The sequence below is a fragment of the Populus alba genome, chromosome 9 (assembly GCF_005239225.2).
Source record: "Populus alba chromosome 9, ASM523922v2, whole genome shotgun sequence".
NCBI lineage: Eukaryota > Viridiplantae > Streptophyta > Magnoliopsida > Malpighiales > Salicaceae > Populus > Populus alba.
The window spans coordinates 10,019,515-10,131,762 of NC_133292.1; the positions used below are offsets into that span (position 1 = coordinate 10,019,515).

Genomic DNA, 112,248 nt, shown 5'->3' on the forward strand with positions numbered 1-112,248 from the left:
TTTAATTTTAATTTTATTAATTTAATTATTATATTTTTGCATTTGCTATATAAAAAAAGCGTAGGTTGGCCCTATATATTTGTTTTTTTCTTCTTCTAAAAGCAATTATTCAAAATTATAAAAAACGTGCATTGCATTCAATATAATTAAAACCATCCAGTAATGTCCTTGTAAGCAGTGAAACATCAATAGATCACAGTAAAAGTTGTATTAAATCCCAGCGTACACTATTTATTCATCATGGAAATGATTTCTTGCTGAAAAATGACAAGATCTGATTCGAGACTAGTTCTGCTTTCTCCGGCTGAATAAAATAGCGGTCACCAATGAAAACCACTTCAAGGCTAGGTAAAAGCTCCCTGAATATTTCTCCATTAACACGGTCCTCTGTACCAAATGACAGAAAACCCACATATTTGCCACCAGCTATCAATTTTGTGGGCACAGTAATATTAGCTCTCCGCCGTCGTGCAAGAAGATCCCAGTTACTTCACAAAAAAAAGAATGAACTCCGCGAGTATAAAGTTTCTAATAGATCTTCTAATAACGGATGGTAGATGGCATGTATTTAATCTGACATAAAAAGTGGAATTACGCTTGGTATGCACATGTTTTCCAACCCGAACTTGAATATATTTATTAGATCATATATATAACTTGTTTATAAAAAATTAATATTACACCTAACTATTTAAAATCACTTGTTATCACAAACTTGACTGCATCAAACTAAATTCCAAGTGTAAGAAGGATTTAACAAATATGCTTGAACTTGCCAATAATGCATTCATTTTTTCAAGTCCGATTCATTAGTTCTTATTGTAATACACATAGTTTTGATTTTTACTAGGAATATTACGATCTTGCATGTCCATGGCAGCGTAATAATTCAAGGCCCCGGTAAACCCAGTTTCTTGGAACTTTTTAGCATTAAATTGAAGTTCTTCTTCAGCAATCCAAGACGGCAATGAAGATGGGTCTCAAGAAAATCTATAATTGCAATCACTGGGGGAGCTGCTAGAAGATCAGGAGCGTTGGCGAGTGACTTTTCAGCTCTTCCTGGCTCCTGTAATGCCAGAAGAAAAAAAGGAACATATTAAGAACCCAGATGGTGTAGGAAAATTTAATTAAAATTCCCCACAAAAATGGTTTAATCCTCTCTTACCTGAAATTGAGAAATGTAGAAACCTTTTCCAGAAATCCCATCAAATAATTTGGTAGGTTTGATTTCTCTGGAACGTGTCCGGCAGGCGACGCTTAAGTTAACAAGTGCCCTCACTCTACCTGGCCTGAAGGAGCCACTTCTGCACCCCAGTCATGCCCTTCCACAAATACACGTTCAAGACCACAACACTGCACAATGTAGCAGGAAAATTTAAACATATATCAGTATATTTATAAAGATTTAATAAAAAAAGATTCGAATTCAGAGAATAAAAAGAAGAAGAAGAGAGCATATCCTCTTTAATCAAATACCATGATTCAGAGAAGCCATGAATGAGAAGAACAAGAGGCACTTGCCCTTTCTCTGCTATGCTAATTTCATTAGCATGGATCCTTCCATGTTTTATGTCACTCACGATTTTTTATTTTTATTTTACAATTCCTGTTTTCGTTGCATCATCGATAGATGTGAGCACAGAATATGAAATTTACGCAGAAAATTAAACCCTTCTGACATGGGCAGAAATGCAATCTGAAAATGGACCCGGGCCTTCTTTTTAGGACACATTACTCTATTCAGCCCTTTGCAAATAGATAGTTACTTTATTTAAGCCTTTGACACAATAAAAGATGGGGAAAAAAAAGGAACAGAGGATTACCAAGGAAATTTCATTAAGAGATAAGCATGTTTTCTCCAAATTCTCTTACAAACATAACAAGGCCAAACAAACCCTTAGTGTCGTTTGAAATATTTCTAAAAAAAAAAAAAACTTGCTTCCATTCGAAACAAGAGAGATTAATTAAAAAAAAAAAAAGCAAAAATTATCTCCTTTGGATTACTTAATTTAAAAGACCCAGCCCAGAGAAGCCCGTAAACACTTAATATCCGGCCCTGGATCAGCCCAAAACCCAGCTCCCCACACTAGCTAATTTAACGCCGTCGAGGTTTTTTGAGGATTTAGGTTCGACTGCACCATACTCACGGTTTCCATCGCCACACACACAAACACAGCACAATGGGAAAGAAGAAGAACACGAATGAAAGTGGCTCCGCTTCCGAGCACAGCTCTAGCACTCTTTTCGTCTCCAGCTTACCTTACTCTTTCACCAACTCTCAGGTACTAATCTTCACTTAAATTACCACCTAATCCTTTGCTTCAACTCATAACAATCTTGCTGCTTGATGGATTGTTTTTTTATTTTAATAGCTTGAAGAGACTTTTAGTGATGTCGGTCCAATCAGGCGCTGCTTTATGGTTACGCAAAAAGGTATGAAAATCAGAGCTGCTGCACTTCTACTTTCATTTATTATTTTTTGTATAATTTCTGATTTTTTGTTTTTATAATTTGTAATTATTCTTGAATGCTGCTATTATTAATTGATTTTTATTTCTCAGGGTCGACTGAGCACCGTGGATTTGGTTTCGTTCAATTGTAGGTTATACTTATGGATTATTAATTGAAATAAATCTCATCATTAGTCTATTTTGCTGTTTTTCTCTTTAATTTTGTTGCTGCCGCCGCTGCTGTTATTGATTGGATTCATTTTTAGTGCGCTTAAGGATGATGCGAACCGAGCTATTGAGATTAAGAATGGTTCGTCTATTGGAGGCCGGAAAATTGCAGTTAAACATGCTACGCACCGTGCGTCATTAGAACAGCGTCGGGCAAAGGCAGCTCAAGGTCCAGGTCAAGTTCAAGGTCAAGGTCAAGTTCAAGGTCAATATCATCCATTGTTAGTTTTAGACACTAAAATTTATCTTGTTTTGCTATTATAATCGGGTTAGAAAATAATGTATAGAAACAAATTACCTGTTTGTTGTTTACTCAGATGATGCAACGAAGACCATGGATGAGAAGGGCAGTGTTGCCTCTAAGCCAGAAAAGCATGTTCTGAATGTGCTGGAATCAGGTTGGGAATTATGGTACATTTTGTCATGCATGTTAAGTTAAATGTTCCTGTTTCAGATTGACATTCAGCGTGTGAGTTTGATATTTTGAAAACAAATTTAGGGAAACCTCGAGAGCCGAGAAAAGCAGCAAAACTTGTAACTGATCTAACTGATAAAGAGAATTGTTCTGAAAAGCAGAGGTACTTTATTTTCTTGGTGATATTATGGACATTTTCTCTTGAATTATTTCTAATTGTCTCTTTGGGTGTATTGGTTGTTAAAGTTTTCATAAATACCTAGACTAGTATCATTTTGCAGAAGCAATAGCATCCAAAATTAAGTCAGATAGCTCTCGTAATGTGACTGGACTTTTTCATATTGTTTGGTGTTCCATTAAAGTTTTAGTTATTAACTATCTGCTGACACTCACTACAGAGCTTCACTATCAATCATTGCTGTTAGAGGGCTCATGCTTCGTGGCGCCCTCAAACAATATCCAATCTCCATTATTAGCTTAGTATTGTGGTTGTTTGTGCTTGCTTCCCTACCATAATAGCCCTTTGTAGGATTGGATTAATAAAAAACTATATCCCTGTATTAAGTTGAATGGCGAGACAAGATTCATTGCTGACTTCGAAATGTTGAAATAGATTATGAAGTGTCTGGTTCTTGAGTTATAGCTTTGAAGTTAAAGTAATTACAGCTTTGAACTTACAACCCTGATGTAGGAAGAAAAGGCAAAAGGTAGCAAACAAAGCCAAAAGGCTGATTGTCTGGACTGAACAACCAGAAAAGAAAGAGAGCTATAAAATTCTCAAAATATCAATAACGTTTGTTATTGGTGGATTAGCAGCCCTTAGATGCTAAACAGAACCCTGAATAAAAGAAACCCTAGCCTTAATAATAAATAAATCTTGGTCGCCTAAACTACCATTATAACTAATACATGAATTCATGTATAAGGAATTATTTGATGATTGCATAGCAGTATTTTTTCTATTCTTCAGAAAACTATACATGGTTATTTTTTTTCTTTTGACCTATGAAGGGTTGCTAGAACTGTGATATTTGGTGGCCTTCTTAATGATGCTATGGCAGAAGATGTTCATCAGCGAGCCAAAGAGACTGGCACTGTGTGTTCTGTAACTTATCCCCTTCCCAAGGAAGAGCTGAAAAAACATGGTAAGGGTGTTCTTTGTGAATAACTGGTCTTTTGGGGTGTGTGTCATGGAAATGGATGACAGGGAAGTTTCCACAATTTAACATGATGAGATAATGTAAGATGTTAACATATTCATTTGAATTCCTTGTTTGTGCAAGTCATTTATATGTGGTAACTCTACTACCAAGCACCAATCTATGTGTTCCAGCTTCCACTTGATGTGGGATGCAGAAGCCTTTGCTAATTGAATTTATCTTCAGAATTTTTTTTTTAGCTGATTTGTTTTGGGTACGGCACATGACCTGTAATCATATCACGATACAAGTTTTCCTGTACACGGGATGCCTTCTGATGATAATTTTGAAATACAATTAACAAAAAACTTGCCTTTATTTGTTTGTATATTCTCCTGCAGTGTGGTAACATTTATATTACCTGTTATGATATTATCACAGTAAGAATGATTTACAATGTCAGCAAAGTGGGAATCTGTTAGTTCTTGCAAGCTGTTTAATGCTTTTGACACTTGTTGTGGTAGTCTATTCCGATGGTCTAATCCTTTATTCAATCTTGCTTGTTCATTTGCCTGTAGCTTATGGAGTTAGAGTTTTTATCTTACTCAAATACAGACATCAACTTGATTATTTCCAGTTTGGAAACTGTAAACATATGTATACAGAAATCTAAGGGATTTTATTTTGCTCTGTTCAATGATAAAAAAAGGTTGTTTTGTGTAAAATTTCTAGGCCTTGAACAAGATGGATGCAGATCAGGTGCTTCAGCTGTACTTTTCACAAGTGTCAAAGAAGCACGTTCTTCTGTGGCAATGCTACACCAAAAAGAAATTAAAGGTGGAATTGTTTGGGCGCGGCAGCTAGGGGGGGAGGTAATTTCAAATTGCTTGCTACATGGAAATGATGGCTTTTATTTACTCTGCTAATATTTCTACTATTGTGTCTGTTTCAAGAATTTTGTCTTTCTGTCAATAAATATATGTTTTTGCCAGTTGCTATCCCTTGTGGTCTGTGCTTAGTGTAGTTCTATTAATTCTGGCTCAGATGAGTCAAAACAGTTGTAAATTCTTTGAGCGTAGGAAAATAATAGTTAAAGTTTTCTAATTACCTTTCAATTGTGTTTGTGGGCCAGGGTTGCAAGACACAGAAATGGAAACTTATTATCAGAAATCTTCCTTTCAAGGTTATTCTATGCTCATTTGTTATCATTCACCAATATTTCTGGAGGAGGTTGATTTCTAAACTAGTTTACCAAACATCAATGCAGGCCAAACCAAATGAGATAAAAGGCGTGTTTGAATCAGCGGGATGTGTTTGGGATGTGTTTGTTCCACATAATTCTGAAACAGGGTATGCAGATACATTATCCATAATCCCTGTTAGTCAATGACTTTTTGTCTCCTAGTATTTTCATGCCAATTTTGCATTTATGCAGGTTATCCAGGGGTTTTGCTTTTGTTAAGTTCACGTGCAAGCAGGATGCAGAAAATGTATTCCTCATGAACCATGCCTTTTCTTACAGGGATTCCATAGCATTTTGAATTTTTGCCTTTTTCCTTCTTCAGGCCATTCAGAAGTTCAATGGGCAAAAGTTTGGCAAAAGACCCATAGCTGTTGACTGGGCTGTTCCAAAAAAGATTTATAGCAGTGGTGCTAATGTGTCTGCTGCTTCAGAAGATGGTAAGTGACTGTTTAACTGTGTTGCATTTTCTTACAGGGCCTGGACATCTTTTGACATTAAGTCTGTAAGTTTTAGTTAAGCTTTGTAGTGCTTCTACAGGACATCAGAATGAAAAAGACAGTAGCTGTGAGGATTCAGATTATGATGACAACGACGACGACAATGATACAGGTGTTATTGGAAAAAGACAACAGCATGATGGGGCTGTTGTTACTTCACCTGACTCAGATTTATCTGAAAAAGAAGACATGCCAACTGAAGTTGATTTTGAACAGGAAGCAGACATTGCAAGAAAAGTGCTCAGGAATTTGATCACATCATCTTCTAAAGATTCTGCTTCTACTGATATGGATGATGATGTGTTGCCCAAGGGTATTGAGGAGTTGGAAACTGTTGATGTGCCAAGTAAGTTGCCTGGCAAGTCTGAAAATTTATCAGGGAGTCCTCTATCCAGTGGCAAAAACAAACCATCTAATTCTAAGCACATAGATGGAGAAGATGATTTGCAGAGAACTGTTTTTATTAGCAATCTTCCTTTTGATGTTGAAAGTGGAGAAGTGAAACAACGGTTCTCGGCATTCGGGGAAGTGCTGTCCTTTGTTCCTGTCCTTCATCAAGTCACCAAGTAGGGACTCATATATAGTGTGATATGCTTCTACATTTCCTGATTCCTTACCTCAATTTTGTATAACCTACTTTTGTTCGTGGCAGGCGACCTAGAGGGACTGGTTTTCTCAAGTTTAAAACAGCAGATGGGGCTACTGCTGCAGTTTCAGCTGCTAATGTTGCATCTGGTCTGGGAATTTTTTTGAAAGGTAGGCAACTGACAGTCTTGAAGGCTTTGGATAAGAAATCAGCGCATGATAAGGAAAAAGAGAAGACCAAAATTGAGGACCGGGACCATCGCAATCTTTACTTGGCAAAGGTTCATCTATCATCCCCTCCAAACTTTGTTAACGCCTTACTCATGTTTTTGTTTTTTTTAATTAACGTGGGTGTCCGGGCCAGCTTACGTGCATCTCGACTAATCCCACGGGCCCTGAAGCTAGCCTTTTTTTTTAACCGGTCCCAAATGCTTAACAGGAAGGCCTTATTCTAGAGGGGACTTCAGCTGCTGAAGGTGTCTCGATTAGTGATATGGCTAAGAGGAACAGGTAAGTTCCTTTCCCTGTTGTTTTTTATTTTCCCCTTTTATTTGTGTTTGGAAATGAAAATGGAAGCAACTATTCCTTGACTTGGGCCAATGTAAGGTGCATGCATGTCATCTAGTAGTTTATATTTAAAAGGCTGGCCAGCATATGTTCCTCACTATATTGGTATAGATGGTTCTCTCTCAATTCACGCAGCATCCCAGGACATGAGGATTTATACATGGATAGCATCTTTGAATTTTGGTTCCTGTCCCCAAAAAGAGGGTGTATCTTTCAGATACATTATGATGTTGTTTCTCAGCATTTCTGTTTATTTTTGTGCTACTCTTGTAAAAGCATCTTACCCACATGTCATAATGCTCTATGAACTTTGCAGGTTGCAGGAAGAGAAGATGACCAAGCTGAAATCTCCAAATTTTCATGTCTCAAGAACCAGGCTTGTTGTATACAATTTACCAAAGTCAATGACTGAAAAACAACTGAAGAAGCTTTTCATTGATGCTGTTACCTCACGTGCCACAAAGCAAAAGCCAGTGATTCGACAGGTTAGCTACCTGGATTCTTTTGTCTTTGTTCCGTTTCTCTATGTAAAATTTAGCTTGTATCCTGAGATAACTTCTTTGTTTTCATATTGCTGGTGCAGATGAAGTTTTTAAAGAATGTGAAAAAGGGAAAAGTTGTCACAAAGGACCATTCACGTGGGGTTGCTTTTGTTGAGTTTACGGAGCATCAGCATGCACTGGTGGCCTTGAGGGTTCTTAATAACAATCCTGGTAACACATTTCATTGACTTGTATTGGTATCTCCTCTGAATATATTTCCAGAAAATCAATTCCTAACAAAAATGCAACGTTTGCCTCCTTGCAGAAACTTTTGGTCCTGAACATCGCCCAATAGTCTCGTTTGCTCTAGATAATGTTCAAACTTTGAAACTACGAAAAGCTAAGCTTCATGTGCAGCAGCAGGAAACCCATAAAGATTTCCAAGATACACAGGAAAATGACGAGTCACAGACTCCAAATGCCATTCCAAGCCAGAAGGAGATGTCCAGAAAAAGGAAATCCAGAGTTGAGAATAGAGCAGTGAAGGACCCAGAATCAAATAGAATGGATGAAGTGAAGAATAAGGATTCCTATAGGACGTCCTTGAAAGAACAGAGTGCCAAAAAGCAGAAGAGCAATCCAGGAGCTGAAGACATACAAACTTCTGCAAAAGACAAGAGAGAAAGCTGGAAACAGAAGGCTAAAGGCTCCCAACACAAGCAAAATGATGAAGGCAGAAAGTCCGATGGTGGAAATTCAGTTAATAGCGAAAAAATAGTCAAACCTTTCAAGGAAGCAGATTTGTGGCTAGCAAAGAGGAAACGACCTAGCCAAACAGAAGAAAACAAGGGCGGTAAGAGTTCAGAGAAAAGAAAAAGGCCCAAAAAGAATAAAGACCCCGTAGGACAGGACGTGGCTGATAAACTTGACATGCTGATCGAACAATACAAATCCAAATTCTCCAAGCAGACTGCCGACAAACCTGAAGGTGAAAAACAGGCTAATAAACAACTTAAAAGATGGTTCCAATCATAATTTCCTGTTATTGTAGCGTTTAATGGTGGATTCTTTCGTGGAAGAGTTTCCAAGGCAATTGATATGAATGCGATTGCTATAAATTTTTGTAGTAGCCTGAATTTTGTGGTGAACTTGTAATCTCTACCATGTGTTGTAGAAATATGTGAGTTTGCTGCTCGTTCCTGGAGTATTATAAGGAAGATTAATTACCGGGAAGCAGACATGCAACAAAATTCGAGACCTTAAATTTTGTTTGGGTGCTTCTCTTATTTATTTTATTTTTCCTTCGGGTTTCTCTTGGCTTGATTTCTACACGAATGCACTTTCATGCATAGTTGATGGGTAACCTGGGTGACAAGATCTGGAATCTAGCTTGGACTGTTTTGGATAATGACCACTGGCAAGGTACAGAGTGATAATAATATCGAAAGGAATTATGCGAAGCTTGTGTCTCTTACAATGACTTCGGCTAACGTTGGTAACGATAACTGGGCTTGTAGGCCTATTTTAATGCACCGAAAGGAGATGATTCCTGGGCCTCGGACATGGGTAGTATGGAAAAGGGCCGAGTATGGGTCAGCGGCCATAGATATTGTACCGTTTGTGCTAAAGGAAACCGCACCGGATGCAGCTACTCGGCTACTCTCCGGCCTGCAAGGTGCCACCTGGGCTGTTGGTCAACCACCTAGAAAATGGTAAAACTCTCCTCAAGACCCCATATTTTTTTGCCCATTTTAAACAAGATTAGGACTTGAGAGAAGACCTGTGCTTCTCTCCTCGTGGGAATTGATGCTTTTGAGCTCAGCAAATACTTATCGTTAAGACCAAGAACTGTTTCAGCATCACATATATATTTGCAGTATTTCTTGTTGATCTCACATACATACATACATACTTCCGCATCCCATCAGCATCCATGTTTGTTAGTATAGATTGATAATGATAGCACGACACGAATTAAATGCTACAGATGGAGACAAATCATCACCGTCATTTCATTTCGTTCAAAGAAATAAAATCATAACCATCATTTGACTTTATGGAGCCCACGTGTGGGCCCCGCAAAACGAATGGTGTTGATTTTTTTTATTATTCTCTTCTAACTTCTTGGTTTCGTTCTGTATTGTGGCTGTGTTATTAAAAATTATTTTTTATTTAAAAATATATTAAAAGAATAACTCTATAAAATTATAAATGATTTAGACACAGTTTGGCATTGCGTTCTAAACGGTGTTTTATCCAAATTTAATTTTTTTTTTTTGCTAAAATTGAGTTTGGTTTGTACTTTTTTGATCGTTTTGATGTGCTGATGTCAAAAATAATTTTTAAAAAATAAAAAAACATCATTGTCATGTATTTCGGCACGAAAAGCTATTTGAAAATCAACCGCTACCACACTGCCAAACACGCTCTTAAAACTATTAAAAAGTTAATTTAAAAATAAAAAAATTAAGAAAAAACACGGCAACACCGCTGGAAAAAAAGAAAAAAGGCTGTTAATCTTTTTTTACATCTCATCTCACGGACGATGCATAAAAAATCTCTCTGGTAAAACGAGTGTTGACAGGTGGTTGATTCTAAGCCATACCCTCGTCGACAGAGAAAGATGCTTCTCCATGCTTTAATGGCTTCTCTCACGATGCCGGACATCTACTATTCTAGCCCCCCTCCCACCATCATCATCAAAAACGACCTTTGAAGTAGAGTACCTAGAACTGGGTATTAAATCAGATTGTTCGGTTTAAATAAAAAAATCAGAAACCAAGACCGAGTTTTTAAAAAAAGTAACAAAAAAATTATCCAAAAGTTTTTAGAAAGCCATTAGATTCAGTTAATTTGAATAATCTCCTTTTACCGTCCTCTAAAGCAATTACAGGGTATCCTTTCTAGTGTTAGGTGACCCTAGGAGGACATCAAACGTACCTAGCAATTAGGTGAGGGCAAAACCCGTCGCTCGTGATTCATGAATAAAACATGTACTGCCCTAGTAGTCTCTTTCTGATTCCGGAATCTTGGGGGCCCCCCTCCTACTTTTCACTTTAAGGGCATTGAAGAGAGCCAACGCTGGCACGGCTATTCACCCTCTGACGGATGAGCCAGCACGGCTAGACCGGTCCTGGCTACTCCTAACCTACTTTATTACACACACAAAAATGAAGAAGAAAAAAGTACTCATCTGGCAAGGGTTCATGTGAAAAGATTGGTTCTCCACAATACTTGCGGACAGTCTAATATTTGCGACAAAACTCTGTAAAGTCTTCAAACGTGGCAGTGTTACTTTTCAAATAAATAGTGTTTTGCACAGTATTTTTAAAAATATATTTTTTATTTTTTAAAATCATTTCTAATACACACATATTAAAACAACATAAAATTTAAAGCAAAAAAAATCAAGAAATTTGATTACAGATAAATTTTTTTTCTTGGTGCATCAAAGCGTGGCTTGGGAGGATAACCCTCCTTCAATTTGTAAGGGTTAAATCGTGAAATGTTTCCTAGAATTTGACAAGAATAAATATTCTTAGAATTAAAAATCCTCAAAGTTCTCATCTTAAAAATTATGATTTTTTTGAGTGTCATTTTTGTTAGGGTTTTATAGAGAATTTTTTTTTAAAAAAAAAAAACTCTAAAAATCATCCAAATTCCTCTAGATTTTAAAAATATTTTTAAAAAATAATATCTATCATATTTTCAAAACAAAAAAACTCTAGAAAATCAAAAATTAAATATAATGGTACGAAGAGCAGGTGAAGATAAATGTTGCCAAATTTGCAAGCATAACCAGAGAGCATATACATGCTTGATTTTTTATTTTTTATTATTATATATTTTTTTTTTATACATGCTTGATTTGATTTCAAAGGTTCTAGATCTAAAGCAGCAGCCAATTGAATTTTGAAACAATAAATATAAAAAGGTTAATATTAATAATGTTACGATCCTATATATAAAAAAAAAAGATGAGATTTTAATAATTTTTCCAATAATAAACGGTCCGCTTTTTTGCCTCATCGGACGGTCAAAGAAACAAGATCGTCTTATCATGGGTCAGCACATTAAAGCCCAGCTGATACGCTGCCCTGACTCACGAGCAGCACGAGATACGTGATAACTACCATCGTTCCTTTCTCCTCCATCGTCTGGCACGGCATCTGCTGGCCAATATTCTCTGTGCCCGCCCGTTCTAAACCAAACAAATTCTCTTTCAACTTCTTAGTAACATTGATTTCTTTGTATTTCGGGAGTTTTTAAGAGTCTTTGAATTTCTTTGTATTTCGGGAGTTTGTAAGAGTATTTGATGGTTATTTTTTAAAATAATTTTTTTATTAGAAATGTATTAAAATAATATTTTTTATTTTTAAAAACTATTTTTAATATTAACATATCGTAATAATATGAAAAAATATAAAAAAATTAATTTTAAATAAAAAAATTTAAAATTTTTCAAAATTATTTTTAATATAAAAACAAACGGACTCTTTGTTGCTAATAACCCAGCTTTTTTTTTCTATGATTAAACCGCTGTGTTATTTACTTAATCATATTATAGACTACGTGAAATAAAGTTTTATTTGATTTTTTTAGAGCTTGTATGAAAATACAAGTTAAATCTGTATTTTTTTAAAAAAATATTTTTGTTTTTGTTAAAAATTAATTTTTTATATGTTTTGAATTATTTTGATGTGCTGATCTAAAAAATAATTTAAAAAAAAAATATTATTTTGATGCATTTCGATATGAAAAACACTTTAAAATATAACCGCAACAATACTCTAAACATGTATTTAATCTTGATTAAAATAACCTGCTTGTAACTAAACCAGGAAAATAAACTTAATTTACATCCATGAAAAGCAAAGACCTCCCTTGAATTCTGTCTCTCGTCAATTTTGTCTCCCTTCATTCCTATTTTATTGTCATACATTTTTCAATTAAAGGACGAGAAGCTTTGCTCTATCCTGTATTAATTATACTAATTGAAATCATTATTAAAATAAACTCTAAAAAAAATCAGTGTTTTATTTTATTGTGTACGCATTCTTAATTTACAATTGATTCGCACAAAATTACTACTTTTCCAATAGACAAGAAAAACTATCTAGTTGTACGTCAAGAATAGTTTATCTTTCTATTAGATGTATTTGTCGTCACCAGATTAAATGGGGGTATCTTGATCTTTTTAAATTTTTTTATTATACAAACAAATTATTAAATTACCCTTATATAAAAAAAAACCTTAGGTTAAGCATTTTTTTATTTTTATTATTATTGTTCTTTGTAGTAAAATAATTTAAATAAGATTGAAATTAAATTTTCCATACTTTGCATTTAGAGACATTTTTGTCATTTTACTCTTGATTTTTTTTGTAGCTCCCGTGTTGTCTATGTGGTAATTGGGTCTCCTAAAAAATGTAAAATATATTTTTTAAAAAAATGGTTAAGGCAACGCATCAGCAAATGGACAACACGTGTGGCACTTTCAAGTCTTTAAACACTGCTTTTCAAGATAGTGTTGGATGCATCTTGTCATTCTCTTCATGGTAGTATAGTGCGTGTTGTCGTCATAGTATTTTTCTTTTTCCTTTTTTTTCTCTCTCCTCTCATCAAAAAACATTGTGAGACTACAAGAATTTAAAGAAGTTTAGTCACTTGTTGATTGAATCAAATTTAGTCTTTATTATTTTGATTACAGTAGATTTGGTTTTGAATCTTTTATTGATTTCTTTTTAATTTCATATCTTAACATTTGATTTTTATTTTAAGTTTGATCCTCATTCTCTTTGTTGCTATTTAATATTTTATTATCATTTTCTTGATTGAGATTTTTTATTTCAATTTTATCCCTCACCATTTGATTTTTTTTCTTGTCAAGTTTCATCATCATTCTTTCAAAAAAAAAAGATTTATATCATTTTTTAGTTGATTTTTTTTTTTCAACTTTACCCCTCATTATTTTGGTTGGTTAGGAATTCGACTTCATTATTTTTAATGGGTTTATCTTTTATGGTGCAATTAGCCTCATGACCCATGTAATGAGTCTAAGCGATTAGATCGGGTTAGCTTTGTTTTAAAATTGATTTTTTTGAATTTCACCATTCAACATGGGGTCGGTTGGAGATTGACATTTGTTTTTGTAAATATTTTTTTATAAAGTTATTCCAATCTCATGTCCCAGATCATGAATTTGATGATTCTGCCATGGTTGACGCGAGTCTTTTTTTTTTGCGTTGTTTTTTTACTTTTATTTTTAATTTTACCCTTCAATACTAGGTTGGTTTGAGAATTAAGCTTTCTTTTTAAATTTTTTTTCCATGAGTTTATCTTTGTATCACAACTAAATTATAGATTTGACATGCTAGCTTGGATATATTCGGGTTATTTTTGTTGTTTTTAAATTCATCATTCAACATCTTATTTGTTGGGAATTGAGATTCAATTTTTTTTTTCATTTTTCTTTCTATGTAATTGTCCCATTCTTATATAATTTTTGCTTTTTTAACAAGTAAGATTATGGAGATATTTTAAGAATATTGTAAAGATATATCTATATAATATTGGCAATTGTTCATTTTTTGCATTGAATCATTGTTGATTTTTTTCCACTTTACTTATTGTTTACGTATTTTTTTTTAATTATATTGTTAAATTAACCAAACTTATTAAAATCAATTATAAAATCTTGTATTTTCTTGTCCATACCACCTATCCAGTTCCATATAAGAAAACTAATGATTTTCCCAACAATATTTTTTCTTTTGACACTATAAAAAATCACCTATAATAAAGTATTGAAAAAACATAAAGATTCATTAAATAATGGGCCATTGATTTAAGCCTCTCCCATAGTTTGAAAAAAAATTGCCTTTCTCACCTACACTTGATATTGAATATGCATGATTTTTTTAGTACAAGTATTCATATTAAAATGAGTTCTACAAAACTCTTTGTTATCACACAACAAGATGATGAAAATACAAGAGTATATCTCCAGAGATTTAATAAAAAAAATGCTAAGTACGGAGGATTTACTTGAACCTATCATGGCAGAAGTCCTAATCAATAAGGTATACAATTATTTGTCATGAAAAAAGTTATACACATGCCCTGATAAAAGTCTCTTTATCCTTAAACATGTGATGGAAAATCAAGCTAGAGTGGAAGAAACTAGCATGACCATAAAAGGTCAACCACACTTCCATACACATGAAAAATCTTCACTACGCCATCGTTCTTCAACGAGAGCATCCCAAAGAAGCACCGGGAGGAACATTCATGATCATCTAATATTCCTTGAGCTTGTGACAACGCCTCTTATAATGACACATATCGATATGTTTTCTACCATAGGGGGAAAAACTTATTGCAATGCCCATTTTCGATGAAAAGTGGTTCAAACACAAGGAATCCAAACAAGTTATGTTCTCTTCACCGTGATCATGGATACAACATAAAAAAATATCATGCACTCATAAAATAAATAGAAAAATTGATCTTCATATGGTACCTTCAAGAATTTATAAAAAAAAAGACACATTATGAACAAATAAAAAATCATCTTCATGAAGTACTACTCCATATAAGATAAATGTTAGAAATTGTACCCCCATCTTCTCTCACATATGCGTGTATAATTCATCTACATGTCTTTAAACATAAAAGGTCTCCATAAAATTCTTACAAAAAAGTCTCCATTAATCTCTATTATGTCATCAGGTTTCAAACGAGCTATCTTTTATTCTCTCTCCCTCTCTTTCCTCATTTTCTCGATCTTCCCTTAGTGAGGCTCAACCAAGCTCCATGAAGCTTAATTAGGTTGAGGCCCAAACAAGCTTGAGATTTGGTTTGGCCGAGCTATTTTTGACTCACCTATGTTTACTAATCATGAATAGTAACATGCACGAACTTATTCATGAATGGTACTTTCCATCAATATTTATCCAAATATTTTTGTAAACATGTTTCAAGCTATATTTTGTTAGGTTTTAAGAGAAACAAGATAATGATTCATTCGAATAATATTAGACAAAGAACATTACCAACGAAACAAAAAACACACATCTTCTTTCTATATATAAAAATATTATTTTTATCTTCTTGAATTTTTACCTGCTTCTAATTTGATAAAACAAATTCAAAATCAACAAGAAACTTGTTTTAAAAATATAACTCAATTCCAAGTCGATCAACAAGTAAAAATCAGTTATTTTTTTTTTTATTTTTTTGAAGTTTGTCCACCACGTCATCGGTATTATTGTTTATTCAACAAGATCTTCACAATCAATATTTAAACAAAACACAAGAAGAAGCTAAGATTGAAGAAAAACAAACGAACAAACCATATGATTGGTTTCCACAATTTCAAACCTCAAGGTGCAGATGTCGTTAAACGAAGGGACATATACTTTCAGAGCGATGACGTGGCAAAGCCAAAGACACCGATCTGGACTTGACGTGGGAAATGAACAGAGAAATAGCAACAGCTGAGTACTGAGACGGCAATAACAGAGACAACCATCACAACACATGCCTTTCAGATTGCCTCTTGCCACTTCCCAGCCAACACATTAACATGAAAAACACCTCCACGCTTCCATGGCGTGAACTCCAAAAATCAAGCCCCATGCGCTCCCTCCTGGCCCACAAAAAAATTCACGAAAAATCTATTTACGTGTGCCCTTACCCTCCCTTCCCCCCCAAGACATCCCTTGCCCTTGCCCTTGCCCTGTTTTCTTTTTGAGCGAACAAGTTTCATCTTATCCTCGAAATAAAGATGGATTAAAAAAAAAGAGAATTCTTTTTGTAATTGAGTGAAAATACTTTTATCATCTATTTTTTTTTTTTAAATAGATCTAGAGGATCAGTAGTCGTACTTACTTTCTAAGCGTATAAAATTTCCCGCTTTTAATGATTTAATTATGAGCATTTTTTCCACGCACCAATATGGTACGTGTGGATCATATTCCATGCTGAACATTTTTATATTATAATGTTCAGTATGGAATATGATACATGTTAATTAATTAACTTATGTTTGCTATGCTATGTTCAAAAGTCCAGTAATTAACAGGTTTACTCCACGATTCCCGTGCTAGATTGTCAACTAAACAGCATTAGGACCTTATAACCTGTTAACCGAACCTGTTCAAGAAATTGGTGGAACCAGAACCAGGCACTCAACTGGTTTGGTCAGAGTTTTTTTTCTAAAAAGTCAGTAGAAAACCCTTTGGAACAGACTAGGTTTCACACTGGTTGAACCATAAATCCGGTTCAATCACATTTTACCTTTTATTTTATTTTATACTATAATTTACAAAAAATAATAAAATAGTTATAAATTATGATTTTTTTAGATTTAACACGGCTAAGAACTATATCATTTATAGTATATAATAGTTATGAAATGGTTTAAAAATAGCCATAACAAAGATGGGAATAGGATGTCTTTGGCAATAAATTTTATGGCATATAAGGAATAATTAAATGTAGAAAAGAGTAATTTTAAGTGAATATATTTTTATTATTTTTTATGTCATGAATTTTATTATCTCTTCTATTTATATTTATTTTTTTAAAAAAAATGGATCATAGAAAGTAATTACTGCAATGTAAATTTTTTCTGTTCCCGGCATGAAATGTATCTAATAATGGAAAGTGTATTTAAATTAAAAATACTTTTAAAATAATTTTTTATTAATATATTAAAATTATAAAAAATAAAAATATTAATCTGATATTTTTAAATTAAAAAAACAGGTAGAATCTTACTAGCTGAACAAGCTAGAAAATTACATAAAAATAAAATTATTAAAACAATAAGGGGACAACCTTTGTGTTTAATATCTTCTCTCTCCTCCACAATCTCTTTCTTGTCTTTGTGCATGACCTTGTTTACACAGCACTTCCATGGCCAAAGCTAAAGCACCAAGACGCACTCTTGACTCTTACACTGTTAAACCCATTAACAAAATCGTTAAACGTAATAAAAACTTCGCCCCCCTTTTGTAATATTTTCAATTGATTAATATCATCTCTAAAATATGAAATTTATTCTTTCTTTCCTTTCTGTAGCCGGAGATTGCGTGTTGTTGCGACCATCGGATCCGTCGACGCCCTCGTACGTGGCGAAGATTGAGCGGATTGAATCCGACGGTAGAGGAGCCAACGCGAGGGTACATGTACGGTGGTATTACCGCCCGGAGGAATCAATTGGTGGCCGCCGGCAGTTTCACGGCTCAAAGGAGGTTTTTCTCTCCGATCATTATGATATCCAGAGTGCAGACACGATTGAAGGGAAGTGTACGGTTCATAGTTTCAAGAGTTATACCAAGCTTGATGCTGTTGGAAATGATGATTTCTTTTGTCGTTTCGAGTATAATTCGTCTACTGGTGCTTTTATTCCTGATAGAGTTGCTGTGTAAGCCTCAAAATTTCTTTTCTTTTTTGTTATAGACCCTGTGATTATAATTAAAAGCTGATTTTTTGTTTTGATTAAATGTGAGTTTGACAGTTTCATTCGGTGTTTTTTCATTTTTAGCTTGATTTTTATGCTATTATTCGAGTTTTTGAGCTTAATTGTGGCTTGATGGATTTGAATTGAACATTTTCATTTAGGATTAAAATAGCAAGATGGGTTTTGTTTTATGAGGATTATGAATTGGTTTTCATGTGGCAGGTATTGTAAATGTGAGATGCCGTACAATCCTGATGACCTGATGGTTCAATGTGAAATCTGTAGTGATTGGTAAGTTGTGTGCCTTTGAGATGATTTAGTTTGTTTGAAGCCCTTTTCTGGGTTCTAGTTCAGGTTTCGTGGATGGGTTTTTGTTCTGTGATGCTGTTTGGAATTTGCTAGGTGAGATTATTCAATGCCATGATTGCGTGGGTGCTTGTAAGTTCTAGTTAGGAGCTCGCGCAACGTGCTCTCCCAATTGTTAAGGGGACCAGGGGAGTTTAATTTTATTCTTCTTTTTGCGGGAAAGAATATGTTTACATTTATAACACCATGTTTCCAGTTGTCAGTTGTTTTTTCATATTTATTTTCAAACCGAAGGGAAGAGGCATTAGATTTTCTGTGCAAATTGTCTCTGGGATTGGAGTGATAGATGGACTACAGTAATGTTTTCTACAGTTATTTTGAAGTTGTTTCGTCTTCTGGTAACTAAAGGATCTTAGATTTTTCTTTTTAAGTGACTATAGCCACTCTGCCTTTCTCCAAAAGATATCACACATGCATTTGTGCTTTCTGTGTAAGAGCAATTGTTTACGTGAAGGACAGATAAATGGTCCTGTAGTTTTAACTGAAAACGGGAGTGTCTGTGCTATTAAAAAGTACAGGAAAAGGTCGTCATGGAAAAAAAAAAAAAAAAAACCCTGCACCGTGTCTTTTGCTTGCATGTTTTTCTTCCCTTTTCTTTTCCAAATTTCCTCTGGCATGTGATTTTAGAGGCATGCCTTGATCACGAGATTTGTTTCTAACCTTCACTTCAAAGAAATTTCTTATATTGAGGTCCGAGGCTAGGTACATGCTCCTAGTTCAGAAGGAGTTGGCAACAAGGGTATAGAGACTTATGGTTTAAATGCCTTTTCCTATGTGATTGTCTGTGCATATTCATGGGATGTTTTTACCAGAGAGCTGTTTTGCTTCTGACATGTCCAATTTATGCAAATACATTGGGAAAACAATGCATCATTCAGCATACTACTTTTTGATTCAGGTTTCATCCTGCTTGTATAGAAATGTCTGCAGAGGAAGCTAAAAGACTTGATCACTTCTTCTGTGAGAACTGTTCATCTGAAAGCCAGAAGAAGTTGCAGAATCCGCATAATACCAGACAATCAGATGCAAAGGTATTCCCATTTACCGTAGTGTTGAATGTGTGGCAAGTGGGTAAGCATGTGACATTAAGGCAAACAATTCAAAAGTCATTTTAGTTTTCCTGATTACTTTAGTGTTGGTATTAATTTAGAGCGAGAAGAACTTCTTATGCTAATTTCCGGTGGCTTGCTGTTGTCTTGTGATAATGGGGGTTCTGTAATTCTAACAGAGAAAAGGATCCGGGTCAAAGGGGCATGCAAATGGCAGATAACCACGAATACAGGAAGAATGAATTGAATTTATCATTGATGATTTTTTCCATGGTGTTCATGCAGGTGGAAACGAAGAGACGCCGAAGGTGATAAAAGTAAATAAAATACAGATGATGATGTATAATGATAGCAGAGGAGCTGGAGGTCCCTTTTTAACCTTGGTTAGGTTTCAAGCAAACACGGAGGCAAAGATATCTGCATCACAAGCTGTTTTATTTGTGAGTTAATGGCAGAGGGAAACTGGTTTGAAAATCTTTCATGTTTATATGGTTTGCGGATTGGCCACCCTGTCGAGGATGTGTTTGGTTGTTTTTAGTTTTATGTAATTATGTACATGTTTCTCACTCTGGTTTCTTGTTTATAAACTAGGGCTGTGTATAATCCAAACTATTTTAACTTGTTGGAAAAACAATTAGATACACAGTTCGGGGCAAAAATAGTAACAGGTAATTTGCATGGATGATTATCTCTGAACTGCTGCAGCATGGTAATTAATGCTTTTTCTAAAATGAATTAAAAAAAAAAGATTTTATTTTTTTTATCACGACATTCTTAAGCAAGTATACTGGGATGTTTTAAATTTCATGTCGAATGAAAGATTAACCAAAGTTTTAACTTGATGAGACACTATAGTTATTATTTATTTTTTTGACATTCCGAAGGATATCAAAGACGGGTGGAGAGGAAATCAATGGTTGGTGTTTAATTTTTTTAGTGTTTTTAGATTTGTTGTTAAAAATTAATTTTAAAAAGTAAAAAATATTATGAATAAAAAGTAATTTAAAAAACTGAACGAGTTTAAAGCTTGTTCAATCCCCTCGTTTATAACTGTAAATCAATGGTTCTGATAGTGAACTTGAAAGAGGTTGGTCGCATTGCTAAGAATCCCACCATGGCTGGTAAGGTTTAAAACACAATAAAATCCTATCCAAACTTGTTATCGAACATCGTTTAGCTTGATGAGCAAACCTGTCCAACAGTACCGCTGGGAAAAGTTCTGATTGCGACTCTGAAAGCGGAAGCCAAGATGAGAAATAACTCAAGTTACCGAGAAAAATAGCATTTTGTCCTCCTGTTTCCTACGATTATTTTAGCGATCACATCATCAAAGAAGAAGCTTCAAATGGAATATAAGGAGAAAGTCCTCGGTGTCGCTTTAGTAGCTCCTAAAAGCCCCCGCTTGTTTCATCATTTTACCCACAAGAAAATAATACGCAATACTATTTAATACCAACCATGAATTTCGTGTTGTCTTCTTCAATGCCGTATACATGCAAATGGTTAGCTGCAGAGTACAAAATTTAATACAAATAGTGATCGCTCAGTTTCACATCGACACAATGAATCGGAGAAATAAGGCAACAAATGGTTCAGCAGTTACAAAAGAATGACGACACAAGACAAAGCTAAAGTCTTACTCCTCGAGTGCGTGAATGAATTGTTTCCGCTTATATCTGTCTTGACTTTGTCTTTTCTCTCTTCCATACAATAACGATGCCATTAATATCAGATGTAGCCAGCAAATTCTCCCCGTGGTTCCACGCAACATCACCAACCGGAAAGCGATGACTCTGCTGTCAGAAATGCTCATAATGATGAGAACATGTAGGTTAAATAGTGAAACATCAAAACCCAGTATGCAAGAGAGATGGACCTGTAGCTTGTTGACGCATGTATGCTTTGGCCGAGTTAGGTCGTAGAAGTATACGTTTGAATCCTCACTTCCGGCAACTTCATGTTACAAAAAAAGAGCACTTCAGCAAAGATAAAACAGTTATTACTGTTCCCAGACTCGGTCAAATTTAAGATTCTATTGTAGGATATGTGAACTCTCAATTCTAGACCAAAACCTTGCAGTTTTAATGGAGCTTTTACGCTTCCCAATCAATCCTCACCCTTTATTTTGATTCTCTCTGAAAAATAGTGTAAAAAGGTGCAGTGGTTGGAAAAAATGTTGCAGAAAATTTCAGGGGCTGTAGGAAAGTTGGGAAAGGAGCATGGAGGCTGTGGGATACTTGCATAAGACATAAAAGCTGTGTAGAAGGTGACAACAAACTTACTAATCCAGCATACGATGACCTACAAATACATTACATTTCATTGCCACAACTAATTTTCCAACACACACTTGAATATTATGAAATTATCTAAGAAAATATTGCACAAGTGAACATGTTTTTACATAAGCTTTTTAGTTGTATTCTAAGTTCATATGTACCAATAATAAGTGACCAAATATCAGAACCTCGATTGCTGTAATAAAATATAAGCCTATATACTCTCCTTTTTCAAGGGAAAGCAGGGGACAGAAAGAAGCACTGATGCTATGTACTCGAGGAGCCAATTTGAGTGAGCCACTAAGAGTCAGATAACCTTTTATTTCCAAGGCAACACTGCAACACCAGCATTACATCCTCTAAATCACTTCAAATTACAAGACCTAACAGCAGAAGGTGTGTCTGAGATACAAACCTAAAGAAAGAAAAACTTCCATCTTGAGCACAGGTCAGCAACACTGGGCCTCCAGCTAGCAGAGAAAAACTCCGGTACCGTACAGTTGTAACTTAATATCTGCTCTTGCCACTACTTCGATAGTGATGAGACCGAAACAACACACCTGTGTGTGGGTCCGTGCTTGTTTAGTATACACATCCCTACATGCATAACTTGATGAATCATTATCTGAAAAGGTGAAACGAAAAGTCATCCAATGGTGATGGTTATTTAATGTATTTACAGAAGAAGAGTCGCCTGTGCATCCCCACTGAAAAGAGGTGACCAGTGTGATCATGGTCCAAAGCAGTAACCTTATCATCAAGCACCAATTTATTAATAATCCTGCCAGTGCTGAAATTAAATACCTGGTATATCAATAAAGAAGTGCTTACTATCAAGTGGAATTAATGAAAGGGAAAACTGAAGGGTGGGGTAGAATTTTTTTGCTATCACATGGCCAAGTATGATCACAGATTTAGAGATTCTCATTTGAAATTGCTTCAACATGAAAGCTTGCACATAAGAAGTTGGTAACCTCTCAAACTGATTAAGATCGTGAGTAGGATCAATCTATTTTAAATCATCAAATGTGATAGATGCTTTCTCATATCCAATCAATTATGACAACAATATGAGTGAATACAGCTAGTCAAGTAAATGTGCTATGATGTACCAAGCAAGCAAGCAAAGGAAAATGGTATTTACAGTAATTTCTCTGTTTGCATTGCCAACTGAGAGAGTTGTTATTTCCTGCATTGATGGAAACAAAAGAGAGAAAATTCAGACAAAAGAGAATAAAAAAATAATCAGTGGCCAATCAAGTTGTGAAGAATGAACAGAACATATTATTTAGGGAACATTTCCAGTTCTGTTCGTCATATATGCAAGCACGCACACACTGATTCGGTGGGGGGGGGATATGGGGGGTCTCGGTGGCATACTTACAGGGATGAAAACCAATACACAACTGTGAAGAGACTCCATATATTACTCGAATGCAAATCCCTTTTGACACCTCCCATACTCTCACAGTTTTATCCATGAATGCTGATGCAATGTACTGATTGTTGGATGAGAAGTCGAAGTCTGGAAATACTTTTCAGGCTTAGAAATGTGGCAATGATGGCAATATATATAAACTTGTACTCAATCAATATAATTAGCAGTGTCCTTGGTGAGAATATATTGGATATAGAGACTAAAGATTTGCACTGCTCTCTGATGACTCCTCTTAGAGCAAGCAGGAATAGTCACGCTTACACAAATATACTTAGTTAAATCAGTATCTCAATCTAAGTGATAGTTGATGGTGTGTGGAACTAACTATGAACAAAATTCAAAGTGACCAGGACTTTAATTCACAAAAACATGGGAAGAACGCAAATACTAGCAGGCAGAATGTAGCTCATACTTCATACAGTTCTACAAAACAGTCACCCACAAATAAATTTTACCAAGTAGGTTCCATGTAAATCGGTTTGTACTTTTGAATGCTACACAAGATCGTGCTTTCATTTCCATTTCTAGTTGTTTTCCTAAAAGATAATTGGGACTGATTTTCAATCGATCTATGACACCAATACCATGGTTGCACTCAAGACTAGAGAACAATGTCTCTCCAGTACAAACCAAGGGCTTGTTGCTTAGGCATAGCACTTACACGTGCCACTACATTGTCTAAATTATAATAGAATGTGAAGCCTTTGATCATGGCAACATGTGAAAGCACACCCACACAAACAAATACTTAGGACCCGAAATATAAGAAAAAACCATAGAAACAATACCAGTTAATCAAACCTGTGACATCTTTAGAATGGCCCTCTAATTTCTTTATGACTGAAGGTGGTTCTGAGACATCAGAACTCATGTACCCAAACTTCAAAACAGTAACTGCATATAAGAAAAATGAGGGTGCTTAGTCTAAGAAGATAGATTAGCCACTCAAACTACAACACGAATGGACATGAAAGAAGTGCATGTTGGTAACGTAAAGAAATACCAGCAGCTTTGCATTGATCAAAGATGCAATGCATTCCTACAAAAGAATACGCAGGCTCAGGCCCTTGGCGACGTAGAGAATCATTATCACTTGCAGTTGAACTAAAACTTGTTCTGCGAGTAGAAGATGGATTGATACTTTGCAGGTTCTGCAAATGAAGTTCATAATTACATGCAAGAATGGCAAATCAAAGATGCAGAGCTTTGCTGTTCTTGTCATGCAAGGAGCCTTAAATTTATAATCAACTAAAAAATCACAAGAAATTAATTAGCTGGTTCTTGGAACAGAATGGAAGCTAAAGTAGAACAAGAAGAGAAGGGGTGGAATAAGCTGGTAGAATATAGTTAGTAGTTTATACACACACATGGTTATTTTTATTTAATTTGTTTTTGCATTTTTTCCCTTGTAAACCAGAAAAAAGGCTTTACCTCTATTTATCACGTAACTTTTACTTTCTCTCAGGTAAAAACACTGCTTTCAGCAATTAAATCTAAGGCTGATGAGTTATCATGAAAGTGAAACGCATAAATTGTCAGATCAGACCAATGTCAAATTTCAAACATGTTAGAAACAGGTGGTGATAGGGGAAGGTGCCAATGATGTGGTAGGTTCCTTGAACAAGTGCATTGTTGGCTTTAAAAGAAGATTTCTCACTTGTAAGGATTTCAACTCCTGGAAACCCATTAAAATTGATGGCAGAAGCATACACAGCACAGTCAGAGGTACAAATAAGACTTCCAAGTACCAAAAGAAAATCCAGAAGAAACGGACGCATACCTGGCTGGAAGTCCAGCTGTCCACCTCGAACAAATGGGAGAGTGGACTCGTAGATTGAAGCCATCGTCCACTGATGCATCAACCAGTAAATTACCCTGATGTCGGGATTTTATAAAGAAATAAATTTAAAATAGAAGTCACAACTCACAAATTGCATCTTTTATAGAAGTTCACTATGATTCTCAAAACAAAGTAAAATAAAATTTAATTAGGAAGTTCAGCAGTTGCCAAAAATCAGCAAAACCACAGAAAGAACACTATTAACAATATCTCTAGCTCATCTAGATAAATATATATTTTTAAGTAAGGTAAGTCAAATGTCAGTTAGTTGGAATAATTACTAAACCCAATTTGCACAGGTGTGTGAGCATAACTCTGTCAGTATAAGATGTCAGCCAATATACACAGCACAGTAAAGTGTCAGCAACCTGTTTCCCGTAGTGCTTTGGTGGCTTGGCAAACTGTCCCAATTTCTTGGCCTGCGAATGTAATTACGAAAGTCACACACTTTTCCATTGCATCTCCAATCCTTCAATAAAAAAACCAGAATGGCATTCACACTAAGAACTTGTGGAATACTTGAAGGTTCTCCTAAAAGAAAACGAAAAAAAAAACATGAAAGAAGAAGGCGTCACAGAGGAAACCAGTTGCCTACTCGTTAGACCATTCTCAAGCATCATTTAACAGGTACAATTACTAAACTAAAATAAAGGTTGTTAACCATTAGGATTTCAAAACAACGCAAAATCATCCCATAATGAACTTAAAATTGAAAAATGTTGATAAAACTTTAATCACACGACATCCACGCAACAGCAAACTTCCAATCCAGCTTGGAAATATTCCAAATCACTCCAATGGCAATTCCTAGATTGATAAAAATTCAGGAAAGGAACACACACGCATCTCTACTAGAAAAAAATGAGTTCTAACTTGAATTATGTTCTAAACCTAATCCAATAAGCATCTATAGTAACTTAAAGAGGAAAAGAAAAGAAAAAGTTATCTCCGTGCTTGATTAGCAGAACAGCTAGTTTAATCACTAATATTCTCCTAAACTAAGCTCCATCCATAAACAGTTTCTAATCCAAACCACTAGATCTATGAATTACGCAAATGTGAAACAAAATAATGCAGCATGCATAAAAATTAAAACGCGAAAAAGTTAATAATAATAACAATAATCAGTAGAGAGAAAGCTTACAAGACGGCGATGAACACCGGAGCGGGCTTTTCTAAAGAGAAGGAGACGGCGAATGCCGATGTAACGAGGACCGAAATCGGAAGTAATAGGCTGAAGCAAACAGCTGAATAATTCTGGATCTACTTTTTTGTTCTTCTTCTTATTCTCTTCGTCATTATTGCTATTATTCTCGTTGGTAGATTCTGTTGAGCCGTTGTTTATTTCTTTGTTGCTGTAGCTGTTATCTATTGGCTCCGCCATTTTATCGAGATTCCGATGCACTCTTCATTACAGTAGAGGAATGTGTGAGACAGCGGTACGCACAAGTCGTAATATTTAGCTGTGGAGAGAGAGCGCGCGCGCGCTAATCCGCTGAGTTTATATGGAAGGGAAAGCCGTCAATCGGTGCATGCGATGGATTCAAGCCGTGTTTGTTTTTTTATTTTATATGTATTTTTTAAAAAATTAATTTTTTATTTGTTTTTCTATTAATTTTTTTTAATTAATTTTTTTTTGTTTAGATATTTGTATTAAAATTAAAAATATTTTTTAATAAAAAAAAAAATACTTACCACACTATCCAACACTTATAAATCGAAGGCAGTGTGACTTTTTGATATAAAAAACTGATTTATTTAAGTTAAACTATACTTAAATTAATTTTGGTCGCTTATCCGTAACAAAGCCTCTCTCTTTTGCGTTCCTTTTTTATTCAATTAGATTTTGGTCTCACTCCGGGTGTGGGAGGGTTCACTGTTTGTTCGGTGATGGGATACCAATTAATTTTTAAAAGTGATTTCAATTAAAATACTGATGTTTTTTTTTTGTTTTTTTATATAAATATATTAAATCGTTGAAAAATACTTAGAAAACATCAACTTATTATTAAAAAAAATTGAAAATCACTTAAAAAACACTAACAAAATATCAAGCAACGATTTGTTTTTTTTCCTTTCTTTTTATTCTTGTTCTGGTTCTAGACTCGTAGCAAATTGTTTTATACTCAGAACAATTATTAGTTTTTATTCTTGAGAACTGGATTAGCATTAAAATTGGTTTGCAAACGGGAAAATAACAGTTCACCAGGATTGCTTCCAGAGACCAGGTCGCAGTAATGGGGGGTGGTGAATAAAATTCCATGGCTTCTGATGATTTTACAGTAGCAGTGGTGGTTACCATTCTCAAAAAAAAAAAAAAAAAAAAAAACCATCAGTTAACAAAGCATAAGATCGAGAAAACTTCACTCTTTTCTATAAGGGAAAACAGAGAATCTGTAGCTGAGATGGACAGAGTACAAGATTGCACTACGAAAAGGTACAACTAAATTATTACGATGCGCTTTCCAAAGCACGTATTACGCTTTTTGTGTGTATCTTGCTGTATGATCTGATCTGCAAACAGTGTTTTTTGTTGTCACAGACGCTGAAAAGAGGGCCGGTGGAAGATTTGTGGTTGAGGTCCACTTCTCTAAATGAGAATTTTATTCCAGAAAGTTGACAAAAGATCACCCAGAAATGGGAACGAGAGAAACTAAAAAAACTATGTCATCACGGTTCAGAATTTGTTGAATCATCAACCGGATGCCAGTATCTGTTGTAGAACCACATGGTGTCAGCTTCCACAGCATATCCATCTTGATTGCGGTGCCAGCCATAGTAAGCATGGGTTCTGTTCTTGATATCGAAAATGGCATGTCCAAAACTGGCCTCGCGGTATGCTGAGTACTCTGGTTGTGGATACGTCATACTGCAGGACAACGAGGCAACGTTATATTTAACCATGGAAGCAAACTGGAAGATATATATCTGGGAATATGAGTTCTTTTATTCAATCTTCTTACTTTGTTGCTAAGCCTTCAAGATTTCCTCCATCGCCAATGGTGATGTAAACTGGGGCAGTTTGATCTCTTACCGGAACACACTTTCCGTTTACTATGTTGTATGCAATGTTCGATATGCGTTCCTGCAGAGACAGTAAACCATTGGTTACGGACAGAAGAGGTGCCAGAGTTTTACCTTGATAATGACTTCACATTCAAACCTAGAGTCTGATGGTTCTTTCTGATTGATAACAACAACAAATCTCTCCTCAATAACTTGATAGTTCGGAGAATCTCAAGTTAGATTAGTTTAAAGGATTTTCATTTCATGTCATTTGGAAGCAAAACCAAAACCGAAGCCAAACTAAGAAATCTTTACAAAACTTACAAGGTTTTTGAAAACATCTCAATAGAAACATGAACCTTATCACATGATTTATACGGGTCCAGGGACACTTACAGATCGTTCATAGGCATGAACATGACCAGCAAACACAACATCCACTTTGTACTGAACAAACCATCGCTCGTACATTACTCTCATGGTCTCTCCTTCCATGTAATGATAATTGTAGCTATTATACCACGGAGAATGCATAAGAACAATCAACCACGGTGTCTCACTCCTATTTACTTTTGGTAGCTCCTCTTCAAGCCATTTGTATTGAGGAGTGTATTTACCTAAAATCACGATGAAAAACAGATGCAATTACATAAGTACTGGTACACGATTATGGAATTGCATCATTGGAGTAACAAACATTTGGACAAAGCATGGAAATGCAGGAATTATACTTGATGTTTCAAAGATCTGAACGAAGGAATCAAAAGGATGACAGTGCAGGAATTATGGTAACCAATTAAACTAAATTTGAGCAGTGTACAAATCACGATGTTCCGAGGCCTTTCAGCAAGCAATGAAAAATATAATCATCTTGTAAAATATATCAACAAAAGATAGCAAGGACTGATGTTTGATAGAAACAAGTTCTACGGCATGCGCATGCACATTTTGGTCTTCCATCATTCTACGAGGACTTTAGAAAGGAGTAAAGCCCTTACCATATGCAGAGTATGAAGACAAGACAATGATGTAGGCTGAAGCCCTCTTGATTGAGTACCAAAAAGGAGCAGTACTTTGTGATGCTCTATAAGGGACATGGTAGCGGTGAGTAAAAGGCTTGAATGGTTTAGTTTCACCCTGCAAAAACAATACATTATTTTGCTATGAATTCGTTTTTCCAGCAGCTTCTGCACCCTCTATCAAACATACATATGGAAAAAAAGTGGACTGGAACCATAGATTAGTTGCCAAGCAAGATGATATAGCATCAAGCTTGTAATGGCTTTGAGAAGCAGCCCTGAGAATGGAGATCAACAATTTCTAAGAGAACAAAGTTGAAAGGATATGGGAAGCCATGGATTATCCGAAAGGTGTAAGATGAAGCATTTCCACCCTTAGAAAATAAGAAAATAGAAGATACCATCTCCTGTTGTCCTTCACATATTTCAGAAACGTTGAAACATATTATTCTTGGTTAAATGACAAACTATGGTGTGAGATGCTTACAATTTCTGGGGCAAAGTCAATCTCATGATTTCCTGCAGTCCATATCCAAGGTTGATAAGCAACACTTCTCTCTACAAACCTTCCCCATGTATCCCATCTCACATTGTCATGATTTGGATAGTTGTCGGCATAAGATAGGTCTCCAACAAACAGAACTGCTTGCCCTTTTGTTGGATTCTTTTCATAGTGAGTAAGTGTTGTGTTTGAATCATAACTCTGACCAAGATCCCCTGCAAATAAATCCCAATAATAAGGACAGAAGCACATGTAAGAACAAGAAAATCCTATCCTCTCAAAGAATCATACACCCTTGCAGGAAATACTGGAGCAAACTGCAGGTATGTCTGAACCATAATGCCAATAATATAAGCAAACAGAACCTATAGCAAGCCATACATACCTATGAGACCAAATGTATATGGGACATCAGGACCAACTGCAGGAGGAGTGGTAAGCCAGAATTTTCTTTCGGTGTGCCCAACCCCTACTACGTAGTAATATTTTGTGTTGAACTGCCACGGGAAGTCAAGTAATCAAAATCATACTCTAATTTTGTACAAAAAGGTGAAAATTTTCAATTAAAAGTCCAAATTCCAACTAATTTATTGAGGAACTAGAGGTTATCGATGCCAAACAGAACATAAACAGGGAGGGGGAGCTGGGAATGAAGCAAAATGAATACCAAATAGCATATCAGAAAATTTAGAAATTCACCTCTAAGTTTCTGATGGTACAGTGGTGAATGTAGCCAGACGTGTAATTGTAGAATTTATAGGTATAAACTTTGCTGTTAGCCTCCTCCTTTTGTTCGCTGTTTTCACTCCAGTAAATTACTTTCTTTGAACCTGGTTCATTAGCAGTGACCCACGACACTATAACTGCCTTGCCCACATGATCTCCTTGAGTTATATGAACCTGTATCAAAAACCACCCACATATCAAGAAATCAAGGAGAGTCCATCCACTGTTTCTATCAAGAAAATCAACAAAAGTCTAAGGAGAGAGTTCCCAAGATTCTAAGAAATAAAAAGGAATTAAAGATTTAAAATTCAGTTTTGCACTGAAAAAATGAAAGCTTTTCTTTGTTAATTGACAAACCCCACCTAAAGTATTGATAAGAAAAAGAAAATGCAAACTTTCCTTTAATCAAATATACAATACAATACCATAACTCACTTTTGAAAAGAACAAGAACAGAAAGAAATAAAAAAACACACAAAAAAATAATACACCTGTTGGGGAGCATTGTTGCCGGGAGGGACTCTGAAAACATCGCTATCAAGAGGCATATCAACAGTTTTCTCCACTTTCCTAACAAAACTACTGGTTTTGCCTCCATGACACAGCACAGGCGCGTTAAGAACCAAGAACAAAACTGCAAAAACAACGGATGAAGAAGAAGGAGAAGAGCCCATCCTCTTCAAATTAGAGTTCAACATCTTGTGCTTTCCACACTCAAAACCCTTTGACATATGCATGTATATATGTAGAAACGCTCGCCTGTTTTTAGATACACAGGAGTGTAGCGCTTACCATATACTACGGGGAATGTGCTTGGAATCTAATATCTATACCATGTTCTGCCAATAAACAAGTTTGAGGTCAACAAGTCTGAAAGCTTAACAAGGCAAGGGATAGAAATTTATGTATTTGTTGATGCAAGAAAATGCGAATATACGAAAAGAGGTAGTTCTTTTCTTTCAAGTAGGATGGAAATATAGTAAAGTTGACCCTGGAGTCACCGACGGGCCGTATCATGATAACGCTTATCTACGAAAGAAAAGGCCAGACAGGGTTCATTTCATTGATTCTTCTTCTCGAACCAAAAGTAAAAAAAAAAAAACAAAAAAAAAACAAAATAACATAAAAGAGATTTCAAAATAAATGCTCCTGCTCTTTTTGGTTGAGCTTTAGAAAGTCCATCAGCTTGTGTGTGTATCGAGGAAGAAGTGGTCTATGGAGGAAGCAAATTTACGTTACCATAATGGTACATACAGAGCCATCCGAATTCTAATGAATACTTTAGCGTTCTACGCGGTTGCTGGTTTAAATTTAGTATACCTCAACAAAAATTTAATTTTTTTTTTAGATTAATGTGAATACGTGAATTAATTTAAATGTATATTGACTGGTATTATAAATTATAAAATTAATAATTATATAATATTTCAATAATTTTAAAGTTTATGAGACTTCGTAACATTTAAAAAATAAATACACCCATCAAATTAATAAAAATTAACTCTAATTGTTGGAGATGTCGTCTTCGTTAATTTATTATATGGTTACAGAATTGGGGTTTGACCATTCGTTGTATCGCGAGAAGAATGCAATCAATCGCGAGGTTTTCGATAATATTTTTTTACTCGAACATAATGTCCATGATGGATGGACAGGATTATTTCACGAGATGATTAGAAGATCTTAAAATAATTTATATAGTAAAGTTCATTAAAGGAGTCACCGAAGTAATCCATCACTTTCCCACAATTGATGATTGTGATGGACTGAAATGATTGAAAAGAAGCTCCATAGATTTAAAAACCATGGCCGTATCAATCTTTCAGCTCCTTTCCTTGATCAAACTTGGAAGGAAAGTTTTCAAACCTAACCTCTGTGATTCTGCCAATCCATCAAATGAATCCCTGTAAAAACAAGTTCATCAGATTTACCTTTTTATTCATTATATTTCATCAATTTAACCTTGGAAGGATTGGATTTTAAACAATATAGTCTAGCCATACAGGGTAAGTTCATCACGGTGTATTAAAAATCCTGTTTGATTTGGTTGAATTGATGAAATATGACGAATATAAGACAAACTTGATGAATTGTTTATTGAAGGGCCTGTTCTGCTGAATTGAAACAAGTACAGGGACTAGACTGTGTTTTTCCATTTTGTTAATCTTGTTTCCAGTCTCATTTATGGCTTGTGGTCCACACGCAGAACCAAGGGCAGAGAAGGCACTCAGAATGGAGTCACAATGGACAGCCACTGGCGTGAATTGGTGAAAAAAGGCGCCGGCAGGGGACCAGCATCGGTCGTTGACTTTCTGACGTTAAAACGACTGGACTACGTTCATCAGACTCCTCCATGCCCCGAATACCAAGTAACCCCCACCTAGCCAGTGCTTTACTGCCTTCTTTATGCTTACCTCTCTCGAGTTTTTTTTTTAAATTTATCATTTAAATATATATATATATATATATATATATTAAAAATAAAAAATAAAAAAAAAATAGCACAATGTATAGAATATACAGATAAATATGACAGTTTAGTTCAGAGAGTAGCAATCGAATTTCTCAATTTGTAAAATGATCTTATATAATTTATAAAAAATAAAAAAATATATCAAAGTCACAACAAAACTCCAATAATTATATTATCAATATTATTAAAAAAAAACTTCCATGAAATAAATTTAATAACATTAAAAATATTTTAAAAAATCAAAATTATATTATTTTATTACTAATAGTATTGAATTTATCTTATCAAAATCTTTATAATAATACCAGCATCGTCATGATCGAAACTTCTTATTACTTTTTCTCCGTCAAGGCAACTTTACTCTCTATGACAGTATCATGGTTATTTACGGGCTATCGACGTTTTAAACGATGAAAGGACAAGCCAATTATTCTTTTTTCTTTTTTTAAACGAAGATACATAAGAGTACTTTGCACGGGGAGCATGGTAACCTGGAGGAACTTGGAAAACACGACTATGGAGAGCCATATCAACGCCCTTTTCCACTGCACTAATGAAGCTGCTTGTTCTGCCTCTGCTGCGCGACAGTGTGTTTGAGATTTTGATTATAATTGATTTTTAAAATATTTTTTATTTAAAAATATATTAAAAATATATATATATATATATATATATATTTTTAGAAATTATTTTTGATATCAGGAATATCAAAATGGTAAAAAAAAAACAAAAAAAATATTAATTTAAAGTAAATAAAAAATAAAATAATTTTAATTTTTTAAAAAAAAACATTTTGATTTATTAGAGCTCAGCAACCATTTTTAGCTCATTAGGCTGCATTTCTGCTGTTCTTAAATATATCTGAGCCCTTTTATTGTAATCTAAGCCAAAGGCCCAACAGCGATACCGAGCTCTTCGAGGTTCAGGCTGCATTTCGGATGTTGATAAAAACTTCGGCCCTGTCACTGTAATCCAGAGCAAGGCCCAAGAGTTCTAAACCCAGTGAGCAATTCAAGTAACATGTGGTTTGAGTAAAGTTTTACTAAATTCCAGCACCATACTCTTTTGATGATGTCTCGCGTAGTAAATGCAATAGCTCCTCGTATTGTTTCAAGCTTGAGTCTAGAGAAAGTTGCGTTTTTTTTTTTTTTCTTTTTATTGTAAATACAGGTGTGGGTATTTTTATCATATTTCTTGCTCAAGAATTAAACATAATTAGAGTAGACCGAGGTTGATGTCATAATACATCAACTAAATTTTTTTTTTAAGGTTAATCGATAGTTAATAAGGTTCATCCTATTTCATAATTCAATCAATTTAAACTTGAAGGCCAGCATTTATGAAAAATTAAGATTATTTATATATATAAAAAAGCTTAACCTTGATTGAAATTAAAATACATCCAGGACTTTGTTCTGAACAAAAGCCCAGCCCAGCCCAGCCCTCAAGCCTTCCCTGGATCAAAAGCCCATTTCCAAACTCCACGACGAACACACTTTTTATACCCAAATATATCCAGGACGTAACTGAAGAAACATAGATTAGTTTCCCACCAAAAAGCCGAACCTACCATTCAATCCAGCACTCCACTTCTACCACGTGTCCTTCTGCTATTGCCCATCCGCTGCCCTTTCTCCTTAAGCAAACTCAAAAGGCAAAACCCACGTTACCGTCTGTTAGCTTTAAAGCACCGCCCATCTCCCTCTCTACGTATATTAGTACAATCGTATTTATACCATATGATTTGGAACCAAAACCATCCATGGTCCTTGAAGTTTCAACATATACCCATGGATCAAAATAATTCAATAATAAAAGAGATAAAATCAAGAAGTTGCCCAATCCATCACCGATCTTACTCCTTTTAAAACCCTATTTATTTTTGCTATAGTTTTAAAACCTGATTTGGTTAGGTAGATCAACCGGAAAACCTGGGATTTGAATCGGGTCGGCTTTAAAAAAAAAAAAAAAAGACACAACCCGGGGTGACCTGGCAAGACCCGATTACAACTTGTTGACTTTTTTTTTTATTATTAAAATGACATCATTTTAATTTTAAAAAAAAATTGACCTGGACGACTCGATCAAAACCCAAAACCTGGGCCTTGGACCGAGTTTAAAAAACATGGTTTTTACATTTTAAAACTGTTTTTGAAAAAAAAAATATATTTTTATTTTTTTAGTGTTTTCATATTTTTTTATGTGCTGATATTAAAAATATATTTTTTTTTATTTTGATGTATTTTTAACTGAAAAATACTTCAAAAAAAAACGATTACCGCACTTTCAAACACTACTAAAATCTCAACAAATTAACTATAATTATCCGTTGTAGGGCTCACCCGTTATAAAATTAAAAGTAGAGGTTCGAATTTGATCTAATCTAAACTAGAGACACGGATATTGATACACGAGGGATGATATAATTAAAAGTATGGTTTAAAATTCAAAACCCGAGCCTTGAACCGGGTTTAAAAACTATGGTTTTTACATCTCAAAAGTGTTTTTTGAAAAAAAAAATTTTTTTTAATTTTTTTGGTGTTTTCAGATTTTTTTATATGTTGATATTAAAAATATTTTTTTTATTTAATGTATTTTCAAGTAAAAAATACTTCAAAAAATAACGACTACCACACTCTCCAACACTATAAAAATCTCGGTAAATTAACTACAATTATCCGCTGTAGGGCTCACCCATTATAAAATTAAAAGTAGATTAATCTAAATTAGAGACACGGATATTGATACACGAGGGATGATATAATTAAAAGTAGAGGGTCGAATTTGATCTAATCTAAACTAGAGACACGGATACTGATACACGAGGGATGATATAATGAATCCACGTAATCTGTATCCCAATCCGTATCGGATTCGTATATTATACGTCTAACAATAACCAACAAACAAGTATATTTTTCTATAAAAGACCCTCCTATGTCAAGGCATCGCCATTACCTGATTTTCAATCCAACAATGTCTCTCAACCTCTCTCTCTTTCTCATCCTCTCTCTCCTCTTTATCTCCGCTATTTCTGCGGAGACATTCAACGGTGATGATTCCCTGATCAGACAAGTTGTTGAAGGTCAGGATGAATCATCACCAAACCTGTTGACCGCAGAGCAGCATCACTTCTCGCTATTCAAGAGAAAATTCAAGAAATCATACCTTTCACAAGAAGAGCATGATTACCGGTTTTCCGTATTCAAGTCTAATCTGAGACGCGCGGCGCGTCATCAGAAATTGGACCCAACAGCGAGTCATGGTGTGACACAGTTCTCCGATTTGACATCGGCTGAGTTTAGAAAGCAGGTTTTAGGTTTAAGGAAGTTGAGGTTGCCTAAGGATGCGAATAAAGCTCCGATTTTGCCTACTAATGATTTGCCTGAGGATTTTGATTGGAGAGAGAAAGGAGCTGTTGGCCCTGTTAAAAATCAGGTTTTTTATGATTTGATTTTTTTTTTGTCTTATGTTTGTTTGTTTGTGGGAAGTGGCTATCTTTTGTTTTTTCTTGGTCGGGTCGGATCTTTGGTACGCCATCCATGGGCTGGTGTGGAAATTTCTCTCAGAATATTCCATTATTTTTGTGTATATTTTTTCAGATTTTAGGCGGGGAAGTTACGTGTTGGCTTTCATTAATTTTTTAAAACTTTAGCCGCGATTTATGTTTATTGATGATTTATTTTTTTGGGGTTAAGGTTATTGATGATGATGTTGATTTTTTGATTTGTTGGGGTCAGGGTTCGTGTGGGTCATGCTGGAGTTTTAGCACTACAGGAGCTTTGGAAGGCGCACATTTCCTTGCTACTGGAGAGCTTGTTAGCCTTAGCGAGCAGCAGCTTGTGGATTGCGATCATGAGGTATTTCATCCTAGTTTTGTTTTTTCGCAAATTAATTCAAGTTGTTTTTAAAAATCATAAATATGTTTGGTTAGAAATAACATTTGACTTGAAAAGGTATTTTAGAAAATCGAGTAAAAATTTAGGGGAATTAGCTCAATATTTCATTATATGTTAGATCTAATCTATCTCTACAAATTTAATTGCTTCCAATTTGTCTTTATATTTTTATTTCGTTCTCCAATAGATATTTTAGCACAATTCTAACATAATTTATTAAAAAAAATAATGAATTTTAACATCACTCGGTGTCAATTTGCATAAAAATATCTTCTAGAATTAGGTTGGATGATGAACTATGATATAAAGATAAGTTGAAATAACTTAATAGGGTCAAATGCGAGACTAAAACTAAAATATAAGGATATGTTAGAGCTAATTTAACCTATGAATTTTAACTTGCATCAAATTTTTTCTTTAAAAAAATTGTTTTGAGTCATTATTTATCAGCTATTATTCGAACTTAAAATCATTTCAACTTATTTTTCTCACAAGTTATTTATAAAAAGCAATTTTTGGATTATGACTTTAAGTCAAAAGTTATAATATAAAAGTTATAATTCCGGAAAGATGTTTATGATTTTAAGTTCACTCAATAACTAGGCATGCGCGGATTCAATATTTTCTAAATCCTGCAGTTCCCTGCTGATGGTTCAATGTATGCAGAGACTGGTTAATTAGTTGACATGATACCTGGAAAGGATTTTCTTTTGATGAGAAATAAAGAAATGGACTGATTGTTTGGATAAACATGATGTGGGACACAAGTTGCTGCGCTTAGATATTTATTGGTTGTTTATTCTCTAAATTAAGCCCGCGCCTGTGTGCAGTGTGATCCAGAGGAACCAGGTTCATGTGACTCTGGGTGCAATGGTGGGCTGATGAATAGTGCCTTTGAGTATACTCTCAAAGCTGGTGGTCTCATGCGTGAGGAAGACTATCCGTACACCGGAATGGATCGTGGTGCTTGCAAATTTGACAAGGAAAAGGTTGCTGCTGGAGTGGCCAACTTTAGCGTGGTGTCCCTTGATGAAGATCAAATTGCTGCAAATCTTGTGAAAAATGGTCCCCTTGCAGGTAAATTGACTTGATTTTCATTGATTGAGCGATCGATTTTCTTTTGACGACCACAATTCTAGTATTTAGTTGTGGCTAACCCTTGCTGTGTTCTAATTCAGTGGCCATCAATGCTGTGTTCATGCAAACATACATTGGAGGAGTTTCATGCCCATATATTTGCTCAAGGAGGTTGGATCATGGAGTGTTGCTGGTGGGATATGGTTCGGCTGGCTATGCTCCCGTCAGGATGAAGGAGAAGCCATACTGGATTATCAAGAACTCATGGGGAGAAAGCTGGGGAGAGAATGGATTCTACAAAATCTGCAAGGGTCGCAATATTTGCGGAGTAGACTCCATGGTCTCAACTGTTGCTGCCGTGCAGACCAGCTCCCTGTAGGGATATCCTAACTATGCTGCTACCTTGTTGCTTTGTAAATAAGGATTTAACACTACTACAAGTTATATATGCCCCCCCTTGAACTATCTGCCTGTCATTTCCCATGTCTTCAGTTTGCAAGAACATCTACCCTATTTATTAATCTTGTCTTCTGGTGCAACCCCACCTTTTTAAGACTTGCAATGTTTTCTCTTATTTCATTTATTTTGCTGTCATGTCACCAAAGCGCTCACGAACGATCTCTACAACGCGACAGCATCCTCTCGTTACCCAGTGGTATTCTACCGATCACAGCCCAAATTTGAAGATTCATTCGTTAAGTTCTCTCTCTCACAACTATTGTTTCTTATGCCCGAAAACGGAAAAAAGCTTGACAATGAGCAAAAAAATTTACTGCTGCGACTAAACAGTTAAATCATCAGATTCGAATGTTTGATGTTCCCAAGGACACTTTCGTGAGGGGAACTTGATTTGAACAGATGCCATAAACCCTCCAAATGCCTATGGTTGAAGCAAAACATATTAACGACCAGTGACACAATAGAAAATCGAAACTTCTTCTTGTTTGATGAGCAAATAGCAAACCTCACATGCTTTTCAAAATATTTTTATTTAAAAATATATTAAAATACTATTTTTTTTATTTTTAAAATTTTATTTTTAAGACCAGAATTTTAAAACATTTTAAAAAAATAATTTAAAACAATTTTTTTTTTTTTTTGAGAAGTACAGGGCCACACAAACAAGCAACACTTCATCCTCGGGTCTGGTTCGGTTCTATTAGCAGCGACGGGATTGTTGTCAAGTCCACCAGCATGATGATAATACATAAATTTTCCAATTAGAGTACAATAGAATTACAGTAAAACTTGCTTTGAAAAATATTTTATACTTAAAAAATAAATCTTAAAAAAATATTTTTTAAGATTTATTTTTTAATATCAACATGTAAAATAATAAGAAATTTAATTTTTTATTTATTTCAAGAACACCGCCTAAATACAAGCAGATAAGTCTGGTTTTCCGCATACAACTTTATTGTGTCTTTCCACATACTAATAATAGCGGGAGTTTAAATAAATCAAATAACCTTATTACTACACCTGGCCATAGCAGCCATCACATACATAAAGCAACTTTCCTCTAGGAAGCTGCCTGGTCCCTTCAATAACAAATAAGGATTGGACAAGAGATAAATAAAGGATTAGACAAAGCGAAGCAAGGCTCCAAGAATAGAAGCTCCCTCAAACTCCCCGCAAAATACCAAATCACCTCTCATCATGTTCAAATGAAAAAACCCAAACAAATCCATGCTCATACACAGTGGATTCCCGTCTTTGGCAGCAACTATGATTTTATATCAGTGCCATCATTCATCCTCATCATTTACCAATGCAAATGAAAAGGGATAAAACTTGTAACCATCTCCCTCGTAGAATTTGTTTTGGAATTCCACCCAGTGCAGACGCAAGGCATGCAAGAAGGCACTAAGAGTTTCCATCACCAGCAACACACCGACGGTCGCGAAAATAAAGACGATGGCTCCAATAACAAGGATAAAAATATTGTGGTACCTATGGCACATGTAAAGCACAATGTTAGCTAGCATCCAATTTGAGTATAGGTCATTGGTGTGTGGCGTTTATAAGTCAAGCAGCAGCATCATCATAAGTGTTAACATACCCCCAAGCAAGGAGAAGGACCTTCTCATAGAATACACTAGACAACTCCGAGTGCGCAAGACTGCAAAAAAAGAGGCAACATAAAGCATACAATTAGCTCGCTAACTATTAAATAAAAAGAAGATGACCTTTTAGGAAATATATAGAGAAATGACTACAGTGAACTATGTGGGACCATATCTAAGGGTGGGATTCGACATCATTGAAAGGATAAGGAAACTTCCGTTTGCACAGCTTTTATCAAGAGAATATATACAGTGCTCATCAAGAACAATCATGCATGCAGAATTACACAAATTTTGAAATGTAATAGTTACATGCAAGATTGAATTCTAAATTTGAACTCAAATGATGCAGAGCTTCATTTCCTAATGGCATACCTGAGGGCCCATAAACGAAGATAGGAAGCTGTGTTTGAGACTGCTCCAAGTACAAACTCAATGGTATGTATCATCTGATGTACGAAAACTTCACTGAATTCAAATTCCTCGTGACCATGTGAATCATGGTTTGTCTCCAACTGAAGTGACTCCTCAGTGCTCTGAAGTGGTGTGTATGATTCACCTTGGTGCCTCTGGGAGAAACTTTACAATCAGAACTCATGGAAAGAGAGAAAGAAGTGCAATGCTCTTGTTTATTATTTGCAAGTGTGCATACATACACGCATACAAGAGAATGGGGTATAATGTTCTTGTTTATTATTTGCATACATGCTTATATATATAAACTTTAATCATATTGAGAAACTTGGGAGTTGAGAACAGTATCATACAGCTTCGTGTTGCTTCTTCAAAAGGAAAGGCTTTGGGAGCAGCATCCATGGTACCGACACAAGGGCCAATAGTAATAGCACAAGCTGAAAACCGAACATACAAAACAAATTAGTAGAATGGCTACATCTCATATACATGTAAGGTAAAGTAAAAGGCAGCAAAAAATATGAGTCAACCTGCACAGTTTTTTGCCTAGGAAAAAGCTGATTTTCTCCCAACTCGTCTGTTGGACTCAGGAACATGTATATCATTACATGGTACAGGTCAGCTTGTGAACCAGTAGACCACTTCACAATGATAAGGAGTGATAAATAGCCAAACAAACTGTTTAAAAATATCATTTGGGGGATAAATTGGAACCTGAAAAATGCATGAAAAATGTCACCCTTAGAAATACCATGCCATCTTTCGAACTCCAGCAAAAAAATTGAAATAAATTTAAAGATGCTGAAGCAGCCAGCATCCTAGTTTTTCCAAAACTTACCAGATATTCAAGCTGTTTTTAAAGTATGTTGCATTGAAATAACTCAATATGATTCCAAGGTTCATTTGAGCAACCCCAAGAAGGATTGACATTTTCATCTTCAGAGAGTTGAGAAAAGGCAGCTCACTGCGGCTGCCATGCCATACAGGATCTACACCAAATGGGTAAGTGGGGCGCACTTTTATCAAACCCTCTGTGGTAGCATCCCTGAAAAACAAATAGTTCGAAGGGGACTGAGAGTCTGAGACTGTCATATAAAAATTGAAAGAGCACACTAAATGAAGATTTTTGTAGCAGGTTTATAAAAGGTGCAAGGCATACACCTGCAAGAGAGATCACGGCATGCATATGCTGATGGAGCAAATAGTTCGAAGGGGACTGAGAAGAATTCATTATAGATAAGACCAGTGTAAATCGAGAAGAGTGCCATCATCAAAATAACATAACGACCACCAAAGGTCATTTCAGTGATATCTCCAAGTTTCTGATGCACAAAAGACATAATTATATTAGATGCTAACTGCAGGGAAGCACATAATCTAGAAAAAACAAGCACACAAAAAATGGCAATCTTTAACAAAAAGTCAAATCCTGATAGTAAGAGAAGTCAACATTCAATGACTTTACAGAATAAAGCAATAACCAAGCTAGGCATAAAAGTTAAAAATGTCTGTCAACCATCAAAGATACCCAGAGATTACCTGGCTAGAAAGTTTCTTTTCCCTGATTATGAAGACAAATGCTGCGAGCAACATGCAAATTCCATGTCCCCAATCACCAAACATGACGGCAAAAAGAAAAGGGAATGTAACTATAGTGTACACACCGGGATTTGCTTCTTGATACTTTGCCACCCTGCCATCATGTAAAACCAAAACATCTTTTTTGTATTTATTGATTTCATTTGAAGGATGAAAACCGGCATACAGCAAATGAATGTTTGGGTGCACATGCACACACGCATCTATGAGTCCATACATGCAACCAAATGCTATATTTAACAGCAAACTATACATTGGGACTGTACAGAAAATAGGGAGGCATCTTACCTCGTCATCTAACTAAATCTAATTATATGTAAAACTGAACCTATTCTATACATTAGGATTGTGCATATGCAGCTAGTTTAGATCATTTTACATGACATGGGACTAACACATATGATGCCATTATCAATTTACATGAAGTAAACAGTGGTAAGATGTGCATTACTCCTACCAAAGTTGTTAATGGACTGGATTTTAGACCTAAGCTCAGTTGATCTGACCTAGTTCAGGGTGTATAAACCCTAAATTTCATGTCATTTGATTACTTTTAATCAGTTATTTCCGATGCATTCTTTATAGTTAGGAACGTATTAGAAATTTTATATAATTCAAGGAGTAACTACCAATAGTTACTTCATGAGACTACCACACGCACGCACGCACGCACGCGCACGCGCACGCATAATTCTCTCCTAGTAACATATAGCTAAATTTCATGATTTGAAAATAAGTTTAAGACGATAAATGGAAAAAAATCAAAACTAATTAGGCTACTTCAAGAATGGTCTTGGAGTGAAACTCACCCATATGCATCAACAATATCTTGAAAAGCAGAAGTAAACTTGTTTGTGCGAAAATATGTTGGTGGCAACTCTGTTGTATGCAAAATCTGGAAAATTGTTCCAACTTGTGAGTTGGAATCAAATGCAGCTCGCTGCAATGCATCCTGGATCTGCAGACATCAAGTTGAAACTTGTTTTATATGCAATCCAATGCAAGAGTTTCATAGCATGTATTAGTTCAGAAATAGGATTCACGATCACCCAAAACATTCCCCATTAAAATTTAGTGTCAGAATTTACCTGCTTTGTACCAAAAACAGGACTCCACCCCTCAGCAACAAGACACTTCTTGGTCACATCAAGGCTGAGCATGTTCAAAGTGTGGTAGATGGATTTCTCCTTCCTCACCTTCACCAGTTTGAAAAGATTGTTAATGACAGAACACGATAGAAAGAGTGAAATTATCATATATGTAAAATCAAAATGAGTTATTATAACTTTGAACAGACCAAAGTATTCCACTGCACAAACTGATCACCAATAGTCTGCAACAAATGACTCCTGTGAAACAATCCTGCATCTATAGCTACCTTCATCTCAGAGATTCTTCCTGAAACCTGAAATTTTAAATGATTAAACATATCATACCCAATCAAAAAAAAAAAAGCAAAACTTTTAATGGCAAACGCATAAAGCAATTGAAAAATGTCTGATCATAACAATCAAGATATATGGACAAAATGAAAGTTTAAGATGTTCGGAGGGAAATGAAAATATCAAGACTTGGATAGAAGCATGCAGCAGCTTCCTGGATAAACAAAAGATAGAAAAGAAACAAGCAAGCAGCAGTGTGGCAAGACTTGAAAATAACAAAACTTGCAACTGGTCATTAAAACGAGAGTGAAACATCTGACAAAAGCACAACACATACTTCGGAGATCATTTGAATTTGTTTTCCAAAATCCTCAGTGAAAGGGTAGCGATTTGCACCAAAAGCTTCACATATTTTTAGTATTTTGGTCTTTGCCTTCTCTCCCGAATAAAAGACAACAAATACATTCTTCTCAACCTGTAGACATTTACAAGTCAGAAACAAACATATTAATGCGGTAGACAAAATTAGGTGACAATTGAATTCATTTTCTCCAAGAAGTCTACAATACATGCACCAAACAATTAATAAAGCATAGTATTTGTGAATTTAAGATAACTCAACATAGTCCTTGCATTTTAACATAGCCCTTGCATTTTAAGTAGAAATCTTACAAAATATTCACTACTGGATTCAAACAAACAAGTGATTCATATACTAAAAAGGCAATTAGCAAGGTAAAATTAGTAATTGATTTGATTTGATTTGATTTTGATACTTTAAACAATTTACACGAAGAAGTATCACGTCATCATAGAGCCAAAGCATTTAGTGAGCCTCTTCGATAGCGGCCTTCTAACAATCAGGACTGTATAAGTATCTATACATCGTTAAAGAGAACACCATGCAAACTTCTGATATATCATACATGGCTGCCTATTATAAGATAGCATGGGTGTGAGCAGTGCACAGGACTTGTACAAATGGGTGGAGAAGTTCAGTAACATTACATTAAGAGATTAAAATTGATAATTACAATTGAGCTAGAGTAACAGAGATGAAATGATTACAAGATGTGTTACTGCAGTTACTTTATTACCTTTTGTTTCTGTGTCATGGATACGTGAGTGTATCTGTGTAAGCAGCTTATCATCATGCTTATTGCTAAACAAAAGTTACATGAAGAATAAAATGTTCAGCAGAAATGCAAGCAAACTAACCTTCTCTCCAGAAACAGGATCAACAACAGGTTCCTCAACGGCAGCCTGCCTGATGTACACATTGCCCCTAGTAGCACGAAATATAATTCTTTCAAATGGCATGGACTTTTCTTTGAGAACAAGGCCAGTGATAAACCCCAACTTTACTTGTTTTGATGACTCGTTCAATATTTCCTACAGAATAGCCAGTCAACTATTATAGTTACAAATACAAAAATGAGGATAAAGTAACACTGGTGTACTAAAAAGAGGATAAAGTGACATTGATATGCTAACAAGTAGTTGGAACTCCTACTTTGTCCTGTAATAAAGGAGTATCTAGCGATTCTTCACCAGTTTGTTGGGATTCCAATTCCTTTTGCAGAGCAGTTGCATTCCTAAGGGCGGAAGAGAAAAACTCACCAGCCTACAAGAAAAAAATCATTGTCTTGATTATTACCCATACATAATTGAAGTTCTGATGAGAAAAGGTTCAAAGTAGGACCGTGCATGATTATGAAACAACTTCAAATTTCATAATGGCAGAATATGAAGTCCTTGAGACATAAAATCTAAAAATGGATGCCTGTTACATAACATTGTATGACTTAATAAATGAAAAATGTATTGAGAGCAGACATAAAATTAATCAAAATGGATGCCTGTTACACAACATTACATGACTTAATAAATGAAAAGTGTATTAATAGCATTTTGACTTGAAATTCTATAACACTTGAGTAACACGCATCACAAGATCTACACAAGGAAATAACAGGAACTATGAAACTTCGGCAAAACCAATCATGACATGTCTAAAAATTATCATAAGTTCCAGCTTCTCCATGGTATATCAAACCATGCTAATAGAAGAATGATTATCACAGGGCCACAACAGGAAAGAGAGCCATACCTTGTTGAGGACAAGCTTATATTCCACAAGCTCATTATAAGAGCGCTGTAATTTTTCATTATTTGCATTCATTTCAACCAGCTCTGCCTCGAGTTCCCCAAGTTTAACCTATGGCACCCAAAACCATGCAAAACAGTATGAGCCCTGACCCATCTAAAGCATTTCTAGCAGTATATTCAACTTTGTAGCATACCTCTAGGTCATCCACATCAATTTCAGTTTGGGCACCAGGCTTAGTCAAAGGTGTAATACCTGCCTTCACCATTTGTTCCTTGAAAAACCGTAGCTTCCGTGCCATCTCTCCAAATTTTTTGATCTTGCAAGAAGAAAAAAATCAAAATTTCCACAGCTAAATCTTACTTCATTACCAGGCATAAAATGGATTCATATAACTAATATCTAAGGTACTGAAAAAAAAAAATTCTACACTGGCAAATGCAATCAGATACTCATGGTAGTGATTAACAGGACCATGTGCATTTAGAATTCTTCGTAAAATCAAAATACTCAAGAGCACAGAATGAACACGGAACATAAACACACCTGAGCAGCATAAGTTCTCTGAAATGGACTCTTATCTGGATTGAGCTGCAAACAGAAAATAAGAGCAGAATAAAAGCTGAATATTACTTATCAAATCAATCAAATCACGTTCTTCCACTAGCAATCCCAAAATAAACAATCTTGTATCTAAAAAACCAAAAACCCTAACAAAAACAAAATATAGGAGTTGTAGTCTCTATTGAACTCCAATTTATTCTCCATATAACCAATAAGAGTTCACAAAATCACATTTCGTATTTCGATTTAGTTACCATTAAATTACAAATAAAAAAATTACCATCTGCACTGAAAACAACAGAGAATAATAAGAAATCGAATTCAATAAATTAACAAAAAAAAACATCTGATGGAAGAAGACAGGGAGAGATAGACAAAATTAGAGGGCGAGGATAGAATAATGTGTACGGACGTCTTTGAATTGGAGGAGACCGAGGTCGCCGAGATAAGAGACGGTGTGATGAGCAGATTCGATAGGGATAATAAGCTGCACCAATTGCATCGCTTCTGACCTGAACAGATCCATCGGCGGACAGCATCCTCCTCCTGCTCTTGCCTCCGCCATTTCCTCTCCTCTCCTTGATTCGATTTCTCTCTCTGTATCTCGCAGCTCACAGAGATTGATTGAATTTTTTTTTTTTAATTTACCGGCTTGGTGATTTTTTTTTTAAGACGTGAGAGGACAGAATACAGAGGGAGATGAGTGATGTCGTTTTTCCCACTTCTGTTTGCTTCTAAACTAGCTGCCACGTCCTTCCTTACATGATTTGTTTTGTTTACGATTCTGTCCTTGGGTTATTTTACCTGTTGCGTGGTTTTTTGTTTTTAAATTAATTATTTTTTTATATTTAATAATATCCTGAAACATAAATGGAAATATATTTTCTAATATTTTATTATGTTATAAAAAGTAAATTGAAAAATAATATATTAAATTTTAACTTAATTTTTAAAGTTTATTAAGTAGAAACTGATATGATATATGAAATGATTAAAGAATAATAAAATTTTAAAAAAATTTATAAATTATTTCAAATAAAATAAATAGTAATTAAAAAATAAAAATCAAATATGAAAAATAATTTTTTTAAAAAAATAATGAAATTAAAAAATATATATATATATATATATATAATTACATAAATGATTTCAAATAAAATAAAAATAAGAATCAAATCTATTATGTAAGAAAAATTGTTAAAAAATAACAAAACAAAAACAAATAAATAAAAAATAATAAGGATTAAAATTGGAAAAAAAAACTAAAACAATCATTTAAAATAAAATATATAACAATTAAAAAATTGATAATAAAATTTGATATATTTAACAAGTAATATGGTATTTTTTATTTTTTTATAATTTCTGAAAAGTGTATTTTATTCAAAATAAAAAAAAAATATTTTTAAAAAAATTAAGCTAAATTCTTGTGAAAATATTTTTTATTAACTAATTTCTATAATAAAAAAATATAATTTTTTTTAAAAGAGTTTTAAGAAAACCACTTTTCATTGTATTTCACCTGTCTTTTGTTTTCCAGTAAGAAAATCTTATTTTAGGAAATTTCCTCGCAGTTTCGTCCTAAAGAACACACATGTTTCATCTACTTGTCCAGCACATGTGGATTTCGAAATTATTTTTAAACAATGCTAGCTATTCAGAATCGTTAATTATCACTTTGTTAACACACGTGTAACTTCAAAGACAAACCAGCTTTTAGCGTGCGTTCAAAGATGTGAGAAATTCAGGTGGTGTTTTATAAAAAAAGTATTTTTTTTTTTTATAGTTTTGATATTTTGAAAAATATATATATTATTTTATATATTTTAAAGTAAAAATAATATTTAAAAAAACACTGCTACATATTTTCAAACACTATTTTAACAGTTTTTGTGGTTATAATTTGTAAAAATATATTAAAAAAATATAAATTATAGCTTTTAAAAAAAAAATTATAATGAGATGTATACAAATTTAATTTTCATAAAGAAAAAAAATTTAGTGATACATAAAAATTTAATGTATATTAATTAATTAAATATTTTTAAAACTATAATTATAACAAATTATAATTTCACTCGGAACTATCACAATACCAAACCAATCCTTACCATGGCTATGTAAGTTGCAAACCACCAGCATTGAAGTGGTGGATCACACGAGTCTAGCCATGAAAATGTTATTTGGGAAAATACAGCTCAAGTTTTTACTATGTATATCTTTATTTTATTTTTTGCATTTTTATTACAAGATTTTTTTATTTTGTTCGGGAGAGGACACAGGCTGCTCAAAACCCGTAACTGTAGGAGAAGAGAGGAAAGCTGTGTCATCATGTTATTTAATTCGAGAAAGGACAGAGCGATTAGCTCCAGTCATGGATCTAGTGGACAATAACTTCGTTAAATTTGTTATTTATTAGTGTTCTTTTTAATTATTAAATTGTAAAATTGGATCAAGATCAAGCAGCCTGGCGCATGCATGAGGTCCATTTCGTAACCCTACATCTATATCAACAAAGACGAGGATTATGCCAGCTATTAAATTTAGACAGTGAGAACGGGTCACACAGCCCAAAAAACAAGAAACCCTTCAAAAACATCATGAAGATTAGAACACGGAGCAATCGCGTCCATCGAATTACCAGAGTTGAAGAATCAATATATCATTAAGATATGGTGTCATAAACTACGTGGTTGACTAACCACTCAATAGTAAAAATTATCAAAAGCATCTACAAGGCTACAAGCATCCTGCATTCTACTACTTTCCTAGTGATGCTGGCAACTTCCAAATAAACACCACGACTGGCCAAATATGCGGGACAATCCCATCAATAATGAAGCTGCAAAACTGATTTCTCTTCTCAGTGTTTTAGCTGTATCATTTAGTTGTGTCAATCAGACGAAGTCTGGTTCCTCCACTCGTACTATACCCTCTTCACACTGTCACCATGGAGAACCACAAATCCCTCACTTGCCAGTGTTGCAACTGCATTTCTCAGCTGAAATACAGGGGGGGAAAACATGGGAGGGTCAACAATTTTCATTTTTGCAGGGCTGGGGGCAAGAGAGAGAGATTCTTACATCATGGAGGTGAACTTCAGCGAAAGAGCTCTGCTTCTTTAGCTCATCCAGCAACTGAATTATTGATTATGGTTATGCAAGTGTTAGCTATGGTTGAGATAAAATAACAATTTAAAGATGCATACAGCATACTTGCATACCTCTAACAAGCGCGTTGAGGGCCCTTCGAGCTGCATCTTCTCCGTAATTATGCTGCGAGCAGCTGATGCAAGATTCTCTCTTCTCATCCTTTCGCTAGCTGAAACTCCAGTAGTAATGAGATCCATGTCAATAGTTCCTGTAGAAAAGAGAAGACATCATTAGAATGTTTCTGGCTAGGAAAATGAAGTTAGGAATCAAGGGGTCAAGCTAATAGAGAATTACCAGTAGAGTGATCTGTTGCTGATTGTTGCATTGCAACTTCCAGGAGCCGAAAGGCCTCGATCACATCATGCTTCTCAACCTGCAAGTACCAACACCCGACAAGTTCATACAAGTTCATAAATTCTATTCGAGATGAAACCACTTTTCCAGTGATATCCATAAAGGAAATACTAACCAATTCTGAGAAACGTATCCGAGCCAGAGCTTCACTAAGGCGTATCAGACTTTCCAGCTGCCTAGGTGTTGCTGTAATGACCTGTTAACATTTAAAATCAAGGAACATACAGAAACAATTTAAGAAATATGTACAAGTTAGAGACAAGGGCATAATTTAAAAAAGAAAAACATTTTTTATTGAAAAAAATTATCAAAGCAACTGTATGAGAAGCAGTTAAAGAGGAAGAAAATTTGACCAAATTAAAAAAGAACATATAAATGCAGTAATAAAAGGATCAAGAAATCTGGTTTAGTTGGGAATCTACTGAACTCTGTTCTCCAGGAAAGATTTTAATGCTATGTGAGTCAATTAATAATGTGTAGCGACCTACTTGTAAGAAATTAGAGCACTTGGAGAAATGACCAGGTAAGATCATACTACAAGGCCTAAGGTAGCGTTAATTCAGTTACACAAATTATTGAAGGATTAGAGGATAGAGTTAAGAGCAGACCTTTTTGCTACTGCCAGGGAAATTTCCTCTCCTCCTCATCTCAACATATCCCCGAGTCAACTCTTCAGCAGCTTCATCAGATAACTGTGGTTGAATATACTTTCGAGCATAGCTCACATATGCAGTTAATGTAGCAATGTCTAACACATCATGCACTGCACTCTGCAAGCAGAACAAATTTTCAGAGAATTGAAGACAGCTTCAAGTAACAAGGATTGCTACAATTCACCATACCTCAGGATTCTCAAAGTGCAAAGAAACTATATGCTTGGCAAGGTGCCTGTCTGTTTGTTCATCAGCCTTGTCAAGAATTAAGTATATCAAATCAAACCTGAGAAAGCATCCACAATCAGTCATTCTAGCAACAGAAAGTACTTAATAGCATCAAATATCTTTCAGCAATTAGTACTTTAACACGGGCAATACCGACATATAACAGCTAAAACTAAGACATTTGGAAAAAAAACATTAAAAATGTATAATAATATTATAGAAAATTCCATTGCGCAAAAGCAAGTCCATAGTCACATACATCTCAAAACTGCTAATTCCTTACCTGGACAACAATGTGGGAGGAAGGTGTATGTTGTCAATCACAGACAGTCGAGGATTATAGCGTGAACCAATAGGATTTGCACAAGCCAATACTGAAGTTCTGGCATTGAGCGAAGCAATAATTCCAGCCTTTGCGATGGAGACAGTTTGCTGTTCCATCACCTGCAATAATTGAAGCAAGATTAGAAACTTTCATCACAAAAAAATTGCAGGACATAAAATTCTGAGTAGATAATATGCTAGAAAGTCAAATGCAAAGAGTATGTTTAAGTGATGATTTTCTATTCTATTCTTCTGCCAAAAAATATCCATATTTACCTGGATATTTTATGGAGAAAGGAAATCCCTCTCTCAGTCATAAGCATTAAACTCTGAAGAATGACACATAACAAAACCTAAAAAAAACATACGAGACAGGAATAAAAATGTACTTGTTATTGTTCCCTGTTGCCAACATTTTTGCAGAGGTCTGTGTTTGTTATTTAACAGCAAACTTCTTTCATATGACCGAAAAATCTGGAGAAAGGAAAACATGACCAACCTCATGTAACATGCTTCTTGCATTTTCAGACATCTTGTCAAATTCATCAATACAGCAGATGCCCCTGTCACTTAAAACAAGTGCTCCACTCTCCAGAACCTACAAGATTACATCATCAATATCAACATCTCACATAAAGGCACATATATTCTAGATCTAGCTGGTTGATTAGAAAATATAAGGATTGTATAAAAAGAGTTTCGTACTGTTTCCCCTGTTTCAGGATCTTTGCTGACATAGGCAGTCAAACCAACAGCAGAGCTTCCCCTTCCACTGGTGTAGATGCCACGGGAAGATAACTTGTGTATGTATTGAAGCAGCTGAGACTTGCTTGTTCCAGGATCACCAACAAGCAGGATATTTATATCACCACGGAAGCTAGCACCAGATGGCAACTTCAAGGCATTCCCTCCAAAGAGCTGCATTTTGAGCAATACATTAACAATTGTTATTGATGTGGATTAAAGAACTGCAAAATTGTACACCATCCATACCAGTAGAGATGTAGAAATGCATCAAGCCAAACTTATACAAGTACCTGGCAAAGAAGACCTCTTTTAACATCATCAAGCTCCCATATATTTGGTGCCAAGGACCTGGTCAGTCTGTCATATATATCAGGCAGTCTCGACAGCTTTTTCAATTGCTCTATCTGCAATTGCAAGACGAGAATGTGATCTTGGCTGAAAAAAACATAAAAGACTTTTTTCCAGTAAAGAAAAAAGCAATATTAACACACCTTCGCTTCATCAAAATGGAAATCTTCCTCAATCCTACGTGAAGCATTACCATTATCAACTTCCATGGGATCCTCTGCCAACATTCTTGACTTGTCAGTTTTCTTTATATGAAGACAGTCTACATAAGTCTGCAATGAAAAGAAATAGTTTAATGGCATTAGGATCTCACCATCCCTAGAGAGCTTGAAGAGGCCTCGACCCATTTAATGGGAAAAAAGGAAAAAGAAAGCACATACCTTGAATAATGATTTAACAGTTCGCTGTGTTGGCCCAACTCTCACACTCATGGCCCTATAAATCCCAGTAACCTATTCAAAGAAAGAAAAGCGTGAGAAACATAGAACTTTCAGGAATTTCTTTCCTTCTAGTCAGACAATATCATGCGTTCTGGTCTCACCTCAATTCTATCACCTGGCTTTCCAGCATCCACCAACTTGTCATGCATCAACAAGCTCACTGTGTGAGGTGTTCCTCCATCGGGGATTTCATCCGGTGTCTCCTGGAGTCTCACAATCTGCTTATCGGCAAACCTGGTGTTTGGAGTTAGAACAGTTAATTAAAATACGTCAATTTTGCGAGACAATAGTTCTCACTCCTTGTTGGGAAAAATATTTCAAATGCTTAATCTAATAACTAGTGATAATGCGCTTTAATCCTTGAAAGTAAAGCAAGTTTCGAACTCTCAGATAAGCAAAACAACTAAAATGAAATTACCTGCACCGGTTGTGAACTAGTGCCATGGAATTCTTAGCTAGACATTCTTGCTTTAAACATGCTGTAGGTTCACTTATACGTCCTGATAACATTCGGAAACATTCAACAAACAATCAAAAACTCATTGAAAACAATGAACAAATTACACAATTGACCCAACTAGCAACAGCTCACTACGATTACCTCTGTCCACAACAACTGGGTCAGATAAGTACCCACACACAATGCATTTAAATACCGCTTCCCTAATCTCAGGTATGATTGAACTGCATCGAATAATCATTCCCTTCAACGACAACATCTTCTCAATATCTAACCAAAAAATTCCACCAAAACTCAATCAAAATCCTCAAAAAAAACCCCGCAATCAAAATAAAACAAAACCACTAATATTCAATAAAAGCACAAAAGAAAAAAGAGATGAATTACCAGAAGGGTTGAGATTTCGCATAGTTGTGGAACTCTTGAGATTAAAAATCCTGACTTGCACATGTTTTTCAAACAATGGCTGAATCAAACTAACAATGTCCATCAAAACAATATCGAAAATAGCCAAAACCTCGAGGGGATACCGAACCATTTTCCCATACAGTTCAACATCATAATCAAACACATCATGTGCGTCCACATCAAGCCACTCTCCTTCCATCTCCAACACCTCATGTATCCCTTTCATATACTTTCCTTCCTCGTAAATCTCACTCCCTTGACTCTGCCCGTCCCTAAAATGCTTCAAGAACATCTGAATTGCAGCCTTCACATCCTGCACACTGATATTCGTCCCCCAAACAAACGTCGGTGTGGCCTCATCGATGTCATCTCCGGCATCGGATGAGAGTGGGGGGCCGCCATCGGATGATGGGGTTGAAACGTGATGACGCGTGCGGTTGGGGGTTGTGGTTGGGGTTGATTCTGAAGTGGCGAAGCGTGATTGGTTGGTTGGCGGGGTGTTGTAAGGTAGAGGTGTGGTGGACCGGCGTCTGCGCCGGGTTCTTGTGGCCGGAGAAGAGTATGTGTTGCCGATTGGACTCGATGCAAATTCATCGGGTGATGAGGGGCCATTGTTGTTGCGGCCTGGAGAGGAGTCGGAAGCCATTGATGCAGAGAGAGGATTTTTTTCTGTCGAGGAAATGGGTTTGGAGGGAAAGATTTGGTGGTTTCTTTTTGTGTGGGGGGGTTGATTTGGCGGGAGACGGGTCTTGTTTTCGCGCCAGATTTATCGTGGGCTTGATGGGTTTTATTAAGGGTAAAACTGGGAGGCCCAATTATAAGCGATGGTCAGGTTTTGTGAGGGTTTGTTTCTGTCTATTGGGCCTATAATTGAAATAAAAGGCTCAGTATGAGAATTCCAGTCGATTTTACGAAATTACCACCTATTTTTCTTTATATACATTTTCATTGAGCATAACTAACTTCCCAGTTTTATTTGTGTTTACATGTAATATGATTTGCAACAAGATGATTAAGGTATAATTAAAAGCAGGCTGGTAGAGAAAACGCTTAATTAAGAAACATCTTTCCAACAATCTTTCTGCAGGGAATAACAAGTGATCATAAATAACAAGATTAAGAGGCCAAATATATATCTTAACATTGTCTTATCAAAATGATCAAAAATATTTTAAAAAATTAATTTAATATTTTTTCTTCCTACATATAACCGGATACAGTTTCAAACATAGAAACAAATAACATTCTTTTGAGTTCTACAAAACTTCAGTATCCGGTAAAGATTTCTTATATACGTTCAGACTAACATACATCGAGCACTATGTATAGAAAAAGACAGGCAAACTAAATACATTCATGTTGATTTGAAAGGCATCGATCGACACTGAAATGTATAAAAGAAGGTTGACCATTAGCTTGTTCTTGCCACTTAAACGTGCTTTAACTCGAGATAATGATGGCAAGCTGCCGAATATCGCTGTTCATCTGCATCTACAAACAGCAGCCGAGATGCTAACTAAGGCCAACATTTTTCTTTTTTCTTAGTTTCCTTTTCTTTCTTTTTTACCTTTATATACATAGAAAACAAAAGCTGCCGGTTCAATGAATATATAAATTGAACAACACCATAAAAGTTGGCTAGCTGCTCATCAGATAAATAAACCAACTATTTATTCAGAAGATGGCTCTGTCACATAACTAGATTGAGAGACAACTAGAACCTGCTTCCCTATTCTTTGCTCTGAAGAAAGCGGACAACAAAAACAAGAAATAGATGGCTGGATGCATGATGTTGTTACCGCAGATTAATCTCTATACTAAAATATATGATGGTTGATGTACAGAATCGAAGATTGCCTGCCATGAAACGCACACTATTACGTTCAAAATTGCATCCAGATACCAGTACTAAGCCAATTTTACCATGAAATGTGCACTGGTAAAACCTGCATGGTCTTCGAAATACCAAGAAAAACACTTCAAGAAAAAATTGCAAGTACAGTTTAATCTGTTTCGATCTTCTTCTTCTTTTTGTTTTTTGCAAGTCTGCTTCTGTCATGTTTGCAAGCGTCCAGGTTAATTACTCCTGCAACTTCATCTGCAAAGAAAGATAAAAATCTACCACTTACCTCTTATCTATTGCTATGACTGCTACGTATACTGTTAGGTTGAAATGATAGAAAAATATCATCCTTTCATGTGGGGATATTATTTTGTGTGATTGCATACTGATCTTCAGGTTTAGTATACTAAAAGTTGTTGAATATGTTATTTAAAAAAACTGACGATTTTTGAAAGAATTTTGAGTTCTAAAATAATAGCTGTTGAATTTGATAAACATAGGCATAGAATAGCATCCATTAATTTATGCACCTTGAGAACACAGGCATAGAATAGCACAAAATGAGGATATTACGTATTGGATTCATGGGTATAAAAATTAGATGAGGGGGTTTCTTATGATGCTTAAAAATACAATAAAACAATGTTTAAATTTAATTTAATTAATTTTACTAGTTTATTGGCTGTTTGTGTAGCTGTATCCAATCATGATCTTGGTATTTCATGCGTATATATATGTAAATGATTTTTTATTTGTTTTATCAACAATCACATGCATTATATATGTTTTACAAAGATATCGTACGTGTAGCATTTAATTAAGCCAAAGCATCAAATTAAGCACACCCTTTTTCTTTTCTCATGAATACTTACTTTTTATTACAGGCATTACTTTTTTCGACGACTTAATAAATCATAGAAAGAGTATGATATGAACAAAGCAAGACTTATGTAATTTCCTCCGTACACGGTCTGATTTCTTAATGAAATATGATTTTGCTTCAATAATAATAATAATAATAACCTAGCTACTGCCCCAACAAGAAAAAATGCACCGCAGGACACATGCATTCCCATCCCAGATGATGCCTGGCGAAAAAGAGGTTCTTTATATATTTGCACCACAATATTAGTAATGAAAAAGATGTCCCATCTTCTACTTCTCAATTAATAAAATAAAAGGCCGGTGCATAATTTTTTTAGCTGATCATCGCGAATAAGATCTCTTATTTGAGAAAAAGAAAAAGGGCTAAAGAACAACATATTCTCCCTGGGAACGGTTATGATATATTTCTCAGGGCACGCAGGTCATGATCATAATTAAAGGCTGTTACCATAATCTAATGCGTAAAAACATCATTGGATCGAGCCACCTCATATGTCTTTTGTCCCATACAAATTGCTGGATGTCTTCCATGAGAAGTCATTTGTTTACACGCAGAAGATTTTAAAAAAACTTCCTTTCCCATGACTATATCGGGAAAACCATTTACAGACCCTTTCTGGGCGAGAATCCACTTATGAACTTCTTAGAAAGGTTTATTCCAGGCACAGCATCTACACTATAAATAGAGCTAGCCATTCATGACTTTTGTACCGTGGTTCTTTTTCCAAGTACAAATTAAAGGATATATTCGAGTTGTTGTGTCACTGAGAGTATCAATCTTTTCGTATAGTTAAGTGTATGATTGTTTAGCTAGCTAAACATGAGCTTATGTAGTGCTTTCATATAGAAGGCATCATCTCCAAAATCTCCCAAATTAAAGATGCCTACCTAATCGTTTTTTGGTTTAATAAGTATATATCAAGCCTTAGGGTTTAGCTTACGCTTTAGTGATAGTGTGATTCTGATTCCCTCCTCCTCCTCCAAAAAAATGGAAAGAAAGAAAAAAACATTGCAATTAATATACATAATATAGATAACTATGCCAATGAAATAAGCATTTTTCCTTCTTTCTGCTGTTTGTAATTGTTATTCAAGAAAAAAAATAAAAGCAGATGACAAGCACTATTGTGTTTTATTTTGCTTAGTTTATGTTTCATGTGGATATGTGTAGGTTTTCCTGAATATTTTGGGTCTGATGCCCATGCATTGGTGACACAACTATAATATATATATATAAGCCTGTAGAACTTATCTTAATTTAAATCTTTGTAGCCTCTCTAAACATACAAAGAAGCAGACATAGTCCAGCTTGAGGCCGGCAAAGAAACGGATAAACTGGAAAAAGTAGCTTCGAAGTTCATAAACAACTGAAGGAGATCGAAGACATTAAACCTGGACTCAGAAGATAATAAAATAATTAATAAAGAAATGAACAAGGAGACAAACTGAAAAACCAATCTGCAGTAGCATGCCACATTTAAAATATTTAATACAAGGCCATTTAATTGAACGTTAAATTATATATATATATATATTAAGATTAGAAAAAAGAACAAAGATCTCCTGTTATTCATTTCTATTTCAATGGATACTCACAAGAACAACCTTGACCGTGAATATCTAGCGATTTATGGTAACAGAAGAGGAAGATTCAATTGATGATTGGCAAAAAGCTGGGCTCTTTTAACATTTTCACTCCTTTCCTTCTTCTTCTTTTTGATAGCTACGCAAATTAAACTGATGAGCCCTAAGATTTTGGGTGTAGGAAAAGTTGCTTGTCGGACATAAAAGCATTAAGGGGAAAAGGAAACGAAGGACGAGCAAGACATTCTGCAGCACCAGAAGTTGAAGCTAAAGTGGTAGTAGCAGGAGTTAGGGCACCTGCATTTGTGAGATTAGGCTCTTGAAGTTGTCTGCAAGAGCTTTCACCAAAGTCATAACGATTTTCAGGGCCTTGATCATAGAGAATACCCTTGAAAACATGACCTCCTATATTCACCCTTGTTTGATATGCAACTTGATCAACCGCTTCATCAATGGAGCTCACTCGAAAGCAACGAAATGTGGCAGTAGAGTTCACTTCAGCGGGAAAATTCTCGATTTCTAAACCTAAAAGAGATAAAATATATGCCATTAAAAATCTTCAAAATAAGCAAATCATGAAAACAAAAATAAACTTCGTGATGAAAGATAAGGAGAGTGATCTATACGGATATGCTCATCACAATTACACCCTTGACAGTATAAAGAGTGCTACTTAGATGCTAGGGTTGCTGAGTTTATCTCATTCGTATCAAGCAATAGATATGGTTTTCTTGAGTTTTTAATTACTTCACGATCTCAAATAGTGATAGATCTACAAGTAAAGGAACAGTACCTGAGGAGGGATTTTCTCTGAGCCTTTTAGGGTTGTGTCCTTGAAGCTGGTGTTGTTGAACAGGAGAAAGATCTTGAGCTCTCTGTCGCCGTCTATAAGCGGGAACCCAAGTGCTCTTGACGTGTGTTTGACAATGAAAACCTTTACTCTTACAACAAGTTCTGCATCTCATGTAAAAACAGTCTCTCTTAGCTTGGTTTCCACAGTCTTGACACCTTGAGCCCCCCAAACATCCAGCTGGTCTCATCATCATCATTTCTCATCACAAAAAAAGAAGGCCACTGTTCCTCACTGTTGATTTCCCTTCTTTTAGGTTCCCCCTTGTTCTTGTTCAACCTTTCAATAGCGGCCACTCTACTTCAACAAAGGGTTTTCTTAAGAAAGGTGGTTTTTGATGGTGGTATAATGGATACTTTGTTTTTAGTTTTGGGTTGGTGGGGTCAGATCGTTTGGCTTCTTATTCAGTTTCAATGATCATGATTCATGAGAATGGTAGGATTCTTCAGCTTTTGCAGATATTTATAAACTACTTAAACTAGTACTCCATAAGAATTGTTCTTGTTTTTTGTAAATTAAGTACTCGTCCATGAAGGAGCTACCACTAGAGAATGCTACCCGCCATAAAACCATCGATCATCGGCACTTCAAGTATTCGAAATCAATGCTTCATTTTACCGGCGCCCAGTGAGCTAGCTAGCACTAAAAAGCAAATAAAGAATAGATATAGTACTGCAACTAACTGAATAAACAAACATGTAGGGCAAACAATAAACAAAAGAAACAAAGAACTTGACCCCGTTATTTTAAATCCCGGGGTTAACTAGACCTGAATTGATCGCAGTGGTACTGGGGGCTGGCTAGCTATATATGAACAAATTAATACTTCCAAATTGTGGGGCGTGCTTGTTTGAATGTCAAAATGTAATGGAACTTTCTTTGTGGCCGTGATCGGGATGGTAAATGTAATGGATTTGGCACTTCTTCTTTGGAGTGGCTATAGACATAGACATAGATGATCATTATGAAAACAGTTGCTAGGGATTTGATGATTCAACGTTTGAGCATCTCCAAAAACAACATCTATAGTGTTCAAAAGAGCTGACTCCAGACAGTTGACAGCACTATATATCACTTATTTGTCCTCGCACTTCAAAAGAACTGTGACCCCCCTTCCTGCCTGTTTAGAGGTTGAGTCTTGTAGGGTTACTTTTAGGGTAGTCGAAGTTTTATATATATATTAAGATAATATTTATTTTATTTTTAATATCAATATATTAAAAAAAAAACAATCAAGAAATATAAAAAAATAACGAGACACTGCTGCGTCAAACGAGCACTTAAATCGAGCGTCTCTCCACGTCTTCTTGTACTTTCTCTACGGAATATGTTTATTGCCACTCAATTGATGCCTAAGACGTGATTCCTTTTATAGTATTTACCCAGGCTTCTATAAATGTTCATACACTTAATCATACATAGCACCTCGTTGATTAGACATTGAGTGCTCGCCATTTTAAATTAATTCCGAAAGCTAGAAAAGAATTTAGTATTGTGAACGTATTTAGTTTAATGAAATAAAATGAAAATTATAAAAATAATTATTAATATTAATTAAATATCAACACTAGAAGTTGATAAGCAGTTAGATATTTGATATTGTCGAATGTGGTGTTATTTAAATTTTTATTTTATTTAATTATATAGAAATAAAAAATAAATTTATTTCATGAATGTAATAGTTAAAATTATGTGGAAAAAATGTAATGTTGTTAACATAATTTTTTTAATTTATTATTTTTCAGCCAAAAATATATATTTCTTTAAATATGTTGTTTCTTTGATAAAAACTATAAGTTATTGAAAGCAGTATCCAAAATAATTCAAATATATATTTCTTCTTGTACTTTCTTTTTTTTTTATCACCGAAAGTGGCTCTAATGACAGGAAAATTGAGGTCCAGTTTTAAGGAGCCAAAAACCCATATTTTAACTATTTTTTCAAATATATATATATATATATATATATCATGGAAATTTTGTCTTCGTAGCTAGATTAATAGCTTTGTGGTTAGGTAATTTTTAAGATTATTACAGGGAATAAATTTATTATTAATAGCGTAAAAGTATATATAAAAATAAAATTAGACATGGAGAATGGGTTTTCATCGTATGTTTTTCTAGTAATTTTACGATATTTAATGAGTAATTAATTACATCCTGCTAGTTAAGAATCTACTTTAAGAAAATATATAAAGAGATACAACAACAAGAAAGAAATAATGGAATTTTATATCCTCTCTCCTGTCCGTACTATGTTTTTATTCAAAGTAAGCCTCAGGAAGTGAATAGTAAGATGCTACCAATTATTCGATGATAAACATGAAATTTTCCACTGTTCCCCTCACTAAAACTCATCATCTAAAAATCAACCAAAAATACTGGTCCCGAGCACGCTCTCTTGGATCACAAAACTGTCCTACAAGTTTTGAAAAATTCCAACTCCAACTCCTAGATGGAAGTGAAACTAAATGATAAAAATGAGACCCTTCTAAAATCAGAAGATGAGGGTTTAAATTGATGAATTTCTAAAATTAGAGGAGTGTCCACTACGCGTTAAGCCTATCTGCTTTTGCATTTCAAGATTGTTTTTGAAAAAAATTAAATTTTTTATATTTTTTATTTACTTCAAATTAATATTTTTTTTATATTTTTAAATTATTTTGATGCATTGATTTTAAAAATAAATAATATATATATTATTTTAATATATTTTTAAACAAAACATACTTTAAAACATAACTATATCTCAAACATAACTATAACTACACCCCAAAACACAATGGATGATTTTTGATATACTTTATGAGGATGCAAGAAAGATACAATCAGTTGTGCTACGCAGATATGAAAATAAATAAAATAAATAAATAAAAAGTGTAAGAGATGTTTGGAGGAAAGGAAGAGTCGTGCTTGTTGGAATTTAGAATAGAGTAATTAACCCGTTAAATCCATTATAAACCCATCCATATCAATCTCGAGTATTTTTTTAAAAGAGCTAAACAATATTTGTTTTAATAAAAACAATCGATATAATTCGACCAAATAATATCGGGTTTTTTTCCGGGAAGTTCCTATATCTAGCCTCACAGCTATGGAGCAGAGAGAGCAAGTGTTCAATTACCATCACCGTCGTCCTCGCATGGAGACGGTGAACCAATATTCTGTCGACTCTTCAGCAGGTTAAAGGTTTTTTTTCTTTCGGCCCTTTAATTCAAGAATCAAAATGCAAAGAAACCTGCATGCCAGAATAAACCTCTTGAGCTTTTCTAGGTTGGCAGCCCAGTCACAACTTGAACTGAGTCTACTCAACTCGCTGGGCGACAAGTGGGCTCTAAGAGCTCCAAGAGGATTCTTCTCAGGTCATTGCTTCCAAACAAGATTGAAAAGTTTCCGGTCAATCGACGAAACTAGTTGGAGGAGGGCACTTTGATTTAGCTGTACTAAACATTCACAGTAAAAAGAGGAGAACCCAAAGGCCGCGTTCCTAATATCCTAGTAACTCGGAACCGGGCACTAAAGCTTTCGCAGCCATGCTCGAGTGAACTTAACTACAGAATCAAGAATGTCACTTGAACAGCAGTACAGATACAAATACGATACTGTTCATGGAGCTTTTGACCCTCTGACCGTGGTTCTATAACTCTAGGACAAAGTGCAGCAGTCACAAGCAGTGAACCCTGAACCGGGTAAACAGAGGATGGAGGGTTAAAAAAAGACTGTATCATACATTCTTCTTTTTTTTTTTTTTTGGTTTTGAAGCTCGTATACCTGGAATAGATTTCACCTACCAAGATCAAGTCATTGACTCCTGTAATTTAGCTAAACGACAATGCATTCACAAGAAAATTTATTTTTCCCGATTTTTCTTTCTTTCTTTTAGACCCAAATGATAACTTGGAAACAGATCATATCTGTAATTAGAAAATTCACATGACTTGATCTTTCCGAAAATTTGGGTGAACGATAAGCTCAGAGGCGCTAAAATAAAAGTTCAATCACGGGCAAAAGCCATGAATTAGAAAACTGAAGCTTTCTATCACATGCATTGAGCAGACAAGAAAGATATAGTAAAAGGTGCATCACTTACACGTCTCATGGTGGATGCCCTTCTAGGCAGCTAGGTATGGACTCCAATCTTATTGACAACGAAGCAGAGATAAAAACAAAGAATCTGATAAAGCTTCAAAAAAAATCGCAAATAAGTTTTCCTTCTCTTTCTCCATTGCTGGAAGGCAAGGATGTCGATATTTAGGAGTGATTCAGCTGACAAAAAGAAAGGGAAAGCTACATTCTATCAAACAAGGATCAAGGCATCCCACTTTGGACAGGCCCCTACTCATTGTTAAGCTCGGCATTTCAAAAAGCAGTGCTCTCTCTCAACGAGGTAGACAACCAAAGGGACAAAATGCGACATTGGTGGAATGGGGGCTGAAATAGAAATAGAAATACGCGGCACTCAATGCCAGACGATATATTCTGTTTCGGTTATGATAGAGATGGTACATTTTGTTTCGATTATGATAGAAACGGTAGTGGCGCGTGGCGAAGAAGAGAGACGGTGCTTTTGATTAGGATAATGACAAAGATGGTCCTGGTTGATCGAGGAGGAGGGGCCAGTGGAAACAATGCGTCAACATTGCAGAAAAGTGGACTGTACGTAACGAGTCAGACAAACTGGGAGAGAGGGAGAGGAGACAACAAAAAGAAAACGGGTAATTGTTAGAGCTTAGAACTTCAAAAGAGGAGACGGGATAAATAAACCAAATCCTGCACAAGCCAAGGCTTTATCAACAGAGTAGAGTGCAAAAGTGCTGATGTGAGGAATACTGGGAGAGATAAAATCAAACCATGGCAGAAATCAACCAATAAAACAACTGAACTATCTCTCAACTCCTTCACTATGTATCCTGCAAGGCTCCATATGGATCCCTAATCACTCGTTGCATAGCTGAACTTTCTTGCAATCGAAGCCTCTTTATTTCCTTTCAGTTGTATTGGATAAGCATCCAGCCTTCTTAATGGATTTGTAAAAGCAGAACTATATTACGGGAAAACATTAGTTTCATTAGGATGGCCTGCCCTTCCAAGGACTACAGGCTAATGCTGCAACTCAACAGCGAGAAATTCAAACTGCTAAATCCATGATACAGATCCGTGAGCAGTGTTTCTTTTTTGCCTACTTCATGTCTTTTTAACAACGATTTGGATGTTCTAATATATATAAACAAAAAAAATTATTTTAATTACAAAACACATTTTAAAAACATCCCAAATTACCTTTCGTTTAAACCTCAACTTCAAAATATCTCACTATCATTTCACCATAATTTTTCCCCAAAAGTGACAAATACCATCCACCTACACAATTAACCATGTGAAATACCAACACATATCACCCTGAGAATCAAAATATGTATTAAAATAAAAAAGCTAACCAAATAGATTAACCTAAAAATAAATGGTGAGGCCTCCTCAGTTTGACCAAGGTATCAGATCCTCGCAAGCAATCCCTTCGAAAACCTGTAGAATTAAACCCTCTAGAGGTTGCCATCAGGATGCCCAGGATCCACACACACACACACACAAAACGATTAAGAGGGTATCTCTCAAGTGCTCCACTTTGCAATAACAATCACTCCCTTATCTCCCCAAATTCCCGAATTCCAACCAAATACACACAAACACACAGGGAGAGATAAACCACATAAATCATCACACTAAAAGAAAAACATCAAACAACATTAAGATGATAATAGCAACCACATGTTATTTCCAGTCAGCAGAGCACAAGAAATTCAACTGACTTCATAAATCACACCTTAGGACGACTGATCACAATTCATCTGTGCCTGAACCTCGTCAACGTCTCACCATGCTAAAAATTTACCCAAAAGCATTCAGTCGACATCCAAAACTAATCAATCATACCACCACCACAATTAGTGACCACGCAATAGACAGCTATAAGCAGTTAAAAGAAAAAAGAAGGGCAAGAGCTGCTAATAATGCTAGTTCAAATTGGATCAACCTTAAAAACAAATCGCCAGCATCCACAATTCAACTGCAGATATAGACCTCGAACTGAACCCATTACAAGATACAGCCCTTTCATGCAATTTCTCCAACTAAACCTCCACTACTAGTAATTCAATATCAAACAAAAGTTGCCCACCGAGACACCTACGATTCACACAGAGAGCTTGATAAAAAAAGGCTCGTCACGTTCCATTTAAACTCTGCACTTTACAATCCCAGACCCATTCCCCTCAATTACCCCACCTGCACTCAAACAAATCAACCCACGCATACACACAGAAACAAGCCATAAAATTCATCAAGGCTGAAAGAGAACATCAATCGAGAATAAATTGATAATAACATCCACACAAGTCATTTCCAATCAGCATAACCTAGGTTAAAAATGAAAAGCCAATAACCCTAGTCCAAAGAACAATAATTACACCTAACCAACCACCCCAAAGTTGAATTCTTTACACAGCACCAAATTCAAAGATCCCAGCCTTTTCCACCCCCGCAACTTATTTACCTTCAATCTATTCCTCTGCTAAGCCTTCAATCCCAATCCATGCTTTCCATGAACACACCCTGGCTTCACATGAAGAAAAGGACTCCTCTTTGAACTACTCATCTTAGTAAATATCCTTTTGCCTAATTTCCTCATCCTCTGCCTCCCTAACTTCCCACTCACATTCCATGGCACTAGCTCGTCATTTAACCCATACCCGTCGTCTTCGTCGTCGTCGTCCTCCTCCTCCTCCTCCTCTTCATCATCAACATCTTCAATCTCTTCCCCGTACTGAACCCTCGCAGCAGGAAACAATATAGGCCCCATACGATAAACACAACGGCCTTCGTCGTCGTAATCTTCATGAAGATGAGAATTGACATGAAAGACAACATCTTGGTCTTGTTGGGTGTCTTGGGCTACAATTTCCTGTCTTGTTTTCGGTGATCTTGATGAAGACCAAGAGACAAAGCCATTTTCAAGACTATGTAGAGAATCAGAGTCAGAATCTTCAGCATCAGATTCATTAATGAATTCCCAGTTAGAGAAATCATTACCTTCTTCGTAGAAAACAAGATCTTGTTCTTGAAAGAGTGGTTTCATGGTGATTGATCTCTTTGCCATTTTTCTCTCCGATTTTTTTTTCTTTCTTTTCCTCCGATTGTTGGTGTTTCGTGTTGCGTTCTCCTTAAGGATTCAAGTTTGGATCCTTTAAGCTATTTACACGTAGTAGTAGATCATGTGACAGCAGTTGTGGTGTTAATAGCACGTATTAATCACAAATAGGCGTGTGACACGTGGAGGGAATACATAGCTGTCCTTTTTAAAAAAAGAATAATTTTCTTTTTAGTTGCCACGTGAAGCATATTCGAGATTGGTATCCTCTCCTTCAGGGTTAGCTCCTGCTCCTTCGAATAAACTGGAACTGAACTTCAGCGTTAGGCAGTGTTTGGCGGTTAGAAAATACTTTAAAAAAATTTAATTTATTTTAATTTTTTATTTTAAATTAATATATTTTTAGATAATTTTGATGTAGTGATATTAAAAATATTTTTAAAAAATAAAAAATATTATTCTAATATATTTTAAAATAAAAAACATTTTAAAAATAATTTTTATCTATTTCCAAAATCTATCTTAGTTTAATTGCACAACGACTACTTAAGATTCAAGTAAAGATTTCATTTTTTCTCCTTTTTCCTTTTTTTTTTTCCTTTCTCTTTTTGATTGAAAGAAAAGGTTGCTTTCGAAGTGTCAATGACCACGACTCGTTAACAGTAAATTAAAGTTTTTTTTTTTTTTTGGAATTTTTGTAAGCTCCAAGATTATCTTTTTTTTTTTTTCCTTAACGGGATTTAAAGAGATTTTATTTTTATTTTGGGGTGGTTGGATAGATTTATAAAAAAGATATTTGTTACTTTAATTTAAATTTTTTTAAAAATGGGATCGATACTAACAAGAACTTAAATGATTTTTAAGATTCCCACAGTCCCCTTTGCAACCCTTCATCAGAGAGAACATGTGAAAATCAAATGCAAGCAACCATAATAACTGTTGTTTTTTTATGGTTTAAAAATATTTTATTATTTTATTTAAAATTATTTATTTTATTTTATTGTTTTGACATTTTAATATTAAAAATAAATTTTTAAAATAAAAAATATAATTTCTTGAGCCCTGTGCAAATCCACAACAACTCTCTTATTGTAGAGTGAAATCAAATGCAAGCAAGGGAGGCAAGACCGGAGACGGAGAGAGCACTGTACGAATTCACAGCAAACTCGCTCTTGTTATACAGTGAAATACAGGCTTGATGCTTTTGCTTTTGTTTCTTGATGTTTTTTTATTGATTTTTTCAATATTTTGATTTTAATATACTAGTATTAAGAATTAAAAAAATCTTAAAAAAATACTATCTTAATTATTTTTCAAACAAGAATAAAAAACAATTTACATTACAATTCCCAACACAGTGTTGGAAAAGTATTTTTATTTCAAGTCGGTGGGACTACAATAAAGCTGAGGCTTCCCTCGAAAATTCGAACAACAAAAAAACCACAAAAAACAGGAAGGAACTCATGACATGGAAGAATTGTGTTTGTTGTACGAAGTGTTGTTGCATTTGGTTAGCGAGATAAAAAAAAAAAGATAGATATAAAAAAATAAAAACGGCATTTAATTAGAATAATAAGATGAAAATATAAAAAATAAATTTACCCTAATTATTTATATCTCTTTTGTTATAAGACAATAACTAAAAGTTACCTCAACTAGCAGGTATGGAGGCATGTTTCAGAACCTTCGTCTCCAATACTACCGAATGCAGACGTGGGAAGAGTCCAATAATTATCACAGTCTTAGTTGGGTCCACAACATATAAAATTTCTAATTAAATTAAATTAAATCCCCCTAATTCTTGGAAGCTGCCCAATTACACGGATTCAAAGTTCAAACTAAGTTTTGGGACACAATTAACTGGACGGAGTTAGGCTGGATGACATCTAACTAGACGGGGCATTCAATTAGAAAAGCTAATCAAGTACAGGAAAAGTAACAGGGCATATTCGCCGTGTCCGACACGATAATAAAGTTAATTATGTTGAAATGTTAATTCCAAAATACTAATATCATGCCCCTGATGATAAGTGTCGATGTCATGGAAGACCTCCTTCCAAAATACTAGTGCTTTCGGTATTTTTCAATTGTTGTCGAAGTTTTTTGCTGTCTTCTCGGAAAGAACATCGATGGAGATTCTAAAACAAATAAAAAACTTCGAGGGAGGAGGTAACAGTCTTGCCCACATCCCCGCCTTAAAGGAGAGCAGTTCCCCAGGTCGGCCATGAAACCATGAATCCACTTCCCACCACTGTCCCGAAGATACCCCCTCCCGGGTTCTGTTTACCAGCACCATCCATGATCAAATCAGAGCTTGTGAAAGCTTGAAAAACTGTTTGTTAAACTAAATATCTTATACATAATTTTTAAAAACTATAACTAAAAATACTTTTCTTAAACGGCAACGTAAAACACACCCAACTTAATTATGGTTTAAGTTATCATAAGAACATAAATGTTGAATGAAAAAACAAAAAAATAAATCAATCATGCATATCCCTACTGCCTATATACCGTCCTAATTCCACACCAACCCGAACTTATGTGGCCTGGCAGAAATTTTTTTCTCGAACTTGGATTTATTCCAAGTTATAATTTATTAACCTAATTAACAAATAATAATTATACAAAAAGTTATCACGTGTAATTGAATTAGGTCTGTGATCTCCTCTCCTGCTGCTAACAAGATAGCTGACAAAATTGTCCTATTTTCGCATTCTTTCAAGAACTCCTAGCGAGAACGATCACAAGCATTGGTCCAAGAATTCCTTGCGAGAAGGATCATAAGCAACAACTAAGCGCAGATATTTCGCAGCCTCAGCATTGCGATCTTCCTTGCTTAAAGCACTGAAACATCAATTTTAGTGACGAATAAAATACAAGTTACGCCTAGCAAATATAAAGTGAAAGAAAAGTGATGGAAAAGCAAACATACCAACAAGTTCAGTTTTAACAAGCTAAGGATCCATAAGTTCCACATTTTTTGTTTGTTGATGAGTTCATTTTTTATTATTATTTTTTTTTCGAACAGAAACCTTCCATTGCCTCTCAAATATAAGAGAATCAATCCACCCAATTATTCACAATCATAGCCATCGAAGTTGTATCTTCTTTAAGAAAAAGTAAGTAGGCATTGTCTTCTCTACGGTAACAATGCATTGACAAAAAAAAGGAAAAACACAGGTATTGTTCTTTTCTTTTTCTTTAATGGTGTCACTTTAACTTATCAGGATTATCACAGTTAATTATATGGACTTCACAAATGATGGTAACTATAGATACTTATTTTTTTTATAATTGTCTCTCAAAGCATCATAGGCATTTGAAAAACCTGTAAAATACCTTTCCTATTTTATTTTTTTTCTAGCACAAGAACTTGACTATAAATATGTATATATTGAAAAAAAAAATTATTATTTGCTTGTAATCATACCTCGCAAGTAATAATAAACCATCAAAATAGTGCGCTTTGCTCTTTGGGTCCTCTGGTTCTTCCAGACTTGTGATTCTTTCTAGGTGCATAATTCCTTCTGCATTCTTCCCCTACACCAAAAAGAATAAAATAATGAAAACCTGACACACACCATATATATATATATATATATTCTATGCAGATACATCAATCAAATTTGAAAGGCTGTCAAGTCAACTCAAATAGTTGGAGTCACTCACTAATTACTATGCCCAGCATAATGCGGCTCCTTCTATCACGTTCAAGTGGGGACAAGGGTTGGTATTACAAAGTAATTTTAGATTAATCTCAGATGACTAATCACTACAGAGTGTAGTGATTAAGAGTGCAGAGAGGATAAATAAGGAGAAAGATAGTTCCCTCCAGAAACACATGAATGACAAATAGTGACAGAACATCCCTTATTAACAAAATCTGTAATGCAAGGCAGCATTTTACTCTACAACAATAACAAAAGTGTTCACGGTTTTCACCTGACGAATACAGGCAACACCTGCCCATTGTGATGCAAGAATTAGATGATCCACATCCTCCGCTGTTGGATGGCCAGTAAGAATGAGCTGAAGGAAAGTTAGAAATAATAGTTTCAAATTTATGTGGAGTAAAGCATGCAATGTAGACAAAAAAAATTATTTACAAAACTCAGAAAGAAGATATATTTAGTGTCAGAGAAGTTAACAGATACTAGTATCAAAAGATTGCAAATGATGGTGCCTCGTTCATAAATGAAAGAATGTCATCCAGAAAATTGCAGCATATAAAAAGAGGTTTCTAACTTTCTATAGCAAGTGACTGGAGACAACAGTAGCCCTCTTCAAAATTTTGTGATAATTAGAGCTCATTCAAAAAGAAAGCCCTAGAGTAAAATAGTGGTTGAAAAGAAGCCAATAAAAGAGGTGTAGGTTACATTGGAAATAGCACGCTCTAAATGATCAGTTGCCTCTGCATGGAGTCCTTCTTGCAGTCGAGCCTGCCCCATAACAATTAAAGCCTTTACGTGGCCAGGGTCCTTCTCAAGTGCCATTCTGTAACCAAAAGAAAATTATGCAACACAACATGGAATAAGTTGGTTACTGGATTATAAATGTAAAAAAAATATAAATAGAAAGAAGGGAATAAGTTGGTCATCTGGACAGAAGAAGAAGAAGAAGGCAACAGCAATTTACTGCAACAAAGGAATAGCTCTGGCTCTATGCCCACTGGATAAGAGTTTAACAGACAGCTGTCAACATTGACAACATGAAAAAGTGTGAAAACTTGTAACATCTCCACAATGCAAATACTTTATTTTACTTGTACAGCACCACTCACTACTAGTAGTTCATGAGGTGACAAATTTTCTGGAGAAACTTTGGGCAGTTCATGTGTAACCATTTCTGCAGAAAGTGCAGGTGCTTTTGGAAAATCCTTGTCCAGTAACCCTAATTTTGCACGAACAACAGGAAGTTTGAGAGATACTTGCTGCAAGATTGATTATATCGTGTCAGACAATGAAACCCACTCTTATCATTCCTGCTTAGGAGTTAAAACAATGAACTTCAGAATAAAAGATGAATTTGTAAAGTAGATCCTAAGAACACAAAGGGAAAGCTAGGGCAAATAGGCTGGGATTAATTTTATCTGCAATAGTGCACTACTCAAGGTGCCAAAAGATGGCATTGCCCATTGTACACTGGCAAGGACAGTTGAAAGGTTCAAGAATGGAAATGACAATCTGAAGAAAAAACTCCCACCAAACTATCTCTACCCAATTAGAGCATCAGACAGCCAGACTTATTATTCTCACTTCTCCAGAATCCACAAAGCTTTGCAAGAAGCAACAAATCCAAAAGTATCAAAAAGCAGGTGCAACTGTAAAGTGCTTTGCACATGAGTGATTAACAAATGATGTTTGCTATGTCAGATGTGAAGCTAGGCATGCCACTGCTTTCCTATGAACATGTCACAAAAAATTGGCATCCCCCAAGTAAGCTAATAAACCATGTAAAAGGACTTCAAACAACACGTTTCACAAATAAAGCTATTTCTTTTGTCTGCCGGTTCATTTAGTTCTCCATATACCAGAAAATGCAATTATAGAGTTAGAAAGCAAGAAAGCAGCCAACCACAACTAGATGATTCTGTACATTGTTTAATAGTGAAAATCCTTTTTCCATTTATCTGACCACATTGAAAGCTTTTGTACCTTCCTTACCTTTTGTTAAGTTTGTAAAGAGGAACTATGTCACCAAATGTATTATGGTTGTTCAAGGATAAACTCCCCAAGGAAATTCACCTTTTCAAATGAAGCAACAACTGTAATTCTTTCCTTGGACAGATAAAGACGTACTAGAAAATAATATCACATGTATAACCAAGATAAAATCTGCAAGGTATGTAAAGGTAACAGATATATCCTGAAACCATAAAGTGTGATAACTAACCTGTATTGCAGTTAATGAACTGTTGGTAACCCAGTAAACTAGACTTCCCTGAAAAACAAAACAGACAAAGCAAATGTGAATCTGCACCAGGAAGGGTGTACAGAGAAGCTCAAAATCAAAATAAAGGGGTTATCTTTCCAGATCAAAGGTACTGTGAGTGGAATCCTTTTATCATATCTTTACAATCGCTTACTAAACAAGCTGCAAAAATAATAATGCAATGACTTCATAAGTGCATTTTCATTGGACTTTGATTAGTGTTCTTCCTGCGTTGTATGAGGATGAATAATTGTGATGTGGAATGGATCAAAGGGAGTGTAAAGTCATTGAATGCATGAAGGCCTTGTGGCTTGAAATGTGGGGTGTAGGAGAGAACATAATGAAACCATTCCTCAGACTTCAACTCAATAATTCAAAAGCTACCACCTTGCCATAAAATATCTTCTTTATTGGTGTAGTTGATTTTACCCCACTTACAAAAATTGTACAATATTGAGAAGGAAAAAATGGTATTGAAAATTCATGAAAACATAGATTTTATCAAAACAGAAGGTCTGTGTTGTTTTAGCAAGGAGCAAAAAAAATAAAAATATATATATATATATATATATACACTCACACACAATTAGAAGAGACGTTGCAATATAGAAAACCTACATGAAACACTAACAACCATTTATAAAAAATAACTATCTTTTAAAGTGAATAAAGGAAAAGAAAATTATTATTGGTTTGTCAATTGGTACATAAAAAATCCATTTCAAAGGATTGCATTTTCCAAACCATATGGAGTTTTCACATTACATCTTTCTATGTTGTTCATAAAATAACTTTTTATAACTATTATTCATAAAACTTAATTTAATATATTTAATATAATCATATTTTAAAAAATACTTAATTCCAATGGTTTGAATAATGCACACGTCAGAAATCACTAGTTTAAATTTCCAAGGTGGTAAGCTAAGAAGAAACCAATATCATATAACAGGCTAAATTCCTAGAAACATGAAGTCATGCTATGTTACCTGTGGAATGCAGCAACCAATGAAAAACAAAGGCAGCATCATAAAATTCAGATATTTCCTGTAGTACTGCAATAACAGACATTTTCAATCACTTGCATGAACCAAAACGATACTGCACATATGAGAAGGAGAATTCAATCATTATACAAGAATTAAGCAACCAATGAACTTGTAGTGCTCACTTCTGATAATAAGCCCAATAGGCCACTTGTGTTCCGAACAGAAGATCTGTCAAAAGAGAACTGAAAAAAATATATCAGACGAGTCAGTGAACTATCCAAACCATTGCCATGTATAGCTAATCAAACCTTTGCTACCAAACCTAACATCTTTAGAAACTGAAACCATTTCCAGTAAAAAAAAAAAAATTGTCACGAGGCAAAGATATGTTAAGAGCTATTATTCATCAAACTACTAATGCAGCACATTGTCAAAGGTATGGGAGTAACCAAGTGTAAATCCAACATTTTTTAAACAGATATCTTTTGTACCTTGCCCTTCAATTCCTCTATTAACACAATTGCATATCTCATTCACCAGAAGGAAAAAAAAAACAGAGAGTGAGAGACAGTATAGGGCCCAATACGTGAACATTAACACCGTGCAAACCAGCAATAAGAAATGGAAAGATCGGGCCTAAAACACCATGAGGAAGTTCAGTCAAGTTCTGAAACCATAGAGCGCCACCCTGTAATTAGTACAGAAAAGTTTCACAATTAATAATAGGCCAAGTAATTCAAATGCAATGTAATGCATGATTACAATTTCTCAACTGTATCAAAGTAACTGAAAACGAAGATTAAAAACAGAAGTTATTACGCTGTATAAAACCAATACTCCAACATTAACCTCATAGTTGAACTAAAAAACTACAGTCAGCGCCTGAAAATGTAAAGAAAATACAAGTCCAACAAAAGTCTGATAACTTAGCTATAATAATAATCCCATCATTTCCTTACACAATCAAACCCAGGATGATTATCCAGACACATTCGTCGAATACTGGTCATCCACAAGAGAAAGCACGGTATCTGTAAATAAATTGAGTAGTAAAGGCGACATTAATAACTAGATTAAATCTCCAATTTTTGTAACAGGAGAAAAGGGATAGATTGGTCCACCTGTACAGAGAGGAAAGCAAGAAACCATAAATAAGAAGGGCAGCCAATTGCTCTTCTTTCGTTTCTAAAAAGAGATATCTGCTCGATATAGCTTCTTCCTGATAGAGGTGGTGGGAATAGAGGAGGCACTATGAGAAATAAATGCAAAAAATAAAAATTATTGTAGCTTAAAATTGTAATTCTAAAAAAAAAATACTTGGGATGAAAATAAAAATAAAATAAAACAAATACTTACATTTAGAAAAAGACTGAGAAATTTTCTTAATCTTGTGCATTTGCAGAACATGTAAAGGAAAGAGCGTTAATCTCATTGCCAGTGTTGATGAAGCAATGATTATCCACCTGCATGATTTAATTTATTTCTTAAAATAAAACAACTAAACCAAAATTGAGCAGAGAGAGTGAAGTAAATTGCCTGACCATGGGAGACCAGTGAGATCATGATATGAATCAAGCAACCAAATCATTGAGTCTACCGGAAGAATACCGTTAACAGCTCCATCCTCAGTCTCGGTGGAGACAGGATCAGCAAATTCTTCGAAATTGATAGATTCGGACGCGGTGCGAGTCGACAAGGATCGACAGGAAGGGAAATTAAAAGAAGCAAGTGAGTTGCGAGACGATATCGCATTTGAAGGTTGTGAAGTGAGAGAGTTGGGGTTAGGGCTAGGGCTAGAGTTCGTGAGGATACGAGAGAGCGTGGAGATAGGACGAGAACGACGAAGGGCTGAGAGTAAAAGACTGCGAGTTGCCATTACCACTTCTGCGGGAACAGAATACCGGAGTCTTTATTCTTCGCAATTATTCTTCTGACCTTAAAGACTCATTATTTCCAATTCTTTATTTCAAAATTAATTTTCTCATTTTATCTTTGTACCTCGTTTGTTTCCTTGAAACTAGTTTATGAAAACCAGTTTTTAATTTTTTTTTATGTTTGTTTATTATTAGAAAAGTTGATCAATAAAAAATATTTTCCAGTCAACAAAAAATACTTTCCAATCAATTTTAATCAATGAAAAATTTGGTTTGGTTTTCAGGAAAATATTTTCCCTTTAGCTGTGTTTGCTTTCCAGAAAGTGGTTTCCGGGAAATTATTTTCCAAACTTTCTTGTGTTTGTTTGCCATTAGGAAAGTTGGTCAATGAAAAACACTTTCCAGTAAAAGAAAAATTTGGCTTGATTTTCAGGAAAGTGTTTTCCTAAAAAATTTGGGGGAAAACACTTTCCGGAAGTTGTGAAAAATTTAAAAATGTCATTATTTGCTGATTATATCAAATTTGATCCTCAAACTTTTGATCGCTATATATATTTTGTTTTTAATATTTATTTTCAATTTCATCTCTTAAAATTTTATTTTTATATTAATTTTGGTCCTTATTTTTTATAATTGTTATTTGTTTTTTTCTTATCATTTTTTTATTGAAAATTTTTATCTATCAGATTTGGTCCTCGTTCTTTTGATTGTTACTTATTTTATTTGAAATAATTTATGAAATGTTGATTATTATTATTTTAATTTCTTCATCTTTTATTTTTTAATTTTTTAGATTTGATCTCTATTATTTTGATTATTATTTATTTTATTTGAGATAATTTATGAAATTATATTTTTTTTTTCAATTTCATTCTCATTCAACTTTTTAATTTGTAAGATTTGTTTCTTATTATTTTAATAAACTTGAGAGAAATAAAATGTTAATAGGTTATTTTCCAGTTCATTTTCCATGACATAACCAAACACTGGAAAGTGTTTTCTAGCTTATTTTCCATTACACTACCAAATATCGGAAAATACTTTCTCAGAATTCACTTTCCCCATAATTCATTTTTCAAAAGAAAACTACTTTCCAGCAAACAAACGGGGCCTTAGAAACATAGCTGGCGTGTGTTTTGAGAAATCTAGATCATTTTATTTATGCTGATTTCAAAATATAATTTAAAAGAATAAATAAAATATTATTTAAATAATTTTTTAAAAAAATAATTATCATTACAATACTTACCAAAATAACTGATACAATTACAGTTGGTTGGTGAGGGCATATTAATCAAAAGTAGCTGTATAATTATTATTTTCAATCAAGTAAAAAGAAGAGTTTTTTTTAAGGGATATATTTTTGTTAAGAACTTAACAATTTAATAATTACTCTAAATGCTATGTTCTTCGATTCTTTCTTTTCTACGTTAAGGGCTGTTTTTTCAAACATTACATAGGTTTTTTTTTTTTCAATCCTTTTCAAGTCTCCAACTAATTTTGTGGAAAAAACTCTATAAAATACGAAATAAAAACAATTAATGAGATAGCTTTAGTATTTATACTTGTGTTTTTAATTTATAACACAGGATCCTATATGAATTTTGTTCATTTCAAGTTTATTATTCTCTTTTATGCCAATCAAGCTATAGAGAGTCACTGGTTACATTAATACTCCACAGTAAAATAGTATTGCCAAACGTAAACATAGACATTTGTTAAATATGACATGTACCTTACTTATTTAGGCCGGTCTTTCTCATCAATTTTGAGGTGATTCTTGCTTCCGCTTACCTCATCAATCGCACACCAACCCCCATTCTCCACAGAAAGACACCATATGAAAAATTATTTAACATAATTCCCAATTATTCACACTTACAAGTATTTGGTTACTTATGTTTTGTTTCCACTCATGCACAGAGTTGCTCCAAATTTGATCCTCGAGCATCTAAATGTATTTTTCTTAGGTATATTTATGGGAAAAAGGGATATCGAGTCTTTGATCTAGCTATAAAATGGGTCATAGTATCAAGGGATGTCGTTTTCTTTGAAAATATATTTCATTCCCTTACACCAAGTGCTGGTACTTCTCCCACTCCCAATTCATTTTTACCTTTTAATATAGACTTTACACTCCTTCCTCCTATTACCCATCAAACACTCAATGATCTTCCCTCTCCAGCCACCCCTACCCCACACGTACTTGATTCCTCACAGATCACTCAACCCGACTCCTCTCATATTCCCACTCAACCTCTTCATCATGGCCATCGATCGATTACCGCTCTTTTTTATCTGCAGGACTTTCACCTCAGCATGACCCTCCCTTCAAAGACTGAACCGTCATCCTCCACAAACTTAGTTCACACTTCAAGTACTGCTTATCCTCTATGTTCTTACTTATCTTATGCTTATCTTTCTTTCAATCATAAAGCTTATACCACTCAGCTCACCCTTCTCAAAGAACCTACTAGTTTTTCCCAGGCTGTTCAGCATCTATAGTGGCGTGAGGCCATACATCTTGAAATCGCTGCTTTACAAGCTATTGGCACTTGGAGCTTGGTTCCTTGCCTTCTTATAAATGGCCAATTGGTTGTAAATGGGTCTATAAGATCAAGCTGAAAACTGATAGGACAGTTGAACGGTATAAGGCCTGGCTGGTGGCTAAAAGATACAGGAAACCTGGAAACCTTCGCCCCTGTCACAAAAATGGTCACTGTCTGTGTCTTACTCGGTGTGGTAGCTTTGTATGGTTGGCATCTCCACCAATTAGATGTCAACAATGCATTTTTGAATGGCGACTTGGATAAGGATGTTTACATGTCACTGCCTCCTGGCTTCGGACAAAAAGGGGAGACGAGTTTGTAAACTCCATAAATCTCTATATGGCTTGAAACAAGCCTCCAGACAGTGGTTTACCAAGTTGTCCAATGCACTCAAGGCTGCAGGATTCCACCAATCTTTATCTTATTATTCTTTGTTCGTCCGTAGCTATCAGGGTAACTCTCTGGCATTATTGATTTATGTGGATGATGTGATATTGGCTGGAAACAATTTGCAGGACATATAGAACACCAAGCATTTCTTGTCCAAACAATTCAAGCTGAAAGACTTGGTATAACTTAGGTACTTCCTTGGCATATAAGTTGCAAGATCATGGAATGAGATCAGTTGTCACATAGAAAATACGCCCTCGACATTTTGAATGATACAGGATTTTTGTGTGCCAAGTCATCCCTGTTTCTTTTGGACTAAAATGTATCATTAACACAATTTAATGGGAAGCTCTTGGAGGATGGAACAACATACAGAAGGTTAGTTGAAAGGTTGATATATCTGACTATGACTAAACCCGACTTGACTTATATTGTGCACATCTTAAGTCAATTCATGGATAAACCTCGGCAGCCCCATCTAGCAGCAGCTCATCAAGTCCTCAGATATATCAAGCAAACACCTGGACAAGGCATCATGTTACCATCCACGGGTAACCTTCAGTTACAAGCATTTTGTGATGCTGATTGGGCTCGTTGTAAAGACACAAGGAGATCAGTTACCGATTATTGCATTTTACTTGGAGGAGCACTTATTTCTTGAAGGACCAAGAAACAAACGACGGTATCGCGTTCAAGTGCAAAGGTAGAATATCGCTCTATGGCTACTACATGCTGCGAGATTACATGGCTAAAAAATATTTTAAAGGAGTTGAAGATAAATCACACGCAATCATTAACTCTGTTATGTGATAATCATGCAGCAATGCACATTGCATCAAATCCAGTATTTCATGAGCGAACAAAGCATATCGAAATAGATTGTCACCTGATACGTGAGAAGATTCAAGCAGGAATGATTTAGACATCCTACATTCAAACTGCACAGTAACTAGCAGACTTATTTACTAAACCATTAAGCTCCGCACAGCTTGAGAATTTACTTAGCAAGTTGGGTATAATTAATATACACTCCAACTTGAGGGGGAGTGTTAAGGAAATCAAGCACTGATTAGGTAACAAACAAATCAGCACTGAATAGGTAATAAACCAAATCAACATTAAATAGGTAGCAAACTTGTAATTGAATCGTTAATTATTTGTTTCCTTGTTTGTAAATAATTAGGCTTGATTATATGCAATAGTGCAGGATCCTGATGCAGAACCATCAGTATATATTGTAATCTTTTCGTTGATTGAAATAATAAGAAGAATATTATTTCTCTTCACTCACATTTCACTATTGATGGCACTGTTCAATGAACAATTGTGTTTTTTATATATAAAAAAAAATTCCACTATAATCATCAAATTTTATTTCCTCTTGATTTCACCCACTACCAGAAAATAACAAAACACCAACGGAATATTTCATTGTTGTTTAAAGCCCGATTCCATCAGAATTATAATTACTGATTGAATAATGGTATATAATACACTCAAACTTGAGATGACTAAAAACAATTATATGATGAAGTATGAAACTTTTTTTTAAGAAAAAAATAAATAATGTTTTATTTTTTAACGTTAAGAAAATAAATAGTTATGGCGGGGGAACTCTTTGTCAGTTTTATCAAACTCGACCTAGCATGTCAACCTTAAAACCTCCCGACCTAATTTTTTGTTTAGCTTGAGTTTCAAATTAAAACATGTGAAAGTTGCCATAACATGGCACATTAGATTTAGTGATTCCAAAGACAATTTATATGACTTGTAAAAACATGATTGGATTTAAAGAAAAATTTAAGATGATATTTATTTATTTAATATCAAAACAATGATATATTGGATTGACCTGGTTAATCTAAGTTAATCCATCAACTTCATGACTTGGGTCATGATATGACCATAATAAGTTAACCTAGTTAAGCTATCTGTTTGTTTCTTTTTCTATCTTTTATTCTCTTTCTATTTTGATTTTTATTAAGCTCGGGTGAAATAAAATTTAGAATTAAATTGATAAGTTATTAAAGAGATAGAGACTAATATTTTTAATATATATATATATATATATATATATATATATATACAACATGCAAAGAAGGTTGCCGCACTGAGAAGAAAAGTGCAGCTTCTTCCAAGCCCCAATGACAGCCTCGATTGGTGTCATTGGAATAGTCTTGGTAGGAGTTTCTTTCCAATGCTACACGTAGTGGCAATGAAACTTTGGTGAGGCTGGTGACCAATTCTTCTTCTCTTTCTTTCTTTTTTCTTCCCCCCCTCTTTTCTTCCATCTATTTCCTTGCCTAGATTATTTTCTTGTTCCTTTCATGAACAAAAAATGGGTTTTTTTTTTTCAATTATAGTCCCTTTAGTTTAAATCTTTTTGAAAACAAAAAATCTAAACATTTTTTTATATTAAGCAACAACTCAGTGATGAAATTATTATTTTTTTTTACTTTATAAAAACCTCACATTTAGCCTATTAAAACAAATTATCAAAGACAATCTCATAAACAATCAATATAAAAGAATCAAATCAAAAGAAAAAATTGATAAAAAAAAAAAACATGTGCTAATCCATAGTGGGATTGTGTGGGCGTGCATAGTAGTTGAAACGGAAAAAATGCCCATCTCATTTTATTTTTTTTTTATTATATATATAATTAATTAAATAAATTTAATTAATCTCTATGAAGAAAGAAGTGAATGGCAACTTGAATCCGATACCGTAGGATGAAAGGGCATCCTTCTTGGGCCCCTAGCGAGTGAATCAACCTGCCGGCCAAGATGTAATAAAACTAAAGATGGTCCAACCCAAAACTTAGGTATCTTAGAGTTCAAGTTTTAAGTCGCAAAGCTCAGTACAGATAACAGCCTGGCTGGCATGAGTTCAAAAATTTATTACCGTTTTTTTTTAAATAATTTTTACTTAAAAATAATATTTTTTATTTTTAAAAAATTATTTTAATATTTTCATGAAATACGATTTTGAAATGCAAATAGAACTAGGCGGCTCTTTTCTTTCTTTGTTTTTTCTGCCGAGTCGTTGAAACCCCCAACAATTGTAGACGACACGAAGTGTTTTAAGATGGATTTCTTTCGTCCTGACCTGACTCTCGGACGTCGAGGACAAAAACCTCCACCCACCGTTGATAAACAAATAAAAAAAAATCGGGCATGGATGTTGTTTCTCGAGTCTGAATGATACTTTTGTCTTTCGAATAAAACTCCATTTGGGAGGATTTTAATTCCTAGATTTGAATGACAAACGATTGTGTTTCGTTTATCCTCGGGGAAAGGGAAATCTCGTCAAATTACAACGACTCTCGAGGAGTATCGTCGATCATAGTAACAGAGCATGAGGAGAGGTGCAATGTTTCTAATTCTAGTTCGTCGAGCCAAACAAAAGTTGGGAGTGGGACAGTGCCACTATACTCGAGCCGAAAGTCTCATCAATGTGCTCACTGCAATTCAATAAATGCACCACTCTCTACCGAGATCTTAAAATAGTTGAGAGTACGGTTGTGATGATTTTTTAATGTGTTTTTATTTAATAATATATTAAAATAGTATTTTTTTATTTTTTGAAAATTATTTTTAATATTCATATATTATAATATTTAAAAATATTAATTTAAAATAAAATAAAAATAAAAAAATTTAATTTTTTTAAAATAAAAACAAATAGGGCTCAACATAATTATTATTTTTTCTTTTATTTTCCACCATCAAGTCCTTTCACTTGTAATCAGTCTTCTCGCTAGCCTTAGAGTGGTCTATGCTACCCTAATTAGTAAAACTACTGGCTTTGATACACGTGATGTCGCGGGTCATTTTTTTTTTATAAAAAATATTTTAAAAAATAAAAATTAAAAAATCTATGATTTTTTTATAAAGTTATACTAAAAAATTTTGGGTTTGGCTACAACGCCTGACCTAAAAGTAATATTTATAATATTCATAATAAAATTAAACTTGCATGACCCAAGTTTAAGTGAGCCTGGCTGTAACACCAGACCTAAGAATATTATTTAATGTGGGCCTGGCTATAAGTTCGTGTCATACAAGTGTGATAATTAAATATGTTAATTAAAAAAATAAACAAAAAGGGAAAAACTAATGAAAATAAGAAAAAAAATGGAATTAATTGGGTTAACCCCCTTTAAACCAAGTTATATCGTAAAACTTGGGATTTGCGTCATGAAAGTTTGATAACTAAATAGAAAAAAAAAATGACAGGTTTACCCAGAATTAACCGGGTTAACCCATCAAACCAAGTGAACCCGTCAAGCCCAGAATATGTGTCATGAAAATTTAATAATTAAATAGAAAGAAAATTAACCTTAACAAACTAAACTAAATGAAAAAAATAACTCGTCAAATCAGGTTAACCCATCAAACCCAAGATTCGTATCATGAAAATATAATAGCTAAATAAAAAAAAATTTAACATTAACAAAATAAATCAAACAAAAAAAAATTCATTAAAAGAATAAAAAGAAAAAACAAAAGAAAAAAACAATCATATAATATAATACAATATAATAATTATTATAATGAGAAAACATGGGGAAAGCTAAAGCTAAAGCTAAATTCTCAACCAACTCAATATTAAAAAAATAAATTTAACAAAGATAATTTAAAAAATAAGCACGTGGGGGAAACACTGCAACCAAATAAAGATCATGCAAATGAAACACTGTACTAATCCATAGTGTTTTTTTTTTTTTGAAAAAAGCTACAAAGTTAAGTTCTCAACTAGCTTAATATAAAAAAAAACTGAGATCCATGTAATGAAAGTAAGATAACTAAATTATTATTTTTTTCACTTTAACAAACTAAATTAAACAAAAAAAATTCATGAAAAGAAAAAAAAACACAGAAAAAAGCAAAAAAAAAAAACCAAGGGCAAAACGAAAAAAAAAAAAAAAAAGTCAAGTGTTTCACTGTGTGCACAATGATACATTATATGTAAAAAACAGAAGAAACAAAAGCAAGGAAAATAAAAATAAAACTGCTACAGTGAAAAACCCACGCGTTAAAATAAAACATGTAAAAAAAATAAAATATTATCTCACATATAAACCTGCGGGCATGTTATCTCGTTTTATACTATTTTTAATTAATTTCCATCGTCTGAAGATCATTTTTTATTAAAATTATTTGATTTTGTAATTTCCTATGGCGTGGATTATTTATTTTAAAAAATTGACACCTGAAATACTGTTATCTCACACACACATATGAATGATTTGGTTGAAACTTGTTTTACATGCAAGCATGGTGCCAGCACAACTATTTTTTAAAATATATATATATATATATATATATTTGATTAATGCTTGGCTTTTCTGTCTCCTTTATTTCGTAAAAAAAAGAAATAAATTAATCCTAAAGAAATAAATTTAGAAGAAATAATAATTATTAAATAAAAACTTCAGATTTTTCGAAGGAAACACCCCCTTAGGCCTTATCAGTAAAGAAGGGAGTCAAACCAGTTGTCTTTTCCCAAATCGCAAGTCCCATTATCCAATAAATACGATCAGAAGCTGGAAGAAAGGTGACAGCAGACTGTAACTAGGTACTGGCCATGGCCATATGCAATGATTCCAGTTCTTGGAAACTTGCAAGAAGCGTCCTCCAGCACAACTTGCTCCTTTAAAGCCCAAACCACTGCATCCAACCTGTCTTTTGACGCCTGCATCTGTGATATTTTCTACAGTAAATGAAATGACTGATGGGGTCCATCAAATTCAACGGATGAAATTATTCAAAAAAAAAAAGATTTTAAATAGGGTTTTCGATCCGGTATAAAATTAGCATCATTTCTTTTTTCAAAATAAAAACAAAATCCTTATTTGCATGTTTTCAAGATTTAACATGATAAAAATAAGGAAATTAAAACTCGATCTATTTTAATAATTTCATATATAAAAAACATCAATTGAAAAAAAGAATTCATTAGTAAACACAATTTAAGAAAGTTCCAAGTAAATCAAAAACTTTTCCACGTATAAACATGTGTTGAGCCTTGGTGCTGTTAATTTTCGGGTTAAATACCAGTGTTATTAAACCCGGACCGGTCCGGCGGTTCGACCCGGGTCCTGGACCGGTCCGGGCAACACAAAAGACCGGTGCAAGGAAAAAACCCGCCAGACCCGGACTGACCCGGGAGACCCGGTCGGACCCGGATGACCCGGCCTAACCCGGGTGAGAGCCGGAATATATATACTAACTCACCTCACCTGTCGGGAAATATGGGAAAGCAAAAAGGAAAGCTAAAATTTTACCCTAATTTCTTTCTTCGCAGATCAGTCAAATTTTGTTCTTCTACTAATCTCTTTCTAGCCCGTTACTGGATCTTGTCAAACTTTACAATCTGCAGATTTTGCACCAGTGAAGAGAAGCTCGATTCCACTGCTGCTATAAGCCAGGTGCTTCCTCTTTCTGCTTCACAGTGTTTAATTTTTTCATTTCCTTGCCACTCGCTGTTTGATTCCTAAGATTTTTCTTTTGATTATTTTTTTATTAGTGTCTTGCCGATTATCCAGTGAAACAATTAGCTCAAGTTTGTTGATTTTTATTGAAATAAATACTTAAATAATGTTATTTGTCTTGTTGTTGTAATACTTGAAAAGTAGCCAAAAAAAGCATTCAGGTCTCCTAATCATTATTTGCAGATTCTAGCTTTTATTAGTGAAACGTGATTCAATCTTCAAAATGAAGCTCCTGTCATTTAATTGCCTTTTGGATTTCTAATTGGTAAATAACATTGTACACGTTAATGTAAGTTATTTCTCAAGCTTAATAAATTCAAGCTTGGCGGGGCAATTGGTTTTTGTTTCTCTTTTCTTCTTTCGTTTTCCACTCTGCTGCTGTTCAAAGGGGGGGGTGTATGATTTAAAAACTCAGCAGCTTCATGCCATGATTCCATTTTTCATGCCAGCTTCAAGTGGTGATTTCAGTAGTAGTTCCATAGGATGAGCTTCACCCAACCATGGATGAACAGATGAGAAGCTGCTCCTCATATCTTGTGGATTTAATTGTGAAGATAAAAAGTCCATTGTGGTTGGTCTATCTTCTGTTCGAATATGCTTCCCTGTTTATTTTTGTAAATCTGCCTCACAACCATATTTCCTTTCAGATTTCGTTACTTTGAAATGGAAGAATCCTCTAGCAGTAACGCCAAAAAAAGCACCCTTTGCATACGTGATGCAGAAATCAAAATCACGAGTGGTAAATGTGTTATAAGGGGTCAAGCGGTCGTTGTACCTGAGGAATGCCGTTCAGGGATATCTATACGGTCTTTTTCAGATGGAAAGTAAGTTGTTCCTGTGGTTTTTTTTGTTGGAATTATCTCTATTAATGGATTTATTTTCGTTGCCTAGTGGTGCCAAATGTACCGAATTCATTGGTCTTAAAGATGTCTCTGTGGATGAGGAGGTTCCTGCCACCCCCAATGTTGCCGTGGCTGTTGCTCCTTCATATCCTCTCCTTGCCAGCCCCCAAGCTTCTAACTCCTCCTCCAAGGAGACTCCGAGAAAGCCCCACAAGAAAAAGCGTAAGCAGGCATCCCTTCTTTAGAATGTTAGCTTTGTAATATTAATTACATTATTAATATGCTAGTAATGTATGTATTTTAATTGTAAGACTATTTTTAATATTTTATTAACTTCGGATGTATCTCTGTTTACTATCAACTATCTTTTATGCGAACAGTGTTGTTAAGAAGTGTGGAGCTATGGTAATTTTCTACTGTTATGTATGAAAGATTTGATTAATGCTGAAGTAGACATCTCTAAATGCATGACGTCCTGTCCATTCTGTAAAACCTAGCTTAAATAAATTAACTTCATTAAAGAGTTAGAAAGATTTGATAGCAATAAAGCTATTTCATTTGCCTGCCAGTTCATTTAGTTCTCCATATACCAGAAAATGCAATTATAGAGTTAGAAAGCAAGAAAGCAGCCAACCACAACTAGTTGATTCTGTACAATGTTTAATAGTGAAAATCCTTTTTCCATTTATCTGACCACATTGAAAGCTTTTGTACCTTCCTTGCCTTTTGTTAAGTTTTTAGAGGAACTAAGTCACCAAATGTATTATGGTTGTTCAAGGATAAACTCCCCAAGGAAAATCACCTTTTCAAATGAAGCAACAACTGTAATTCTTTCCTTGGACAGATAAAGACGTACTAGAAAATAATATCACAAGTATAACCAAGATAAAATCTGCAAGGTATGGAAAGGTAACAGATATATCCTGAAACCATAAAGTGTGATAACTATCCTGTATTTCAGTTAATGAACTGTTGGTAACCCAGTAAACTAGACTTGCCTGAAAAACATAACATACAAAGCAAATGTGAATCTGCACCAGGAAGGGTGTACAGAGAAGCTCAAAATCAAAATAAAGGGGTTATCTTTCCAGATCAAAGGTACTGTGAGTGGAATCCTATTATCATATCTTTATAATCGCTTACCAAACAAGCTGCAAAGATAATAATGAAATGACTTCATTTGTGTCCTTCCTGCGTTGTAGGAGGATGAATAATTGTGAAATCACCAATGCAGTGATGTGGAATGGATCAATGGGAGTGTAAAGTCATTGAATGCATGAAGGCCTTGTGGCTTGAAATGTGGGGTGTAGGAGAGAACATAATGAAACCATTCCTCAGACTTCAACTCAATAATTCAAAAGCTACCACCTTGCCATAAAATATCTTTTTTATTGGTGTTGTTGATTTTACCCCACTTACAAAATTATACAATATTGAGAAGGAAAAAATGGTATTGAAAATTCATGAAAACATAGATTTTATCAAAACAGAAGGTCTGTGTTGTTTTAGCAAGGAGGAAAAAAAAAAAAATACACACACACACACACACAATTAGAAGAGACGTTGCAATATAGAAAACCTTCATGAAACACTAACAACCATTTATAAAAATTAACTATCTTTTAAAGTGAATAAAGGAAAAGAAAATTATTATTGGTTTGTCAATTGGTACATAAAAAATCCATTTCAAAGGATTGTGTTTTCCAAATCATATGGAGTTTTCACATTACATCTTTCTATGTTGTTCATAAAATAACTTTTTATAACTATTATTCATAAAACTTAATTTAATATATTTAATATAATTATATTTTAAAAAATACTTAATTCCAATGGTTTGAATAATGCACACGTCAGAAATCACTAGTTTAAATTTCCAAGGTGGTAAGCTAAGAAGAAACCAATATCATATAACAGGCTAAATTCCTAGAAACATGAAGTCATGCTATGTTACCTGTGGAATGCAGTAACCAATGAAAAACAAAGGCAGCATCATAAAATGAATGCCCTGAAGCACTTGGACATTAATCTCTTCTTCTCTTGATTGAATGCCCTTGAGATACTCGATCAGAATGCATTGCTGGGATGAACCTCCCTCCCTACAAGTGAGAGAAGGTATGGAAAACAAATGTTCGGATCAATGTCCTCTCAATTCGTTTCTTTAATGACTGCGTAGTGTTCCTCAGGAGAAATCCTCCCTTTGCCAGCTGTCATTCCATTGAGCAAAATCTTGTTCCATTTTTCTTCAGGAGCTGCAGCAAACAAATGTCAGAAGTGAGACTGGATGCCTATCAAATGATCCTAAGATTCCTGCATAAATCTTTGATGGTCTGGAAAAACTTGATTCGATGCCAAGACAGGTTTAGATTATATGCAACTTGGCAAGGATCAATCCAACAGGTAGATTTTTGCAAGTCTAAGCTTTCCAAGATCAAATTTCATATGCCTAAACCAAATTTGCGTTGCCGCAACAATCTATATTTACGGCTCATTTTTATTCTGGAAGCACAATAGTTAAGGATGATGGCACCTTTGATTATAGTCTCCAGAACTGCTCTGCCTTCAAAACATCCTCTCCTGCACCTCAAACATAGACAATACTAGCTGTTCAGGGCATTCAACTTATAAGTTCAAGCGTACAGCAAGAATATGGAAGTGAGGATTATTCCAAAGACAGGAGGGAAATGGGGAATAGAGATAGTAAATGAAGATTTGAGGCATAGAAATTTTAAATTCCTGATAGATACAGATGTAACCAAACTCTGGAATAAAATTCTGCAGACGATTCAAAAATACCAAAAAAAAAAACCAACTGTATAATCACAAAGATTCACCTCCCTATAAAAGATAGATGAAGTTCGAAAAACCTAACACTTTGAAAGATCAACAATAGCATCACCCAAGCTACAGAACTAGGTCTAGCAATTTAACTGCATAATACTTTTTAAAAATGTTTATTTGATTGAAAATACATGTGCATTATTTCGAGATATTTTATAAATCTAGGCATGGTGACCAGCTGCATTTTTAAATTCTGCAAAGACTCTATCATTTTTTAAGACATAATTTTGAAGTAATCATGTAAAAGTTACGCAATATAATTACCTTTCTTTGCACAACTACGTTTGGAGAGAATACTGGAAGCATAGAGTTGCAGAACCTTTAGCAACATGGCCTCAAGCCCTGGCTTGTCCTCGCCTTCTTTTGCCTACCAATGAGGACAAAATGAGTTCTCGCCCATGTTCAAAGAAAAGACTCGTATTAGTTCGTCAAATAAAATAATAAAAGACCATCCCACTTCTGCCCTCATCTCATCTAACAAGCACCCGAATTCACCTCGATTTATAATGCTTGCAAGATGCTTTTGATGATCAACACGGATCATGAGCAATAAATAACACCCAGGTATAAATGTCTTCCTGCCATGACCATATGCAGACTTTGAATCCATTCAAGAGAAATTTAAAACATACTAGCTTATGATCTTACACTGTCCAGAGAACAGTCTACTGAGGGAAAAAAAAACTATTTCAGATATGTACCGTAGAAACAGAAAGCACTCACTTGTGGTAGTTGTGCACTAACTTCTGAAAGGAACCCTTCGTCTGGATGCCCTTCTCGCTCCCTTTGAATCATATCCTGATGAATGAAAGTATAAAAAATTGAATAAGTTCAATTGAGAGAATGAAGGCATTGACAATGAAGAGAAAAGGGAAAATTTGAAATCAAATCTCCGTTAGTTTGAGAGCCACTGGATCTCTAGGAAGCCAGTGAATCTCTTCCTCTCCATCAACGATGGGTTTCAAAATTGCCTTGAGAATATCAGTAGCTGACTAGATCCTTTCCTACAGAAGAAAAAATAAGGAAGAAGAAGAGAAGTCAACAATAAAACTCTTACATGTGAAACAATATTAAAGGAAAACAAGGAAAACTGCTTATGAGAGGAGGTTGGGTCGGGTTGTTGTTTACACTGGTCTTATGGACCAGAAGATCCACCATACTCATCACGGATATTGCCAACTCCTCATAATCTTCTGCAAAAATACAAATAAAGCCAAAGAAATTCTTAGAAAAAGTAAGGATAGGAATCAAGTCATCTTCATAAACATCATAAGAAATTAGAATTAAGCAGGTCGAAAACCATGCCTTGTAATCCTCTGATTTGCAGGAATCAGTTCGAGCAGCAAGTCGTGTCCAAAAACCCTCATTGAAAGCAAGGACATTTTCAACAACAAGCTTCTGCAGCTGTTGACATAAAAGAAAACGCAGCTAGGCTAAGAAAATAAATCCAATAAATGGAATTTAATGAAAGGCAAACTACAAAGGAGTTTATTGCTTGTCTAGGATTTGAATCCCTCAGCATGTCTCTCAGCCTATCCACTTATATGTCTTTTTCAATGATTCCTCTGGATCTTGATAGACTGCACAGATTAGAGTTCTCCTACTTTACAACCAACAGCTCCATGTTATCAGATAAGAAACCTCAATTCAAAAAAAAGATTTGAGAAATACAATTTTTCATCAGTGTAACCCAAATCATGCGAAACGCCGATAACTAAACATTGTATATCAGACATGGGGTCATTGCCTCCTCTTTGACTGTGTTCAGGATCGATTTTGATAAAACCGAGTTGAACTTCTACACAGTGAGAGGCGTAAATATAGAGAGAAAACATGAACATGAACCCCATTCACCAAGTTGTGCATATGAAAGTGAAAGTGAGTTTATTTACTTGGTGGTTATGACTTGAAGAGGAAAAGGGAGAGTTGAAAAGAAGAGATTTTGGATGCATGAGCAAATAGTGTGGCCATGTTGGTACAGTACAGACAGTGGCGGGAGAAGCCAGTAACAACTAACGACCGTACAGTCTGGTAAGCAAATCTTTGATAATTGAGAGTGGCCCTTTTGGTGATGAGTGAGCTATGAATATGATATGGTAGGGCAGACAAGATGTAGACGGAAGGATGTTCGGAGTGGGCCGTGCCTGTGAGAAACCCGACACTTTGGACTCTGTTTACTGAGTTCGATCGATCCTTTTCTTTCTTTCTTGGTTATTAACATTGGGTTTCGTGTGTAATGGGCCAAACTTCGATCACAGGTACTGTATCCGTTCCTTTATCAAGATACAAGTCTGCGACCAGACAGCAAGAAACTTTAATTTTGTAAGAATATTCAAACATCAATAGTAAAACAGAAGGGTGTCCTTTTAGATCTATATACATAATCGATATTATTACAATTCGTGAATGTGTGTGCTTTAATATCTCTTTATAGTTGGTGTGTATATTTTTATAATATCCAATTAAACTCTTAAAATTGGCAGGTTGTTTCTTAAGAACTATAGAATTTTAAGTCAAGATAGTTTATGATTTTAATTTAAAAAATCGTCTCTTGTTAATAAAAATTGGAGATTTTAGTTATAGATAATTTTTATAATATTTTTAATTTTGAAATTAGTAGGTCATTTTTAAGGACTTTATAGTTTAAATTCAAATTTTTTTTCTTATCCATGAAATTGAAGGTTTTAATTCTAGCTTGTGTGTATATTTTCATAATATTCAATTAATTTGTTAAAACTGATGAATTATCTTTTAATTAATGTATTTAAAATATTGATTCAAAACAGTTCTCAAGTGGAGAAATTATTTCTTACCCTGCAAGAGTAAATCCTAAGTAATAAGCTGACAAGTGAAGAAAATGATTTTATACATGTAAATCAAGAAAATATCTTAATGAAATGAAAAGAGAGTTTTAAATAAAACTTGGAATCAAAACTTTTTCCAATATAATTGTTAATTGTTGTTTTTATCTAGACCAATTGAAATATCATATTATAATTTTTAATTTAGGATATGTTTTGAATATATATTTTTTATTTACATATAATATCAGAAGGAAATTATATGTGTGTGTGTGTGTGAGGGGGGAGGGAGGGAGGGTGGGAGAGATCAATTCTTCTTGAGGTCCCTAAAATTGTTTAAAATTTGTTAACAACGTATTAGTTGATTATATGTAATTTACATCTTTATTGTTTTCAAGTAGTTATATGTATTAAAATGTAAAATAGATTGTATTTATGTATACACGTTGTTATGTTTTCTTATTGTTTAATTATCTTTTAACGGTACAATTTTTTAAAAGTTTGTTTCAATAGATAAATAACATCGTGAATCTTTACTTGGATTAAATAAAGATGTGTTAATTTAGATAGGCATAGCATAAAATAAATTCGATTTAAATAAATTGCTCCGCACAGGAGTTTAGAATTTAGTTATTAGACAAATTAAGATTTGATTTCATTATATATAATATATTTGATTTTTCCAATGGCCCGTGGAACACGACGGACTTTGACTAGTTCAAAGAAAAGGAGAGAGTCCAAGCTCGCTCAAGTCAAAATAATTGCTTTCATTCTTAATTAGAAATATTAAATATCGTAAATTTATCCTCGAGAGTAGGCATGGACTCGGACCTTGGTCTTGGTACAAGATGTTATAATAAAATTATGTTATAGGATGTGTTTCATTAAAATTTATTTATTTATTTTTAATTAAAGTGCAATAAAAAGCCTTTCTCATGGATGTACAAATTTATTTATTTAAAATTATATATATTTTTATATTTTTGAATCATAATTTAGACACCCTTGCAAACACATGGATATACATACCAACACTCGTTGGCACTTCATGGCAAAGTGACCATCAATCAACCTGACATAATATCCAAAATGAAAGAGTTGGTGTGACCATCGCAAATTATAGATGTGTTTAATATTGCGGTAACTATTATAGTTACGGTTTGAAAAAAATTGCTTTTATAAAAAGTATTTTTATATAATGTTAGTTTAAAAAAATAGATGTTTGGTTAAAATTATGGTTGAAATTGAGATTGAATAAAAATTAATTTAATGTGTCTGGTTAAGAATGCTTTTGAAATTGAGGTTATAAAATAATTTAAATATATATATATATATATATATATATATATATTGATGATTTTTAATTTTAATATTGTAGATTTAACTATTGCTATTACATCATGAAATAAATAATACTTTGTATAGTATTATTTTTTATTGTTCCATTAAACTATTTACAATTCCATCATGTATGAAATATATCTGATAAGGACTAAAATTTTCATAAATTTCTTAAGAGTGCAACAACATCAATAACAAAATTGAGATTACGATCAAATTCTGTAAATGCGGCGTCATCAAGCGATCTCCGTCTAATTTATGTAGTTATTAAATAATATATAACACTAATTTTTCAAATAAAACACAAATAAAAATAATATATATTATATTTATTAGGTTGGATCCGGTTCAATGTATTTACCATCTCGAACGGCGGATTGCCAGTTCTTGTGAACTAGACCGGTCTGATCGGAACAATAGAACACATTGGATAAAAACCATGAACAGTGGAGCTTGCTCCATTATTCATTGCAAAAAATGGATGAACAATGGAGTACTGTTCATTGACGAAAATCATGCTCTACTGTTCATCCATTTTATCGTCACAAGAGTTGCTTCTTGTAACACGTGACTGTGCCACAATTAATGGTGGGATCCACCACTAATAAAAAATTATGGTAGGAGCATTATCAAAAGTTAAAAATTGTGGATGTGGGTGAACCTCACCCACAACCACAATATCAAACAACTACTATAATTAAAAGGGACTAGAAACACTTCTGGTAAAAAACCGGAACCCTTGTCGAGGCCTTTCTGGCTAAGATCAAGACCTAATATTGCTGAGTCCTAGGTGGACCGATATCTCTTTCCAACCATTTCTTATTAAACTTGCTAATGCGGTCTAAATTATATTTTTAAAAATTTTGATTTTTTTATTAAAATTAATTAATTATACAGGTATATGTATATATATGTATTTAGATTGTTTCGATGAATGAATATAAAAAATTATTTTTAAATAAGAAATAATTTAAACTGTATTGTTTTTATAATCCCTAATAAGCCTGTTGACGGGCATCTCTTACCAACCCTTGTCCTGTTCGGAAGTGATGTCAAAGGAGCGACTGTTGCATGGAAACTTCAAGACTTGCCTCGTGATTCACAAAAAGGTCCTAGGACTCCACGAAGAGGTAACCAGGCATCCTTAGGAGGAGGAGATTTCTCGTAACCACGCCGCGCGGTCAAACATAGATAATTATTTGCGTAAGACTTGACTGGAGAAAGTCTTCACACGTATAACTCGACAAGGGAACCATCGAGCTAAATCACGATTATCATTTCATCCCTGCAATCACCCACCCACGTCCAAAAATTAAAGCGTTTTAAACACCTGATCCTCCTACAATATCTCAACGCCATTGTTGCGTTCAAAGGAATAGGTGTTCAACATGATTCTTGTAAATCTTTTCGCAAGGACCCAGGAGTCATGATCATTCGTTATTTCGTTTATAGGACTGCAAAAGTCATCTCCATGTGAGAAGTAGGGGAACCCCTAGGCATACAATAATTAAAAGTGTACTGTTCCTTCCTAATCTCCACACTTACCCTTTCAAGACCTCCACGAGCAAATATATATATGTATTAATTTGTTGTTCAAAGATTCTCAAAAGATCATCTCTGTAGCCCCTGAAAATAAGTGTATCTGTCCTCTAGTGTTGCCGGCTCCATCAACTGGCAAGTGTCACACTACATCGATATGTTCTTTGGATTCCCGCTTCATTAATGGATGATCCTGTTAGAAAGAGGAATATTGAGGGTATACCTCATGATTAAAAGGATTGAGTTCTTTTTTACTACTGCAAATCTTCTAATAATGCTGTGGATAACTTGCATTTGAAGCGAAGATTTAGGTCACTATCAAGATAAAAACAGTCATGATGCAAGCAATGACCGCATACTCCCATTAAAGAACGGAGCTTGTAGGTAATCCGTGCGAGTTAATCATGGACTGCACAAATAATCCAAGGGCTTAAGTGAACCGTACGTATGAAAAGAAGAAAAGAGGGACAACCTTTTCTCTGATAAGCCAAACTTAACATTGATAATTCATAGTATAGATGAATTTGTTAATTATCTTACACGGTAAGCATGACTTTTTGTCATCAATGGAGGCCAACGAGTGGCACCAATTGTTTTGGAAGTCGTAACGTGATTCTTTTTCTTACAAATAACGTTGTTCAGAGTCACTCTAGTACAACTTTTGCCTTTACGGGTGCGTGTAGGTGTGCTAGATTTGAATCGAGGATGCTTGACTCTCGAGAAGATCAAGAAGAGGATGGTGAAAATTGCCTCTCTTGAGGTTCCCAGTTTTTTTACCAGCAATGTATTGATTCCTTCTCTGTTAAAGACAATCTGGTTAAGGTGTTTCTGCGTTTGCAAGGATTTGAAACCAATCTTGATAGATTCAACCACTTGGATCTCTTTCATTTTGCTATGGTTTTGCCCTCTACTTTGCCTCTTCCACTTTCTTTCCATCATCATTGACATTTTGTCTGGTTAACAATAATTTCAATGCAACTTAGCTGGATCCAAGGTGAAACAAATTGCCAATAGGAGATGGATGTAGTAGGAGTGAGAAACACAGGAAAAAAAAAATATATTGTTTAAGAGTGTAGTTGAGATTGTTTTTTAAAAATATTTTTCATTTTAAAAAGTATTATTATTTTTTTTTTTTTAAAAATTATTTTTGATATTTGCGAATTAAAATGATATAAAAACACTAAAAAATATTATTTGAAACAAATAAAAAGTATATATTTTTTTAAAACATTTTTAAAATACAAAAATAAAAGGCTGGTAAATAAATAAAATCATTATTTGTTTTCTCTCTCTTCAATTCTTTGCCTTTCATTTTATCAGCAGTGATGAGATTTCCTTAATGGTTTATACAGTCTAGTGGTGCGGGTATTGAAGATGGCATTTCTGAAATTATAATAATGATTGTTTTATAAAGTATCTTTTTATTTATATTAAAATAATAATATTTTTATAAAAATACACGGTAGTACTAATATAATAATATAAAAAAAATTAATTTTTAAAAAGAAGGACAGTCAAGACAAACAGGATCTTATGTCGTTAATGGCACGGTAGCATTGAGAGAGCTTGGAAGTGAAAAATAATATTGCTATTTCTTATACAGTTCATCAAATAAAAATAAAAATACAAGGAATTCAATGGGATGCAGACTGAAGTTAAATGTCGAATTAATAAGAACAAAGATATTTTTTCATTAAAAAAAAGTGTCGAAATCAAATCAAATAAAATATTGAACAAGCAGGTTAAGCAGCCAGCTCTGGTCTCTCAAGAGCTGACTCTGCTCCACCACCCCCCTCCCTCCCTGTTGCTGTAAATTAATAAATACTACCCCACTAAATTAATATGAAGAGAAGCCTGGGTCGATAAATAGGAAGATAACTGCAAATCGGTTGCCATTCCTTCAACTTCAGACAGTACTGAGAAAGAGAGCGAAGCGTTAGGTTGCTTTGCAATAACTTCATAGCCCAAAAGCCAACTTGCTCTGCTCTTCTTTACTCAAGAAAGAGAAATATTAAGGAAAACTGCATGGCATCTATCCAGAGCTTTCTCTAAAAAGGTCAGACAGACATTCAAGATCCCTGAGCTTAGTTAGCTGCTTATCCATTTACACCCCCCATTGCCCATACTCCCATAACAGCTCTGTCAGTGTCCTTTTATTCACCGTCACAGGCCAATTTCCAATTTTCCAACATCACAATCTCCTGTCTTTATATCAAACCCTAGCCAGGAATATTAGAGGGAGCGTGGGAAGATGACAATGAAGATCCGGTGTGATGTGTGTGACAAGGTAGAGGCCACAGTTTTTTGTTGTGCAGATGAAGCTGCTCTCTGTGATGGATGCGATCACAGAGTTCACCATGCAAACACGCTTGCAAGCAAACACTCAAGGTTCTCTTTAGTCCATCCCTCCTTCAAAGAATCCCCTCTGTGTGATATCTGTCAGGTACTAGCAGATAGATACTTCTCTCTTGCTATGGTTATGGTGGTCAAGATGTTTATGTTATTTGTTGTTGTTTTTCTTCAGGAGAGGAGAGCCGTTCTGTTTTGTCAAGAGGATAGAGCAATTCTGTGCAGAGAATGTGACCTTCCAATTCACAAAGTTAATGAACATACCCAGAAACACAATAGGTTTCTTCTCACCGGTGTAAAGCTCTGTGGCCCTTCTCTATACGCAACATCATCCTCCACTGGTAACTGTGATGCAAACATTAACACTACTAGCAATAGAAACCATCAGCACTACCTGAAGAAACCGATTTCAGCTTCCAATGAAATCTTCTGCTCTCCTTCAGTAGCGACAGCATCGCCACCAACAGCATATATTTATGACGATAGTCATGTTAGTGGCTATGGTTCAATTTCAATAAGTAGCATATCTGAGTATTTAGAGACGGTAGTACCAGGGTGGCGCGTGGATGATTTTCTTGATCCTTCATTCACTAGCAATAGTAGTTTCAGTAAGGGTTGGAATGCACCCTGTTTATAGAGAGAGTGGCCTCTTGTAGTTTTGAGGGTGTTGAATTTTTTAAGACTCATCTACACTCTTTCCTCTGACATTGCCCAATTTGATGTAAACTTGTGGCCAATTTTTGCCATTGCTGGATCAAGATCTTTAAAGCTACGGGAGTTCTTTTTTCACCAGAAGTTATAGACTTCTGGGTCCCCAGCCTGGTTTTTGCCTGATGGATTTAACGGGTCCAAAGAAGCAAGCAAAATGAATGCATGCTGTTTGGATTGCTCAGCACGTTAATTAGCATATAATATCAAGATTATCGGAAATGAAAAGGAGAATAAAGATACACAAGGAGCTGATGAACCAGCGTTGCTCAGATACCTGGGGAAAAACACTTCTCATGGAAGCATACGTTGTTTCTATACATGGTGAAATAAATCACAATATTCTGCTGCATGTTCAAAAACAAGGCAACATCCTAAATTTGATACTTTGGAATGTACTGATTCTTTGTTTACCTTTGATTAATCTTATTTTACAGCCCCAAAGGGAGAGAGTGCAGAAACAATATATTGATATACCTTTTTTGACAATTACATACAGTAAACTAATAAAAGAATCGCACCACTGTTCCAGTGAATGTAGCGAACAGGAAAACATCGGCAAAGCCCTGCAATTATTGAAGTGGCAGGGGGGAAGGGGAAAAAAAAAAACAGAGCATGTCAGTTTATCTTCTGATGAAAGACACTCTAATTTTCACATAAATGAGACAGCAGTTTGGGAAACAGTTCCTCATTCTTTCCAGATTGCTAGAGATTTTTATTGCATGAGTCGGACTCGTGAATCCATGACTCCATGAATCCATGTGTCTGCAGGCTAACCTGTAGTCTATTTTGATAGTTCAATTTTCCTTCTAAACTATGTACATGGTAAAGGTTTTTATCTACTTGTCTAGTAATATGACAAGGCATTAAGGAACCTAAATTTTCCCAGAAGGTTGACCTATCAGCAAATCAGAAAAAATGAGCAGAGCTAGTATAGATGACCTTTATTTGAGGGTAAAAGCACAATGTCAAGTGAATGCAAAGAGCCTATCTGCAATCTTTGTGCGACAAATCGGGCACTCAGAACAAGCAAGCGAACAAGATTTACACACTGCAAAGCATAAACCAGCAGTAGTCATTATTAGACATGATGTGCAGAAAGGATAGGCACAGTTCAAATGAAAGCAACTAACCGACTTACAGCAAAAATGTCGACAGGGGAGAAGAATTGCTGCTGTTGGTGATTCAAAACATACTTTGCACACGTGGGAATTGGCATCTCCATTTCCCAGGTATTTGAGCTCCTTTTCCTTCATCTCTTGCATCCGTGCCTGCAAGCAGAAAAATACAATCTAGATTCAGGAACAGGAGAAGGTACAGACAACTACAGATGTTTGTCAAATGACCCCTTTAAGTTCAGTTGAAGGGAATGAAGAATGATTGCAGCAGAAGGGTACAACAAAGCAAAGTAAGAAACAAAAAAAAACAGAGATCAAATAATTAAGGTTTACCTTCAACCGAACAACTAGGGGCTCTTCCTTTGGAGTTCCATCAACTTGTTGTGATGCATCCAAATCTTGTCTCTCTGTTCCAGCATTATTTTGATCAACTTCGACCCCATTCATTTTGGGATCCCTAGTATGATCTATACCATCACCATGCCTTTCATCAGCATTCATCCCAGGGATAGCACTCCCATCTTTCTTTAACTTAGCAACAAGCACCCACATATTTGCTAAGTCATTTTCCAGAGCCTCCTCCCTTTTCTTGGCCTCTTCACACCTTTTCCTGTATTCATCTTCTATGAATTCCTTTTCAGCCAAGGATGCCTCAAGTGCTGCTTCACGTTGTTTTCTTGCCTGAAGTTCCATTTTTAAATCATCTGGATCCAGATTCCACAACTCGAAGTCATCAGAATGCATTCCTGAAATCTCATTTCCTCTGCCAGAGAACCGCCCCTTCCTCCCTGGTCTTGTGGCATCATAGTACTTGCGGTTAACTCCATTAATTGTTTGCATGCCAGCACCTCTAGAATGCACGGATTCTCGGGCAGCCAGCAATTCTTGTTCCAATTTTGCATTCTGTAACGAGAGCTTGGTCACTTCACCAGCTAAATTCTTCAGCTCAACTGCAGCAGCAGAGGCCAGTTCCTTTGCATAAGAAGCTTCTTCAGACAATTTCTGATTTTGGACCCGTAATCCACTATTCTCCTCGGAAAGCTGGACCTGTTCGATCTTTAGCTTTTCATTCTCAATCTCCTGTTAGATAAAAACAAAAACATGTTGATAGCTATAAGAAAAAACTCAGAATTCCTTTGTTAAATGTTAGAACTACTCACCAGGATCAACATTTTGCTTATATTTGACAATGTACAACAGTAATAATGCCTATTGTTTCATACGAGAAGTTTAAACCAATACCCATAATTCAATTAGAAATAAAAGCAATGACTACATCCCAAAATGGAGATATTTTTAATAAGCGCATCAAAACTTAGTAAATTTTAGCATAGTAGTGATCACCTGGGACTGAACTTTCTTTTTCAATTCATCCACATATTCTTCAGATGCATTGTGTTCGGAGTTTAGTGGTACTTTGTCACCAGAAAGTGAAGTGAACCGCTGCTCCAGGAGAGTTACCTTTTCTTGCAATTCTTTGTTTTCAGAGCACTGCCAATAATAACCATATGTAGAAACAACAGCTTGAAACATAAGCAAAGCAGGGAACAAGAAAGAAACAATAGCATTCCAGGCTGATGAATAGGACCAAGGAAGTGCTGAGCATCAAATAAAATGGCAGAAGGAAAGGAAGAAAAACAATCAATTAAGAGGACAAATAGGATGGAGAATGGTGGTTAAACCTTATTCTGAAGCTGTTCTTGGAGGATGCGGTTGTCAGCTGATTTTATCTGCAAAAAAGTCAAAATCATCTCATTTGTAGTGGGCAGGAAATTTATAATCTATGCAAGCTCATTCACCATTCCAACTACTAGAAACCACTGAAACCAAGATGACAGGTGGCAGACTTCATGACCTGGTTTACTGGGATATTTAATAGTCTTAAGACTAAAATCATGTGGGAGTTTTATTATGAAAGGATTTACCTCTCTCGCAGAAAAAAGAAAAGGAGAAGGAAAAAACCATTATGATGCGGATTCTGAAGCTGCGAGATTCTAAGAAAGAAATTATGGAGCTGGATTTATCTCCTCGGCAGTTATAATTAGTGATCTTAATGGGATACTTGCCAAGGAACCACTTATAGTTCACCATTGATATACAAGTGCCTGCCTCCATTTTGTTTTAATGTGACAATAGAACAATAATTGAACAGACAAGCCCTGATAAGAATTTCAGTAATATCATGACATGCAGTGCTCACCTCCAGCTCAAAAGCCTTCTCATTACATTGGGTCATCAATCTCATCACTGTCTGTAGCCACCCAAATGAAATTGAAATAATTAAGCTACTATTATCTGGAAAAAGAATAAAGAAATGAGAGGATATGAGAGGAAGAAAAATGGAAATGTGGAAGAAAGTGAAACTACCTGCTGCATATCAACCAATGAGGCATTGGCAATTGAAGCCTCACCACTCTTGATAATACGTTGTTCCAAGACTCCCATTTGCCTCTTCTTTTCCATGATCTCTCGTTCCAAGTTCTGGATCTGTGGTTGGCAAAATTATACACTTGTCTTCATCAGAGCTTTAGAGAAAATTATGGATACTCAGTTGTATATTACTGCCACATTTTATATGTTGGATAATTAAAAATATGGCATTGAAAAATGGAAAACTTCTGTTTCCTAATCTGTTAAATAATATTAACAGCTGAGTACTCTTAGTGAAAAAAGGAAGCGTAGGAAAAGGGTGTCTTCGCTAGCTACTAAATTCTATAATATGCAAAAGAAGAAACATGAACCAATGGAGCATGTGATAAGCATCAAATGCATACTCAGAGTTCAATAAAATCTAAAACCTTATCAACCACATGAACTCAAATTGGCTCAAGCACAACTGAGAGACCAGTAATCTATTCAAAATATTGGCTCAAGCATGATCAAAGCTCTGCATCTCATTTTGAACTTAAATTTTAAACACAAGCAGACATATAACTTTGCAAGAAAAGAGAAGTATACCTGAATTTTCGAGCTATCAGGATCATTTACAGACTGCTCTACCAGGCGCTTCAGGGTACTGGTGCTGAATGCAATCTCTCCGGCAAGCATTTTAACCTGCTCCACAAGAAGGTCCATCTGGTCTTGGGTCATCCCGCTCTAAAAATACCCAAAAAAAGTCAGTTTAACAATTCCTTCAAAAAAACCAGTGACCAAAAATAAATGAAAAGTTTTGGGCTGGTCACCCAAAGGAAAAATTACTGCTAGAACATATGAGACACAAAAATATGAAAATGACATGGCATTTGTGGTATGAGTGTGCTAGACTTCAATGGAAACAGGATTTGGGTTTTCCTGATTCAATAATGGTAGGTCATGGAAGCGAATGAAAAGGAATCTGATGAAACCAAAACCAGAGTGCTCAATATGAGAATAAGAGAGAGAGTGAACTTTGGATTCTCTGGAAGGGGAAATTTACTTGGAATTATATACGAGTGAGCAACAAAAAAAATCAGCAAAACTTACTGGTGCCAGTTTTGAAGCATTCATAAGGTTGCCTGCTTGAGTCGTTTCCGTAACCGCACTGCTAGCTGGTGAGAGTTCTTCATTCCATTTGCTGGAAGATCTTTTATGTTTCAATTCACTAGTTAGATCTGATGCAATCAAAGAAGAAGATGGAGAGTCCTTCTGATTCTCATTTTCTGCAAGTGAAGCACCTTCTCGCAAAACATCCAATTTCTGACAGAAAAAGGAAATGCAACTTAAATATCACACTTCAGTCTTCCAAACGGAAAACTAAGATCTAAAAAAAGAAAGCAGCGAGAAAGAAAAATCATGCAAGTAAACAAAGGGTAGATGTTATGGGCAGAAACCATTGCAAGAGTAACAAAACTAACTGACAATCAGCTGTGAAGAATAGAAAAATAATTTGCAGCTTCTTTGAGAAGTTGAGCATTTACAGAATAACAGGGGAATGACAGTGAAAGGTATTAAGAAAGCAAGGACCATTTTACAAATTGTTGGGTCAAATGTTACTCTAAGTTTGTCACGATTCACAATATAACTGTTGCCTTTTGCACTAACAGAACCACAGATGCCCCAAAACCAATAGAATGTTTTTAGCTCAAACCACAGCAATTGCAATTTAACTCATTTACTGGAAAAGACATCATTCGTATTTAAATCTTCAAATTTCAGCACCAGTTAGAAATTAGGCAATAGCAAAATTTACAAAACACGTGGGGGGGAGGGGGGGCTCACATCATCCGAATGACTCCTCTGATGACCTGGAACATCAGGCAATCCAGGAATCGTATTCTTTGTAGAGACAAGTATGAGTTTGGTTAGCCTCTGGATCCTACTCATGAGAGCAGCCTTGGCTTCTTCCTCCTCCTCCAATCTTGACTGCATCTTCACTTGACCTTCCTCCAACTGTACAAAGAAATACAAAAGAAAGATTTGTCAAAGGTAAAAAAAAAAAGCATACAATGAAAACGGCACAACAATATTCAAAAGAAGAAAACAAGATAATTTTAAAACCTTTTGCCTTAAGCTCAGAATCTCTTCATGACTGACACCAACAAGCATCCCCTGTCTTAACTGATCAAGTTCCTCTTTGAGGATTGAGATTTCCTTTTGATACTTCTTGATCAAAGATTTCTCATCAATTATCTGAAAGTTGAGTAATTTCCAAAATCAGGTTAAAGTCAGCTTTTAGATTTAATTAATCTATGTTTTTGAAAAACCATATCATAAGCTAAGTGCATACTGCACCTTATTGCGTGAGGCATAGATTTCAACCCGCTTTGCCCTGCTAGCAAACTTCAATGTATTATGAGTTTCTTCCATGTTACTTGATGCAGGAGTGACGGTACAAATAAGCTGAGGAGCAGTTTAGCCAAGAAAGAAAACATTAGCTGGCATTGAAATTTGGCTTGGGAAGAGTGATTGAATATGTACAGTCAGTCTCTTGTAGGTTTTTACTTCCCAGAAAAAAAGTCAGAAAGGGAATGAGAACGTGAAAAGTAAACATTTCTGGAAGATAATAACTAATCAGTATGCAGCAGCACAATTGATCATGTAGTAAACTTGTATGTGCAGGTGAATTACATGATCTTCAGCAACAAAGTAAAATTTCAGTAACATGTTGCCCATAAAATAGCATGAAATTTTTATATCTTAAACTCACCGAAACATGCCCATGCCCACTCAACGAGGACTGCAAAAGGCGAGTAAGTTTGGAATCTCGATATGGAACATGAGATGCTCTTCCTTCACTCAGTTTTCCAATAACCTTTACATTGGAACCACATAGTCAATCACAGGCATCAAAATGAAATAGGCATATACACTTCAACAAGCACTCAGACTCGGCACACGCACCAAGGAGGTCAATGAGTTTATTCATTGACTGGTGTTTGAGATAAAACTTCACTAAGTCTCAAACCACTTTTCACTATCCTCAGGTTGATCTTATAAATCATTAGATAATCACCCACCAGTTATTCAGTTATTACATGTATCTGAAGGCTTTGAATAATTTGCAGGAGCAGTTTGTGATCAATATAAATATGAATAAAATGAAAAAATGGTAGATGATTGCATATAAAGTTACAGGTACATACAGTTCCAAGAGTTAGAAGGCTTTTGTTTATGTAAGATCCTTCCTTTCTCCTCAGTCCAGTTGTTTCAGTTTTTGAACTCTCAGATCCAGCTAGATCAATCAGATTCTACCAAAAGAGAAATACAAGAGAATAGCATGAGCCATGCAGCTAAGAAAAATAAATATTTTTTTTTCTTTTCTGGCAATCACAATTCAATGCAACATACAAGTTGAGAGAAAATCACTCCATCATATTCGTCACCATGATCACTGCTTTCAATCATCTGCAAATGCATAGGCATATCAGTGAATAATAAGACAGGAAACAATTCATAAGTGAAAGAGGGTACAGCATTTACAGTAAATATGGTTAGACTTTATCAAACAAAAAACAGCAGAGAATAGCAAGAACTTGACATAGATGATGCAATAATTGAGATGGAGAAGAGTAAGATTTAGCTACTTCTGAACAATACTTTATCATATCTACTCCACAAAAATGTATGAATGGAATGTTAACTATTGTTTTATAATGATAAATATCATCTGCATAGGCCATTTACCAGAGTAAATATGGTGTGACTTCGGCTGCTGAACAGATTAAAATTATTTGAACCAACATGGCGATGCTCTGGCAACATCAAACACCAATGAAAAGATTAGGGGTAAAATTGCATGAAACATACGGGAAAAGATGAAATTGGGTTTACATATACAATTTACCTTCTCCGGCAGCAATGAAAGAAAGTGCATGCCCAGGAGACAAAACGACTTCTTCCTTTATACCCTCAACATAGGTGCCCTGGAAAACATAGTACAAGCATTTATAAACCAACATATATGAGATCCAGTAAATAATACATTTTCTCATGGAAAGAAGGATCACAATAAGAAGTATTAAAGAATATTCAAAAAAGCATAACACCTGTGCATCTTCTCTAACACGCAAATTTTGACCTGTTGGATCAAGCAAGTCATTTATCACCTGATATCAGAAGCATGCGTGGAATATAAATCAGACAAATTTTACTACGATGACAACAAGTAGTTCAACTTGTAATCTGTACATTTAAGTGCTGTCATTCAAATTGATAGTATAGTGAAACTGACCTCATTGTAAATTTCAAGATAGGACACCCGTAGCAGGAACTCTCTTCCTGGAGTCTGAAGTGAGAAAGCATATGTCACCCATACTTGATCAACAAGTAGATAATTAAAAAGATAGAATATAGGCAACAAAAAAAAACAAATGAATTAGGTTACCTTAACACCAGACTATACAAGTGTAATGTCAATATATCAAACACACACAAATACATACTTGGGTGATAAAAGCCAAGGGATAACGCAATGAACCAGATTATAGAGAATATACTGAGGGAAATATTTTCTGAACACTTACCTCTTGGATAATACTGAAAACATCCTTTATGGCCAGTGGTATGATACCGGGTGAATTTTGGTCTCCCTGCACATAATGTCATGAGAAACAAGTCAAAAACAACAGAGCTGTGAATTTGTTAACTGTAAGGAACTGAAACAGGAAAGGTTAGCAGAAATAAAAAGGAAAAACATATCAATACACGTGTTTATACATGTGCCAAATAAACATAACATAAGAATCATATATAGTGATAAATTACATAGCAGGATCAAACTGCCATGTCACTGGATGCTTCAGTTATGCTATCCTAAGTCCAAACTGTAACAAGACAGAGAAACACGATTGAGCATCAAATGCATTTATATATAAGGGTGCAAAAGAAAAGGGGAAACCATGCATTTATAGATATGGCTCAAAGTAATTGTATTTCGTGCAAAAGAGGGGACTTAAAAATGACCAAGACCTTCGGTTTCCTCTGGAGAACTCCTCAACAGATCATCACATTGTATTACTTTGAGCGTTTTATATGGTTATAGCCTATGCAAATAACGAACATGAAAAGATCTAGAGGAATTGCAGGGTGTGGGTGCGAAAGAGTAGTTATCAAAAAAGGAATCACCATTGATTTGCAACAAGAAATTATAATCAGTTTTCACAATAATTGGACATTTTTTAGCATCTCCTAACAAAAACACAAAAGATACAATCTATAGATAGGGAGTCTTACATGCATAGTATGCGTCTTTCCACTACTAGTAACACCATACGCAAAAACAGTCCCTGCATTGTCAAAGAAAAAACCCCAATTAATCAACATTAATTAATCAGCTTACCAACCACAGCTACTAAATCAATCAATGCTAATTAATTATCAATAATACCATACCATTAACACCTTCCATTGCAGCCTTGACTACAGGCTTTGCAGCAACCTCATACACCTCTTGAGATGCAGTGTGTGGTCCAAATACCTTATCTGCCAGTACAAATCAATTCGCATTTACATTTTAAATTTCCATTAACTCAGTTAATTAACAAAAATGAAATTCAAATTCAATAAATAATTACCGAATGCATAAGCAGTCGCTGGATTGTACTCGTTCCTGACAATCTTATCCCCATCCGCATACCATGCTATCTCATCCCCTCTCTGGAACTCCCTTTCACTGTATCCAAACACATCCCAGACAAAAAAATCAACCCTGGAAAATTCAAATTACAAAACCAAATCAAGATCTGATCTAGTACCCTCAGATCTGCCATTACCTCAACGGCCTAAACCGAATAGTAACCGAAATGCTATCACCACCACTCCTCGGTTGATCAAACGGTTCAGCAATTAACTCCTCCGGCCCGAACCCGACAGGGGTATGACCACCACCACGTAGACCACCGTATTGCATTGAATCAGACCGAGCTCGATTTGGCGTCACGGATCTCGAACCGAAAAATGAAGAAGCGGAAGTCGAGCAAGAGCGAGGAATCAGCCTGTTATTGTAAGAAGTGGTTGTTGAAGAAGCTGAAGAGTATGAACTTGACGGTTTCCGGTGCGAGAATGGAGACCTGCTTCTCGCTCTAGAAGATGACGCCATACAGGGGAAAAGACCAGATGCTCAGTAGAGTTGGTTTGACTCGAGTTGACTCAGTGAGCCGGTGAGGGGGGACTAACTCGGTGGAGGAAGGGTGAGGAGAGAGGAAATAGAGAGATTCATTCGGGGAAGTCACATGGTTTCTGCTACAAGAAAAGTGGGTGACATTATTGTGTGTGGGGGTTTTTTTTAATGTATTTGACACTTTAAGCAAGTTAAGAAGGTCGAGAGAGGGGGGTAAAGGTACAGAAGAAATAGGGGGGGATTGTTTCTTCTACTTGAAGACAAAGAGTTGCAGAAGAGGGAGAGAGGGAGAGAGGAGCTGGATTTGATTTCTGTAATAGACACCAGAGAGAGATTGAGAACTAGGCTTTCGTGTTTTCAATTTTTTTTAAAATATCTTTTTTGTGCGTGTGTCTTTGTTTTTAGGGTTTGAAGAAATTTTTCGTCCTTCTAGTATGTTATGTTTTTCATATTAGACCTGTATTTACGAATTATGCAATCGAATCCTTATCTTTTTTCTTTATGAAGATATAAAATGAGTTTTTTTTTTTTGTTTGAACTTGAGAAATCCTCACACCCGAACTAGAGCATTGATGAGAGTTTTTAAATCTCTATTCAAATTCAAACATGAGAATTGCAGGGTAAGATGCAAACCTACTTGTCACGTCATTATCACGTCAGCTGGCATTTTGATTATAAACTTTAAATTTATATAGTATACTTGTTCATGTTTAGTTTTTCAATTATTTAAACATTCATTGATTTTAAAAATTGATTATTTAGTTTAAATGATGTGTGTGTTTAAACATATGATATATTTATTTTTCTCATAGCTTAATAATATTGTAAGGTGATTCTTATTCGATATATTACCTTTTTTAATTGTTTAAATTACTAAAAAAATTAGATAAACAGTAAAAATGCATCATTGACTTATAGATAGTAAAACTAAAACTATAAATTTTAAATTTAACTCGTGATCTTAAAATTATTTCCGGAAACAAATCATTAATTTAGATAATATAACATAAAAGATAGACAAATTAATTTAAATAAAAGTTAAGTTCAAGATATTATCTTTTATGTAAAAGAGTATCATTTGATTATAATTTTATTAATAAATTTTAATTTTTATACCATGTTTTTTTCATGAATCACTCATCGTTACAAAGTAAATGTATTGTCTCTTCGGTTTTATTTTTAAGACTCGGCATAATTGGATGGGTGACAGAGTGGAAGGGGAAATGTGGCTGGGAAAATTGAAGACCGAGGACTCAATTGCATACTTTTGTGGTGCAAGGTTAAACATGACAGGAGTGATATATAACAGGTGTGAAATGGTGCGACCAGGCCGTGTTTTCGAAGGGGTGAAAAATATTTACCGTGGAGGATGACGTGGGAAGGAAGGAGCGTGGAAGTTTAAACTAGAGAGATGGACCCGCCAAGTAGGAGAGTTTGAAATTAAGGAAATAAAATGAGCGGGAATAATAGTGAGGTGATGATTAGGACAAATAAGAGTAGGAGGAAAGGACAGCCAATCGCTGATCAAAGATTAATAAAGAAACAAAATAATTAACTATAGACATTTTTTTCAGAAGGATTACAGTGACGAGATAGTTGTTTATAAGAAGTGTGAATGTGATTGTAATTTATTTAAAAATATATTAAAATAATATTTTTTTATTTTTTAAAAAATTATTTTTAATATTGGTGTATCAAAATAATATAAAAAATATATTAATTTAAAACAAATAAAAAAAATTTAAATTTTTAAATTTTTTAAAACGTAATAACAAAGAGGACCTAGATATTCTTAGGAAAGATCAATTAGCTCTGATTTTTTTTTTATTCAGGGAAAAATCAACTCTATTTTTTTAATTTGTATTTTTATTTGTTTTTATTTTGTCCTGCTGGCTTCATGTCTTTTCGTTTTTTTTGACTCGTGCTAGACAGGTTACTTACTAGCCCTTTTTTTTTAGTACTTGTTGATGGGACTTGGGAGGTTGTTCGGTATTGAATTTTTAAATGTATTTAAACGTGTACATGATTAATATGTTTTAGTAGTTTTTGATTATTTTAATTTATTCATGTTGAAAATTAAAAAACAAATTATTTAAATATTTTTTAAAATAAAAATTATTTTAAGAAAACATCAATCCTAATTATAATTAGTCAACGATGACGGTTTGGAAGTGTAGTTACGATTGCTTTTTAAAGTATTTTTTCACTTAGAAATGTATCAAAATAATATTTTTTTATTTTAAAAAATTATTTTTAATAACAGCAAATTAAAATAATCTAAAAATATATTTATTTAAAATAAATAAAAATTAAATTTTTAAAAAAGTAATAATTTAATCATGATATCAGTTAGCTGGAGGGATTACGTAGCGTGGCGAATTGTCAACTTGGGCTGTGAATAATATTTTGTGATGACATGCGATGGGAAGATTGGACTCTGAAAGGAGACTATGAAAAAAAAAAAAGGGCGATTGAAATATTAGACGTGGAAGATGAGGTAAAGGAAGAGTTGCGGTCTTGTGCCTTGCATTTTCAAGTATATATGCTATCGTTAATTTTATTAGTATTTTATGGTAAAAAATAGATACAAAGATATAAAATAAATTTATTTTATATATAATTTTAAAATAAATTAACATGTTTTTAAAATAAAAAATATAAAGATTTGTACCCTGTATGTTTTTGTTTTTGCTATCTAGTATTTTCTGTCTCGAAATAATATCCACTAATTTATAACCTCTCTCTCTCGTCCTCTCTGTTTCGTGCATGATTTAAAAAAAAAAAAAAAAAAAAGGTCAAATGCAGAGTGCTGTCACCACGCGTTTCTTTTGTTCAGCACGAGAGCATCATAAAACATGGCATATAACGTAATTAGTGATTCTAGACAAGTAAGTGATATGTGTTATTCTCTTTTCTTTTTTATTCTTCATTTTTTCAAATTACATTTTTTTTTTTTATAAAAAAAACATATTTGTTATAGCAGTGGCAAAATAACAAACATGTTTTTTTTAATATGAATGTCTTGGCCAGCCTGTATGTTCATCAACTAAACTCACGAGTTCTTAAATTAACGACCAAATAAGTCTTCAGTGACTTTAATACGACTCAAATTAGTAATCATTATAAAACAAACTTAAATTTTGATTGATTAAGCTATCACGGAAAAGAACAAATATGTTGTTTACTAAGATTTGTTACAGTTATTTCAAAGTAGTTGTAACTATAGTGTTTTTAATTTTATAAAATAGTAAAATAGTGTGTACAGTACAATAAATGTAAATATTTACTAGCTTGTAATCACTTGAAAAATATTCCTTTGATGATATTTTTTCTTCTCCCAAATAATGAGGAATTTTTAAAAAAATATACATATACTTAATCATTAATGATTATTATTATTTTTTAAATTAGCAACATATATTTTTTGAGTTGTTATTTTAGATTGTTATCGATAATTAACTTAATTACAGGAAGACTAGTCAAATTATTGCCATGTAATAAATAAAAATATAGAATAACCATGTAAATTGACTAGTCAAGTTTAGCAACAGTACAGATTATTGCCATGTAATAAATAAAATTATTCAATAATCCATGATCCGAGCATTATAATTATACTGTATTGAATAACCATGTAAATTGCCTAGAAACAATTTTTTTCACAGCATGTTATTGTGAATGCCATTTTCTATTGGAGTTTAAATTTGTTCATAGTAATATGATGATGAATGATGTTTTTATATAAATATTTTTAATTAAAAATATTTTTAAATAATATTTTTAATTTCTACCCATAAAAAATATTTAAAAAAATTAGTTTGATATTTTTTAAAATTAAAAATCATTTTAAAAAGCTTGTTTAGCTGCATATACAAAAGTTGGTCGGTGCCAGTGTTTGTTGGTGAATTTAACATTTTCTTTCCGTGTATGGTCTTCTCTCGATAAACTATTCGAACTCTGTTCACCTACTGCAACAAATTATTCCTGGCTCGGTGTATAAAAACACACTTACGTGCGACGATTTATTGAACTATCTTTCCATGAATCGTGGTTTTTCTAGAATGTTTTTCGCTCAAGAACAAAAACATTTAACTACAACGTTGTCAAATTTGATCAGATGCTGGTCAAATCATCCAACCTCTTGTTACAAGTGGTCCACATTCAGCTACACTTCATTGGATGCTGGTCAATTTCGACGTGTCAGAGAAGGTCGATTCGGTCAGAATTTTATAGAACGAGACGAGAAATTACCTGTGAAATCGGATGTAAATAAAAAAATATATTAGTTTTCAATTTGGATCAGGTTGTGGACTGGAAAAGGGAAAAGCGAGTATCAATTTTCCGAGTTAGAACGTGTTTCTCTACGTTATTGCGTCTGTATTTTGTTTAAAACTCAGATACAACAATGTCTGGTAACTAAAAAATTATAAAATACTATTTATGGATTCTATTAAAATTCACAGTTGAAACGCTAAAAAATAAAAGCAGGTCCTACCTGCTTCTTCTGCTGCACCATGCAGCATCTCTCTGTACTGTTCACTTCAGTGAACAGTGCGAGTGTATTGTTCACTGAAGTGAACAGTGTTTTTTAAAAATCTTTATATTTTTTTTTGAAAAATCAGTTAATATTTTTTAAAAAATAATAATAATTTTTAAAAAAAAACATTAGTTTAAGATGAATTAAATTTATTCGTACTGTAATCTCAATTTTATTTCTGATAATATTTTATCTAATTTTATTGCATGCTAAAAAAATTATAGAAACTATAATTCTTGTCAGATGTATTTTATATGTAATAGAATTATAGAAAGTTTAATGGAACAATAATTTTTTATATATATAAAACATGATTTATTTCACGATGTAATAGCAATAGTTAAATTTATAATATTTAAATTAAAAACAATAAATATTAATATATATTTTTTTTAAATTATTTTATAACCTCAATTTCAAAAGCATTCTTAACCAAACATATTAAACTACTTTTTGTTCAACCTTAATTTCAACCACAGTTTTAACCAAACACCTATTTTTTCAAAACCAATCTCAACTAAAAGTACTTTTTATAAAACAATTTTTTTCAAACCACAACCACAATCGTTACTGCAATACCAAACACACTCTTAGAAGTTAGAACATGATACTGGAGAATACAGAATACTTTGTGATCTCTGATCTTGGGAATTTAACCTGTCGAGATTTCTGGACCTTCGGTTCATATGTTCGTCGCATGCTGGTATATGTTATCTTCAATGTGATTAGTTTATTTTTATATTTTAAAAAAAATTTAAAAAAATTTATTTTTTTAATTTTAAAATAATATTTTTTTTATTGTTTTCAAATTATTTTAATGTATTGATATAAAAATAATTTTTAAAAAATAAAAAAATATTATTTTATTATATTTTTAAATAAAAAATACTTTAAAATATAATTTTAACCACATTTCTAAATAATCGACATGAACAGCTTTTTTTTAGATATTGGACGTGTAACAGTAATGCACCCGGATTTTACTGTAATCAAGATGGAAACATAAAAAACCATAATCTACCGAGGAAATTATAAATCAACGATTGAAATCGTGGATTGCCAGTTCATTTTTTAAGTGACGAAATATATAAGAGAATTCAGTAATCAATTCACGAGGTCTCGGAGCAACCTGCAGCAATCTGGGTTGCGTTGGTCAAGTGGGGTGGGTTCAAATTTTAGACAACATCCCAGAACATTTCATCGACCATGGGACTCTTTTACGAAAATCAACGACTGATCGTGGATTGTTAGTTCATTTTTCATGATACTGGTTTTCTTCTCTGGGGATTCCTTTTTTTTTGTCTTGTTGATTGAAAACGATAACGTTTTGCAGTAACATTGATTATTGATCTGTCGTGGATAATCAAGTCGGAATTCACCTACCAAGATATAAGGATACAAGTATATTTAATATGCACCTTCTACATACCTTAATTAATTAATTAGATTTTAAATTTGCTTTTCAATCACTAATTTAAATTTTTTTATAACTATTAAAAATTTATATAATTGTTAATTTTAGAATCCATAAAATTAATCAAAATATATGTAAATTAATCCAAATATTTATGTTAATATATATATATATATATATATATATATATATATATATATAATAGTGCTCTCACAAGATAAGAGATTTTAATATTTTATGTATTAAATCTCGAAACCATCAATTTATCTATTCATCTTTAATCTTAAGAGGGTTGCCTCTTGGTGAAAAAAAAAGTCATTAAAGCACAAATTAACTATTCGCATGTTTTTTTCACTACAAAAAAACTATTTCTGATCGTATAACTTGAAATTAAAAAAAAAAATTAAGATATTTTTAACGTAAAAACAAACACAGCATAAGTATTTCTCTTGACACGACTATACAATACAGTGACAGTAAATTTTTATATTATATTTCATTATTTTTCGACACTTATCTGTGATTTGACTTATTTTTAGTCATGTTTCACGATCAGGGAGCATCGATCCATTGGCAATTCCTGTGTTTTTCTGCATTGCATGCAACTTCAAAATCAAGAATAATTATGTCCAAAAAAAGCAAATTGCGCAATCAATTGTCATGTTATTTTGTCTGGACTGCGGACATGCG

The 112,248-nt window shown here is 34.4% G+C and overlaps 11 protein-coding genes, 1 long non-coding RNA gene and 1 pseudogene across 17 annotated transcripts; 5 read left to right on the forward strand and 8 right to left on the reverse strand.

Annotated features, from left to right (window-relative positions):
* Window positions 1-2,119: 2,119 nt before the first annotated feature.
* Window positions 2,120-8,916, forward strand: LOC118058940 (uncharacterized). 2 transcript variants are annotated; one of them, XM_035071745.2, is made up of 18 exons: window positions 2,120-2,282; window positions 2,373-2,433; window positions 2,562-2,598; window positions 2,717-2,883; window positions 2,996-3,076; window positions 3,178-3,256; window positions 4,105-4,238; window positions 4,965-5,104; window positions 5,365-5,415; window positions 5,500-5,582; window positions 5,668-5,722; window positions 5,798-5,912; window positions 6,013-6,538; window positions 6,625-6,838; window positions 6,997-7,067; window positions 7,441-7,609; window positions 7,708-7,837; window positions 7,932-8,916. In XM_035071745.2, exons 1-18 carry the CDS (start codon window positions 2,181-2,183, stop codon window positions 8,639-8,641), a joined length of 2,925 nt encoding a protein of 974 aa, XP_034927636.1. In that variant the 5' UTR covers window positions 2,120-2,180; the 3' UTR covers window positions 8,642-8,916. The 2 variants fall into 2 exon arrangements, with proteins under 2 accessions (XP_034927636.1, XP_073267540.1); XM_073411439.1 differs by having other exon boundaries at window positions 2,717-2,871.
* Window positions 8,917-17,438: 8,522 nt separating this feature from the next.
* On the forward strand, window positions 17,439-20,148 carry LOC118058942 (chromatin remodeling protein SHL). Its single transcript, XM_035071747.2, has 5 exons — window positions 17,439-17,600; window positions 17,693-18,038; window positions 18,297-18,365; window positions 19,339-19,471; window positions 19,775-20,148. The coding sequence occupies exons 1-5, from the start codon at window positions 17,528-17,530 to the stop codon at window positions 19,799-19,801; spliced, it is 648 nt and encodes a 215-aa protein (XP_034927638.1). The 5' UTR covers window positions 17,439-17,527; the 3' UTR covers window positions 19,802-20,148.
* A 319-nt stretch (window positions 20,149-20,467) lies between these two features.
* On the reverse strand, window positions 20,468-27,348 carry LOC118059027 (uncharacterized; annotated as a pseudogene).
* A 52-nt stretch (window positions 27,349-27,400) lies between these two features.
* LOC118058944 (purple acid phosphatase 2) lies at window positions 27,401-31,265 on the reverse strand. Its single transcript, XM_035071750.2, has 8 exons — window positions 30,791-31,265; window positions 30,273-30,473; window positions 29,959-30,070; window positions 29,559-29,788; window positions 29,051-29,189; window positions 28,449-28,669; window positions 28,010-28,131; window positions 27,401-27,915 (listed from the first exon to the last, which is right to left on the reverse strand). The coding sequence occupies exons 1-8, from the start codon at window positions 31,034-31,036 to the stop codon at window positions 27,717-27,719; spliced, it is 1,470 nt and encodes a 489-aa protein (XP_034927641.1). The 5' UTR covers window positions 31,037-31,265; the 3' UTR covers window positions 27,401-27,716.
* A 4,446-nt stretch (window positions 31,266-35,711) lies between these two features.
* On the forward strand, window positions 35,712-38,299 carry LOC118058945 (cysteine protease RD19A). The gene is made up of 4 exons (XM_035071752.2): window positions 35,712-36,210; window positions 36,513-36,632; window positions 37,502-37,748; window positions 37,850-38,299. The coding sequence occupies exons 1-4, from the start codon at window positions 35,749-35,751 to the stop codon at window positions 38,125-38,127; spliced, it is 1,107 nt and encodes a 368-aa protein (XP_034927643.2). The 5' UTR covers window positions 35,712-35,748; the 3' UTR covers window positions 38,128-38,299.
* A 782-nt stretch (window positions 38,300-39,081) lies between these two features.
* On the reverse strand, window positions 39,082-46,593 carry LOC118058943 (V-type proton ATPase subunit a3). Its single transcript, XM_035071749.2, has 18 exons — window positions 46,293-46,593; window positions 45,863-45,907; window positions 45,513-45,635; window positions 45,320-45,427; window positions 44,723-44,833; window positions 44,428-44,601; window positions 43,547-43,684; window positions 43,125-43,232; window positions 42,916-43,023; window positions 42,637-42,785; window positions 41,768-41,921; window positions 41,390-41,550; window positions 41,067-41,273; window positions 40,759-40,942; window positions 40,582-40,665; window positions 40,190-40,383; window positions 39,811-39,870; window positions 39,082-39,701 (listed from the first exon to the last, which is right to left on the reverse strand). Exons 1-18 carry the CDS (start codon window positions 46,443-46,445, stop codon window positions 39,497-39,499), a joined length of 2,466 nt encoding a protein of 821 aa, XP_034927640.1. The 5' UTR covers window positions 46,446-46,593; the 3' UTR covers window positions 39,082-39,496.
* Window positions 46,594-48,469: 1,876 nt separating this feature from the next.
* On the reverse strand, window positions 48,470-53,708 carry LOC118058946 (DNA replication licensing factor MCM4). Its single transcript, XM_035071753.2, has 17 exons — window positions 52,974-53,708; window positions 52,728-52,856; window positions 52,545-52,626; window positions 52,228-52,360; window positions 52,067-52,138; window positions 51,830-51,958; window positions 51,629-51,742; window positions 51,297-51,509; window positions 51,091-51,189; window positions 50,551-50,711; window positions 50,229-50,325; window positions 49,995-50,156; window positions 49,502-49,582; window positions 49,327-49,405; window positions 49,104-49,240; window positions 48,964-49,017; window positions 48,470-48,881 (listed from the first exon to the last, which is right to left on the reverse strand). The coding sequence occupies exons 1-17, from the start codon at window positions 53,638-53,640 to the stop codon at window positions 48,807-48,809; spliced, it is 2,484 nt and encodes an 827-aa protein (XP_034927644.1). The 5' UTR covers window positions 53,641-53,708; the 3' UTR covers window positions 48,470-48,806.
* A 3,516-nt stretch (window positions 53,709-57,224) lies between these two features.
* On the reverse strand, window positions 57,225-59,125 carry LOC118058947 (protein SHORT INTERNODES). Its single transcript, XM_035071754.1, has 2 exons — window positions 58,100-59,125; window positions 57,225-57,831 (listed from the first exon to the last, which is right to left on the reverse strand). The coding sequence occupies exons 1-2, from the start codon at window positions 58,353-58,355 to the stop codon at window positions 57,470-57,472; spliced, it is 618 nt and encodes a 205-aa protein (XP_034927645.1). The 5' UTR covers window positions 58,356-59,125; the 3' UTR covers window positions 57,225-57,469.
* A 5,374-nt stretch (window positions 59,126-64,499) lies between these two features.
* On the reverse strand, window positions 64,500-65,393 carry LOC118058948 (uncharacterized). The gene has a single exon (XM_035071756.2). The coding sequence runs from the start codon at window positions 65,306-65,308 to the stop codon at window positions 64,724-64,726; it is 585 nt and encodes a 194-aa protein (XP_034927647.1). The 5' UTR covers window positions 65,309-65,393; the 3' UTR covers window positions 64,500-64,723.
* Window positions 65,394-67,688: 2,295 nt separating this feature from the next.
* On the reverse strand, window positions 67,689-74,146 carry LOC118058949 (ALBINO3-like protein 2, chloroplastic). Of its 3 annotated transcripts, none has more exons than XM_035071757.2 (14): window positions 73,764-74,144; window positions 73,579-73,685; window positions 73,344-73,471; window positions 73,182-73,253; window positions 72,809-72,910; window positions 72,405-72,464; window positions 72,223-72,288; window positions 71,195-71,242; window positions 70,083-70,232; window positions 69,938-69,993; window positions 69,679-69,796; window positions 69,245-69,331; window positions 68,733-68,842; window positions 67,689-68,146 (listed from the first exon to the last, which is right to left on the reverse strand). In XM_035071757.2, the coding sequence occupies exons 1-14, from the start codon at window positions 74,096-74,098 to the stop codon at window positions 68,044-68,046; spliced, it is 1,542 nt and encodes a 513-aa protein (XP_034927648.1). In that variant the 5' UTR covers window positions 74,099-74,144; the 3' UTR covers window positions 67,689-68,043. The 3 variants fall into 3 exon arrangements, with proteins under 3 accessions (XP_034927648.1, XP_034927650.1, XP_034927649.1); XM_035071759.2 differs by having other exon boundaries at window positions 73,759-73,897; XM_035071758.2 differs by lacking the exon at window positions 67,689-68,146 and having other exon boundaries at window positions 69,245-69,306; window positions 73,764-74,146.
* A 9,125-nt stretch (window positions 74,147-83,271) lies between these two features.
* Window positions 83,272-85,591, forward strand: LOC118058951 (uncharacterized). Of its 3 annotated transcripts, none has more exons than XR_012170744.1 (4): window positions 83,272-84,103; window positions 84,180-84,356; window positions 84,424-85,472; window positions 85,577-85,591. It is a non-coding gene; the product is annotated as an uncharacterized lncRNA (long non-coding RNA). The 3 variants fall into 3 exon arrangements; XR_012170745.1 differs by lacking the exon at window positions 85,577-85,591 and having other exon boundaries at window positions 83,277-83,469; window positions 83,982-84,103; window positions 84,424-84,766; XR_012170746.1 differs by lacking the exon at window positions 85,577-85,591 and having other exon boundaries at window positions 83,282-83,469; window positions 84,424-84,766.
* Window positions 85,592-94,661: 9,070 nt separating this feature from the next.
* LOC118058954 (B-box zinc finger protein 20) lies at window positions 94,662-96,040 on the forward strand. Its single transcript, XM_035071762.2, has 2 exons — window positions 94,662-95,339; window positions 95,421-96,040. Exons 1-2 carry the CDS (start codon window positions 95,148-95,150, stop codon window positions 95,880-95,882), a joined length of 654 nt encoding a protein of 217 aa, XP_034927653.1. The 5' UTR covers window positions 94,662-95,147; the 3' UTR covers window positions 95,883-96,040.
* A 191-nt stretch (window positions 96,041-96,231) lies between these two features.
* On the reverse strand, window positions 96,232-105,958 carry LOC118058953 (kinesin-like protein KIN-7D, mitochondrial). The gene is made up of 25 exons (XM_035071761.2): window positions 105,261-105,958; window positions 105,063-105,160; window positions 104,881-104,970; window positions 104,722-104,774; window positions 104,013-104,078; window positions 103,721-103,774; window positions 103,536-103,595; window positions 103,334-103,412; window positions 103,174-103,241; window positions 102,838-102,894; window positions 102,633-102,737; window positions 102,197-102,301; window positions 101,782-101,889; window positions 101,548-101,679; window positions 101,269-101,439; window positions 100,534-100,746; window positions 100,030-100,167; window positions 99,439-99,558; window positions 99,272-99,322; window positions 98,754-98,801; window positions 98,416-98,562; window positions 97,405-98,151; window positions 97,095-97,224; window positions 96,896-97,004; window positions 96,232-96,519 (listed from the first exon to the last, which is right to left on the reverse strand). Exons 1-24 carry the CDS (start codon window positions 105,584-105,586, stop codon window positions 96,922-96,924), a joined length of 3,249 nt encoding a protein of 1,082 aa, XP_034927652.1. The 5' UTR covers window positions 105,587-105,958; the 3' UTR covers window positions 96,232-96,519; window positions 96,896-96,921.
* Window positions 105,959-112,248: the final 6,290 nt, after the last annotated feature.

What these genes read in the sequence shown, in the direction of transcription:
- LOC118058949 (XM_035071757.2), bottom strand. Translation starts at nt 74,098, where the DNA reads ATGGCAACTCGCAGTCTTTTACTCTCAGCCCTTCGTCGTTCTCGTCCT. An exon ending in TGCACGGTGTTAATGTTCAC is followed by an intron (nt 72,465 to 72,808) that starts GTATTGGGCCCT and finishes TATTTTTTTCAG; the next exon opens with TTCTCTTTTGACAGATCTTC. An exon ending in CACCTCATGAACTACTAGTA is followed by an intron (nt 69,994 to 70,082) that starts GTGAGTGGTGCT and finishes CAATGTTGACAG; the next exon opens with CTGTCTGTTAAACTCTTATC.
- LOC118058943 (XM_035071749.2), bottom strand. Translation starts at nt 46,445, where the DNA reads ATGGCGGAGGCAAGAGCAGGAGGAGGATGCTGTCCGCCGATGGATCTG. An exon ending in CTAGGCAAAAAACTGTGCAG is followed by an intron (nt 40,666 to 40,758) that starts GTTGACTCATAT and finishes TTCGGTTTTCAG; the next exon opens with CTTGTGCTATTACTATTGGC. An exon ending in GTCCTTCTCCTTGCTTGGGG is followed by an intron (nt 39,702 to 39,810) that starts GTATGTTAACAC and finishes CATGTGCCATAG; the next exon opens with GTACCACAATATTTTTATCC.
- LOC118058944 (XM_035071750.2), bottom strand. Translation starts at nt 31,036, where the DNA reads ATGCATATGTCAAAGGGTTTTGAGTGTGGAAAGCACAAGATGTTGAAC. An exon ending in GCAACAATGCTCCCCAACAG is followed by an intron (nt 30,474 to 30,790) that starts GTGTATTATTTT and finishes TTTTTGATACAG; the next exon opens with GTTCATATAACTCAAGGAGA. An exon ending in TTCATGCCTATGAACGATCT is followed by an intron (nt 28,132 to 28,448) that starts GTAAGTGTCCCT and finishes CTGTCTCTGCAG; the next exon opens with GAACGCATATCGAACATTGC.
- LOC118058945 (XM_035071752.2), top strand. Translation starts at nt 35,749, where the DNA reads ATGTCTCTCAACCTCTCTCTCTTTCTCATCCTCTCTCTCCTCTTTATC. An exon ending in TTGGCCCTGTTAAAAATCAG is followed by an intron (nt 36,211 to 36,512) that starts GTTTTTTATGAT and finishes TGTTGGGGTCAG; the next exon opens with GGTTCGTGTGGGTCATGCTG. An exon ending in TTGTGGATTGCGATCATGAG is followed by an intron (nt 36,633 to 37,501) that starts GTATTTCATCCT and finishes GCCTGTGTGCAG; the next exon opens with TGTGATCCAGAGGAACCAGG.
- LOC118058946 (XM_035071753.2), bottom strand. Translation starts at nt 53,640, where the DNA reads ATGGCTTCCGACTCCTCTCCAGGCCGCAACAACAATGGCCCCTCATCA. An exon ending in CCCAGTTGTTGTGGACAGAG is followed by an intron (nt 52,627 to 52,727) that starts GTAATCGTAGTG and finishes GAATGTTATCAG; the next exon opens with GACGTATAAGTGAACCTACA. An exon ending in AAAGAGGTCTTCTTTGCCAG is followed by an intron (nt 51,510 to 51,628) that starts GTACTTGTATAA and finishes CTCAAAATGCAG; the next exon opens with CTCTTTGGAGGGAATGCCTT.
- LOC118058947 (XM_035071754.1), bottom strand. Translation starts at nt 58,355, where the DNA reads ATGATGATGATGAGACCAGCTGGATGTTTGGGGGGCTCAAGGTGTCAA. An exon ending in CAGAGAAAATCCCTCCTCAG is followed by an intron (nt 57,832 to 58,099) that starts GTACTGTTCCTT and finishes TATCTCTTTTAG; the next exon opens with GTTTAGAAATCGAGAATTTT.
- LOC118058942 (XM_035071747.2), top strand. Translation starts at nt 17,528, where the DNA reads ATGGCCAAAGCTAAAGCACCAAGACGCACTCTTGACTCTTACACTGTT. An exon ending in ATTCCTGATAGAGTTGCTGT is followed by an intron (nt 18,039 to 18,296) that starts GTAAGCCTCAAA and finishes TTCATGTGGCAG; the next exon opens with GTATTGTAAATGTGAGATGC. An exon ending in TGTGAAATCTGTAGTGATTG is followed by an intron (nt 18,366 to 19,338) that starts GTAAGTTGTGTG and finishes TTTTTGATTCAG; the next exon opens with GTTTCATCCTGCTTGTATAG.
- LOC118058948 (XM_035071756.2), bottom strand. Translation starts at nt 65,308, where the DNA reads ATGGCAAAGAGATCAATCACCATGAAACCACTCTTTCAAGAACAAGAT.
- LOC118058953 (XM_035071761.2), bottom strand. Translation starts at nt 105,586, where the DNA reads ATGGCGTCATCTTCTAGAGCGAGAAGCAGGTCTCCATTCTCGCACCGG. An exon ending in GAAAGACGCATACTATGCAT is followed by an intron (nt 104,079 to 104,721) that starts GTAAGACTCCCT and finishes CATTATGTGCAG; the next exon opens with GGAGACCAAAATTCACCCGG. An exon ending in CTGATAGCTCGAAAATTCAG is followed by an intron (nt 99,559 to 100,029) that starts GTATACTTCTCT and finishes TGCCAACCACAG; the next exon opens with ATCCAGAACTTGGAACGAGA.
- LOC118058940 (XM_035071745.2), top strand. Translation starts at nt 2,181, where the DNA reads ATGGGAAAGAAGAAGAACACGAATGAAAGTGGCTCCGCTTCCGAGCAC. An exon ending in CCACATAATTCTGAAACAGG is followed by an intron (nt 5,583 to 5,667) that starts GTATGCAGATAC and finishes GCATTTATGCAG; the next exon opens with GTTATCCAGGGGTTTTGCTT. An exon ending in GTCCTTCATCAAGTCACCAA is followed by an intron (nt 6,539 to 6,624) that starts GTAGGGACTCAT and finishes TGTTCGTGGCAG; the next exon opens with GCGACCTAGAGGGACTGGTT.
- LOC118058954 (XM_035071762.2), top strand. Translation starts at nt 95,148, where the DNA reads ATGACAATGAAGATCCGGTGTGATGTGTGTGACAAGGTAGAGGCCACA. An exon ending in CTCTGTGTGATATCTGTCAG is followed by an intron (nt 95,340 to 95,420) that starts GTACTAGCAGAT and finishes GTTTTTCTTCAG; the next exon opens with GAGAGGAGAGCCGTTCTGTT.